At 35.3% G+C, this 144179-nt stretch overlaps 10 protein-coding genes across 14 annotated transcripts in view; 8 read left to right on the top strand and 2 right to left on the bottom strand.

Annotated features, from left to right (window-relative positions):
* LOC128241804 (uncharacterized) overlaps window positions 1-5501 on the bottom strand; it is an 18947-nt gene extending 13446 nt beyond the window's left edge. The window contains exons 1-3 of the mRNA XM_052958883.1: window positions 5429-5501; window positions 1533-1709; window positions 406-538 (exon numbers count right to left, since the gene is read on the bottom strand). Of these exons, the coding sequence (XP_052814843.1) occupies window positions 406-538; window positions 1533-1709; window positions 5429-5435 (317 nt within the window). The 5' untranslated portion in view covers window positions 5436-5501. The remainder of the gene's footprint in view (window positions 1-405; window positions 539-1532; window positions 1710-5428) is intronic.
* A 34360-nt stretch (window positions 5502-39861) lies between these two features.
* On the bottom strand, window positions 39862-49510 carry LOC128240207 (uncharacterized). Its single transcript, XM_052956721.1, has 5 exons — window positions 49366-49510; window positions 46420-46622; window positions 45900-46076; window positions 44276-44383; window positions 39862-40091 (listed from the first exon to the last, which is right to left on the bottom strand). The coding sequence occupies exons 1-5, from the start codon at window positions 49387-49389 to the stop codon at window positions 39929-39931; spliced, it is 675 nt and encodes a 224-aa protein (XP_052812681.1). The 5' UTR covers window positions 49390-49510; the 3' UTR covers window positions 39862-39928.
* A 4040-nt stretch (window positions 49511-53550) lies between these two features.
* LOC128241856 (uncharacterized) lies at window positions 53551-67854 on the top strand. 2 transcript variants are annotated; one of them, XM_052958962.1, is made up of 7 exons: window positions 53551-53668; window positions 57601-57789; window positions 58492-58656; window positions 59125-59689; window positions 61558-63644; window positions 64333-65366; window positions 66229-67854. In XM_052958962.1, the coding sequence occupies exons 2-7, from the start codon at window positions 57670-57672 to the stop codon at window positions 66242-66244; spliced, it is 3987 nt and encodes a 1328-aa protein (XP_052814922.1). In that variant the 5' UTR covers window positions 53551-53668; window positions 57601-57669; the 3' UTR covers window positions 66245-67854. The 2 variants fall into 2 exon arrangements, with proteins under 2 accessions (XP_052814922.1, XP_052814924.1); XM_052958964.1 differs by having other exon boundaries at window positions 57598-57789.
* Window positions 67855-69108: 1254 nt separating this feature from the next.
* On the top strand, window positions 69109-72434 carry LOC128241394 (uncharacterized). The gene is made up of 4 exons (XM_052958313.1): window positions 69109-69827; window positions 70427-70469; window positions 70834-71134; window positions 72431-72434. The coding sequence occupies exons 1-4, from the start codon at window positions 69243-69245 to the stop codon at window positions 72432-72434; spliced, it is 933 nt and encodes a 310-aa protein (XP_052814273.1). The 5' UTR covers window positions 69109-69242.
* Window positions 72435-73481: 1047 nt separating this feature from the next.
* Window positions 73482-93172, top strand: LOC128240997 (uncharacterized). 4 transcript variants are annotated; one of them, XR_008262346.1, is made up of 12 exons: window positions 73482-73624; window positions 75998-76189; window positions 76433-76542; window positions 76670-76814; window positions 77251-77409; window positions 79091-79285; window positions 79781-79891; window positions 80218-80304; window positions 83050-83130; window positions 83687-83777; window positions 84435-86016; window positions 93151-93172. XR_008262346.1 is itself a non-coding variant. In XM_052957982.1 (11 exons), exons 1-11 carry the CDS (start codon window positions 73576-73578, stop codon window positions 84673-84675), a joined length of 1461 nt encoding a protein of 486 aa, XP_052813942.1. In that variant the 5' UTR covers window positions 73482-73575; the 3' UTR covers window positions 84676-86948. The 4 variants fall into 4 exon arrangements, 3 of the variants coding, with proteins under 3 accessions (XP_052813942.1, XP_052813944.1, XP_052813943.1); XM_052957982.1 differs by lacking the exon at window positions 93151-93172 and having other exon boundaries at window positions 84435-86948; XM_052957984.1 differs by lacking the exons at window positions 77251-77409; window positions 93151-93172 and having other exon boundaries at window positions 84435-86948.
* On the top strand, window positions 92068-94009 carry LOC128241393 (EMILIN-1-like). Its single transcript, XM_052958312.1, has 2 exons — window positions 92068-92263; window positions 93711-94009. Exons 1-2 carry the CDS (start codon window positions 92068-92070, stop codon window positions 94007-94009), a joined length of 495 nt encoding a protein of 164 aa, XP_052814272.1.
* Window positions 94010-96345: 2336 nt separating this feature from the next.
* Window positions 96346-110610, top strand: LOC128241905 (uncharacterized). The gene is made up of 10 exons (XM_052959035.1): window positions 96346-96502; window positions 101034-101225; window positions 101469-101578; window positions 101747-101891; window positions 102386-102541; window positions 104203-104397; window positions 104893-105003; window positions 105330-105416; window positions 108807-108897; window positions 109540-110610. Exons 1-10 carry the CDS (start codon window positions 96454-96456, stop codon window positions 109814-109816), a joined length of 1413 nt encoding a protein of 470 aa, XP_052814995.1. The 5' UTR covers window positions 96346-96453; the 3' UTR covers window positions 109817-110610.
* Window positions 110611-117381: 6771 nt separating this feature from the next.
* Window positions 117382-118143, top strand: LOC128241392 (uncharacterized). Its single transcript, XM_052958311.1, has one exon. It carries the CDS (start codon window positions 117382-117384, stop codon window positions 118141-118143), a length of 762 nt encoding a protein of 253 aa, XP_052814271.1.
* A 730-nt stretch (window positions 118144-118873) lies between these two features.
* LOC128241391 (uncharacterized) lies at window positions 118874-127906 on the top strand. Its single transcript, XM_052958310.1, has 6 exons — window positions 118874-119019; window positions 122772-122929; window positions 124958-125139; window positions 125740-125782; window positions 126300-126600; window positions 127903-127906. The coding sequence occupies exons 1-6, from the start codon at window positions 118874-118876 to the stop codon at window positions 127904-127906; spliced, it is 834 nt and encodes a 277-aa protein (XP_052814270.1).
* A 1018-nt stretch (window positions 127907-128924) lies between these two features.
* LOC128241574 (uncharacterized) lies at window positions 128925-144034 on the top strand. The gene is made up of 10 exons (XM_052958578.1): window positions 128925-129090; window positions 133636-133827; window positions 134071-134180; window positions 134349-134493; window positions 134988-135143; window positions 137002-137196; window positions 137442-137552; window positions 139295-139375; window positions 141158-141248; window positions 141901-144034. Exons 1-10 carry the CDS (start codon window positions 129042-129044, stop codon window positions 142160-142162), a joined length of 1392 nt encoding a protein of 463 aa, XP_052814538.1. The 5' UTR covers window positions 128925-129041; the 3' UTR covers window positions 142163-144034.
* The last annotated feature ends 145 nt before the right edge of the window (window positions 144035-144179 follow it).

The following is a 144179-nucleotide window of genomic DNA, read 5'->3' as shown; positions in this document are numbered from 1 at the left end:
TAAAGGCGTTAAATAGAAAATATTCCGTTCTACTTTAAATGTTAAGGTTATGCATCAGTCAATTGAAATCACGCCCCGCCCCCGTCAGGTCCGGCGGTATACCGGGGATAGCGGGGGAAATGAGCCATGTTTTTACCGGGCCCCGCAGTACCGAGTGTATGCGGTGGCTTTGATTTCGCGCCGAAAATAGCGGGGGGGGGGGCATTTGGCGGGGATTAAACCAGCAGTTTGTTCCCACAGGGCGGGGATTTTACCTGGGATTGGCTGGACCGAAAGTCAAAGTTCCCGCTATTCCCCGGACCAGGGGAGGGGCGTGGTTACAATTGACTGGTGCATTACCGCTTTTGATCAACCGGAGACAACACATCTATATGAATAAACTGGAGAGTAGCATGATGACCCTACCTGTTATACCTCCTTCTCCATTTATGTTTGCAGTAGAAGTAGGCCACACAGACCCAGAATATACACACAATTACCAGGGCTGCACTCCCCAGGCCAATCCCAAGATATAAGGACTCCTTGTCGTCCAACTGACCTGCAATATTATAAAAGCCATTTTTTTTGCAACAGGAATTCGTAGCGTATCATTTTGGGGCTGTATTTATAATACACCTGAAATCATTTCCTAGCTTAATTCGATGTTTTAAAACGTTCATCGTCAAATTAAAACATATTGTTTTGACATATTCTTTCATTAACGTCAATGGGGGTAATGCATTTAAGACATTATTAAGTATTAACATCATATGACCATCGAGATCCTAAAATACGGCAAGTGACAAGGTAGACAATGACTTTATGAATACCAGCCCAGCCTAGGCCCCAGTATCACGAAAGAACTCAAGCTCGAACTCGCCTTCGCATCGGGAAACAGTTTTTCCCTCATGTTGACAATATGTACTGTCAGACTGGAAGCCATGCAATATTTATACATTGTATTTATAGTTCAACACGTTTTCCTAAAATAAGCTTTGTCTGAATTGATCAATATAACTTTATTTTTGAAAAACAAATATATTATAACTCAGAAATTAAGATTTGTTAAAGCGATTGTCCAATATGTCTGTTAATTAGATGAAAATCGCGCGTGCACATACATTTGACTCATTGTTTGTAATTGTAATGTTAAATTGTACAATAGTACATAGTAAGGCAGACCACACATCTGAGGACCTATACTGCCTTTACATATACTATTGAAAATATGTCATGCCTTAGAATATTAAACCATAGTCAATGATTAACATTTTATGGCGTTTGATGAAAGCAAGTGCATACTTAACTAAGTTACACTTAGCATATGTTTTAAGTTTTTTCTTACTTTTACATATAAAAGTAAGAAAATACTTAAAAAAATGCTAAGTGTAATTTTGGGGATATATAGAAAGGGTAACCACACATCTTAAAAAATATGCCTTGTCTCAGAATATTCATCATAGTAAATTATAAACATATTAATGGCGCTTGATGAAACCATGTGCATATATGTATAAGTAATAATTTAACATATGTTCTAAATAACTTCTTACTTTTACATGTAGTGCTAGGAGTGTCTGACCATTGGCCACCGTTGCAGACCAGCCTAGTGGGCCCATCCACGTGTCGTCCGAAACCCGAGCATGAAACTACTACTATGGTTCCCGGCCCCGTGTCGTACGATGAAAGCGTAATGTCGGGGTCATCCCGTGCCGCTATTTGGGGACAATCTGTGTGCCGGAAATTTGATATTAATTATGGTGTATCAAACGTACCAAACATGGCCGGTATGTAAGGTGACATGTAACATACAGGATCCGTTGATTTACGTTTCTGTAGCTGATTCTAGCAGTGAATATACATGCAGCCAAAGAATGCCTATAAAGACTGCCATGTTACGTTTCTGATCCTGATCTATATGCCGGAAATATGTTTGAAAAGTATGGTGCACCATTCGGACAAACATTCGTTGTGGCAGTGATATAAAACGACTTAAAGGTTATTTTAGGCGTAAACACATATTATATTATATGATCTATTTTAGCAATGAAGCACATCCATGTGTATAGGAGTGTTATAATGGTCAACCCGTTTAGTAGCAGTAACAAGTAACGTCCGTACAAGATTACAAACCCCACACAGCGGTTACTTCCCTTCGTCCGCCAAGAGAGGTCACTGTGTATGGGGATGGACATATTAACGATGCTTAGTGATAAGGCATAGTAGTTACCATAATCTGTTGCTCGATGTTGCATGGTGCAGATATATCGTAAAACCACAGCTAACTTGGATTTTTAATGAAATATTATTTTTGATGCTATACATGTTTAATTGTTAACGACGAAATGTTTCTAAAAGCATTATGGATTTACCTTGAAATGCAAAATATTTAACTAGTACTAATTTACAATCATTCATATTGTGTTCACATTTTATTATTATGCTTCTCGCTAAATTTTACCTGTTTGCTCGTAAACTGTTTGTATGCTATATGCATGATTGCTTAAATGCATTCAAAGTTGTTGTTGTTGTTGTTGTTGTTGTTGTTGTATTTAAATATGTTTGAAACCATGGTGCATCTTTCTAAGACAGAACAACATAGATCAATCTGTCTAATTAAGAAGATAACCCGGCTGGTTTTCAACAATTACCTTATTAGGTTTATGTTAATTTACTTATTAAAGTGATACATACCGAAGAGGTAATAATTAATACATTAAAATTACTCAAGATAGCATGTCTAGCAAAAGTTATAATTTACGTCTTATATTTACTTAAACTATGCACTTAGAAGAGGTAATTAATTATTATTACATTTAAATCATTGTAGCTACCATTCCAAGCAATATACGGTTACAATCTTGTTTTCTGTAATTTATTTATTTAGTTAGTATAGTTAAAGGTTTATCACTCAATGTTTATGTTTGTTATACATGTGTATGTATTAATATTAAACACGAGTATCACTTTAAATGATGGCAAAATATTTCATTAACGCCCGATTTTAGATGATATAAAGATGAAATATTCTCACTTTAGTAATAGTAATAGTAATGTATGATGTACAATAATCCTGACCTTGATGTACTTTTATTTGTTGATTTGACACATAAGTTATCAGTTGGCAAATACGTATTAAAGTGACTCTCTTATTAAAAAATCAACATATACACATGTAAAACATTTTACAAACATAAATTGTGACTGATAAACCTTTGACTACTTACTAAATAATGCTTTAATGGAACATATTTATTACTTATAACAAGATTGTAACCGTGTTTTAAATAGCAAATATTAAATGATTGGTGAATGCTTAAAGATTTAAAGTGGTCTATTGTAGTCTCATAAGGTAGAAATACCGTGTTTTATGCTAATTTCTTTCAAATTAAACTCGGTATTCTTCATAAGAACCATTGTTTTCGAAAAAAATTCATCCTTAATTTTTGAATATTAAAACAATATTACTTATTGTGTTAAATCTTATCTGGGAGTAAGAGTGCATCTTCAAACGATACCAAACTTATGTGGTTCACCACGTTTAACATTATGGTTAAAGAAGCTATTCAAAAAAACTATTTTATTTATTGGTCAGACTCCCTAGTAAAACATTCTTTGTCTGAAATAATAATTAATTAGATTCTCTCAAAAATATATTAAAGAAGTCACTATGCGTAAAACCTCCGCGTTCACGCAGCGCTTACTGAAGCATTTAACGACCCACATAAAAACATCCCATAAAGCCATCCATATACAGCCTCAACTGGTGATAGCTTAACCACTAGTGTATGCATGACGTATGAAACACTAGTTTATTTTGGTAGTATCATTTATATGATTCAAGTTTTAAATATTCAATGTTAATGTATACAATCCCTATTTCCTAATTACCTGGCCCAATGTCTGAAAACATTTTAAATTCCTTACAACAGGATTAAACTAAACTCACTATTTTAAAGTTAGTATAATTTGTGCAATATTTATACACTAAAGACTTTCTGAACTTTAAGAGGATAACATCTTTATGATAATCACGACAAAATAGTTTATTAAGTAAAATCAAGATAAAGATAAAAAATGGCTTCATGAATTAGGCTTTTTAGGCTTATACTATTTTCTATAAGAATTTCTGTCCAAAAAGTTCATACATGCTGATAATCAGCCTATGAAATCTAACAATTACACACTTTCTCTAAATATCTTGAACCTCAAATTACGAAACTAGTATTGAGATCACATTCGTATAGAAAATGATTTGGTATAATGTGAAAATGTTACCGAAAAAATATACAAAAACGAGAAAAGTAAAGAATTCCAATTCGAGTGACACCTAAGTTAAATGGGGTCACCATGCACTAGAATTGAATTCTACAGTCGAAACTCGCTATGTCGAACTTTGTTATCTCGATGATCTGGTTATGTCGATTTTTCTCCGAATGTGTTGGGTTTAGTTATACTCTTTTTGTATTTCGGTTATATCTAATTTTCGTTATCTCGAAATGGCAAGCTTATCCGTACCTCAGATACCTAACAGACCAACAATTACTTTCTCGGTAATGCATCTGAAACCCTTATTTTATCATTATTTTACTCTATGATATCGAAATTGCAGAAAAAATACAGTAATACAAAATAAGTTTAATCTTAGTGGGGTGTGAACACACGCCGGTATGATCAAGAATTAAAAAAAAACGACGCCTAAACCACAAGGCCAATTATTTGCCCGTTAATACGGGTCGCTGGCATTGTATTGAAAGAAATAACCGAAAATGTATTTTTTGTAACTTAAATGACATTGGCGATGAATTTCACTACATTCTCAAGTGCACCCACTGCAAATGGAAGAAGGAAATATTAATGATGTCAATATAATATCTTTCCAAAGGTTAATGTGTGAGAATAATTAAGAAAAGCTAATACTCACAAGCAAATTCATATCTTTTGTGTTTAAAACATTGCGAAACTCACCTGGCAATATAACTTAGTATTTTAAAGATGAGTAGTTCGGCTACAACCAGCTATGGTTACGTGTGTCTTATGTCTTTTCAAATTCAAATGTATTATGCTTTAACATCTGACCCCAACAACCTGGTTCATTATTATTATTATTATTATTATTATTATTATTATATGATAATTGCATTATATCATAATATAATGGCTACCTCTATTCACAAGTAAAGCTGTAATTAAGTGATTATTAGTTTTTATGAAAATTGTGGTCTTCAATGACGATATTTGAGCAAACATCAACATTTGCTGAAGGGTTCCAGCTTTTAGTATCTTAGTTCAAACACTCCTAATAATTTGCCACACTTTATTTCTTAATACAAACATAAGTTCATTTAACAAAAAGATAAGCGAGTACCTTTAAAATGATATATGAGACAGTACAAATCATATTGATATAAATAAAGGCTTATAAAATATAGACAACTCCAGTACTTACTAGACATTTCCGCCGTATGGTATCACCAGCATCCAGCTCAAAAATATAAACTGCTGTATTCAGCCATTGAAAGAAATATTTAACCCCCTATAAACTCAATCCACTAAATAATCAGAATCAAAATTTCATAATTCATTATAAGCAATCTACATGTATATCCACACACCCATGTTATACTGTGTATATATTACCCTTGACGGGTGGTGCATGCCATTTTTATTGCTTAAAGCGGTTCTAACATATCTATAATGTAAACATGTAGATAGTGTATGTTTTAACTAAAGTTGGATGTATAATCGTGCCATGAAGACTATGACAAGCGACATTCGGAGCTCCTCTGCCATTTTTTTCGAAAACAACCTCAGATGTATGCCGGTACATCTGTTGAAGTAGTTCGTAAAGTTTTGAATTAAATCATAAATTAAATGTAGTGTTTTAGAGCTGTATTTATTGATCTAAGTTTAAATTGATTGCCAGTGAAAAGAATTTTGCAACACAATTAAGGTTCCCAAGAGTTAAGTCATAAAGTTTAACTGCTGAATAAAATTGCTACGCGATCTACTTGCAGCGGACTTAAACGTACCGGTTTTTGAGTATGTAAACCGTCCATTTTCTCCGCGCCGCTTACCCTCCCGGCAGTTCGTTCCCAAACTTAGAATCCTAATAAAGGCTTAGTTTAACCTTTCTATAAGGGACCCCACCCCTCACCAATCTGTGGTATTACATACGGTTGTTTAGTGGTCTGTCTCTGCTGTCTGTTATCATTGATCGGGTCTCAGATCGAAGCATAAGGCAAAACAAAAGTTTTCGCTAACATCTCCTCCAAAATAGGGTTGGTAGGCAGGCAGGCATATTTTTTGAAAGCTGGGATTCTGTACCAACCCGACCCATATCAGGGTATATCACTTTTGTAGAACATTTTAAGTATGAAATGGTCAATTTCTAACACTCAAATAAAGCACATCTTCATAGGAAAATGAGGAATACAGAAATATACACTACGGCAAAAAAGAATGTATGGTCGGGGGGGGGGGGGGGATATGGGTAAGTGGATTTTTTTACGCCTTACTGGCGTAGCCTTTTCATCTTATAAACATGACGTTTGTCGTCAGATGGAGTTTAACAAGACAGACAATCCTTAAACTAGGCCTTAAATTTAGACAAGAATATTTTTTGTAAGTAAGAAACTTACATAGTCGTAGCTAAAGCATCCTACCATGATAAAGTTGCTTTAAACCAGTTTAAAGAAGTAGCAATTCACGGTTGGGTGCAAATAATCGCTTCATAAAAATGAATTTCAGAGTTAGCTGAACACTGAAGTATCTTGTATGACTTCAATGATATTTTAGTACACTGTTTGAGCAAATTCATCCGAGTATGTCCTCAGCTAACCATATCATTTAAAATCATCCGACTGTGGGTACAGCCGAAATACTCGCTAGTCGCTATCACATTATTATTGATGACAATATAATTGGTTTTGAAATGCAGATAACCCCTGATAACTTTGCTAATATTCTTGTTCAGGTAGCCTCCCTTGCACGAATCATTTAAAAAAAAACGTGCATTTTTAAAATATGAAAGAAACTGAGACTTATGAAACATTTTCTTCCCTGAAGGCATATGTTTTTTTTCTGGGTAATAAAGCAAATATATGAAGCAGTTTTTGTATCCAATTCACTAGTGATACACAGCTTACAATTTTATTTAAATACTTGTCACCAAGTACCAAATGACTGTACACCATTTCTTACTTGCGCAAAGTCTACTTATGTTTCATATGTTTCATGGCCAATACCATTCAGTCATAGACAATTCAATGTATGGCTTTTTCTCATTAGAAATATCTAAATGTATATTGTTTAAATATAACGCATCGTAGATCTATATATGTTCAATTAATGCTACCTGATTTTGTTGATGCAATTGGTCTACTAAATAAATAAGCATCCAGGCGCGTAGCTGCCTATACGCGAGTACTTAGCTGAATGCACATGATTCTAACAACAAAAAATAGCCGAAGTTGCAGTATGCGTACATGACCCTAAAACTGTCCATTTTCCAGTACTAAATAAAGCACCTCAGAATGTAAAGAATGCACCAGATTGCACAATGGTTTCGAGGGGCATGCCAATTTTCTTGTTAAAAGTGAGACATGTTTAAAAACTGCACCAATTTTGTCCAGTTACCGTGTTTTTATCTTGATCTGCATGATGTCTCGTCAAAGTATAGTGTGATATTGTCCAATGGTGTGTGGTTATGTTAAACAGTAGTGTTGTCTTCTTAAGATTTGATATTTACGTGTTAAAGTAGTGTACTATTACAGTCGAACCCCGTTGACTCGAACTCGCTTGGCTCGAATTCCTCGTTGACTGAATGTAAAGGACCGATTTCTTAATAATAAAGATAAGAATTCTCGTTTGGCTCGATTTTTCCGAGGCTCGAGGTATTTTGCGGGTCCCTAGGAGCTCGAGCCAACGGGGTTCGACTGTATGTCAACCAAGCGTGATATCTTATCTGGATAATATGTGATCTTAAAAACATGTGCTTTGCACATAATTATACGCTTATTTGACAAGATCGCAGTTGACATAATGGTAGACAACATATACTGTTGACAATTTATACTTTAGGTTAGTTTTCAGTTTTGGATTTCGGTATCGATCTTTATTAACTTTAAGCAGTGTGGACATAATTATGGATAATGCATGTCCCTCTTCATTTATCTTATGTATATAAATATATGTTTTCTTTTTCATGTTTGTAAATATTAATCTGTTAAACTTTTCATACACATAAGTTGCTTTAAACCAGTCTAAAGAAGTAATAGTTCACGGTTGGGTGCAAATATTTGCCTCAAACCGATGATATTTTTTACTGAAACGATATTTTAGCGCACTGTTTGTGCAAATGCATCAGGGTATGACATCAGCTAACCATGACATAAAATCACTCGACTGTGGGGAGAGCCGAAATATTTGAAACACATTTATGATGACAGATATGGTTGGTATTCAAGCACGGATAACCCCCGATAACAACTTGATCTTTTACAAGTTGACCTCCCTTGGACGAATCATTCAATAACTTATTGAAAAATATAGATAAACTGTTTTCAATGCAAAAAATCTGTAACAGTTCTTGTACTCCAAACACTCCTGATATACAGCTTGTCTTTTGTTCAAATACATGTACTTCCCTTCTAGTACAAGTGCACTGTAAACCATTATTTACGGTTCAAAGTATACGTTTGTTTCCTATGATGTTCTATTCCATGCAGTCATAGACTATATGATGTATTTGTTTTTGTATTTAGGAATATATGACTGTGCTGTTAAGTGTAATGTTAAGTATAAGTGCACAGAAGGAATTACAATGCGTTTGAGAATTTTTATTAAGGTAAACAAGATTCAATAATTATTTGTAATACATTATTGTAAATTGTAAATGTTATAACACCAAACCATCTGCATATTGTGTTGCATGTATGTAGAGGAAGCTAACAGATGTGTTAAAGAGATATTTGCTTAACAAAATACATCCAGTCGTCCCTTAGATTATGCGCATGCGCATATCAACCAGGTCACACACTAGGTTACTCGTGTTCCGGCGAAATCGTGCTTCGCTGAGTGTTTCATCAAGGCGTTATCCCAGCTAGTGGACTCGTGCTCCGACGTGATAGTGTTTCACTGAGTGTTTAAAGGCGTTATCCCAGCCAGTGGACTCGTGCTCCGACGAAATACTGTTTCACTAAGTGTTTCAAGGCGTTATCCCAGCCAGTGGACTCGTGCTCCGACGAAAGCGTGTATCACTGACTGTTTTAATGCGCTATTCAAGCTAGTGGACTCGTGCCCTGGCGAAAGCGTGTATCACTGACTGTTTTAATGCGCTATCCAAGCTAGTGGACTCGTACCCCGGTGAAAGCGTGTATCACTGACTGTTTTAATGCGCTATCCAAGCAGGTGGACTCGTGCCCCGGCGAAAGCGTGTATCACTGACTGTTTTAATGCGCTATCCAAGCTAGTGGACTCGTGCCCCGGCGAAAGCGTGTATCACTGACTGTTTTAATGCGCTATCCAAGCTAGTGGACTCGTGCCCCGGCGAAAGCGTGTATCACTGACTGTTTTAATGCGCTATCCAAGCTAGTGGACTCGTGCCCCGGCGAAAGCGTGTATCACTGACTGTTTTAATGCGCTATCCAAGCTAGTGGACTCGTGCCCCGGCGAAAGCGTGTATCACTGACTGTTTTAATGCGCTATCCAAGCTAATGGACTCGTGCCCCGGCGAAAGCGTGTATCACTGACTGTTTAATGCGCTATCCAAGCTAGTGGACTCGTGCCCCGGCGAAAGCGTGTATCACTGACTGTTTTAATGCGCTATCCAAGCTAATGGACTCGTGCCCCGGCGAAAGCGTGTATCACTGACTGTTTTAATGCGCTATCCAAGCTAATGGACTCGTGCCCCGGCGAAAGCGTGTTTCACTGACTGTTTTAATGCGCTATCCAAGCTAATGGACTCGTGCCCCGGCGAAAGCGTGTATCACTGACTGTTTTAATGCGCTATCCAAGCTAATGGACTCGTGCCCTGGCGAAAGCGTGTTTCACTGACTGTTTTAATGCGCTATCCAAGCTAATGGCCTCGTGCCCCGGCGAAAGCGTGTATCACTGACTGTTTTAATGCGCTATCCAAGCTAATGGACTCGTGCCCCGGCGAAAGCGTGTATCACTGACTGTTTTAATGCGCTATCCAAGCTAGTGGACTCGTGCCCCGGCGAAAGCGTGTTTCACTGACTGTTTTAATGCGCTATCCAAGCTAATGGACTCGTGCCCCGGCGAAAGCGTGTATCACTGACTGTTTTAATGCGCTATCCAAGCTAATGGACTCGTGCCCCGGCGAAAGCGTGTATCACTGACTGTTTAATGCGCTATCCAAGCTAGTGGACTCGTGCCCCGGCGAAAGCGTGTATCACTGACTGTTTAATGCGCTATCCAAGCTAGTGGACTCGTGCCCCGGCGAAAGCGTGTATCACTGACTGTTTAATGCGCTATCCAAGCTAATGGACTCGTGCCCCGGCGAAAGCGTGTATCACTGACTGTTTAATGCGCTATCCAAGCTAATGGACTCGTGCCCTGGCGAAAGCGTGTTTCACTGAGTGAGTGCTTCAACGCGTTATCTTATCAGTTATTGATACAGCTATGCAGATTAATATGTGCTTCCAAACAGGGGGTTTACTTGATGTTGATAAACTAAGGTCCTTTTAGTTTTCATTGTATTATTTAAATACGTAAAAAAGATACAAGCTACAAGAACATTTATTTCACGTCGAATATATACATACATTACAATACTAGCTTGCAGAGCTACTTTCCGACAAAATGCAAATCAAATAACATGTCAATTAAGCAACATAGAACCTGGAAGATAATAAATGCAATCAAATAACTTAAAGGTTAAAGTTTAATAGTTCAAAACAAAAGTACAAAGCCAGAGATGTCATCGGACAGCGCACTCGACTATACGCCGCTTTGTCTTAGAAATGAATACAATAATGATGTTATATGTGCCTGTCAAACGAAATAAGAAAGTCAAATTAAAAAGTAAACAAGAAATGGCAGACAAGAGATCTTCAGCCTTCATTGTGGGATTAATTTTCAACTGTTTTTATCCTATTTTAACTAATTATTACCTTGATCTTGACTCAATTTGCCCCTAACGTAATCCCTTGAAAGGACTCGATGAACTCTCTATATACCAAGTTTAATTACATTATGTAAACCCTAACTGAGTTAAGTTATCAAGTTCCAAACATTTTTTATCTTTAACAACAGTGACTTTGTCCTTGACCATGACTATCAGGGGCCCCAAACACAATCCTATGGATATTCTCTATAAACTATTCTTATATACCAAGTTTGGTCGCAATATGTCAACCATAAGTGAAGTTATACAGTTCCAAACATTGTTTCTATTTCAGCAACAGTGACCTTGCCCTTAACCTTGACTACTGGGCCCCAAACGCAATCCCTTCAAAGGACTCTATAAACTCTTCCTATATACCAAGTTTGATCAATATATGTCAAACCTAACTACAATTATTCGATTCCATACATTCGAGTTTGACGTCGCCCTACCGCCGGCCCAACCGAACAACGACGCACGATATACAAGATACAAGATACAAGAATCTTTATTTAAAGTCAGGTATGTGTTAACAAGAAACATTAACTCACTGAGCTATTTTCCGACATGAATAACAGACATACATAACATATAAAAAACATAACAATGACAACAATGATATTCTTATAACTTTGTGAGAACCTGGTTAAAATATAAAAATGTGCTTGTCAAAATCAGTAAAACAGTAAAAAAAAAACAATCAATGGCCATAATTTGTATTGAGGGTTAATATGGAGTTTTATTAATCAACTATTACGTATTTGACGAGCTACGGGGACAATCGCGGTACCAATACCAGACAATTGAAGACAAAATATGCCAGAACTCGCTCAATATCGACCAAACTCGGCTTATATGAGTTTTCTCCGTTTTGATTGGCTACAAAACTCGCCATATATAGAATTTGAGAAATGGGCCATTTTCATTGGCTGTCGAAACTCGCCTAATATGAGAAATATGCAGGAAATTATTTTTAAAGGTAGCCATTTTGTTTTCCCTTTTCCGACTGTTTTGAAAATTTTGTGCTTCTATTTGGAATACTTGAACCTATTGAATGATTGAACCACTTTGTACGGTTTGATATTACAGTTGTATTTAACCCGTTGGTGGATATTACAACTATTATGATTTTGTACACCCACAAAATGGACGACGATGGTGAAACATTTGACGTTTTGGCAAACGATTTACGAAATTAAGACGAAAAGACATGCTTCCTTACAATGTACAATGCTTTACTCATAAGGCACTTTAAGGATGCATGTCAAAATTAGCAAAGTCAAGTCTAGAAAAGCAGACACCATGAATGAATAAGGGATAAATACGGCTTTAATGTGAACTAAAGGCAAGTTATAAGAATGTTTTGAACCAAAATGGTAATAGTTAATTAATAAAATACTTATCAATTAGGTGATTTTATTTTGACCCAGTTATTTGTCCTAGGTCAGCTGTATTTGCCTTCGCCCTTTCGGGCTCAGGCAAATACAGTAAACCTCGGACAAATAGGCCAATATGAAATTACCTAATTAATAACATTATAATGAAACCTAATTATTAGATGGTCGTCAACAATTAAGTCGTTTGAATGTAGGGTATAGAAGTTATTAATAATAAACCAAACTTGTCTTTAAACTTGTACCTGACATAATGTGCCGTTTAACTTTAACCAAGTCAAACAGGGGCCATCCTTTGTATTGTTTAGGACATTATAGAGTTATGCAACCTCATTGTGTGATGGTATTAAACAACTGTGTGAAGTATTCAGTGAATTATTTGAGGGGTATTGGAGTTATAAGTGAAAATGCAAACTTGCCCTAATACTTTAACCGGACGCCGACGCTGGGACGAGTAGTAAAACCTCCTTATTCTTCGAAAAGTCGAGCTAAAATACAGTCATACCACACACACACACACACACACACACACACACACACACACTTAAAAAGACATAGCATATGCACACAATACAGACATACAACATAGACATGCCATATACAAAAACAACAATACATATTTAAAACTGAAAACTGTAGGAGCATGTGAGTTTAGTAAGTGGTCACCAAGCTGAACAAGTTGGATTTCTCCGGGTACAGCGGTTTCCCACCACAGCACAAGACCACACTCTCGCGCAACATCATGCTCACGAGATTGACTTAGTGTTAGTTATCATAACTTTCTTCACAACTGTTGTAAACATACATAATATTTAAACTTGTTATTAAATAATGTCACCAAACAAAGTGTGACACTTACAGTCGTTTTATGGTCGCCGATGTACAATTAAGCATGTTATTGCATTGATCCATTGATAAAAAGGAAAACTATAGTTGCCGAATGACCCATACAAGTTTAGTATCATTTAATAGGGAATTGCACACTGACAATACATATTTAAGATAAATGTCAGAAATTAATAAATAAATACAGTTATTACCTGCTTATTTATGTCCATTATTTTGGTTTGAAATCGGCCATCAAATTGCCAGTTTGCAATCACCGAAAGTCAAAAGGTCATGTTTTCGATATGTGTTTAACATCTTTCTAATCGTAAAACCCTTTCAAATGATACTAACATATTATGGGACACAGGCGTCCAGAATCCACCTCATTGTTCAACGGATACATTAACTATGAAGTATCATAAGGCATGATTGACTCTCGTTATATAAACAGGAATTCATTATAGCTTTCAAACAATCCAACACACAAAAAATATTTTTATGGTAATGGTAAATTTAGTTGAAATTTTTACAAGAACAGTACGTGGGTATACGAAACAGATAAAATCCAACTTTCCTAGTTACACAATTGTACGCATGTAATGACACGACGCTGTGTTCTTGATTACAGTACTGGCAACTGTTGTTCTGTCTGAAATAAAACAAACACGGTGGTTTGAAGAGTGTAAAGGTCTGCCCGCTTCCATTAGGCGCATACTGGCTTGACCGCATCGCATAAGCATGTGCAGTCAGCCGCGTAGCTGCCTATACTCGAGTACGCGGCTGAATCCACATGATTCTATCAAAAACTACTTGATCCTAAAACTGTCCATATTCCAGTACTAAATACATCTCAGAACGCCCAGAATGCACCAGATTGCACCATAGTTTTCCAAAATTTCCGAGGCGGCATCCCCTGTACCACCCTAGCACAATTATGAATCCACATGAATAGAGGGCTGGCTATGCCCCTGGCAGTATTAATGAGGAATTTAGAAAAAATACTGGAAACAACAGGAGAAGCCTAAAGGACGAATTTAGCCCCATCTCTAAATCAGGTATAAAGCCAAAGAGTATAATTACGCCACAAAGACGTGATTGTTAAGCAATTAAAAACACACATTTAAAACCGTTACACAGCAGAGATAAGATTAAGGGGACCAGCTCTGGTTAAAGAGACACTCTTATTTAAAATCAATACATACACATGTATAACAAACATATATTTTGAGTGATACATCTTAAACTACTGACTAAATCATGCATTTATGGAAAATATTAATAACTGATAACAAATGTGTAACCTTGTATTTTATTCTGAAAACGCAGAAATAGTAAGTGATTAGTGAGTGCTAAAATATTTACTGTGATATGCTATCGTCATTAGGTAGATATTCCGTGTTTTCTGCATCTTTCTTTTAAAATAAACTCTAAAGTATACTTCATAAGAACCATTGTTTGCGACATTTATGCATCCTTTTTGGTATGTTAAAACAATTGTATTAATAATGGTAAATCTTATTTGGGAGTAAGAGAGCATCTTTAGATCTTGGTTTAATGTTGGCTAACCAGGCTCTGTGTGCGTCAGCTTGATTCGTATGCAATTAATCAAACTCTAAACCCCGACTTCTGACCAGTTGCTCAGCTAAGTCTATACTGCAAAATTTAACGAACAAATTAAAAATACAATTTCAATCCAATGAACTCGGTTTAGGGAAGTTGAGCCACCGGCCAATAGAACATCCGATGAAAACCAGAGCCTTTTTGAATACCATCAATAAACAAAAACTTTCATTTGTGTCGTTTAACTAATATTGTTTTGTTTTGTTTCGTAGTGTAATGTGCCGCTTGACTAACATTGTTGTTTTACATAGCATTATGTATCTCATGTTTAAAGTTATTGCTGTTTCGTAGCGTTATGTGTCTCTTGTTTAAAGTTATTGCTGTTTCGTAGCGTTATGTGTCACTTGTTTAAAGTTATTGCTGTTTCGTAGCGTTATGTGTCTCTTGTTTAAAGTTATTGCTGTTTCGTAGCGTTATTCGCTTTGTTAAATATTGTTGTTTTGTAGCGTAATGTGTCTCTTGTTAAATGTTGTTGTTTCGTCGCGTTATATGTCTCATGTTAAATGTTGTTGTTTTGTAGCGTAATGTGTCTCTTGTTAAATGTTGTTGTTTCGTCGCGTTATATGTCTCATGTTAAATGTTGTTGTTTTGTAGCGTTATGTGTTTCTTGTTAAATGTTGTTGTTTTGTATCGTTATATGTCTCTTGTTAAATGTTGTTGTTTTGTATCGTTATATGTTTCTTGTTAAATGTTGTTGTTTTGTAGCGTCATGTGTCTCTTGTTAAATGTTGTTGTTTTGTAGCGTTATGTGTCTCTGTTAAATGTTGTTGTTTTGTAGCGTTATGTGTCTCTGTTAAATGTTGTTGCTTCGTAGCGTTATGTGTCTCTTGTTAAATGTTGTTGTTTTGTAGCGTTATGTGTCTCTTGTTAGATATTGTTGTTTTGTAGCCTTATATGTCTCTTGTTAAATGTTGTTGTTTTGTAGCGTTATGTGCCTCTTAATAAATGTTGTTGTTTTTTAGCGTTATGTGTCTCTTGTTAAATGTTGTTGCTTCGTAGAGTTATGTATCTCTTGTCAAATGTTGTTGTTTTGTAGCGTTATGTGTCTCTTGTTAAATGTTGTTGTTTTGTAGTGAAATGTGTCTCTTGTTAAATGTTGTTGTTTTGTAGCGTTATGTGTCTCTTGTTAAATGTTGTTGTTTTGTAGCGTAATGTGTCTCATGTTAAATGTTGTTGCTTCGTAGAGTTATGTGTCTCTTGTTAAATGTTGTTGTTTTGTAGCGTAATGTGTCTCATGTTAAATGTTGTTGCTTCGTAGAGTTATGTGTCTCTTGTTAAATGTTGTTGTTTTGTAGCGTTATGTGTCTCTTGTTAAATGTTGTTGCTTCGTAGAGTTATGTGTCTCTTGTTAAATGTTGTTGTTTTGTAGCGTAATGTGTCTCATGTTAAATGTTGTTGCTTCGTAGAGTTATGTGTCTCTTGTTAAATGTTGTTGTTTTGTAGCGTAATGTGTCTCATGTTAAATGTTGTTGCTTGGTAGCGTAATGTGTCTCTTGTTAAATGTTGTTGTTTTGTAGCGTAAAGTGTCTCTTGTTAAATATTGTTGTTTTGGAGCGTAATGTGTCTCTTGTCAAATGTTGTTGTTTTGTAACGTAATGTGTCTCATGTTAAATGTTGTTGTTTTGTAGCGTAATGTGCCTCTTGTTAAATATTGTTGTTTTGTAGAGTTATGTGTCTCTTGTTAAATGTTGTTGTTTTGTAGCGTTATGTGTCTATTGTTAAATGTTGTTGTTTTGTAGCGTAATGTGCCTCTTGTTAAATATTGTTGTTTTGTAGACTTATGTGTCTCTTGTTAAATGTTGTTGTTTTGTAGCGTTATGTGTCTCTTGTTAAATGTTGTTGTTTTGTAGCGTTATGTGTCTCTTGTTAAATGTTGTTGTTTTGTAGCGTAAAGTGCCTCTTGTTAAATATTGTTGTTTTGTAGCGTTATGTGTCTATTGTTAAATGTTGTTGTTTTGTAGCGTTATGTGTCTCTTGTTAAATGTTGTTGTTTTGTAGCGTAATGTGCCTCTTGTTAAATATTGTTGTTTTGTAGAGTTATATGTCTCTTGTTAGATATTGTTGTTTTGGAGCGTTATGTGCCTCTTGTTAAATGTTGTTGTTTCGTAGAGTTATGTGTCTCTTGTTAAATGTTGTTGTTTTGTAGCGTAATGTGTCTCATGTTAAATGTTGTTGTTTTGTAGCGTTATGTGTCTCTTGTTAAATGTTGTTGTTTCGTAGAGTTATGTGTCTCTTGTTAAATGTTGTTGTTTCGTAGAGTTATGTGTCTCTTGTTAAATGTTGTTGTTTTTTAGCGTTGTGTGTCTCTTGTTAAATGTTGTTGCTTCGTAGAGTTATGTGTCTCTTGTTAAATGTTGTTGTTTTGTAGCGTTATGTGTCTCTTGTTAAATGTTGTTGTTTTGTAGCGTAATGTGTCTCATGTTAAATGTTGTTGCTTCGTAGAGTTATGTGTCTCTTGTTAAATGTTGTTGTTTTGTAGCGTTATGTGTCTATTGTTAAATGTTGTTGTTTTGTAGCGTTATGTGTCTCTTGTTAAATGTTGTTGTTTTGTAGCGTAATGTGCCTCTTGTTAAATATTGTTGTTTTGTAGAGTTATATGTCTCTTGTTAGATATTGTTGTTTTGTAGCGTTATGTGTCTCATGTTAAATGTTGTTGTTTTGTAGCGTCATGTGTCTCTTGTTAAATGTTGTTGTTTTGTAGCGTTATGTGTCTCTTGTTAGATATTGTTGTTTTGTAGCGTCATGTGTCTCTTGTTAAATGTTGTTGTTTTGTAGCGTTATGTGTCTCTTGTTAAATGTTGTTGTTTCGTAGCGTTATGTGTCTCATGTTAAATGTTGTTGTTTTGTAGCGTAATGTGTCTCTTGTTAAATGTTGTTGTTTCGTCGCGTTATATGTCTCATGTTAAATGTTGTTGTTTTGTAGCGTTATATGTCTCTTGTTAGATATTGTTGTTTTGTAGCGTTATGTGTCTCTTGTTAAATGTTGTTGTTTCGTAGCGTTATGTGTCTCTTGTTAAATGTTGTTGTTTCGTCGCGTTATATGTCTCATGTTAAATGTTGTTGTTTTGTAGCGTTATATGTCTCTTGTTAGATATTGTTGTTTTGTAGCGTTATGTGTTTCTTGTTAAATGTTGTTGTTTTGTAGCGTTATATGTCTCTTGTTAAATGTTGTTGTTTCGTATCGTTATATGTCTCTTGTTTAATGTTGTTGTTTCGTATCGTTATATGTCTCTTGTTTAATGTTGTTGTTTCGTATCGTTATATGTCTCTTGTTTAATGTTGTTGTTTTGTAGCGTTATGAGTCTATTGTAAAATGTTGTTTTGAAGCGTTAAATGTTGTTGTTTCGTAGCGTTATGTGTCTCTTGTTAAATGTTGTTTTGTAGCGTTATGTGTCTCTTGTTAAATGTTGTTGTTTTGTAGCGTTATGTGTCTCTTGTTAAATGTTGTTGCTTCGTAGAGTTATGTGTCTCTTGTTAAATGTTGTTGTTTTGTAGCGTAATGTGTCTCATGTTAAATGTTGTTGCTTCGTAGAGTTATGTGTCTCTTGTTAAATGTTGTTGTTTTGTAGCGTTATGTGTCTATTGTTAAATGTTGTTGTTTTGTAGCGTTATGTGTCTCTTGTTAGATGTTGTTGTTTTGTAGCGTTATGTGTCTCTTGTTAAATGTTGTTGTTTTGTAGCGTTATGTGTCTCTTGTTAAATGTTGTTGTTTTGTGGCGTTATGTGTCTCTGTAAAATGTTGTTTTGTAGCTTTATGTGTCCCTTGTTAAATGTTGCTGTTTTGTAGCGTTATGTGTCTCTTGTTAAATGTTGTTGTTTTGTAGCGTCATGTGTCTCTTGTTAAATGTTGTTGTTTTGTAGCGTTATGTGTCTCTGTTAAATGTTGTTGTTTTGTAGCGTTATGTTTCTCTGTTAAATGTTGTTGCTTCGTAGCGTTATGTGTCTCTTGTTAAATGTTGTTGCTTCGTAGCGTTATGTGTCTCTTGTTAAATGTTGTTGTTTTGTAGCGTTATGTGTCTCTTGTTAGATATTGTTGTTTTGTAGCGTAATGTGTCTCTTGTTGAATGTTGTTGTTTTGTAGCTTTATGTGTCTCTTGTTAAATGATGTTTTGTAGCGTTGTGTGCCTCTTGTTAAATGTTGTTGTTATTTCGTAGCGTTATGTGTCACTTGTTTAAAGTTATTGCTGTTTCGTAGCGTTATGTGTCTCTTGTTTAAAGTTATTGCTGTTTCGTAGCGTTATGTGTCTCTTGTTTAAAGTTATTCCTGTTTTGTAGCGTTATTCGCTTTGTTAAATATTGTTGTTTTGTAGCATAATGTGTCTCTTGTTAAATGTTGTTGTTTCGTCGCGTTATGTGTCTCTTGTTAAATATTGTTGTTTTGTAGCGTAATGTGTCTCTTGTTAAATGTTGTTGTTTCGTCGCGTTATATGTCTCATGTTAAATGTTGTTGTTTTGTAGCGTTATGTTTTTCTTGTTAAATGTTGTTGTTTTGTAGCGTTATATGTCTCTTGTTAAATGTTGTTGTTTCGTATCGTTATATGTCTCTTGTTTAATATTGTTGTTTCGTATCGTTATATGTCTCTTGTTTAATGTTGTTGTTTCGTATCGTTATATGTCTCTTGTTAAATGTTGTTGTTTCGTATCGTTATATGTCTCTTGTTTAATGTTGTAGTTTTGTAGCGTTATGTGTCTCATGTTAAATGTTGTTGTTTTGTAGCGTAATGTGCCTCTTGTTAAATATTGTTGTTTTATAGCGTTATGTGTCTATTGTTAAATGTTGTTGTTTTGTAGCGTTATGTGTCTCTTGTTAAATGTTGTTGTTTTGTAGCGTAATGTGTCTCATGTTAAATATTTTTTTTGTAGCGTAATGTGTCTCTTGTTAAATGTTGTTGTTGTGTAGCGTTATGTGTTTCTTGTTAAATGTTGTTGTTTTGTAGCGTTATATGTCTCTTGTTAAATGTTGTTGTTGTGTAGCGTTATGTGTTTCTTGTTAAATGTTGTTGTTTTGTAGCGTTATATGTCTCTTGTTAAATGTTGTTGTTTCGTATCGTTATATTATGATCATTCTTTTTGCATTATATTGTGTTGCAAATGTTGAATAATAATTTCTTTAGTACAATAAAAATAAAACATTTATATTTTAAAATAGACCTATCATATTTAGTATAGAAATGATTGTTTATTTAATTGACTCAGATAACTTAAAATATCATTACTTGATATTATAAACATTATATATTATATTTTGTATTTTTGTCATCATATTTGCAACTTGCATAACTTCAGTAATTTCTTAAGCCAACACTAAATTCTTACTTTTGACTGTTGTCACTACATTTTAGCACCTTTTTTGTTCTATGGTTTTGCTAATCATAAGAATTAGGCTTAAACACCTATGCAAGCCAGACAAGTTGTGATAAGCATATATTAGATCAAAGAAACAAAGATTATCTAAAGGAAACTCTTAATTCTAAGCTGAGTAAAACTCTTTAAGGTGACAATGTCAGTTGTTGGCATCTCAGCCTCAAATTTAGTATTTAAACCCATGACTTCCCAGTCCAGGTTGTCATTTAACCTTGGACAATAAATATCGGAAGTCTGATTTGGGTACTTGTCATCTTATTCACAGGTATGTGGTTTTACTCTGTTATTAGATTGTTATTATATTTTTGACTTAAAAGCTTGGAATTCAATTAAAAGTTCTTTAAATAGGCTAAAATAAGTTATGTATATTGTTGTTACAATTATGTTGCAAATACACACTGTTGACTTTATAATTCACTTGTACTTTATATTAGTCATACAAGTTGTTTCTCTATTTTAATACATTCATATTTATTGGTACCTTTCACATTGCTAAGCGTTGTTATTATCAATATTCCCCAAATATTGTTAATATTCTTAATAATCACATATTCATGTATTTACATCATTATGCTGATTTACTTTAATATTTTGTTTATTATAAATGGTCATTTAACCTTGGACAATAAATATCGGAAGTCTGATTTGGGTACTTGTCATCTTATTCACAGGGACGACCCCCTCTAGCATTATCTTCGCTGTGCCGTCTTCGGGTTGTAGTTAGTCCGACACCGAAAGTAGCGTCATAATAGAGTGGTGGAAGAATATCCGGGTACATAGGACTTTTCAGCTCCTGTGTCAATCCGTTGACATCGGCCAGGTTCTACATTCCTGACCGAGCGTATACCGACCTGACGAAAAGCCAGAAGGAGTGGAGCCTGCTGAGTGGAGGTGACAAGGTACCATTGGATTTCAGCTGGTGAGCGTTCACAGGAAGTGTGGAGAGCGAGCGTAAGCAGCCGTTGCCATAACAACCAGTTGAACAATAGCTTACTTTAGGAGGAAGGCTTTAAGTCAGTTTCCTCCAACAGCGACATTTCCGATGATTTGCTGGGAATGACCCTCAGGCCAAGCACAACTTCGACTCAGGAACAACTTATGAACTGTTTCAAGGTCAACCTGTTGTCTGGCCTGATGTACAGCTCAACCTGTTGTGACCAATGGTCCTCTGTCTGTTTGGTTTTGCAGACAGTTGAGACTGAGTGTCCTCAGGTTGAAACCACCGAACCTGTTGAGACCAGAATGAAATTTCAAGGTCCTCAAGTTCACCCTCATTCAGGATGCCCTTTTGTGTGGCCAGAAATTATAGGAAGTTATCTCAAGGAAGTGCATGAATCAAAGTGTTGTGGATTAAGGAGTTCAATGACAAATAAGGAGTCATTGCTTCTCTATGAATAGCTACATGGCTCGTAACCTATGTTATTTTCCATGAGCATGTGCTACTGGGACTTTACACCCTGCTCACAATCACTACAGCAACCTTTGTTTAATTTGCTACTTCCTCATGGTGCTACCTCGCTTTTATTGCTGTCGCCTCTGGCGCTATTTTATTATGTCAACATTTTTTTTCTTTCGTCATGACATTTCTTTTTCAGGAGCTCCATGTTGTTAATATTGACGTCATTGTACAAATATGTATATACTTTAATTTTTCGCATTTCATTTCTTGAATTTTTTATTCTTTTAGTATCTTATTTGTACATAGATTGTATGTATATATACAAACACAAAAAAACACAAGTCAAATACTAATGATTGTTTTTTTTTACGCTTCAGTGTAATTTTTGCTGTACACCTAAATTTTACTGATGTGTGACTAATCAATCTTAGATTATATACACACATATTATGTCCATTCTTTTTAACCTTTGGGGTCCAAAGCTTAGAGACTCCAGGGGAACTATTATGATCATTCTTTTTGCATTATATTGTGTTGCAAAATGTTGAATAATAATTTCTTTAGTACAATAAAAATAAAACATTTATATTTTAAAATAGACCTATCATATTTAGTATAGAAATGATTGTTTATTTAATTGACTCAGATAACTTAAAATATCATTACTTGATATTATAAACATTATATATTATATTTTGTATTTTTGTCATCATATTTGCAACTTGCATAACTTCAGTAATTTCTTAAGCCAACACTAAATTCTTACTTTTGACTGTTGTCACTACATTTTAGCACCTTTTTTGTTCTATGGTTTTGCTAATCATAAGAATTAGGCTTAAACACCTATGCAAGCCAGACAAGTTGTGATAAGCATATATTAGATCAAAGAAACAAAGATTATCTAAAGGAAACTCTTAATTCTAAGCTGAGTAAAACTCTTTAAGGTGACAATGTCAGTTGTTGGCATCTCAGCCTCAAATTTAGTATTTAAACCCATGACTTCCCAGTCCAGGTTGTCATTTAACCTTGGACAATAAATATCGGAAGTCTGATTTGGGTACTTGTCATCTTATTCACAGGTATGTGGTTTTACTCTGTTATTAGATTGTTATTATATTTTTGACTTAAAAGCTTGGAATTCAATTAAAAGTTCTTTAAATAGGCTAAAATAAGTTATGTATATTGTTGTTACAATTATGTTGCAAATACACACTGTTGACTTTATAATTCACTTGTACTTTATATTAGTCATACAAGTTGTTTCTCTATTTTAATACATTCATATTTATTGGTACCTTTCACATTGCTAAGCGTTGTTATTATCAATATTCCCCAAATATTGTTAATATTCTTAATAATCACATATTCATGTATTTACATCATTATGCTGATTTACTTTAATATTTTGTTTATTATAAATGGTCATTTAACCTTGGACAATAAATATCGGAAGTCTGATTTGGGTACTTGTCATCTTATTCACAGGGACGACCCCCTCTAGCATTATCTTCGCTGTGCCGTCTTCGGGTTGTAGTTAGTCCGACACCGAAAGTAGCGTCATAAAAGTTATATGTCTCTTGTTTAATATTGTTGTTTCGTATCGTTATATGTCTCTTGTTTAATGTTGTTGTTTCGTATCGTTATATGTCTCTTGTTAAATGTTGTTGTTTCGTATCGTTATATGTCTCTTGTTTAATGTTGTAGTTTTGTAGAGTTATGTGTCTCTTGTTAAATGTTGTTGTTTTGTAGCGTAATGTGTCTCATGTTAAATGTTGTTGTTTTGTAGCGTTATGTGTCTCTTGTTAAATGTTGTTGTTTTGTAGTGTAATGTGTCTCTTGTTAAATGTTGTTGTTTTGTAGAGTTATATGTCTCTTGTTAAATGTTGTTGTTTTGTAGCGTAATGTGTCTCATGTTAAATGTTGTTGTTTTGTAGCGTTATGTGTCTCTTGTTAAATGTTGTTGTTTTGTAGCGTTATGTGTCTCTTGTTAAATGTTGTTGTTTTGTAGTGTAATGTGTCTCTTGTTAAATGTTGTTGTTTTGTAGCGTTATGTGTCTCTTGTTAAATGTTGTTGTTTTGTAGCGTAATGTGTCTCATGTTAAATGTTGTTGTTTTGTAGCGTTATGTGTCTCTTGTTAAATGTTGTTGTTTTGTAGCGTTATGTGTCTCTTGTTAAATGTTGTTGTTTTGTAGAGTTATATGTCTCTTGTTAGATATTGTTGTTTTGGAGCGTTATGTGCCTCTTGTTAAATGTTGTTGTTTCGTAGAGTTATGTGTCTCTTGTTAAATGTTGTTGTTTTGTAGCGTAATGTGTCTCATGTTAAATGTTGTTGCTTCGTAGAGTTATGTGTCTCTTGTTAAATGTTGTTGTTTTGTAGCGTAATGTGTCTCATGTTAAATGTTGTTGCTTCGTAGAGTTATGTGTCTCTTGTTAAATGTTGTTGTTTTGTAGCGTTATGTGTCTCTTGTTAAATGTTGTTGCTTCGTAGAGTTATGTGTCTCTTGTTAAATGTTGTTGTTTTGTAGCGTAATGTGTCTCTTGTTAAATGTTGTTGCTTCGTAGAGTTATGTGTCTCTTGTTAAATGTTGTTGTTTCGTAGCGTTATGTGTTTCTTGTTAAATGTTGTTGCTTTGTAGCGTTATGTGTCTCTTGTTAAATGTTGTTGTTTTGTAGCGTTATATGTCTCTTGTTAAATGTTGTTGTTTCGTAGCGTTATGTGTCTCTTGTTAAATGTTGTTGTTTCGTAGCGTTATGTGTTTCTTGTTAAATGTTGTTGCTTTGTAGCGTTATGTGTCTCTTGTTAAATGTTGTTGTTTTGTAGCGTTATGTGTCTCTTGTTAAATGTTGTTGTTTCGTAGCGTTATGTGTCTCTTGTTAAATGTTGTTGTTTCGTAGCGTTATGTGTCTCTTGTTAAATGTTGTTGTTTTGTAGCGTTATGTGTCTCTTGTTAAACGTTGTTGTTTCGTAGCGTTATGCTTTGTCACTGTTTTTTCCACTATTTCTAGACTAGCTTGCATGTAAAAATGACTTTATTGGTTTAGAGTATTTTTAGAATTAATAATGACCTATCAGTACTCATTTTGCTAACTTTGACCAATCCAAAGTTCACATATTTGTGTGTAGGATTCCTTTAGAGAACTTAAATAACAGTTCATTCTACATAAACGTACTGTGGAATGTCAATATATGATACTAATGATAGCATTATTGATTATGTCATTGCTCTGTTGCTAGAGTTTCTAGAAAGCAATTTGGACAGAAAGTAGACACATATTTAAATCTAGCTTACCCACAAGTACCATTAGTAAATAGCTGCAGAATAGTGCATGGTTCTCCAGACAGATTGTTTTGTCTCCTAAAACTTGTTGGACTATTGTAAACCACGATACCACTAAACCTGCAGTAATCAAAGCGAAAACATACAGTAGTAAAACAGTATTAAAACTATACTCAACAAGTTGTTCAAAGATCATTTGTGTTGAATTTAAATACATGTAGAACATATTACTTCTGACACTAACCTATTGGAAAAGGTTATGGAAAAGTGTTTGTCATTAGAGCAGTACAATGTATTTACTTTTCGCTAGATATAAAATTTGAGATCGTTAGATTTTATTTTATCTTTCATTTTTATTTATTTTTTTGTGATATTTAAACAGTCAGTAGTATAACTCAAATTACTATAATATACATTTGTATATATTAAAGCTGCACTCTAACAGATTGAACGTTCTGACATTTTTTTATTCTTTTAACGAGCCAATTTATGTGAAATGCATGTAAACCATTCATATGAGCCTGCTGACAAAAATATACATATCACATATTTTTCTTTTTAACTTCAAAAATTGATGTTTTATGCATTTTTCTTAAACCGTTAGTAACGCTTTAAGCCGTAAAAGATTTGTTTTCGAACTGAAAATGAAAATCTGCGATCTAATATTTTGTCAGCTGTCTTTTACCACTAGTTCGCAAATATTTACGCAAACATTTGCTCATTCGAAAACAAAAAAATAAAAAAGTTGTAAAAATGGCAGCTTTAAGGAGTCCAGATATATATACTAACGTTTTGCAGCAATCATCCCCGTCCCCGTTTCCTTGGTCAGGTCGGAGACACTCTTCTCTCTTCCCTCGTAGTGTTGTACCGCTAGAACAGGTATTTAACAATCCGGTCATTTCTCGGTATTCCTCTACAGTTGGAAACAGACCTCGATAAATGCGGTTTAGTTTCACGTACCTGAAAATGATGTTGAGCTTTTTAATGAAACGGTTTGTTTGTAAAAATAAATTAATGACAGGAGGAGTAGAATGATGTTTAATATTTTATCGAATATGCTGATGATGAAGCTGGTGATGATAAGAAATGTTATGATATTTATTTTGATGATGATGATGAGGACGACGACGACGACGACGCCGATGACGATGACGACGACGATGGTGATGATGATGATGACGACGACGATGATGATGGTGATGGTGGTGGTGGTGGTGGTGGTGGTGGTGGTGGTGGTGGTGATGATGATGATGATGATGATGATGATGATGATGATGATGATGATGATGATGATGATGATGATGATGATGATGATGATGATGATGATGATCTTGTACGTACGTGATCTGGTAGCATCGAAAAATTTCACAGTATAGAAGGCGATCTTCTAGTAGGTATATTTGTGGACCATTCTCCCTCCTTGAGTAAGTCTCTGTAAGGGCACTGTCAGCCATAACCAAACCACACAGTCCCAGACTGGAGGGATTGATCGCTTGTGCCTGGTTGCATCCTTGCAGCGACAAGGCCAGGAAGGCGAGGGCTGCCTTGAATAAAGAAGGATATACCTTTATAATGCGAATACTTATTGCCATATTCTAGTATGTGTAATTTTGACTAGTGATGGAGACATTGAGAGCATGTGCCTGGTCAAATCCTTGCAGTGACTAAGTTAGGAAGGCAATGGCTGGCTTGACTATGTAATGACACATCGTTATCATACGAAGACTCAATAAAATATTATAGTAAACGCCATTTTGACCATGCCACTCAGTTGGAGACTGGGTTTATTGATCGCCTGTGCCTATCCTTGTATACTGAGGTAAGAACACGAGAGTTGCCTTAATGATATATAATGACATTTCTTTAAATACAAAAGATTGCTTCGAATACTCATTTCGAATCTAGGTATAAAATGTCAAAGGTTGCATGCATTGATTGCTTTTGTCTTTTTATTAGTATTTCCATGCCCGGCCAGGATTAGTAAGAGGAGGCTGTCTTGGGTTTATAGGATCCGGAATTTCTATCAGTGGTATATAGGATCCGGAATTTCTATGAGTGGTATATAGGATCCGGAATTTCTATGAGTGGTTTATAGGATCCGGAATTTCTATCAGTGGTTTATAGGATCCGGAATTTCTATCAGTGGTTTATAGGATCCGGAATTTCCATTAGGGGTTTATAGAATCCGGAATTTCCATTAGTGGTTTATAGGATCCGGAATTTCTATGAGTGGTATATAGGATCCGGAATTTCTATGAGTGGTTTATAGGATCCGGAATTTCTATGACTGGTTTATAGGATCCGGAATTTCTATGTGTGGTTTATAGGATCCGGAACTTCTATCAGTGGGAAATTTTTCACAACCCTTTACGTAATACTTAGAAAACATGAATAAACATTTTAATGATTAAGAATGGGCGGAATGAGTGAAGCGAACTAGTCCTTTTTAATCATTTAAATGTTACCTCAGATCATCTTACTGTCTTAAAATATTACCGCATTGACTGACACATTGTCAACGCAAACTCTGACGCAGGGAGTGTGTATTGAATGAGTGGCAGTTTTTACGTGGCGAAGATAAAATGCCCGTATGGAACTCCTTTTTAATGGTCACAACATTGTAATTACCTCACTTGTTGAAGGCTGTCGTCTGTAGCATCATAGAAACCTTGTCTTGTGGCAATATTGAGAATGCTAGTTAACTATTTCTCGCTTCAAATGTCACCATAAAACAGTTTGCACGCACCATTCAAGAAATAATGCTTCATTCTCCTTAGAACTGTTTAAAAAGACCGATTTGACTATTAACATTAACTGGATCATTGCGCGCATATCCATGACAACCACGCGCTATCGCATATCCATACGCAATTATTTTCACTAAGCACAAAAGAGTTCCAGCAAAAATTACATTTTTACTTAATTTTGTTAAACTGAGGTGGGAGAAAAAGCATCTACCATAGCCGCTCGTGTAAGATAGGTTCATCCCGACCCTCGCGCAGGGTGTTTTGCGGAAACTCGGTAAACCTCGTTTCCGCAAAACACCCTACGCGAGGGTCGAAATGAACCTATCTTACACTCTCGGCCATGGAAGATACTTATACGTTAATCAATAAATATCAAACACATGTAAATGCTGTATATATGATTACAGTGACACTCTTATTCAAAATCAGTACCAATACATGTATAACAAACATCAATTTTGAATAAAAACTTTTTAACTACTTACTGAATAATGCATTTATGAAAAATATGAATTACTGATAACACTATTGTTACCGTGTATTTAATAGCTGAAAACGCGTTTTTTAAATGATTTTTGAGTGCTATAATATTTACTGTGATCTACTATCGTCTCATAAGGTAGAAATGCCGTGTTTTCTGCACATTTTTTTTCGAATTAAACTCAGTCTCCTGTATAAGAACCATTGTTTTCGACATTTATTCATCATTTTTGGAATATTAAAACAATTGTATTAATTGTGAAAAATCTTATTTTTGGGAGTAATTAAGAGTGCATCTTTGACAATATCCCAAATAATTATTAAAACTTGCTTACCCTGATGATAATTTTCCTGCACATCATAATATTATTATGCAGAACTACGGCAGAACCCTCCTTAAGTATCCAGACATGTGATACCATCCGTAACGTAATAAAGTCATGGTTGACATATACATAATCTATAAAATGTTAGAGCTTGCATCCGATTGGGGGAAATTACAGAAAGGAAGTTTATATGTACTTTATTAATGTATGTTCGTAATTCAAGGTTAAATTAAGTGAGTGAACATTTGTTACATATCTTTTTTTTTTAAGTGACTCTCTTATTCAAACATAAATTGTGACTGATAAACCTTTAACTACTTACTAAATAATGCAATTATGGAAACTATTATCGACTGATAACAAGATTGTAACCGTGTATTTAATAGCAGAAAGCGCAAACTATATTAAATGATTGGTGAATGCTAAAAGATTTACAGTGATCTAATGTAGTCTCATAAGGAAGAAATACCGAGCTTTATGCTTATTTCTTTTAAATTAAACTCGGTATCCTTCATAATAACCATTGTTTTCGACATTTTTTCATCCTTAATTTTGAATATTAAAACAATACTAAAAATTGTGGTAAATCTTATTTGGGAGTAAGAGTGCATCTTTAAATTCGCCGGGTATTTTGTATAGTAAATTAATGACGTTCATATTCCATTTTTTGCAGATCATGCTTGTTTGCCGTGTGTTCATGATAGTGTGTTTCAAGGAATTAGCTCACGTGCTTCCTGCGTTCATATAGCATGAACACACATGAACATGTCGAGGGGTTAAGGCGGGAGGTCGTTGGTTCGATCCCGGGCCGCGTCATACCGAAAGACGTTAAAAGTTGGTACAAGCAGCTCCCTTGCCTGGCGCTCGTCATTTAAAGGTTAGTGCTTGGAAAAGTGGTGTACTCATTACTGGTTCACCCCTGGAAAGTTGTAGCCCGTGTATCGTGACCCCACACCGAGCACGTTAAAGAACCAAGAGGTCTCTTCGCAAAGAGCTACGGTATCGCATCCAAATCTCTAGTATCTCACCCTGTTTCTTCAAGTCTTCCGATGTCTGGATTTGACTGCAAATTGCTGTCACTTCTATCTCATGTCACTTATGGCATTTAAGCACAATTTAAGTCGTGATGGCGTCACGGCGGGGTCAAGCCATAATGCAGCCAATGGGTGCGGGTAGACCTTGATAAACACAAATAAACAAACAAGCATGCCGGGTGAATGTAAGAAAGTGACATTTAATTAAGAAGAAGAAACAACCTTTTCAATTTCCCTCTTTGATGAGAACATTCCTAAAATTGACAGGAATACAATAATTTTTAATTGTGTTTTCCGGGATCAACGATGAGCGAATTTTGTCGGAAATCGATCGGTCGCCTCCGAAGTCGACGATTATCAACTGTCACTTTAAAAATTCGAGAATCGCCAACAACAAAATATGTGACTGTTCATTATATTATATATATATATTGAATGCGTGAATACTTGAGGTTGCCTTATAGCGCTAAAAAGATATTAACACATTTTAAAGGCGGTTAATGGCATACTCACATTGTAAATGTGGTGGTCCATGTGAGGTCAATATTAAAAAATAATTTGTTGGTCTTCGCACATATTTGTTGGCCAAACGACACTCGAGGTTTTACCCTATTTACTGCAGCTCCAATTCATGTAGAGCAGATTTGACAGTTAATATTTTTAGGTTATGTAATAGTTAGATGACATGAAGTGATTTTTTTATGATTTAGAATGGGCGGAGTGAGCGTGCGAGACCTTTATTAATCCATGTACAACCTCATTGACCGATACATTGTGGACGCAAAATCTGACGCAGGGAGTGTGTATCGGATGATTGACAGTAGATCTATAAACACGCGCGAAAGTTGAAATTCTTAATGATAAAGTCTTCTACTTAATGGTTGCCTGTCTGCAATATCATTGGCTGAAAATATAGGTTGTATTCTAACTAACATTGATATGTACGATTCGGATACATATTTAGACGAGTACACTGCTTACTCGGAATGAGATATTGGACGAAAAAATAATGAAATTGCAGTTTCGTTCATCATTAAGTTCTAGGCTTAACCATTAAGAATTTCAACTTTCACAGGTGTTTAAAGATCCGCCCATTGCCACATATCCGATACACAATCCCAGCGTCAGATTAAGCGTTGACAATGTATCAGCCAATGAGGTTGTACGCTAAGTCAGTTAGATGACCTGAATTAAAATCTTATGATTCAGAAGAGCTTGTTCGCTATGCTCACTCCGCCCATTCTTAATCATTAAGATTTAAATTCATGTCATATAACTATTACATAACCACATTTGTAATTAGGAAACCGATAATAATATGCTTCATGTACATTTATATCTTGCTTGTTTTACTTAATCATGCATTTTGAGAATGCTTGGTTATGTTTTAAGAGGATGTATCTAATGAAAACGAATTCAATTTCCAGATATACAAGAACTACATGGCAAAACTACGTGAACAAATAGACAAGTAACAGAGTCGAATCCCGTTGACTCGAGCTCCCAGGAACCGGCGAAAGTACCTCGAGCCTCATGAAATTCGAGCCAAGCGGGAATGCTTTCCTCTTTCCTTCAGTAAAAATAAATCGGTCCTTTACATCCACTTCGAGCCAACGAGGAAATCGAGCCAAGCGAGTTCGAACAAACAGGGTTCGACTGTGTATGCAAAAACACAATTATACACAACTACATTGACAAGGAAGTCTGGGAGGTTATTATATATCTGACTTCTAAAAATGTTTAATTCACAAATCGTGCCCTTTTCTACGCAGGTATATTAAAGTTAATTATGCGTTTGTTGAAATTCGATATAAACGAAAATCATTAAACTACTGTATCTCGACACATCTTCGTTGGTGCGTTAAACCGAATAGGACAATTACGATTCCCTTTACTGCATTTAGAAAATACTTACGTCATAGTAAATATCAACCAATCACATGGATGCGTATTATTGCACGGTAAGAGGTTTATCTTTTAATGTATTTTATGTGTTTAAAAGATGTTTTGGATTTGTGAAGCATGGTAATAATTAGAGCATTTTAAGTAATTAAAAAACTTCCTACTGCCTTGAATAAAGATATTTATCATACGTTTAAAAGTACGAAAATTGAATCATAACATGTTATGATTTTGTCCTTAACAACTGCCACAATTCATTATTTGTACAATTTTGTAAACACCGTCAACGTATAGAACTAAATATGCTGACGGTAAAACGAGCCATTTATAAGGGGTTTAAAGATGGACTCTTACTCCAAAATAAGATTTACCACAATTATTAAAAATATTTAAATATACCAAAAAGGATGAATGGATGTCGAAAACAATGGTTCTTTTGACGGATATTGTGTTTAATTTCAAAGAAAAGTGCAGAACATACAGTATTTCTACCTTAAGAGACGATAGAAGATCACAGTAAATTTTTTAACACTCACCATTAATTTAATATTTTAATGTAAAATGCAGTTTATCACTCAAAATTTATGTTTATTTTCGATGGAAAATGGCCGACGTGTTCCGAATGCAAATTATGCCATTAGAAATATGTATTTCTTTGTAACAACGCATAAAAAAGTATTTCCTTGTGAATGTTTAGGGTGGGATGTAAAAGTTTCATTTCTTTTCTCCTGACCATGCACAAATGGTAAACAGATCTGAAGAAGTGTAAAACCTGAATATCTTCATTTTTACGGATATACTCAACATTTGAACGTGTTCACATCGTTAAGTAAATGGTTTATAAAGCGATTTTGCTCCATGGTCAATGTTTCGAACATGTCATACTATCGTTATAGCTTTATTATGGCTAGGGCATTGTCTGACACATTTCGGTGGAATAGGGCATTGTCTGACACATTTTGGGGGAATAGGGCATTGTCTGACACATTTTGGTGGAAAAGGGTGATATCTGACATATTTCGGTGGAATAGGACATTGTCTGACACATTTCGGTAGAATAGGGCGTTGTCTGACGCATTTCTGTGGGAAAGGGCGTTGTCTGACGCATTTCGGTGGAATAGGGCGTTGTCTGACGCATTTCGGTGGAATAGAGCGTTGTCTGACGCATTTCGGTGGAATAGGGCGATGTCTGACACATTTCGGTGGAAAAGGGCGATGTCTGACGCATTTCGGTGGAATAGAGCGTTGTCTGACGCATTTCGGTGGAATAGGGCGATGTCTGACACATTTCGGTGGAAAAGGGCGATGTCTGACACATTTCGGTGGAAAAGGGCGTTGTCTGACACATTTCGGTGGAATAGGGCGTTGTCTGACACATTTCGGTGGAATAAGGCGATGTCTGACACATTTCGGTGGAAAAGGGCGATGTCTGACACATTTCGGTGGAATAGGGCGTTGTCTGACACATTTCGGCGGAATATGGTGATTTCTGACACATTCAGGCGGAATAGGGTGATGTCTGACATATTCGGTGGAATAGGGCGTTGCCTGACATATTCGGTGGAATAGTGCGTTGTCTAACATATTCGGTGGAATAGTGCATTGTCTGACATATTCGGTGGAATAGTGCGTTGTCTGACATATTCGGTGGAATAGTGCGTTGTCTAACATATTCGGTGGAATAGTGCATTGTCTGACATATTCGGTGGAATAGGGCGTTGTCTAACATATTCGGTGGAATAGTGCGTTGTCTAACATATTCGGTGGAATAGTGCATTGTCTGACATATTCGGTGGAATAGTGCATTGTCTGACATATTCGGTGGAATAGTGCGTTGTCTGACATATTCGGTGGAATAGTGCGTTGTCTAACATATTCGGTGGAATAGTGCATTGTCTGACATATTCGGTGGAATAGTGCATTGTCTGACACATTCGGTGGAATAGTGCATTGTCTGACATATTCGGTGGAATAGTGCGTTGTCTAACATATTCGGTGGAATTGTGCATTGTCTGACACATTCGGTTGAATAGGGTGATGTCTGACACATTTCGGCAGAATATGGTTATTTCTGACACATTCCGGCGGAATAGGGTGATGTCTGACACATTTCGGTGGAATAGGGTGATGTCTGACACATTTCGGTGGAATAGTGCGTAGTCTGACATATTTCGGCTGAATAGGGCATTGCAATTGTCTGATACATTTCGGTAAAATAGTGTGATGTCTGATACATTTCGGTGGAAAAGGGTGATGTCTGATGTCTGATACATTTCGGTGGAATAGGGTGATGTCTGACACATTTTGACGGAATAGGGTGATGTCTGATACATTTCGGTGGACTAGGGTGATGTCTGACGCATTTAGGTGGAATATGGTGATGTCTGACAATTGTCGGTGGAATAGGTGATGTCTGACACATTTCGGTGCAATATGGTGATGTCTGACACATTTCGGTGGAATAGGGTGATGTCTGATGTCTGATACAATTCGATGGAATAAGGTGATGTCTGTTACATTTCGGTGGAATATGGTGATGTCTGACACATTTCGGTGGAATAGGGTGATGTCTGATACATTTCGGTGGACTAGGGTGATGTATGATACATTTCGGTGGAATAGGGTGATGTCTGACACATTCCGGCGGAATAGGGTGATGTCTGATACATTTCGGTGGAATAGGGTGATGTCTGATGTCTGATACATTTCGATGGAATAAGAAGATGTCTGTTACATTTCGGTGGAATATGGTGATGTCTGATACATTTCGGTGGAATATGGTGATGTCTGATACATTTCGGTGGACTAGGGTGATGTCTGATACATTTCGGTGGAATAGGGTGATGTCTGACACCTTTTGGCGGAATAGGGTGATGTCTGATACATCTCGGTGGAATAGGGTGATGTCTGAGGCATTTTGGTGGAATAGGGTGATGTCTGATATCTGATACATTTCGATGGAATATGGTGGTGTCTGATTCATTTCGTAGGAATAGGGTGATGTCTGATGTCTGATGTCTGACACATTTCGGTGGAATAGGGTGATGTTTGATATCTGACACATTTCGGTGCAATATGGTGATGTCTGATGCATTTCGGTGGAATAGGGTGATGTCTGATGTCGGACACATTTCGGTGGAATAGGGTGATGTCTGACACATTTCGGTGCAATATGGTGATGTCTGACACATTTCGGTGGAATAGGGTGATGTTTGATGTCTGATGCATTTCGGTGGAATAGGGTGATGTCTGATGTCTGACACATTTCGGTTGAATAGGGTGATGTGTGACACATTTCGGTGGCCTAGGTTGATGTCTGATACATTTCGGTGGAAAAGGGTGATGTCTGATATATTTCGGTGGAATAGGGTGATGTCTAATACATTTCGGTGGAATAGGGTGATATCTGATGTCTGATACATTTCGGTGGAATAGGGTGATGTCTGATGTCTGATACATTTCGGTGGAATAGGGTGATGTCTGATGTCTGGCACATTTTGGTGGAATAGGGTGATGTCTGATGTCTGATACAATTCGGTGGAATATGGTGATGTCTGATGTCTGATACATTTCGGTGGAATAGGTTGATGTCTGATACATTTCGGTGGAATAGTGTGATGTCTGATACATTTCGGTAGAATAGGGTGATGTCTGATGTCTGATACATTTCAGTAATAGTGTGATGTCTGATACATTTCGGTGGAATAGGGTGATGTCTGATGTCTGATACATTTCGGTAGAATAGGGTGATGTCTGATGTCTGATACATTTCGGTGGAATAGGGTGATGTCTGATACATTTCAGTGGAATAGGGTGATGTCTGATGTCTGACACTTTTCGGTGAAATATGGTGATGTTTGATGTCTGATACATTTTGGTGGGCTGATACATTTCGGTGGAATAGGGTGATGTCTGATGTCTGACACATTTCGGTGGAATAAGGTGATGTCTGATGTCTGATACATTTCGGTGGAATAGGTTGATGTCTGATATCTGACACAGTTCGGTGGAATATGGCGATGTCTTATACATTTCTGTGGAATAGGGTGATGTCTGACACATTTAGGTGGAATAGGGTGATGTCTTACATTTTTCGGTGGAATATGGTGATGTCTGACACATTTCGATGGAATATGGTGATGTCTGATGTCTGACGCATTTCGGTGGAATAGGGTGATGTCTGATGTCTGACACATTTCGGTGGAATATGGTGTTGTCTGACGCATTTCGGGGGAAAGGGTGATGTCTGACATATTTCGGTGGAATAAGGCGTTGTCTGACACATTTTGGCGGAAGAGGAGGTTGACTGTCACATTTTGGCGGAATAGGGCGTTGACTGTCACATTTCGGCGGAATAGGGCGTTGACTGTCACATTTCGGCGGAATAGGGCGTTGACTGACACATTTCGACGGAATAGGGCGTTGACTGTCACATTTCGGCGGAATAGGGTGTTGACTGTCATATTTCGGCGGAATAAGGCGTTGACGGACACATTTCGGCGAAATAGGGTGTTGACTGACACATTTTGGTGGAATAGGGCGTTGACTGACACATTTCGGCGGAATAGGGCGTTGACGGACACATTTCGGCGGAATAGGGCGTTGACTGACACATTTCGGCGGAATAGTGCGTTGACGGACACATTTAGGCGAAATAGGGCGTTGACGGACACATTTCGGAGTAATAGGGCTTTGACTGACACATTAAGGCTGAGTAGGGCGTTGACTTATATTTTTCGGTGAAACAGGGTAATCTCGGAAATATTTCGGCGGAATAGGGCGTTGACTTACACATTTTGGCGGAATAGGGCATTGACTTGCACATTTTGGCGGAATAGGGCGTTGATTTACACATTTTGGCGGAATAGGGCGTTGACTTGCACATTTGGGCGGAATAGGGCGTTGACTTGCACATTTTGGCGGATTGGGGCGTTGACTGTCACATTTCGGCGGAATAGGAGGTTGTCTGTCACATTTCGACGGAATAGGAGGTTGTCTGTCACATTTCGACGGAATAGGAGGTTGACTGTCACATTTCGGCGGAATAGGGCGTTGACTGTCACATTTCGGCGGAATAGGAGGTTGACTGTCACATTTTGGCGGAATAGGAGGTTATCTGTCACATTTGGACTTTTAAAACAAAATCAAACCGTGAAGGAATTAAATCAACTTTGAAGCCAATCAAGAACGAGGATTCAAACAGGAGATGCTACCTTTATTGATAAACAGAACAGAACAGAACAGAATGTTTTTTTTCAAGTTAAGCATATATAGCTCATCGTTATAAACACAAAAATAAATGTACATAATACATATTGCTTGCATGAAAAAAACAAACAAAATGAATAATTTTGCAATATATTATTTACAATCCAGTGACAATACCGCGAAATCCTTTTTACAGCTTATGTAACAGCAGTGAATGTGAGAAGGTCTTTAGTGTTTATACAGCAGTCTCTTATTTTAAAAGCTTTGGTACAGACAATAGCTAATCTTACTTAACATAGATTTATTGTCAGGATTAAGTAATGATTTAAATTTTACTATTCTATGATTTCTGATATAATATCTAGTAACGATTTTACAAAATTGTCAGAAACATACTGTATTCTTTTCAGAAACCGTTCCGACAAAACATCAACTACTAGAACTTCATTTTATTTATACTGAAAAATATGGAAAACCCATTCATAGTACGTTGAATTTATAACGTGATTTCAGAATTGTAATTGTATGAATTATCACGTAAACGCAGTACATTAAACAGGAAATAATCAAGGGACTCATATACTTTAAAGTGACACACTTATTCAAAATCAATACATACACATGTAAAACAAACATAAATTTTGAGTGATACACCCTCAACTACTTAACTAAATAGTGCAGTTATGTAAAATACTAATTACTATAAACAATAGTATTACTGTGTATTTAATAGCTGTAAGGGCAAAAATATTTTAAATGATTGGTGAAAGTTAAAAGATGTACTGCGATTTACTATGGTCTCCTAAGGTAGAAATACCGTATTTTCTGCACATCTTTTAAATTAAACACGGTATCATTCATAAGAACCATTATTTTCGACATTTGTTCATCCTTTTGGGTATACTAAAACAATTTTATTAAATGTGTTAAAAGTAATGTGTTGGGAGTAATAGTGCATCTTTAAGAAACACTATTATGAGATATTTTTTCATTTACATGTATCACGTCTAAATCGCTGTATTATGCATTGTAACGCCGCATAGCGGCATCGCCGCATACACGTGTTGTTTTTTTCGTTTATGAGGTGATTTTCAACGCATAAACAGGGCAACCACGTTTATGCGGCGACGCTCAACGCATAAAGCAGAAATTGCTTATATGGGGTGCAACTGTGCCTTTTTGCCACATAAAGAGGATTAACCTAACCATGTATTATAAAGCTAAAAAATATTTTAGCAAAGACGATGGTGATGACGTTGATGTTGATGATGATGATGATGATGATGATGATGATGTTGATGATGATGATGATGATGATGATGATGATGATGATGATGATGATGATGATGATGATGATGATGATGATGATGATGATGATGATGATGATGATGATGATGATGATAGTTGTGGGGATGATGATGGTGGTAGTGGTTGTGATTGTGATGATGTTGTTGATTATGGTGATGATTAAGATAAGGGCGTTGCATATTACTGTAATTTTAAAGAAGTCCATGATGACCCTATTATTAGTTTGAAATGACGTTGAAATTATGTAGTTAGCGGCCTAGCGGCCTGGCGGCCTAAAATGATATTCTATTTTCTTATAAAACAAATAAATATTAACTGAGTATTAAGCACACACTATCACTATTAAGTCGAACAAGCAGTCAGCTTTTCAAAGCATGTGAACATGCCTCTTCTACTATTTATATATATATATATATATATATATTCTGTGTTTATGCCCAAATTATCACTCTTAAGCAATTATAAACCTTTAAAAAAAAATGTCGATCGAGCACTTCAGCGGCCTAGCGGCGTGAAGTTAGCGGCCTGGCGGCCTAGCAGCCTAAAATGGTATGTATACATGCGTTTTCTTCCAAAACAATGATAAATCTATGGTTCAACAATTTTGCTAAATACAAAAAATAAAAATGCTGATATTCGCTATAATGGATTTTTTAGGCAGCTTGGTCGAGTTTTGGGCGAAATGCGGACATTCGTTAAAGGATGGTGATTTGTGATAGAAACCATAACTTTGTCATTTTTTAGAGAAGGAAAGGCATGTATAAATGGTTTATATGAGAAATCAATTTTAGGCCACTAGGCCGCTGAACTGCTTGATCGACTATTTTGAAAAAAGTTAGTTGCGAAAGTGTGATTATTTGTGCATAAAACAGTAAATATATCATTGTTTTCGAAGAACAGGCATGTTTAATGCTTTAAACTAGCTGACTACTTTATCGACATTTTTGAAAAAAAAATGTTGATAATAGCTTCAATGTGTTAATTTGTGCATACAAACAGTTACTATGTCATTGTTTTAAGAGAGAATGCATGTATACATGCTTTGAAATAGGATTCAGTTTTAGGCCGCTAGGCCGCCAACTTCACGCCGCTAGGCCGCCAGGCCGCTAACTTTAAGTTGCTAGGCCGCTAACTTCACGCCGCTAGGCCGATAACTTCACACCGCTAGGCCGATAACTTCACGCCGCTAGGCCGCTAGGCCGCTAGGACGCATGACCGCTTATTTCACGTACATTCAGTCATAGGACGATTCAGTTTTTTGAATGTCCCTAATGACGGTGTTGTGCTTTGTCGTAACATTTATTCCATCCTTTAGTCGGGTTAAACGTCATTTCAAACGTTTTCGCAGAAAGATCAATTGGTTTGGTTCATTCGAAGCTCCTCGGGCATTTTTATCGAAAACAACCTCGGATGTATTTGGAAGGTTTACATATTCAAAAAGTGGTACGTATAAGTCCGCTGCAATTAGATCGCGTAGTAATTTTATTTAGCAGTTTAACTTTATGACTTAAATCTTGGGAATCTTAATTATGTTTGCAATAATACACTTCACTGGCAATCAATTTAAACTTCGATCAATAAATACAACTCTAAAACACTACATTTAATTAGTGATATAATTAAAAAATTACGAACTACTTCAACTGATGCACCACCATATATCCGAGGTTGTTTTCGATAAAAATGGCCGAGGAGCTCCGAATGATGCATTTGCTCCAAACTCTGCGCGGTTGCGACGGATACGTGCTTTCAAATCGAATTCCACGTAATACAGGCCAGCCGAAAGGATTCCTATTCTATAGAACCTCTTGTCATTGTCCGCAGTAAGAATGTTTGTATGAAATAAAGCAAGGAAAACTATCATATTGAAAAAGAAGAATGAATTCATTTTATTGAACGAGCTAACAACAAATAAGCTAGTCAGTTGTTATTTCATACCAAATTTTGTTTACAATCGGAACTTTTGCATGAACAGTACGTAGGTATTTCAAACGGGAAAAATCCAAATTTGTTTGTTTTATAGTTGTAGGCGAATAGATATGTGACACTCTTCTGCTGTTGACAGTATCTGCACCTCTTTCTATGCGGACCATTTCTGAAAATAAAACCAACATGCACTGATTCATACTTGTATTCAACATATTATTTGACATGTTACTCCCGTTCACACGTTTACACCTCCGTGATGACAGAATATATATACAAGGAAGGAGGTAAGGGGGGGGGGTCTTCAACAGTGTCAGAGCGTGGATGTTTTGGACTATGAAATAAATCAAAAGCTACACAGGAATTAAAAAAATAAAGTTAAATAAGCATTGTTTAAAAATATCATCTTCAGATTATATCTGATACATAATGAAAACGTGCAGCATGATTTTATAAATGAAAATTGAAATAAATAAAAAAAATCTATAAATTTAAAAAAAAATCCAAAATCTAACGTTTTAGGCTCAGCCTACACATAACACATATACTATTTTCTTGGTAATCTATAAATTTGCTAGTTTGAAATATTTTATTTTTATTGATATATATATACAAAGCTAGAACCCATTTGTAAAGCTGCACTCTCACAGATTTACCGTTTTTACAACTTTTTTTTATTTGTTGTCTTGGAAAGAGCAAATTTTGCGTAAATATCTCCAAACCAATAATAAAAGATTGCTGACAGAAGATCAGATCGCAGATTTTCATACTTCTGTTCGAAAAATAATGTTTTATGGCTTAAACCATTACTAAAGTTTTAAGAAAAATGCATAAAACATCAGTTTTTGTTCTTAAATATAAAAATCTGCGATCTATTTTTTTTGTCAACTGGTTTTCATAAATTTTCGCAAAAATTGGCTCGTTTCAAGACAAAAAAAAGAAAGAAAAAAAGTTGTCAAAACGTTCAATTTGTGAGAGTGCAGCTTTAACATCAACGCTGTCCTATTTTTGTTGCTGTTCTTTTTTTTCATTGGTCGTCGGTGTGTGGCTGTTCTGTATAGCATAGAAAATGGTTTATATAATATGAAAACAACATGCCAGGGTAACATGGAATATTAACTGATGGTTAAACTTAACATCTCTCAATAATATTAAGGTATACCTATTTACCGGAGGTTCTTTAACAGATTATAACCGTTGAATTGTTTCATTTAAGTCGTTTCATTTCAACAATTTCATAATAATAATGTTAATAATTTCTATACAATACGATACATGTTGTTACATCGTTTTAAATAATTCTTTATAAGATAAGAATGTGTTCGTTAAATATTGAAGGTGATTATTGATATCAGCCAGCGTTGGTTTATACACAGGAAACAGACTCATTAGTGGTTGATTTCAGTCAGCGCTGGTTTATACCAAGAGAACGGACTCATTGGTGGTTGAGATCAGTCAGCGCTGGTTTATACACAGGAAACGGACTCATTGGTTGTTAAGATCAGCCAGCGCTGGTTTATACCCAAGGAACAGACTCATTGGTTGTTAAGATCAGCCAGCGCTGGTTTATACCCAGGGAACAGACTCATTGGTTGTTAAGATCAGCCAGCGCTGGTTCATACCCAAGGAACAGACTCATTGGTTGTTAAGATCAGCCAGCGCTGGTTTATACCCAGGGAACAGACTCATTGGTTGTTAAGATCAGCCAGCGCTGGTTTATACCCAGGGAACAGACTCATTGGTTGTTAAGATCAGCCAGCGCTGGTTTATACCCAGGGAACAGACTCATTGGTGGTTAAGATCAGCCAGCGCTGGTTTATACCCATGGAACAGACTCATTGGTGGTTGAGATCAGCCAGCGCTGGTTTATACCCAGGGAACAGACTCATTGGTGGTTGAGATCAGCCAGCGCTGGTTTATACCCAGGGAACAGACTCATTGGTGGTTGAGATCAGCCAGCGCTGGTTTATACCCAGGGAACAGACTCATTGGTGGTTGAGATCAGCCAGCGCTGGTTTATACACAAGGAACAGACTCATTGGTGGTTGAGATCAGCCAGCGCTGGTTTATACCCAGGGAACAGACTCATTGGTGGTTGAGATCAGCCAGCGCTGGTTTATACCCAGGAAACACTACTCGATGGTGGTTGAGATCAGCCAGCGCTGGTTCATACCCAGGAAACGGACTCATTGGTGGTTGAGATCAGCCAGCGCTGGTTTATACCAAGGGAACGGACTCATTGGTGGTTGAGATCAGCCAGCGCTGGTTCATACCCAGGGAACGGACTCATTGGTTGTTGAGATCAGCCAGCGCTGCTTTATACCCAGGGAACGGACTCATTGGTGGTTGAGATCAGCCAGCGCTGGTTTATACCCAAGGAACGGACTCATTGGTTGTTGAGATCAGCCAGCGCTGGTTTATACCCAAGGAACGGACTCATTGGTTGTTGAGATCAGCCAGCGCTGGTTTATACCCAAGGAACAGACTCATTGGTGGTTGAGATCAGCCAGCGCTGGTTTATACCCAAGGAACGGACTCATTGGTTGTTAAGATCATCCAGCGCTGGTTTATACCCAAGGAACGGACTCATTGGTTGTTGCGATCAGCCAGCGCTGGTTTATACCCAAGGAACGGACTCGATGGTGGTTGAGATCAGCCAGCGCTGGTTTATACCCAGGGAACGAACTCATTGGTTGTTAAGATCTGCCAGCGCTGGTTTATACCCAAGGAACGGACTCGATGGTGGTTGAGATCAGCCAGCGCTGGTTTATACCCAAAGGAACAGACTCATTGGTGGTTGAGATCAGCCAGCGCTGGTTTATACCCAGGGAACGGACTCATTGGTTGTTAAGATCAGCCAGCGCTGGTTTATACCCAAGGAACGGACTAGATGGTGACTGATATCAGCTAGCGCTGGTTTATACCCAGGGAACGGACTCATTGGTGGTTGAGATCAGCCAGCGCTGGTTTATACCCAAGGAACGGACTAGATGGTGATTGATATCAGCCAGCGCTGGTTTATACCCAGGGAACAGACTCATTGGTGGTTGAGATCAGCCAGCGCTGGTTTATACCCAAGGAACGGACTCATTGGTGGTTGAGATCAGCCAGCGCTGGTTTATACCCAAGGAACAGACTCATTGGTTGTTAAGATCAGCCAGCGCTGGTTTATACCCAAGGAACGGACTAGATGGTGACTGATATCAGCTAGCGCTGGTTTATACCCAGGGAACGGACTCATTGGTGGTTGAGATCAGCCAGCGCTGGTTTATACCCAAGGAACGGACTAGATGGTGATTGATATCAGCCAGCGCTGGTTTATACCCAGGGAACAGACTCATTGGTGGTTGAGATCAGCCAGCGCTGGTTTATACCCAAGGAACGGACTCATTGGTGGCTGAGATCAGCCAGCGCTGGTTTATACCCAAGGAACAGACTCATTGGTGGTTGAGATCAGCCAGCGCTGGTTTATACCCAGGGAACGGACTAGATGGTGATTGATATCAGCCAGCGCTGGTTTATACCCAGGGAACAGACTCATTGGTGGTTGAGATCAGCCAGCGCTGGTTTATACCCAAGGAACGGACTCATTGGTGGTTGAGATCAGCCAGCGCTGGTTTATACCCAAGGAACGGACTAGATGGTGACTGATATCAGCTAGCGCTGGTTTATACCCAGGGAACGGACTCATTGGTGGTTGAGATCAGCCAGCGCTGGTTTATACCCAGGGAACGGACTAGATGGTGATTGTTATCAGCCAGCGCTGGTTTATACCCAGGGAACAGACTCATTGGTTGTTAAGATCAGCCAGCGCTGGTTTATACCCAAGGAACGGACTCGATGGTGATTGATATCAGCCAGCGCTTGTTTATACCCAGGAAACGGACGCGATGGTGATTAATATCAGCCAGCGCTGGTTTATACCCAGGAAACGGATTCGATGGTGACTGATATCAGCTGGTGCTGGTTTATAACCGGGAAACGAACTAGATGGTGATTGATATCAGCTGGTGCTGGTTTATACCGAGGAAAAGGACTCGATGGTGATTGATATCAGCCAGCGCTGGTTTATACCCAGGAAACGGATTCGATGGTGACTGATATCAGCTGGTGCTGGTTTATAACCGGGAAACGGACTAGATGGTGATTGATATCAGCTGGTGCTGGTTTATAACCGGGAAACGGACTAGATGGTGATTGATATCAGCTGGTGCTGGTTTATACCCAGGAAACGGACTAGATGGTGACTGATATCAGCTGGTGCTGGTTTATACACAGGAAACGGACTCGATGGTGATTGATATCAGCTTTACACTATATTAGCAATCCAGTTAGAATAAATTAGTTACTTACCCACAACAACCAACTGTAAACAACTGCAGAATGTGGCATGGATTTCTGGACACGTTGTCTTGTTCCCTGTGCTTCTGTGTAACATTGTAAGGCACGATGCCTCTACACCTGAAGCAATTAACGCGAACACATGAATCCCATAACATATAGGGGTATTTTGAATAACTCTTATAGAGAAGTGGCGGAATTTACGCAATCAGAGCAAGGTATTGTGGTTCTATTGCCTCCGGAGGAACACAGCAGTGCGTCCCGTCAGTTACAATTTTATTCTAATGTGAGCTACAGGGACCATCCTACCAGACTCACAAAATATTATTATCGCGGTGGTTCGTTTTTCAACTATTTCATGCCTATAGTCCGTCTACCTAATCATAGCTGATATTCAATTAGTGTTGACATTGACAATACTATTCCAATGTAAACCACAATAATCGTGATGGTTCGTCATTCAACCATTGTCTTGCTAATTGTCCGTTTGTTTTTTAATCAAAATTTAATATTAAATTAGTGGTTTAATTGACAATAATATTCAATGTTAACAATAGTAATCGTGACGAGTCTTTTATCAAGGATTTCGTGCCAATGATCCGTATTTTTAATCATAATTTAATATTCAATTAGTGCTGTCATCGATGAAACTATTCCAATGTTAACTAAAGTAATTTCTATGTTTTTTTTTCACGGATTTCATGGCAATGGTTCGTTCATTTAACAATAGTTTAATGTTTATGTTGGATGCCTTTAGTGGTATTTCTGTAATTCAGCGGCCAATTGGACAACAAGTTCTAAGTTACAAATTGAGCAGTTGTCCGTAAGTTAATTATTGGCTAGTTTGCGTATTCAGATATTTTGATAAATTAATAGTTTATATTTGACCAATTAATGAAAAATTTGGCTAACATTTTTTTTTGATTGGTTAAATATTTTATATTTGACAACTATTGACCAATCAATGAATGTTTGGGCTAACATTATTCCTACCAAAGGATAAACCAGTTTTATATAGTAGGCTGCAGGTTTACAAATATAAGATGAAAGCGCCACAATACAGAGTGGAGTAATCAACGAATATGTCCGCCAGCCGGTTTAGTTGTGAAGATCCCAAAAAAATCCACGAGGAAAGGACTATCAGCATAGAGTCTTTATTGTTTTATGGCACAGGGATATAATGCCAAGATGCTGTGAATATAATTATTCAAAGCCATTTTGTTTTCCGAATTCTACAATACAAATTTGAAATAGGTTTAAAACAATGACAATATGCAAAGATGAATCGTTCTAATTCCGTTAATGCACCTATAAAGGATTAGTTTAGTGAAGTAGCAAAAAAAAAAACGAAGAAAAAATAACAAAATAAATCATATCAAAGTATAGTGGTACTGAATGAGACAGAATGACTTCAATCAGTGTAAAATTCCATTTTTACGTGCCACGAAGAATATTTTAATTATACAGCTTACATCAGTAACAAAATCAACTATGGCAGCGACGAATACATTTACTATTTTCAAATCCTACATTAGATCATAAGTATTGTGTATTTTATTTTACTACACCCTTCATTCGGAATTAGACTACTATTAATCTACAGTTTCCATTCGTTAGTTATCCAACATATATTTACGTTTCGCAGCACTCGTCCTTATCTCCTTGGCCAGAATGAGAACATCCTTCTCTCTTCTTTGGATCGCCAGACTCGGTGGCATTATATGCTTCTCCTAGAATCGGAAGTCCAGTGCTTGCCTTGTATTCGTCAACAGTTGGAAATAACCCTCGATAAACGCGGTTCAGTTGTTTGTACCTGAAAATATTATAGAGACATGATTAAGATAGAGAACCTGTAGTCGATAAGGTGAAGTTGGTAGCAAAAACAATGGTAATTATAATGCTTATATGGAGCAGGAAAATGATTTGATGATGATGATGATGATGATGATGATGATGATGATGATGATGATGATGACGATGATGATGATGATGATGATGATGATGATGATGATGATGATGATGATGATGATAATTATGATAATTATGATAATTATGATAATTGATATTAAATTATGATAATCAATGATTATAATGACGAAGACGACAAAGACGCTGACGATCACGCTGATGATGATGAATGAATGAAATGTACTTACGTAATCTGGAAGCTTCTGAACTCTGCACAGTAAATAAGGCGATCTTCTAGCATGTATATTTGTGGATCATTATTATTGCCTGCAAAGGTCTCTGTACGGAGTTTGTCAGCCTTCAACAAGCCACATCCCAGTTCCAGACTAAAATCGATCGTCTGTGCTTGTTCATGTTCCTGTACTAACAGGGTCAGGACCACGAGGGCTGCCTTGAATAAAGGATACAACTATTCATGACATTATTCTACACGACTATTGCTGACACAATGCAGCACAGACGCGGTGGAATAGGTTGTAGTCCTAACGTGTGTTAAGGTAAGGATGCTGCTGAGAAGACAAAGACGTGATTATTGTTTTCTGAAATACCTTTGTGTTTATAACATTGAGTGGGTTTCATACAGATAGGCAAAAGCATCGAAAAGACAAAGGGCGTGCTAACGGCAATACATATTGGCAGTACTGCAAGTGTACAATACGAGTTTAAGCTTATTAAAAGTAAAATACATCATTCCCACTACATATAACTTATTTCCGTACAAATCATTTACCTTCCTATTATTTGGTTATTTGTATGTTGTAAAACGGTTCTTAAACCACATAATGATAAGTGTAAGTCTTTCAGCCTGTGTGTAAATCAACGTAAAAATAAATGTACCATTTCACTACCCACACTTGACAGGGTCGGGGACACCGATCCCCTGTGCCTGGTCACGTCTAACATTGACAGGGTTGGGGACACCGATCCCCTGTGCGTCGCCATATCCTAACATTGACTGGGTCGGGGACACCGTTCCCTTGTGCCTCACCATATCCTTACATTGACAGGGTCGGGGAAACTGATCCTCTGTGCCTCGCCATATCCTTACATTGACAGGGTCGGGGACACCGTTCCCCTGTGCCTCGCCATATCCTAACATTGACTGGGTCGGGAACACCGTTCCCCTGTGCCTCGCCATATCCTTACATTGACTGGGTCGAGGACACCGATCCCCTGTGCCTCGCCATATCCTAACATTGACAGGGTCGGGGACACCGATCCCCAGTGCCTGGCCATTTCCTTACATTGACAGGGTCGGGGACACCGGTCCCCTGTGCCTGGCCATATCCTAACATTGACAGGGTCGGGGACACTGATCCCCTGTGCCTCGCCATATCCTAACATTGACAGGGTCAGGGACACCGTTCCCCTTTTTCTCGCCATATCCTAACATTGACAGGGTCGGGGATACCGATCCCCTGTGCCTCGCCATATCCTAACATTGACAGGGTCGTGGACACCGATCCCCAGTGCCTCGCCATATCCTAACATTGACAGGGTCAGGGACACCGTTCCCCTGTGCCTCGCCATATCCTAACATTGACAGGGTCGGGGATACCGATCCCCTGTGCCTCGCCATATCCTTACATTGACAGTGTCAGGGACACCGTTCCCCTTTTTCTCGTCATATCCTAACATTGACAGGGTCGGGGATACCGATCCCCTGTACCTCGCCATATCCTTACATTGACAGGGTCGGGGACACCGATCCCCAGTGCCTCGCCATATCCTAACATTGACAGGGTCGGGGACACCGATCCCCTTTGCCTCGCCATTTCCTTACATTGACAGGGTCGGGGACACCGGTCCCCTGTGCCTGGCCATATCCTAGCATTGACAGGGTCGGGGACACCGATCCCCTATGCCTGGCCATATCCTAACATTGACAGCGTCGGGGACACCGTTCCCCTGTCCCTGGCCATATCCTAGCATTGACAGGGTCGGGGACACCGGTCCCCTGTGCCTGGTCATATCCTAAAACTGACAGGGTCGGGGACACCGATCCCCTGTGCCTGGTCATATCCTAACACAGCCAGGGTCGTGGACACTGATCCCATGTGCATGGCCATATCATAACACTGACAGGGTCGAGGACACTGTCGGAGACATATATCCCCTGTGATTTGCCATACCCTAGCATTGACAGTGTCAGGGACACAGATCCCCTATGCCTGGCCATATCCTAGCATTGGCAGGGAAGTGGACACTGATCCCATGTGCATGGCCGTATCCTAGGACTGACAGGGTTGAGGGCACTGATCCCATGTGCCTGGCCATATCCTAGCATTGACAGGGTCGGGGAAACTGATCCCATGTGCATGGCCATATCCTAGCACTGACAGGATCGGGGGCACTGATCCCATGTGCCTGGCCATATCCTAACATTGACAGGGTCGTGGGCACTGATCCCCTGTGCCTCGCCATATCCTAGCATTGACAGGGTCGGGGACACTGATCCCCTGTGTCTGGTCATACCCTAGCATTGACAGGGTCGGAGACACTGATCCCCTGTGCCTGGCTATATCCTAGCATTGACAGGGTTGGGGACACTGATCCCCTGTGCCTGACCATATCCTAACATTGACAGGGTCGGGAACACTGATCCCTTGTGCCTTTCCATATCCTAGCATTGACAGGGTCGGGGACACAGACACTCTATACCTGATCATACCAATAAATGATGTAATAACACCTTGGTACTGTATGTGAAACACGAGTTCACTGGAACACGAGTTCACTGGAGCACGAGCTCACTGGAACACTAGTTCACTGGAACACGAGTTTATTGGAACACGAGTCGACTGGAACACTAGTTCACTGGAACACGAGTTTATTGGAACACGAGTCCACTGGAACACTAGTTCACTGGAACACGAGCTCATTGGAACACGAGTTAACTGGAACACGAGCTCATTGGAACACGAGTGCTCTAGGGGTTTCACATAAGCTAATGTATTTTGTCATCTTCAAAACTGATAACGCTTTTGTGTTATTCTTCCACATACATACATAAGTACGCAAAATGTAAGTTTAATACATGTTCATATGCTAAAATAATAAAGTAAATCTAATGAAATGTTATAACGTGCAATTTACAATCATGTTATCACAAATAAGTATGAAAACTTGGTTACCTTAAGGAAAATTCTCAAATGCATTGTAATTGTTTTATTCACTATTACTATGATACAAACTCACTATAACTTTTAAACAATTAAAGTAATTGATCGAATAGCCAATACACCTTCCATTCATATAATATCATATTATCTAAAAACTCTGTATCCGGTTTAAGCAACGCAAGTTTTAAGTACATACGTATATTTACATCCTTTTAATGGAAATCAGGGGAGACACAAACAGGAAGTACTTAAATGGCAATATTATTCGAAATCAATACACACACACACACACGCACGCACGCACGCACGCACGCACGCACGCACACACACACACACACACACACACATATGTATATATATATATATATATATACATATATATATATATATATATATATATATATATATATATATATATATATATATATATATATATATATGTATATATATATATATATATATATATATATATATATATATATATATATATATATATATATATATATAACACACAAACCTGCCTTCGTGAATCATCGCCTGTCCTCGTGATTCATCGCCTGTCTTCGTGAAGCATCGCCTGTCCTCGTGAATCATCGCCTGTCTTCGTGAATCAACGCCTGTACTCGTGAATCATCGCCTGTCCTCGTGAATCATCGCATGTCTTCATGAATCATCGCCTCTCCTCGTGAATCATCGCCTGTCCTCGTGAATCATCGCCTGTCCTCGTGAATCCTTGTCTGTCCTCGTGAATCATCGCCTGTCCTCGTGAATCCTTGCCTGTCCTCGTGAATCATCGCATGTCCTCGTGAATCATCGCCTGTCCTCGTGAATCATCACCTGTCCTCTTGAATCCTCGCCTGTCCTCGTGAATCCTCGCCTGTCCTCGTGAATCCTTGCCTGTCCTCGTGAATCATCGCCTGTCCTCGTGAATCATCGCCTGTCCTCGTGAATCATCACCTGTCCTCTTGAATCCTCGCCTGTCCTCGTGAATCCTCGCCTGTCCTCGTGAACGCCTGTCCTCGTGAATCCTCGCCTCTCCTCGTGAATCATCGCCAGTCTTCGTGAATCCTCGACTGTCTTCGTGAATCATCGCCTGTCTTCGTGAATCCTCGGCTGTCCTCGTGAATCATCGCCTGTCCTCGTGAATCCTTGCCTGTCTTCGTGAATCATCACCTGTCCTCTTGAATCCTCGCCTGTCTTCGAGAATCCTCGCCTGTCCTCGTGAATCCTCGCCTGTCCTCGTGAACGCCTGTCCTCGTGAATCCTCGCCTCTCCTCGTGAATCATCGCCTGTCGTCGTGAATCCTCGACTGTCTTCGTGAATCATCGCCTGTCTTCGTGAATCCTCGCCCGTCCTGAATCGATAGTAGTAGTAGTTTTATTCGTGCATTATGTCAATAACAGTACATTTTACATCAATATAATATATATCACATATTGTATTTGCATGATATTTAGAGTCCTAATAAGTTATATCACAGAAAGTTTAACATGAAATACATAATACTAGATCTACTAAAACAAGTATTACTTCTGGTGTTAATGATAAAGCTATCTAATTTAATACCAAATAAAGTTTTACCAAATAAAGTTTAACATAATAAATGACATTGCACAGGATAACCCGTAAAGATTTGTACAAAAGCTTATTTCCAAGGGGGTCCATGTCTAAGGTATCAAGTTGGCATTAAATGATTTAGTGAACAGTATTATATATTATTATATCATATACTCAAATGAATTAAATTAACATATGACATTCATCACAAATAAACTACTATCAGTATCATATAATTATATAATATACCACACAATTATACAAATAGTTAAGGGATATTTAAAAATTACCAAAGCAACTATATAAAATTTGTGCGTATTCTTAGAAAGCGCACTTATATTTATCTAATACATAAGAATTATGAATACAAAAACTCCTCCATCTCCTTTAAGAGGTGAGTTTTGACTAATTTCTTAAAAACATACTTTGATTATGTGTCTTTGATGTTATATGGAAGCATGTTCCAATCCCGTATACCATTATAATAAAAAGAAGCTGCTGTAAAACCACCATTATGTGGGACATAAAATTTTAAGTTGGATCTACTGCCATATGAGTGAACTTCGTTACATTTGGCAAAATTATCCTTCATATAACTTGGACATTTGTCATAAAAAATTTTGTGTACATGACTTAGCCTAAGTTGTCTATATCTTTGGTCGACATTTAAAAAACCAAGATCAGCAAAACTTGCCACTGAAAGAGAGGTTCTACAATGAAAATTATTAATAAAACGAACAATAATTTTCATTGTAGAACCTCGCTTTCAGTGGCAAGTTTGGCTGATCTTGGTTTTTTAAATGTCGACCAAAGATGTAGACAACTTAGGCTAAATCATGTACACATAATCATACCAGTTAATCGCCAGAGGTTTGTTGCAATTCTTCACAATAGTACTAAATGAATGCATTTCTCAATTTCATTTGTTGTAAATATAGGTTGTATTCTAAATTAGTTTGCCGAGATACAAAACAATGTCCCACCGTGAATGTTAATACGTTTACATCATATAGCTTAACTGCGCTAAATCTAAAAATAAAATAATCAATATCAAAATGTGCATGGGTATTGACATTTGATAAGAAATTATCATTTAGGTTAAAATAAAGGAATTGCATTATTGTAAAATGGGAAATATTACAAAATAGTTTTCAACGAAGAAAACTGCCAGCTACGTTTTTATCTGATAGCAAAAATGTATTTGTTATATTTTACTAGGATGTATTATATCTTTGGACGTCCAGATGCAAGTAACTTGAATATTTATTTATTCAATCGTGTTTTTATTCCGGTTGTTCTTGAGATAATTTTTTAATATCCTGAAAAAGTAGTAGTAGTAGTAGTAGTAGTAGTAGTGGTAGTGGTAGTGGTAGTGGTAGTGGTAGTAGTATTAGTAGTAGCAGCAGCAGCAGCAGCAGCAGCAGCAGCAGCAGCAGCAGCAGCAGCAGCAGCAGCAGCAGCAGCAGAAGCAGCAGCAGCAGCAGCAGCTGTTGTAGTAGTAGTAGTAGTAGTAGTAGTAGTAGTAGTAGTAGTAGTAGTAGTAGTAGTAGTAGTAGTAGTAGTAGTAGTAGTAGTAGTAGTAGTAGTAGTAGTAGTAGCAGTAGCAGCAGCAGCAGCAGCAGCAGCAGCAGCAGCAGTAGCAGTAGAAGTAGTAGTAGTAGTAGGAGGAGGAGGATGGGGAGGAGGAGGAGGAGGAGGAGGAGGAGGAGGAGGAGGAGGAGGAGGAGGAGGAGGAGGAGGAGAGGAGTAGTAGTAGTAGTAGTTGTAGTAGTAGTCCGTTGAAAAGCAGCGCTTTCGGGAAAATTGCGAGGTAAGAAACCGGTGATTTAATAACGTTCAACATGCCCCGAAGGTCGCCGTACGTAGGGTTTAGAGAGACTAAAAGGACAAAACAGGTCCCAAAAGTACTATTATGGCGGCATTTTAGCGTATAAAAGAACCTTGTGCGCGACTTGAAGCCCTGACGTAATGACGTCAGTGATGCAATAATGTTCGCAAAATGTAGGGATTCGAGAGACCTAAATTACAAGACCGGTCCCGACCTCCTAGCAATCGTGGTTCTGGAGATATCTAAGACATTAACTTTCCATTAAAAGTTATGTCGAAGTCCGTTGAAAAGTAGCATTTTGGGGACACTGCGGCGTTGCATCTTGTAGGGAACAGCTCTCCTTAAGGACAAAACTGGCCCAAATCTCCGCACATGCAGGGATGCTGAGATATATTCGCCATTAACTTCCCCAATTTAAATTATTTTTCGCGGCATTTTGGTGTAAAGGAGAACCTTGTACGCGAATAGAAACTTTAACGCAATTACGTCAGAGATGCACAGACGGTCGCGTAACGTAGGGAATCGAAAAACCTTTAATACAAGACTAGTCCTGACCTCCTAGCATTCGTTGAAAACATGAAAAGTAGCTTTAGAAACCTGTTTATAGCCGCATAATTACAAATTACTCTACTCTTCTGTAACTGTGAAATAGCAACTTTTTGTTAAACACGGAATATCTCGCTTACATAAGGTTTTAAATGTAAACGTATATGTAGCTCCGTCTTTGTGAGTCATAAGCAAAATAAAACCCATTTGTCATTGAATGAATGGGAACTCTACCTTATCAATCGATACGCAAACGAAACATTCATGTAAACATGCAACGAGGAATAAGGATGAAGGGAAAGAAAACTCGCAGTGTTATCGCAAATAAAGTTCCCAACTTGACTTCGTCGTTTGAAAGAAAACGATGATTTGTTTCCACGAAATGTAAGTTGTTTTACTTGTGTTTAACAATACGTTTGTGAATTATTAGTATTTGTCATCCAATCGATGTTTTTTTTAAATATACAAAATAATAAACGCGGCTTACACATATGCGAATCGAAAGCAGGGAGAAAGATATAAACTCCTTCAACAAACTCTGTCCCTAATTTGAATGAGATGATATCCTTAAAGAAAACACTGATTTATTTGGCTTAGAAGTAAGTTATTTAACTTGATTTAAACATAATTTACTTGAATTTTTAACATTTACGGCGTATATTAGAACTACAATATAGGAAAACGAAACTAGTTTGAAAGTTTTGTATATTCTCATAATTATCGAAAAACAGAATCTTATTTGACTAAAGACTTTCGTTCACAAGAAAACTCGGACTTATTCCATCAAAAGCATGTTATTGTTAAGAAGTCAAGGCCGGGCTGATAGAATAGATTTGAAAGGTAACTTTCCTATTTATCATTTATAAACCCGCCATCTTGAAATGAGGGCATTTACATAGTCGCTTGAGCGTAATGTTATTGAGCTCTAAGCAGACGACATTTTTCCAATTCCACCGCGGCCGTTATCATTTTCCTTTTTTTATAATACAAGTGATATATTGAGCCCTTTGCAGGTTTTACGCGCATAGGTAAACAAAGATATCCCAGTGCAGACCTATTTATAGGCTTTAGATTTGATATGTCTAAAGTATACGGGTCCGTATCATTGAAATCGGACTTCAAGGATTCAAACTTTCTGTTCAAACAAACAGACTTAGCAAACAATCAATACTCGCACGTACATCACGGCATTTTATTCATAAAAAGAAAGATTGACTTCAAAGTATTGTGTAATACCATTTTGGTATCCCAATGTCCTAGTTTAACAGTGCGCTAAATACACAGGTACAGGCTAGGTTTTCTCTCTAGCTTTTTAAGGTTATTTTCAAATATTGATATGTTTTTGACATACTTAGATCGCCATCATACACATATTCAAGATACTGCCATTTAAATACGCTAACTACTGCCTTATAAGGCTGTTTAACTTCTCGTTTTGTCGTCTGTCTAAAACAAATATCACTTCTGCGTTTAAATAAACCGTCGGTCTCCTTGAACCAGCGCTTGTAAAATATTAACCATGTAAAATGTCCATATTATCTCATCGACTATTAATTTCGAATCGTGTCAGAGCATACACCCGCTGTTCGTTGAACTATGTAGGGTTACTTTATATAGTAAAACAGATAACAATAATAAAATTTATAGACTTGTTTACAACGCTAAAATGCATGTGCACAGCGAACTTATTTTTAATACATCTTAAATAGTGTTGAAAAAGTAAAATACATTTTAACATTAGTATTAACACGGCAGGGGCGTACCTAGCCATTCGCCAGTACACCCGGGCGTACAAATCAGTCTTTGATCTTCATTAAAGATAAGTCATAAGTGCATTAATCTCCAAATCAGACTGAATGAAAAAACACTAAAGTCTATATCATTTGTGTTATTTTATTATCAATTCATTGCTTACAATCCGGTTTAAACAGTTGGCTAGTATTAATTTAGTAATAAAGTGACACTTTTATTCAATATCAATGCATACATATGAATAAAAAACATATATTTTGACTGATAAACCTTTAACTACTTACTAAATAATGCATTTATGGAAAATATCAATTCCTGATAACAATACTGTAACCGTGTATTTAATAGCTGGAAACTCTGATTGGTGAATGCTTAAATATTTACTGTGATGAACTATGATCTCAAATGGTAGAAATACTGTGTTTTATGCACATTTCTTTCAAATTAAAAAAGGTATGTCTTATTCCCAGTTAAACAGTTCTCATATTTATTTACACTTAAACACGATTTTACATTCACATAAAATTTATTTAGTTTTAAATTTTCTTCACAGTTATGATTCCATGTTTGAAGATGCTGATCCCTTAATCTAGTAGCATACTCAGCAAGAAAAACACATTCATTTTCTACAAACTGGTCCTCCAAAATATAACCAAATCCGTTTTTATACAAAATTATGCGTAAAATACTAACCCAGTTTTCACAACCTAAACTATCATACAATTTCGACATATTATAACACAACTTAACATATCTATCATGAGGAAGTTTTAAAATTTCAAAGCAATATTGGAAACATCGTTTAGAAGCATATATGTGTAACGGAAAACGCCCTAGATCACCAAAAACCGCACCATTGCATGCTTTAAATGATATATTCAAAAACCTTTTACAAACATACACGTGCACATTTTCAATAACATTCATTGGAGTCAAGCCTCAAAGTTGCACCATACAGCATAATCGTTGATATTTTTGTATCCAACAAAAAAACACATTAGAGTAAAAGATTAAGAATCAATGCCTTAAAGCATGCAGTGTAAAGCTTTCCTTGCTTTTAGAGCAGAGCCCTCAGACAATTTAAACAATAGTAATCATTGTGTGTATAACTGCCCACCTCTTTAAAATACCAATTTGTTTTTGTCTTATTAATACTTACTTGCATTTTTATTATCAGAACATAATTAACAAAGGGAATTCAACTGTCTTTGCAGACCGATAACAGTATCCGACAATAGCGCAATATCATAATAAGGAACACTTCTATGTCGGACGGGGACAGCTGAACACCATGTGTCCCACATCTTTATATATAATAATTCAACTCATTTATAAACAGTGAAAACAAAATCGGGCTTAAATTACAACCTCGTCTTAAACCAATTGGACAACTAAACGGCTCAGTAACACATTCTACATCTAATTCACGTTTTAACATCAGTATAAATTGCTTGAATAGCGTCTTATAACCTTCCTGTAATGTTTTGTCTAAATAAACATGAAGATAACTTATATCTATCTACAAACTCAACGCTTCCTAAAATCCACAAAAGCAACATATAGTTTTATACCCTTTTGTTGAAGACGCAATAAAGTTTATTGCGGATCTATTATCATGCGCTTCATCTTATCCTACGTTGAAAGGTGTAATACAAACTACGAATACTAGTGCACGCACATTTGTCATTACCCTGCCTAAAAGAATTTGACATGAAAGTCATCAAAGTTTTGATTCATGAGAAATCCATAGCATTCATCATTGTCGAGTATCCACTGGAATAACATTCACCCGCCATGGCATTAAGAAAAAATAGAGATTAAAATATGGTTAAACAGGAAAAATAAACAACATGGAAGATTACATTTTATCTCTTTTGTGCATCATAATCATAGTTTAAACCATTCTTTTTACGTATTAATGGCATGAAAGGAAACTAATTTGAAAGTTAATGATCGCATTTTGGTCAAAGAAAAACAATCATTTAATTGTTAATGACCAATAACCAAGAACTACAGACAAATTTAAATGAATATTTTAGTATACAATAGAACGTTAATATGTCGTTTGAGGTTTGAGGATTGAAGAAAAAAAATATTTTCTATATGTATATGCAATGACAAAAGGAAAATAGTTCATTTCTAGAAATGTAGTCATTTGCATATCTACCGGTGTAGATTCTTAATAAATGAGCAGACACTCTAACTCTAGTAAAATAACATTGTTAGTCATGTGGTTAAACGTTCAAGTATAAGAATTCACCAATTTCATTTTCTTTAGATTAAAATTGGAATGAAGTGAATGAAAAAGTTGCAGAAATATGGGCGTGTTTGACAGTCACGAGGCAAAAAACTGGCTGAAACAGTGGCTGGCCGTGTTCACCACGTGGACAGCTATACTGCCTTTTGTAAAGATTGAGGCACAACAATTACATACATACCTCCTTAGCCTAGCAGCAAATCAGAGACCTTGCTCACTAGACCATGGAAAAGTAACAAACAAGTCACAAATCGGTTGTCGATTTCATGAAACTTTTTGAGATGAAATTTTATTACTACACAAGCAGCAGCCGTCTTGGAGGAACGCCCCGACGGACACTTGGCGCAATGACGAGTTTGCAATCGCCAAATTGTTTATGCAGCCGTCGGGATATGACGACAAAACCAATTTTGAACAAGTCGACTTTAATGGAATTGCAGCCTTCATATCTTACTGCGGACGTTTTTCAGCCACAACAGAGTCATTATCAGATCAGGTATGAAAATATTGACTGTTTATTAATAAACTGTATGATATGTATTAGGCTGCTTGTTTTTTTCCGCTTAGATTGTTTTGTAATAATGAAACAAATGCATGCATATGCATTTAAAATTGAGATGTTTGAACATTTTGTTTCTTATGATGCTTTCTTTCAACATTCTACATAAATAAAGATGATACAATCTACTTGGACAAGTCCATCATCATAAACTTAACCGCGCTCCGGGTAAAAAAAAAACATGGCACAAGGCATGAGACCGTTGCAATGTGATAACCAGAACATTTCCTTACTTATATATTTCTACACATGTGTTATGTGTCTGTGATGTGTTGTACGCTAAGTGTCTCTGCTTAAACGTAAGTTTGGCTTTGAACCCCCTACCCTTGAACAGATTTATCTTTTTTTAATTGTGTTACTGACATACTTTGACAACATACATAACGAAACAGGACAACAAACAATTCCTTTTTATATTTTCATCAAAACAAGTTCTGACAACACCCTCGGAACGGTGATTAAAACGGGTGTTCACTTGAGGTACCTGTGTATGCGTACCCGATATTACACCTGCCCTAGTCTCGAGAAGAAATAATATTCGTAAATCCTCATCGGAATCAGCGTTCCGACAAACCTAATTATCATAAAACGGAGCCTCGAACACACATTATTTATTTTGATCTAGAGTTTTAATTTCAGGCACGGGATTCTACAAACAAAATTCGACACATGCCCGACATTTGTTCCAGCGCCCTGAAAGACCAGGCGACCACAGATTATATAGACACATTAGCTAAGCTACTGAATGATCCAAAATTCAACGGAGGGAAAGACGTCCAGGAAGCATTGAAGCAACTTGCTGAGGTAAGACTTTTCCATTGTGCAGGAACGAAATGTGCACCCACTAAAGTATTTATAATCTTGACCGTATCCAATAAAACGTTCTGCAGTCCAATTTGGACAGCACTTAATACAAGGATAACCAGATGTATTGTTAAAATCGTAATAAATTAGAAAAAGAAAGGTTAAACAATTATGTAGGTTAGATTTTTAAATTAAATGTGTTTTAGGAAAAGGTGCCCAATCTACAAATTATGTGTGTAAAGAAACATGATAACGGATATAAGAATTTATATATATTTTATACATAAAAATCATAACTTTAATCCGTCTGAGGTTCAATTTCCAACCATGTTGTTCTAAGCAAACACGTCTACAGCCAATACAACGCGTGATCCTGTTTTATTGTGGATCTATGTATCTTGCAAAATCGCTCACAAACGACGCACTATTTTGCTTCTTTGTTGTCATTGTAATTAAATATTGTTTTAGTTGAAAACTACCTTCCCTGAACTGCTTGGAGAACATTGGAAATTTATTATTGAAGATATTGCAACCAAATGTCTCCAAGATATCCATGACTTATGCAAGGATGAAAAAGAAATATGGAGAAAAGAAGCAGACCAGAAAAGGGCTGACTTTCAGTTTCTCGGCGACAACATTCTGTCTAAATTAACAGCAAAGGGTGAAACCGTCTTGGGTGATATCAAGAAATTAATGGAAATTTCTCAGAAAACAATAGTCAATTCCATTGGAGATGGGATAAAACAAATCGAAGCACGGACTGAGATAGGTGAACGAACGATCTACGAAAGGACTGAAACAGGATATCAGAAGCTCGATAACAAGACTAAAATAGGGGAACGGAAGATTGATGAAAAGACTGAAAAAGGAAAACAAATGATCCTGGAAAAAACTGAAAAAGCACAACGAGTGATCAAGAGAACGACACAGACAGGAAAAAGAAAAATTGAGGACACGATTGAAATGGGGGAACATAAAATTAAGCGTAAGATAAAGGAACTCGATGGGAAAAGTGGCAGGATTACCGAAGCAGGTAATTTATAGATGTTTATTTCATAGTTCGCATGTGTATTTTGCGTGTTAGAGTCAATTTCACCATCATTTAAGAAAGCATAATGGCATACTTGTATTACATGATAGTGATAAGCTTTGAATTTAATATTGCAATATGCCAAACTTTCAATAATAGTTTCTGCTTTCTTTTTCTGCCAATTGCATTTCCATTTGACCTGTTTATTTCCATGTAACGTTTCAGGGCCATACCACACATATCCCGTTATTTGTCCACAATTTCTTGAATACTGCATTAATATTGTTCATTGATGCCACTGAAATTTAAGACTTTACTTTAACATGTTGCATTTTCCACATTCCTTCATATGTAGTACGAACCCTCAATCACCGTATCCAGATTTGTTTGCATCACTTCAAATTTTGTAGAATCATTTGATAACATTCATGTTTCTGGTCTATAGTCTTTTCACGTAGGAAATCTTTTTATTTCTACAAGTTTGTATTTATACGTTGAAAACTTACATCTCCGCAGAATATTAAAAAGCTCGTGTTTTAAACACCTCACTGTATACATCTCCATTTCCTGCTTTCAATGCACACTCTTTATTTGCACTCCTTTACTTCAAATATGCTTAATTGTATCCAGTTATGGCGTAGTTACTTTATAAAGCATTTGGACGAATAAAAATTTGAATAATTTTTAAGGCGTTTTAATCTAAATGATGTTTTCTTCAACTTTTTTGAACGTATTTATCGTTTAAATAAAAGTCAATGCGCCCGAAATTAACAAATTATGTTATACGTTTATTTGAAATGCTAACTTTTCATTTGTGCGACTTCCTATGCTTAATGTAAGTAGTGAAAAACATGTTGCACCATTGGTGCAAATTATTTAACACAGCATGTTTACTTCAATCAATACGCTTACATAATAACTAGGGATGCAAACGAATGGCAAAATTGATATTCGAACATTCGGTAATTCTTTAGAACGAATATTCGATTACCAAATACATCTTTTTAAACTTGAAGTAAACTTTTATAATATTATCTAAAGTAATAGCCGGGTCATTCTACCTCTACTTTGTCGTAACAACTACGCGTGGCGGACCCTAAATTTCACCAAATGAGCCTCTGAAATTCTTCATTTCAGAAAGACATCAAGTAAAACTTTATTAACAAAGAAAAATAAACAAAAACTTTTAATTATTATTCCTCTGCCTTCATATTTGTAAACAACGTGGACCTAGATGGATTTCTGGTCAATTGGAGAGTATCCGTAGGAAGAGCAGCCTCGTTTTGGGATTGACCTCTACTATATAAACTACGGAAAAACCAAACCAACTTGGGAATTAGTTTATTTCAGATTTTTAATTGATAGAAGCAATTCACCTGAAATAATTGGATTTGTTTCTGTCACTTGTCGTTTTCTGTCACTCCCCGTGTTTCTACAATAAGCCAGTTATTGTTAAAACACGGGACTTTTTATGGTACTCGACGATATGTCCCTAAATGACACATGACGCGTGTTTAGTGTATGTCATCACATTCACACCTCTGGCACTATGGGCCAATCGTTGTTAAAACAAGACAAACAAATCTTTAACACAACAACATAGTTGTAGGAAAAATATGTATTATTATAATTATTCAACAAAAAACATCGAACATTCGAATACCGATTTTGACATTCGAATACTAAACGTTTGATCGAATATTCAAATAATCGAATATTTGTTTGCACCCCTAATAATAACATATTAATCACAAATGCCATTTTTCACTGCAATTAGAGTTTCTGACAAGATTTCATTTGTGGCAGTTATTCCTTTATATAATATGATTTAGATAAGAACACTGCCTTAGCGTTAGTTATTTGATTTTCAGATTTGAGAAAGGAGCTGTTAAAACTTTACAAAAAAACTGCAAGCACAGTGCGTATTCGGCTTGACATCGATGAGGCACTGGGAAAGGTATATGAAGCGCCAAAACTTACTTTAAAGAAAAACGGCAAAGACGAAGAAGACGATCTATGTGAATTGGAAAACATATTTCGAAGCAGTGAGGGCACACTGGCGAAAACAATAGTTGTTGAAGGCGAGCCAGGCTCTGGGAAGTCTTCACTATGTAAGAAGATCGTTCATGATTGGTGTGAAACAAAACATGAAGGACGAACAGAAACTGAAAGACACGACTTATTAAGTCAGTTTGCATTTGTATTTTACATTACTCTCCGCGAGGCAAAGAATGAATGCTTCATAAAGGAAATGATAATGAATAACATCATGGAAAGGATCGGATTTGAAAAATCAAGGGCAGAAGATATTTTAGTTGATATTTTGAAAACTAACAACTGTCTGCTACTGCTTGATGGTCTGGACGAATGGCAGCATCCGGACGGATGCAATTTGGATGAAAGAATTCCGCATGTTCATACCAGTTGGGAAAACTGTAGCCTACTCATCACCACAAGGCCGTACAAACTGGCTGAGCTGAAAATTAGCCTCTCTCAAATTGACAATCACGTGATGTTGAAAGGAGTTGCGAACCGTCAAAAACTCGTTGAGAAAATAGTATCTCGATTGAATGAATTACGCCGCTTACGAACACCACTGGAATACAAAATATGCATCACGGACATACAAGAAAAAAATCTTTGGCATTTCAGTGAATGTCCAATCCTGTTAACTCACCTCGTTTGGCTTTGGTACAAGAGAAAGCTTTCGGTAGATATGAGATATCCTGATCTTTACAGATCGTTGTTGGTGGAACGATTGCATGAGTCGTGTGGGAGTAATTCATACAAAACAAACGATGTAATCAACGCCCTGAGCCAAATAGCCTTTGAAAAGTTGTTTGCTGAAGATGAAAAGAGTACAACCGTGTTTGAAATAAATGAGGAAGAAAATACGACATTCGCGAGTCATAAAGCTTCATCGCTTAAGTCTGGCATCATATCCTGCATCAATGTTCCTGGAGATTCTCCGCAATACCACTTCTTGCACAAAACATTTCAAGAGTACCTAGCGGCACTGTTTATGGCAGAAAACTTTGCAAAGCGCTATTTGCGGCGTATCAAACGCCTTTACACAAACAAGAGATCAGAAAGCGTAATTAGCTTATCAAGTTTCTTTTGCTTCCTTTGTGGTTTAAATACAAAAGCGGCCGAAGAACTTTCGAAAATAATGAATCAGTTGTTCACTGATTTTTGCCACAGAGAAGGTTATTCTTTTCGCAACTCGAGCAGGTTCCAATATATGATCCTTCAAGGTCAAATAGAGCTAGACAAGATCAATAACTCCGGAGTTAAATTGCGCCTGCAGCACATTAATATTCATGACTTGGCTATGGGACGGATATGTAAACTGAAGTGGAACGACGACATCGACCTAGACGACATCAACCTAGACCCGCTTTTTTTGAAGAAAGAAAAAGCCTTAGAACAATTAATTATGACAAACAAAGCAGGCATTGTATCATTGTCTATAAATACCGACATGACGTTGACATTGCCATTAGCGAACAGTAGCGATAACAAAATTCTTGATTTAGAGAATTGCAAGGGTCTGAAGTTCTTGAATGTATACAATATGGCGTTCAAAGATGTCACTGGTTTGGTTTTGAGTAATTTAATACAATGCAGTATAAAATTCAAAAAGCTCCAGAAAGCTCCAAACCTCACATCTACATTTTTCAACGCTGATTTTGATTCTCTGAAAAAAATGAAAATGCTCAAATTGGCAAACATGATGGATTTAAGCTGGCTACATGAAGACTCAGAACGGACGGAACATCTTGATTTACGACGCCTTGGAAACCAAGAAAGCCTTATTGAACTTCAATTAAATCCTCTGTCATACCCCGACGTGGTGAATCTACCAGTGCGGAGACTACACACACTACAAGTAGGATTCAATGAACTACAGAAAGCACCACAACTAATGTCAACGTTATTAGCACATGGGACATGCCAGGTAACTGTAGTGTTCGGCGTAGTTGTATGTAACTGAATTTGACACATTTTTTCAACCAATTAAATGCTGTTATACACCCCGTCTTAATACGCATGAAGGACGTATAAATTGGTTAACACAATACATTTCAAATCAAGGTTTCTTGATATTATAAATGACTTTTTTCTTTGTAAAAAAAATTATAATTGCATTTAATACCAGTAAGTGAAACATTTTATTTAAGCTTGATAGTTTTCGGTAATTTAAATTTGAACGATGCGTCGTGACCTGTTGCAAACCCCTCTTGCAAAAACGTTAATCTGCGAATCTGTTGTTAGACAATCCGTTACTACTACTACTCCTACTACTACTACTACTACTACTACTACTACTACTACTACTACTACTACTACTACTACTACTACTACTACTACTACTACTACTACTACTACCACCACTACCACCACCACCACCACCACTACTACAACTACTACTACTACTACTACTACTACTACTACTACTACTACTACTACTACTACTACTTCTACTACTACTACTACTACTACTACTACTACTACTACTACTACTACTACTACTAATACTACTACTACTACTACTACTACTACTACTACAACTACTACTACTACTACTATATCTAGTACTGATACATGTCATTATAATTAGAGTAAAACAAAACATTATCTTACAGAATGAACGGAAAGGACTTTCCTCTCACCTGAAGCACGTAACATTGTCTAATATTCGCATGACAGAGGAACAGTTCAGACGGCTACCTCAGTCTTTCGAGAAAGCGGGAAGTACGACATGCGAGTTGATACATTGTTGCATAGAGCAAGACGAGAATGTATGGCAACTTGACGGTGTAAACAAGCAGCAAGTTACACCATTTGATTGTACAACAAACCTTTATCTTTCTGCTACGATCATAACAGTAGAGATGTTTATTCGTCTTGTTGATTGGTTTACCATATGCGGTCAATCTGGTGAATGCCATTTGACAGACTTAGATCTGAAGGCAAACCTTGCTGTTGCACAACCGTCCCTTCCTCTGTTGGTTTCAGAGCGGCGTCTCTCAGCTGATTATACCACGAAGTTTGAGCTAACTAATATTAAGATGTCGAAAGAACAAATTTGTCAAATCGTCGGTAGGATGAATCAACTCGACCATTCAGTTAAACTAAGATTATATAAGTGTTCCGAAATATTGGACGAGTACAATCCGCTGATGAATCAGATGATTACTCTACCAATTGCGCCACTGGATTGTACTAAACACATCGAAATCTCTGAAATGGAAATATCGGAAGAACTGTTTTGCTATGCCTTAACCAGTGTGATTCATTTTGGTTATACGTGTAAAATGTTAGACTTTGATATACTTCCAAATAAAGTGCAGCCTGCGGACAACCTTGAATTTTCCCGTATAGTTGATACCAACACACATGCTCATACAGCGAAGCTCGTATTCTTATACGGAACAATGCCGGAACACGTGTTTTTGCGTCTTGCTAGTGAAGCAGCAGAGTCCGGACATTTGGTTGAGTGTGAGTTTCACGGGTGTGAAGTACCATCTCTTCACGATGACAGGCCGTTGAGAGAAAAATTAGAAGAACAGTCTGCCCTCCAGTTCGAGACGTTCATCAAGGTGAATCCAGACTTGTGCTTTTTCAACGAAGATGCGGACCAAGTTTGGAACATTCGCTTTAAAACTAACGCAAAACAGTAAGTTGGTTATCATTCTATATAATGAAAAGATGTACCAAATGACACATAAAAAACCCACATTGACCACTATTTATTTACTTTGTTTGGCCTCCTGTACATAATATAACAATACATTCGTGATATTGTACGTAATGCCGTTTCCGTTATGTCTATAACTCATATACAACGTCAAATACATTCTCAACATCTAAATGCTATGATGAACTATCCGAGCAATTCCTAATAACATTTCTTTAAATACTTCTGTTCTTTAATATATTTTAAAATAATTGTACTGAATTTTGCATTATGAATTTATAAACTCTATTAGCAGTTTGAGTGTCATTTTCATGAACATTTATTACGACCTTTACTGTTAAAATAAAATTCTCTTTTTGTAAAATGTATAAGCAGTTTCATTGTCTTTGTCAGACATATTTCACGACCTTAACCCTACCCTACCACATTTTACTTGGATTTTGTTACCCCACCCTGTATGTTGAAATGGTGCCAGACCTTCCGTAATTATCACTCAATTAACTTGGATTTCTGTACCCGACTCTATCTTAAAATGACGCCGGACTGTCCTAAATTAAAAATCGCTTAACTTTGATTTTTAATACCCAACCCGACCTTTCTAACATAAACACATTTAAATTTGATTTTGTTACGCGGACTTTTAAATGGTGTTCAATTTTTAATAAATGTTGTTATGGGAATGATTTTTATCTTGGACTTATTGGCTGATGTATTTAGACATTATATGTAATACTGGCCGTACTTATATAACTGTTTTGTCTGAATAAAACATTAAGTACTTTTTTAAACTTTGTGCGAATGTCATATTCTTACTAAACTCAATGCGTTTCTGTACCTTAAGGTCTCAACGTGAGTGAATCGTCTGCAGGGAACGCTTGAATTCATAGCAACATATGCTCTTATAGAAAGGACATTTGGATGACGGTAGCGTGACGGTAGCGTGCTGTATCAATAGAACAACACACACAGACCATTCGTGAATATAAAGAAGAGACTACATTTATTTTTGAGTTGCTTTGTTGTATATTTTAGCATTATCATTTTGTAAATACTTTCTTCACTTGATATTGTTTTTAATCACATGTATGCATTCTTTAAAGAACATTAAACAGACAATGACATAGTTCCTTGTTAATAGGGTAAAAGTGTTGAATACAATGACATAGCATCTTGATGATAGAACGAACGTGTAGTATGCAATGAGTTTCTTGTTGATTGGATAAACATGTGTAACATGATGACACAGTTCTTGCTGAAAAACGATGTGTTTCTTTATTTAATCACTAATACATATACTGTTTAACATTTGTTGGAACTGCCAGACATTTGAGGTTGAGTGTTTTGTAAACGAATTACTTCCCTCAGATGTTACAAAGACATCATTTGCCACAGTCGCTATATGGATATGTTTTATCTATGTTATTGATTTATGAAATATTTGTTTTATTTATTTTGTGTTTACCAATATGCTGTTAAATGTCTTTTATTTAGAATGTAGCTTTAGTTATTCAGTTGATTTTCACGTGTTTAAAGTGTATTGATCGAGCTTTAACGTGATTAAAAAACAATTCATTAACAACTGTATGTGTTGTATTTAGAGTAACTGCGTTTGTACAATGATATACCATTAGCAATTCGTATAATGTATATATCATTGGCAGTATGTACAATGTAATTTCCATTGGCAGTTTGTACAATGATATACTCGTACCATTGGCAATTGGTATAATGTTTTTATTATTGGCAGTTTGTACAAAGTAATTTCCATTGGCAGTTTGTACAAAGTATATAACATTTGCAGTTTGATGTGTTTATCAAAAGCAGAGAGTAAATGTTTGTATAATGTTTTATCATTGGCAGTACAATGGATTTACCGTTGGCGGATTTTACAATGTGCTTATCATTGGCAATTTTATTTAAAGTATTTAACGTCAACAGTTTTGAGTGTATCTGTATATACTATTAGTTGATTGTGTTCTCTATGATTAGAGCAGGTACGTAAGTAAAATATAGAAAAAAAGAGTTAACACTCTAATAGTCGAGTTAACACCCAAAATGAAAATCATTCTTTTTTCTATATCTAGTATATCGTTCATATATACTCATTATTGTATTGTAATCAAATCTAATAAAGACTATCAGTAAGATAGATTGTTATGCCTTTAATTTGTATGGCGAGTAGACATCTGTTCCCTTCACATATAGTAAGAAACATTCGCTCGGCTTTTATTTGTAAGGCGATAGTTTTATCTGATGAAATTCAGATCATTGTGCTACATAATGCCTGCAAATACTTTATCGATACAAAACCTAAAGCCAGATTTTGGCATAGTAGCGTTTGTAGTGTGCGCATTTTACCCAACACAAGGCGTTGATTTCGTGTTGTCGTGTGCCCAACAGTTCAATAGTGCTCAATCAACTGTTTGGGGCTGTTGATTAGTTTAAACACATAGTTTAAAAAGGACTGAACGTTGTCGCGAATATGTTATCTTACAATAAATTTATTGACCAATAAAAATATGAAAAAAACGTTCCAACTTGCTGTGTTGACCATTTAAACCATTTGTGTAAATTCAATTTTGCTGATTCTTCTTAAGTTCTTATGAATAAAGTAGATTCGCATTTCATTCCTTTTCTTAATTAATATCATTGTAAATACTTGGTCGCTTTGTTTTGGTCATACTTTCCGCCACATTTTCTTTCAGCCAGTACATTTTGGATCAATTCACACAGTATCGTGAGTTCAAAAAGATATTATAAAATTCTTTATTGATTTCATCAAATTCACTCACACACATTTCTATTTTGAAGATTTGTTTAAGACAGGGTGTTGGGTCAAGAATTTTGCTTTCGGGCTCAACTTTTGTGACATAAATTTGGACGTGCGCTCTTTCCCCCAAAAAAATCCGAAATGTGTTTTTCATCCACAATGGCAATGTTTACTATTTTTAGTCTTAAATGGTGCGTTCACTCCTCATTTGCACTGAGATATTGACATACAAATGTTAACTAGGACAATGATTTGCCTGGTACTACCCCATACATAAATTCGCCATTGTAGGATGTAGACTATCTTCCATGCACATCTTTTTTACGCTAGTAATCTTCATGCGCAGATTTCTTCATTTTTGGGCAGTCTGCTTTTGACACAGTTGATTGGGAATAAAACTACACACAACATACTACATATTTCTGTTTTTAATTTATAACATATAGTATTCTTAATTCCCAGATGACACCTTGTTAACTAATCACTTAAAGTCATGTGGTAAGTTAGAAATAGAAAATAATATGTTTCTGCATTTCAAGATTGACAAAAATATATTTTTTTACAATCAATTCAATTCGGAATGTTATTTTTGTTATAAATTGCGCTTGTTCAAGGTGACAAAAAACCTTTTCAGTTTAAAAAACCCAAATGATGCTAGGAGTAACGAGGGGTTCTGTCAACGGCGACGTATTGTGCTATCTTTTATTAAGATTTCCCAGCGTTTTCATTAATTTTGTAGAAATCGAATAAAATGGCATTTAAAAATTTACAGTTGTAAATGTACAAACGTATTTGTAGATATTATTTTGTACATGAATTTCATTTTGATAATTTAAAGCCCTTGAGCTTATCATCAAATCAGAGGCATTTTTAGAAAATCTTTAAGCCCTAAATCGATGACAGTTAAAGTATCTAGTTAACCATTACACAAAAATTTAAGCATAGATTCATTCCAAAATTTCTAGATTTGATTCTCTGCAGTTGAATACCGGCTCCCCTTGAAAGAGTTATGCGTCAAAATGGTTTTGGTTCAGGCTACGCCTATGATTTTGATTTTAAGATATGCTTAACACGACAAGAAAGCAATGCAAACTTATCATAATGAACCAAATTTATGTCTAGATAAGCCTTGCTATATAAATCAACCGGTGCTTTGTTTGTTCCATTTGTGCGACACATATTGTGAAATGGTGTTCCTTAAGCTCATTGCCTTTATTTTGGCATGTATGACAATTGGAAATGCGCAGGACTTAAACCTCAATGATATAGATATGCGTAAGATGGTGTTTGACATGAACAGAAAAATTGATTCCTTGGATAAAAGAGTGGAATTTCTAGAGGAAAGACATAAACTGCTAGAAACAATTGAAAAAATGGTGCAAGGTGATTCTGATGATAACAATGACATATTGAGTAAAATAAAACACTTTCAGAGGAACGTTAATGAGATGGAAATTAAAATACAAAATATGGAACAGTTTATTCAAGTTCTTCTCAAGAAGGAACGATACAGTGGAGAGTTTAAGAAGACATCAATAGAAAACCATGACGTCAATGTTGCACTCATGAAAGAATCCTCGGCTGGTGTTGAAGATGAACTAGTGAAAAACCCATCCTTTGATGTTAACGACAGTGGCGAAAACACACAATCACAAAAGAGCAACGTTTCTGTATGTATCAATAATAAACATTTTAAAATTAATACCTTAGACAGAGTATTTAACTTTGTAATAATTAATACTTAAAACTTTGATCAATAAATTAAGTCGCATTTTCAAAAACAACAACGTGAGTTGAAAGAGACTCGTTTACAGATTTTATATAAGCAACGGTTGCTATTTGTTCAAATTGGGTTATTTTACTAAAAATAAACAGCAACTGGTTGAAATATGTTGGTTGGCTTGGACATTTTCTGTCATACTTTTAAATAAAAGTCAACAAATTATAGCTCTTATTTAATCTTAATTAATCTGTTTTTATTGTTAACATCATTGTGTTCACATTTCTAACGTGAATGATTTGTTCGAGGTCTGAGCTCCAAAACATGAGCGATACCCTTAAAGGGAACTAATAACCAAATAACATGTTGAATGTACAGACTCGTCCGGCTAGCTTCATGTGCCATAAACTAAGTGTGTAGAATGAAGAAGGGCTGCATGATGCAGCTGTGTACGAGTAAATCAACTAACCGATGATATTTAATAGTTGCAGTTAAAAGTAGTGTGCGATGTATACTTAACATTACTTTTAGTTGTTAATTGTTTTTCAGAGTGGGTCAATGACTGAACAGGAAGTTGGAGAACAACACCGTCGTAAGAAAATGATCTAGCTCACTGACCACTAAAGGGGTTCTACATTTCTATCGATCTCCCGAAGTCTGCTTAAAAATACTCTCTAAAAGCCATATTTCTCACTAAATCTCTCGAGATTGCCCCTGTTGTATGGCGTTCAACGTGTTTAGAAACGCTTTAACAGACATATATGCAACTACATATAATGAGATCGTTCACGTGATTTTAACAAGAAAATGTTATTTAGATGAGCGATATAGTTTGACCGTGTTTGAAGCGGTCTTGTTAGAATTTTTAGCTTCACTTAAGGCTCCTACATAATATACCATTCATAATGAAGACGTTTAATTTTACATATCTTCAAATGTGTGTCATCCTCTTTCAGGATCGGGCGAGACCCCCCAAATTGCCTTTACCGTTTCCGTCTCAACCAAACAAATCGAGAACCTTGGCAAACATCAGACTATCGTATTTGACCATGTGATCACCAATGTAGGGGGAATGTACAATCCCTTGACTGGTATATTCCATGTTCCGTACTCGGGAACGTATGTCTTTAGCTTGACATTCAACCCCGGGAAGTTGATGGTATCAGAGACGTACCTAGAAATTGTTCAAGACGGTGCACAATTGGCAGATGTCCTTGTTGAGAACAGTGCTCGAGATTCTGCTGGCAACTATATAGGGTATGGACTTAGATATATGTCAGCGACTAAAACATGGGTGTTTAATTTACGTACTGGATCAGACGTCTGGGTACGCACAACGAGTTACGACGCAACTGCATTAGTACATGGCAACCACCATACCCTGCTAACAGGCTGGTTTCTTTTTGAAGATCAGTAACCAGGCTAAAGAAATGACCTCTATGCGATTTGCATATTGTTTATTAAAATAAACACTATTCAGCAAGTAATACGTTAGTTTTGGATTTTGAATGTCATTGATATTACTCATAGCGATATAATTTATTGCTTATATTTAGTAGTAGTTACGGCACCCACAGCCCGAGTTTTTGAGATTGTACACGAGTGCTGTAGCGCGAGTGCAACCATGAGGGTTGTGAGTGACGTAACTGTTTCGTACCTTGTTGTCAAGGACGACGTTCAATAAATAGCGTGCATTATAAGTTCTTATTACCGTTCCGATCTGGGAGTTAATGTGTAGAAACCCCCCAAAGAATATACACTCAAAGATGGCACTTGCTTAATTACTAAAGTGATCTGAATTTAATGTTTGGATGATCTAAACGAAACTGTACCTTAAACAATAAAAAAGAACTGTTAAAACAAAAAAAATGAAATGATTTTTTTCCACTGATTTTTCGTTTTTTATTTAACTTTAACTGATTTTACATTTAGTTTTTAGTATGGTTAATGCTGGTTCTGATAAGGTTTTTATTTCTATTTATTTTTATAAATTACTAAAACATGTTTGCACAAGTGTTATGGTCATTCAATTTTTTAAGCCCCCATGGTCACTTATTTCAGTGATGTCGTGTTTTACTGACTGTACCAAGGCTGTATCTCATCATTTATCGGTTAATTTATTATGATGAGTGTGTGGTCTGACTTTGGAACTGTATGTGTGTATGAGGTGTTTATACGTTAGTGTATCTAGTTCATTGTCGTCTGGCCCCTTGTCCTGTGCATCTAAACATGGTTCATTTTTGAATATGTGATACTTGGGCTTATCCCTGTAGATTTCATTGTAGTATGGACACAATAGTCAAACGCCTAATGAAAATCTATGTAAAACATATATAATATACCTTGCATCTTTGTTAAATCTGTTTGATAATTGCTTGGAGGTGAAATAACTTGACAATAGTTAAAAAAGCTCGAAAGCATGACTGTGCTTCGTCGGTTATGTTGCTTTCTCACCAGCTACGCAATCGTATCGATGATGTTGCGCAAAACTTGCATTCTAGTTTGCAGCCAATTAGACACCTAATTACATGTGTAAATGCTCTCATATTATAGATAACCCTTAGAACTATAATTAGAACTATTGACTTGGGCTATGAACACTGAACTTTAAAGCATGCTTCTTTAGAACAAATATACTAAGCATCACAAGGCTGAGAGTGGTTAAGTAGTATCCGCCTTTAATCCAAGTGGTTGCGGGATCGTTTCACACCAAGTATACCTATATGACCTCTCCCAGGAAACGAGCTCAGGCGTGAATCTATATGCTGTAAGCTTTCGTCACAATCAGACTTTAAGAAATTTGTTTAAACTATAAACTAAAACATAAATATATCTTTAAATGATCATACCAATTAAGTGATGGAATAGAAAACACAGAGAGAGTAGCTCAGCAGCGAAATAATCTTTTGAAGTGATATAAGGATCACAAGTTATCGTGACCCCTTAAACATGAGTTAGGCCAGATAGCAAAGAAACTGTCCGTGTAACTTCATTTAAACGGATGTTTACTGGGATTTTCAATAGGTTTTCAGGCAACTTAGCTTTTGTTCTAACGTTTTTAACAAGGATGACAAGAACACGGAAAATCTAAACAATGCGAACGCAAGCAAGTTTTTTCAACTTGGCAACTAAATTGACAAAAAAAAAATGATACAGAAATACAGTAACATATTTTTGACAAATGTCTTGGTTACCATCTTCGCATGCTTGTTAAATCTTTTTTCGGAAAAACTGTCCCAAATACTATTAAACATTATCATCGCTTTCAATAGCGTGTGATTTCCGCCGTTGAATGTTTTGATTTTATTTTTAAGTTCTCCATAATGGTAGCGTCCAGTTGATTCCACTTAATATACATACAATACTTATGATAAAAGTTTGCCAAAGGGTGTGTCAGTTTAGTTTCATATAAATTACATGTAGACGAAAACGTAAAAAGGAAGAAAATAGTTTCGTGTTTAATATCATACAATAATTGTTTCATGAACTTCCGTGACAAGGTAATGCAAGATTGCCTTATTCGATGACATGATATACAGCGTATTTATCGACAAGGAAGTCGGTTGGATTAAACCTGTGTTTTCTACCATAACGAGCAGACGTATATAGTGTGTTTAAATAATAAATATGGTATAAAATGTATATATACACACCGTGAAACGATAATAGCTTAAACTATTTATATATGTGGCAGGACAATGATCGTTTTATTTTGGTTTGTTTTTGGGACAAATATACATTTTCTAGGTAAGTAGAGCAATAGTGTTTGAATTTGTCGTACAGAAAAAAATATGTATTTTAAGCATCTAGTCTAGAATAGATTATTGTTCAGTATGTTCATGGTGAATACTAAAACCTATTAAAATAGTTCTTATCCTGTTGTCAATTTAGGGCAAATTCAATTACAATTAAGATTATAAGATTTAGGCTTACAAGAGATTCTTTATAAATATGTAAGAGGTGTTAGAGGTTTGAGCATATATATTTCGTGCTAGACAAGTCAGTATTTCTATCCTATTCTTTCTATGTATTTATTTCTTTGTGATTTCAAAATTCTTTAAAAAATTGTCGTTATTTTGTTGGACAGCCTCGGTTCTTTTCAAGTGCTTTAAAGGGATGAGATACCTAGTGCACAGTACTTAAGTACTGATGGAATGATTGAGAATATCAGTGTAACGCAACCTTGCCTTTAATGATCCTGCTGACATTTAATAACTTTTCTTTTGTATAATTGTCTTTTATTTCCCGTTTCGTTTATTTTCGTCATAAAATTATATTCATATCAAATACGGATACACTACAAGTAGTAAATAAAAGTGTCTTATTAAAGGGAATTGTATAAGAAATGATTTCAAAACAACTTAATGTCGGCTATAAAACTTATTATTGCATTTTAAGATGCATGACGTACATCAAGTTGCATTTTGCATTTGATTGAGTTATAAAATAAGGTATTTTAGAGATAAAAGTTTGGACGAATTGAGGTGGTATAATTGAGAGTTCAATGATAGAAAATGAGAACTCAGCGCAGCGATACAAGATGTACAGATGGCGAGTTTTGATAAATGTACTCGCATGTAGCTATTTTGAAGAGTATAGATAATCAAAAAAATATTTCGATCTCCAAACTTTTTGGACTTCAAAGGAATAAGTTTCGAATAAACCTGATAATACTGATATATAACAATTCTGTAAATTGATGAAGTCGGTGTTTATTTCGGATTTTCTGAATTGTTAACCGAGACTTAAAATGTTTTGTGTTTTTTTGTAAAATAATGTTCTGATGTGTTTTGGAAAAATTCAGAACACATTTTCCTGTTACCTGTGAATTGAAGAAAATATGTTTGATGTAAACTATATGACCTTATAATGGTATTGCTCTAATTTAAATTACAGTCATAGTCAAATCATTTCTAATACAAGCTTGGTGAAAGGCACTTGATCTTACTCCGAGTTTGAAACACTGCTAAATCATTGACATTCGGACAAATATGTTATAACCTTAATTTATCCAGATAAACTTCATGTGGTATTGTTCTTATTTTCATTACAGTAACAGTAATACATTATATAATTGAAAGAGTGTTGATCTGACGCTGAATTTGAAACAGATAAAATATTGCCATTAGGACAATCCTGTTATGATTTAGACAGGTGACCTTGTTTTGACCATTAATCTCACCATGGTCGAAACAGCTGTACCCATCTGACTTTTTAAATCATTGATATGGGTATGTCCATAACATTGTCGTAGCCAAACCATTGCATTTTCTTCTTTTTAAGGATTAAAATTCGACATGTTGCATTTTATTGGGGTATTGTATGCAATGGGGCTGTTCGAAATGGGTGGAGGCCGAAGCCAGCATTTTGAGTTATGAAAATTAACAATAACAAGAAAACAACAAAAATATCGCAATATTGGAGAGAAATTCCAGTCAATTTACTTGTTGAGTGCTATTTTGAAGAATCAGTTGGTGAATGAATCATGTTGGAATTCGGTGTTGGACAAATCAGCAAGTGTATTGTCATTTCTTTGGAAATAAACATTCAATGAGGATGAAACGTCTCTGTGGAAACGACAGTGGCGATGGGTGCGGTAATGTGAACTTTCGCGAAAGGAAAGCTAAAGGACGCGAAAAGACTAAGCGTTGAACTGAGCTCTTTCTTATGGACATTGCTGGGTGAGTTCCATGCCCGGATTGAGGAAGGGATAAGATAATTGTTATACAACGACGTTTTTCAATGTTTAAGTGGGGTAACACCAATGTTATAAAGCCAAAGTTCTACCAGATATCTGTACAAATGTACCCCTTTACACACACACACTGGCTCCCAAGTTACCCCCCCCACACACACACACACCCACGTCTAATTTTAAAACACGGCACAATTTGAGGTGTATCCAGTATCGAGATTCATCTGATTTAAAAGAATTATCATTTTATTAACAGTACAATACACCATTGTAAATCACCGGGCGACAGGTTATAAACAGTGAGTTATGGGTCATGCTAGTTATATGTTTTACGCTTCTTCAGAAACTCATTTCCAATATTCACTCCTTATATATTTGTAACCGTTCTGGGATCAATGTCAATGTCTTTTCTTGTGTTTTTTCAGTGCATAGTTATTCAATCGAGCAGCAACCAACGACATGGGGAAACGCTTTATGTCAATTAGCATTTCCAGTTCTGAATTTCTCCGGGAGTACACCTTCTATAGATTCAACCGAGGATATTTCGAACCTAGCAATTCCTGGGAAAGGTGTTTGGATTGGCTATTACCAAGCAATGGTTACCTACACATATGTCGGCAAGTAAAGATTGACCATTTGTAGTAGCTTAGGAATCATTGCCATTTATCTTTGTGTTCACTTACAGCTACATTCGCAATGTATACAAGCCCGAGCCGTCTTTGCTCTTATGTTTATCATTAAATATATTTTAATTAATATATTTTGAAACGTGGTGTGTGTGCATGCATCACTTTATAAGAATTGCATTGTCGTAAAGTTGCTACCTTTTGAAGTATTTTTACAAATGAACGCAAAATTAGGAAACGGTCGAAGGGATCAGTATGAAGGGCACATTTATGACGTACAAAGTCTTGGCGACTGCATATCCGCTACAGGATGTAAAACCTTCGGGTTATGGAAATCAAATACAGTAAGAAAATATAACATTTAATTCATTGTATTTTTTTACTAATTTATTTATTATATGGATGCGTAAAATCTTGAAACACTTAAAACTCCGTATGAATGTAGCGAATATACACACTAATCTTTTCCAGGGCCTTACATGTAAATGTGCCTTGGGATATACAGTATTTGCCAACATATCTTGTAATTCACATTGCAATGACTCGAACTTTGAATTTCCGTGTGGAATAGCAGAGACCAATATAATGTCTGTATACAACACAGACAATGAAAGAAGTAAGTTAGTAGTTTAATGTACGTATATTATTATTTCTGTATACAAATTGAGGAGATGTCTCCCTATGAAGTAGAATATATAAATTAAGGCTTAAAATCTTGTGCTCTTGTTTTGACTCTATAGATAAATGATTATTACAAGTAGCATTTATTATACTAGCATAGTGTAAACTTGTGACATAGTATTTTGTCATTAAAATTGTATAACATACCTTACGTGAAGGATAAAAGAGATTCACTATACGAAATACAAAATGTTTCGCATTTAGAAGATATGTCGATGCTTTTTTTGTACCTGAACTAGTGACAAACCAAAGCCGTGTACATGTCGTGCAGTTGGTACACGCATGCGTGATTAATGCAAATGATTACAATCAGATCTGACTGCTTTTATCATACCTCAAATTGTGCCTTACAGTAATCATACATATTTCAGTAATATCACAGACGGACGACACATGTACGTCGATTGAATGCAGTTGTCTTTCATTCACATACAATAATACTCCATCGGACGCATACATATTCAAATGGAAAACATGCATGGATAAAGAATTTTCCTTTCAACCCCTTTGCAATAACCATAACTTTTCAGGTATATGGTTAACCCAATTAATAACACATTTTTATCATTTATTACCAGAAATAATTGATGGTCTAAGGGATATTCATCGATTTATCCCATTTTATCGTGTTAGTTTTTTTTTTTAAATTGTTAAATCGGATCCGATGATAATGATGTAAAACATGCCTTCTTTTATGTGATATAAATTAAATGTACATTCCAAGACACAAACATTATCTAGTCTGTATTTTAAAAGTAGAATCTAACATTTGTACTCAATATAGTCTACATATAGTAAAGTTTTGAGTTTGTTGATCATAAACGTATTTCTTCTCTGCGTAGTCTTTTCTAGTAAAGGTAAAATCATATAATATTAATATCTGAAAGGCTTAGAAGTCATTGTTACTATAATATAGGATCAAATGAACAACTTGAAAAGAATTAACACGTTAAAATTGAGATAATGTCGACAGTGTATCGAAAGCTGTTTTAATATTATTAGTGTTTGTACATCCAAGTACTTAGAGGGAAATATAGACATGTTCCCATTAACTTTGTCTTATTACTTGGACATTTCATTTTTAAAAGGTAATGGGATAAAACAGTCTTGGAGATGTATATAATTATATCACACTTTAATTTTTTAGTATCTCTGACTAAATCTGCCATCTATGACTTCCTAATTGTTTTCGTCTTTTAATTGTATTTCATAACGCTGACCATTTAATGACATCTTATTATAAAGCAACACATACATCTACCACACTGTTTATGCATAGGCTATACAACTAGGGGCTTATCCGCAGAAGAGAGTTTTAGAATACATGAGTTCAGTCAGCAGTAGGCTGAATAAATAAGAATGCAGCTGGGCAAATATGCTTTGTTCCAAGCACACAGATAACATAAATGTAGAGTTTTGTAAGTTATAATATCTCATTCAAAGACGAACCCAGTAGGCCAACATTTAACAATGAGCTTGTGTAAAAGCAAAATGATCAAATAGCAAAACAACTTTCTACGAGACACCTAACGTCACATAACAACGTACACTTATAGCATATATGATACAAGCAGTAAACACTATGATCAATAAAGAAAATAGTTCAACAACAACGGGGGGGGGGGGGTGCATGAAGTGGGAAGTGCATATATCAATATCCACTTGTCCCAACGATTTTCAAAAGCAGCACTTTCAAAGTGATCTTGACTTTTTGAATCCGAATTATATGCGGGTCATCTAATTGGTTGTGCTAAGCTACTTTTAAAAAGAGCAAAACAATAGCTTATTTTGGGGGTTTTCAATTTTGATCAAAAATCGAAGTAAACTTTAAGGTTTATATTGACCTTTACCTTTTAGCCCTTACTTGTTGTTCTACTATTTTTCTGTTATATTTTGACATTTGATGCCATGGCCTCATTCGTATTTCATCAAATTGCATGTTATAACGGAATGTCACTGTGACATATGACAAATTGTGAAAATTGAGGAATCCGGACTACTCATTATTAAAGTATTGATCGTAAAGTATTGTGTTGCTTAAGGTCACTGTGATATTAACCTTTGATGGTTTAAAGCAACAGATGTCATATAATTGTCATAATCAATCTTCTTATTAAATTTGATTAACAATGACTAACTAGTTGTTTTAATATTGCTCGGAACCCAGAGGGAAAAATCATATAATATACATTACTTATATTGATTCTGCAGTTGATACCCAATCTGCTGTAATTCCGAACTCTGAGTATAAAAGGACGTGGGCTACTGCATCGGAATCTTGTTTTGCTGCCGGAAAATATCCAGCAACATATACAAGCATATTGAGCACATCGTTTTCTGGCAATGTTTCCGGACTGGAGCGTTGGACTGGGGTCATAAGGAAATTGTCCGTTATAAAACGAACTGGTATGACATTTTGCTAATATTTATCAATTTCAAGAGTGAGGTTGGTGCACATAAACTGGTTTAAACCCCCAGTAAATTTACATTTTGCTGACCGTTCCAAGGCGGTAACTAACAATCCTTGATACACATACCTATTTTTATATATAGTATGTATGCAATGTGCTGTTTGTGGAGTTTTGTGCTCTTCTTCTATGTTTCTTGTTTGTGAATTTATGTTCTATGTATATGGCGTTTACCCAGTGCCACTAAACCGGGTTTATGTTTAAACGTTTGCTACTGAGCTTGTTTCTGTAGCTTTTTGCATAGATATTCATGAAATAAAGCATTTAGGGCAAACGGATGAAGAAAACAAGTTTATGAATAGTCATAACAGAGTATGTTATATATACATTTTATGAGCCAAATGAATAAAAATATCTCATGAAAAAACATTGGAAATATAATTGGAACATTTTACCCAATCAGTTGTTCCAAAGATACCTAATAATTATACAGAAAACTTCAACCCCTACGAAATGTCTGCGGTCGCGGTCGCTGTTTTGCAAAAAAATGGTACAGTTGTGTTTGAAGATAGGACTCAACGTAGACATAACGTATGTCATTCCCGTAAGTAAACATATATTGCTTATTCATTACAGAATAGGGATTACATAATAATTAATTGTTATCAACTTCATCGTCCCTGATTAAGATTTGTGCGATGTTTGCAATCGTATTAATAAATTCATTTTTCTACTACTTCATGTTTTTAATGTAGACACTTATGTTTCATAGTTAAACGAAGATTTGGTTCGTTTTTTCCAAAGTTATTTTTAGTAAAGGTCTGTCCTAGATCAATAAACAACCTCGTCTTCAATGTCTTCCATCAAATTCGTCTTGTTAATATAATGAAATTAACTTCATTAACAAGCGATGTTTTATTATGCACATAGCTTTAGGAGGCACATCCAAAACAACACCATTTAGCTCGACGCAAACGACCCCACCCACCAGCATAACCTCATTGAACAAACATACAGGTTAGTTTTTTGAAGTAGTGTAATAGAAAATGTATTACGTCGCATAAAGTGTTTATTCTATACGTTTTCACGATAATTGTAAAAACCGGACTCGTAATCTTGAGAAGTAAAGATTGCATAGTTCTATACATCCCCATAAATTATTAATTATTTGTTAGATTAACAATAAATACAGTTGCACTGTAATTTTATCTAATTGCAAACAATAAAAAAGTGTAAACACAGTACATGTCCTTGTTTAGAGGAATCATTCTCAAAGCCTTACAGCCATAATGATTGAACAAGCTATGAAAAACGTGACAAGACAAGTGACACATAGCATATATAGGCATTGAATATCGGAAATACTATTAAAAAACCATATGATATAATATTGTTCCATAGAAATAAATATTTTAACTAACTTCCTTTGTTTGTCTAAATAAATGAAACCATATGGCTTTTTAAATGCAGAATTGTAAAGATGTTTTTGAATATTTTGCTCAGTGCAAATACTGTTCGACTTCCATTTCGAGTGGGATAACAAAAATATGTAATGGGAGCAAATTCACACTTTAAGTGACTTGTAGAATGACTGAGAATGATAAAATACACAACAATGTTAATGCCTGCCCTGAATAAATCAATCAGTTATGTCATGTTAAGGAATGAATTGAGGGGCTGGTCAAAGTGTGTGGAGTCCGTCCGCAATTCATTACTTATTTTTACACCAATAGTTAATTATTTCATTGAATAATTGAAACTAATTCATTTCATTTAAGAAAACCTTTCAGAAATCCTTTCTTACCCATTCTTTAAATAGAATGACCCGGCTGTAACCGGAAACATTTCTTTCAAATGACGTCACTTTTAAACGTAAAATTGAAACACTTATGGCAACAATACACTTACAATATAATAAAAACAATTCACTTTCTAAAATGTTGATTTATATTTTACGGAACCTGCTGACACAATACCAACAAAAATAGTTTTCATGTATATCGTTATGGGATGATTTCCGATGCGAACATATCCGAAGATGTTGCGTTCATCGATTGATAAACGCAATTGCCGAAAGGGAGTTCATTTAAGGAATGGAAGTTGAGGTGTAAATATTATTGTCACAAACATCATCGTCAAATATTATTACTTTCTGCTGATCAATATCCATCTCTGTAACATGTAATATGTCATCGCGTGAGGTGTGTAATATGTCTTTATAGCAATACTTCAATAGCATGTGCAATCTTATCCAATTTATTAATGAAGAGTTGATATTTTGACTGCTACAAATAAATTTCATTGTAGTTAATTAATGATTTTAATAGCATATGAAAAAAATGCATAAGTCTCTACAGAATCAGTATTGATTCAGGCATTAATAATCGAAAAAAGTTTTTGTTTATCGTCTTAACTCGGAAACTTCATTATATTAATTTCTTTAATAAAAACATGAAAAAATATATAAGTCCGAGCGTTTAATCAAACATTATCATATTTTTTATAAAAAAACATTTAAGCAATATGGGGTAATGTGTTTATCACACAGGGGTTAAATAATGCGTAGTAGTTAGCAAAGTATTCGTTGCGGCGGGGGAGGTATGAGAAGACTGCTTTTAAGAGGGTGCCAAAAGAAGATTAACTGCGTGAGAAACGTAGAAAAACAAACGTTTTCATCTTTAAGAATTTTAAATATTTTACCACCGTAGTAAAACGCAAACTGCGAGTCACAACGGGGTTAATTCATTTAGGTGACTTGATTGAGTTTAACTTGCAGTTTGCCTACTACATGTACTCAGGTACTCTGACTACTCTGGCAATTGAGTTTATTTGCATGTGATGTATACATCGTGTCATTGAGAAAGTAATAAGACTTGTACTAAATTAAGTTATTACGAATAGTGTTTCGGCTTGTATAAACATTATTGTCTTCGTTTAAGCTGGCTCCGATGATGGTTAGACATTTCACTTTGCTTATATTAATAAATATTTGTTGGAGATAATGTTAACAAGTTAAATTATTTTCTTCACTGACGTTCTATGGCGTTTTGATAACGATATGTTAATGATAAGCGACTTGCATATATCTATTTTGTGAAGTAGTGATTTTCGTGGTGTGTCTGTTTGGCATTGATCCATGTGCCTTGAAACAAGCATTTTTTGGTGGCCTCGTCCCTGGAGTTTGTACTGTTCTATAAACGTAACAAAAATACCCGGATGACGATTGGTAAATGTAATGTTATGTTTGTGAAACAAAGCCCTGATAACAAAAAATGTCGTTTTAAAACAGCATTACTCATTATCATCCGGTTGAAAGGCAACAACAAGAAGAGTAAAGCAAAAATTGAAAACCCGTGGTGACATTTATACTTCAGGAATTAACCTTCATGAATTCACGATTTCAGCTCCATATTTCAGAATTTTATCTTTACGGATTCACATTTTTACTATTTCATATTTTCACCATTTCTCAAATTAAGCCTCAAGATTTCAACTTCACGAATTTACGATTTCATGATCAATTTTCAAGTCGAGTTGTATAATTCCTGAACTCAAAACCATAAAATCGTGCAGTTAAAATAATGAATCCGTGAAATCGTAAATATGAAGCTGCTGAAATTGTAGAATGTTGCAATCGTTATTTCATGCAAATGAAATCGTGATGTCGAGAATTTGATATCTGAAAAATATGAAATACTGGTGTAGAAATCGTGATTTCATGTAGTTCAAAAGTAGCTTTGTTTGTTTTTGTTTGTTAACTAGCAATTTCGAACACAACAGCATCAACCAAATTGTACACAGTACCGTTAGGAACAACGACATCTTTAGGCACAGACGACGCAGGTATATTTATAGCCATCCATAATATATTTCTGTTGGGAAAATGGTTCTTATACATAAATGAAGAGTGGCAGTGTTTTAGTTTATGTTTTATTTTAGTGAGATTAAATATGTATGTATATTTTACATCTGATGAATAAAACTAAATGAAAAAAAAATCAGTAAATGCAGATCAGGCCTTTTGAATGAGTAATAAAACCTTTTAAAGTGTTTATCGTTACACCGATAATGTTTTGATAAAATTTTACCCTTAAAAACACTTATGCGTATAATTATGTATTAAACATACAATGGAAACTACAGTAGCCAAACGAATACGTCTTAGGCCTAAACAGATATTTAACGAAAGACAACAACCTGCAATGAAAGTCATGTTTTGTATATTGTAATAGAAAAAACAAGGAACAAAGTGGGCATTTATACAATGCTATTTGGTTAAACATTGATTAAATACATAAGACATAAGAATTCCAAAATTTATTTTTCTTCATAAAGTAGGTACTACTTAGTGTTGTTTTATATTATTTAAAAGCCTTCATGCTCATTTCTTATATTGCAGGATCCACGGCCGGTCTCGCAGCTGGTTTGTCCGTTTCACTAGTTTTACTTATCCTTGGAGCGATCATTGTGCTGCTGTTCTTGAAACGGAGGTAGGACCATTTTTTAAATTTTATATAGCTATTCAAATGAAATATTTATTACTCGACAAATTATTATTTTTTTCTATAAAATTGGACATAGATGGTAAAATATTCAATACTACACAATTTAAGTATATGCCTCCATAATTTATGATGTTGCTCATACGTTATAAAAGTCCACATTCCTTGTAGTTTAGTAAGGCTGTATTCAATTTCCTAAAACGGTTAAGGCGTTTCTCTTACCCGTTAATACCTTGTCACTATTGGATGACCACATTTGAAATTTGCACATTTTAAATTTGTTTTCGTAGTTCATACTGTATTTGTTTATATATTATATTTGTCATAATATACCAATGAGTCTTTTAGCGTGGCGTATGTAAATTAAAAAAACGTAGGTATATAGAGGATAATTGTTTATTTCAGTGTAAGATCGTAATATATTTCACCGATTGAGCACCAAAAATTTGTATGCCACAAATCACCGGAAAGCATATAGTAGAAGTATACCCTTAGTTCCTCGTCAATGCTGCTGTCGTGCAAAAACTTAAGTCTTGGACATTACTCAAACCTCATGTGAAACTCTGTTCATAATATCGGATGTGTCCTACTAGTGAAAACAAATGCTTATTGTAAATAATGCTACATCTTTTTTTAACTTTGTAGGGGATTTCTACCGGAATGTCACAAACAAACTGAGGAAACAAGCAATCATAGCGCAGACACAGCGACCGATAATTCCTTTATGTCAACTCCGATATTTGAATCTACCACAAACACAATGCATGACTTGGCAGCTTCCAATCATACTTATCTTGCACTTGAAAGGACATTTGACGGAGTGAATAAAGATGATGCAGATCAGTATGCAGAGCTAGATGCGACCGAATTTGACCATTATGATTAGACCGAAACGCCAGAAAAAGAAATAGTTAACGATTAAGACACAACCGATGCCAAAAATGGCTTTGCCGCGACTAAATTGGCTAAGCAAGATAGCAACTATAACAAAGTCACTTTACATCTATACAATGAGTATGACCATATTAATAATAAAAATGGAACTCTGCCAATGTTAGGCAGACAAATTGAAAATGGATATGATATCACAAGTAACATTATAAACGGGAAACGCAATATTCGTTGCGGAGATAACGATAACACATATAATCAATTGAACAAAAATAATTTGAAGGGTTCTAACACGGAAAATATTTATGGAAAGACGGAAACAGATGGCGACAGTTGATATGATACTTTTGGAGATCTCAACGGTAGCCGGAATGCAGCTGCAAAAGAACCGGAGAATGATTATGCCGTGATTAAAAAAAATGGTAGAGTTCGGTGCCATTCAAAGGACATATAATTACATGATTTGATCATTTAAAGTTATTTAACTTTAGGGCTGAGGAAAACAATCAACGTTTTGCACCGATTGTCAATAAAACCGTGAGAAATGTTTATTTAATGAAAAGAATAACTTAACTAGGTTTACGTTCAATCCTATTCCAGAAGATGTGCCCATCTGTTAAATGGTATGAATGACATGATTGCTAAACCATTCTATATACTTTTATATTTGTGTTTATATCTTATTGTGAATGCTTTGTGTTGAAATATCTGTTTCTCGTCGCCATAGAAACAAGCATCATTTTTTTGCAACTACATGTGTAAACTAACAAACTGATATTTGCTGTTAAGAGCCATAGTTGTACCTAGGTAAACGTAAAACAAAGTAATTGTTCGCTAAAACCATATATTTGTTTTGTTAAGGTTTTAAAGTTTTTTTGATAACACAAAACTGTTGTTATTTCTGATTATATACGACTTCGAATTCTCTATTTTCATATATGTATATATATATGTATATTGACTTCTAGAGACTTCGTCAGAGGAAGAGTCAGGATAACCAATTGCTGATTCGGATCAGGGCGATACATTACCCTGCTTAAGGGTATTTTTATCATTTGTTGAGACATCTTGTTCCCCATCAATATTTTTGTGCACTACATCATCCAGGTATTTGTACATGTGGACTGAATTGTCTGAACTACGTCATCAAGGTTTGTGTACATGTATATATATTTGTGAGCACTACGTCATCCAGGATATATGTGAAATTTACATGTTTATAATGACATGAACGATAACACGAAGACAACAGTTTATGCGAGTAACAGCGAGTGTACAAGAACAAGTTGAATCAAAGCGCTTAAAGCGTTTTATGGATTTCGACATGCAGCGTTTTGTGAGTATAGTCATGTAATTGTAAAATATAATTATTAACATAAACATCTAAAGATATGTATAAGTATATGCTCGCTCATAATTTCCTTCGTGAAACTTAGAGTTTAATATTGATTTTCAATGAGATCATAAAGAATAAGTCACTTGAAATGTGGTATACGCAAAATAGTTAATTATAAGGTATTGAGTAATTCTCAATATCATATAAAACCTTATCTGGAGCTTTGGTTTCATAAACAATGCACTGCCACGGATAAAGCATTATTGAATTTTAGTAAAATTTACTCCTCACTCCAAACTTGACTTAGGCGTATTTACTACCAGGGTATGCCTGCGAAACTAAATGCATCCCAACAAAATGCATTGGACATATCAATAACGCTTATGATTGAGGCTTCTTTCTACAACGCCAAATACCTCTCGATCGAATCATCCACATACTATTTATTCCCTGTTTGTTTGATGTACATGTATCTTAATAATGTCAATCGTGGACAGAATGAACGGATATATATCAGTTTTTGTTTTCTAAATGCATATGCATTATGCTACATGCTAAAGATATTGGACTGAAATTAATGAGACATACTGGAAAATATTCACATACTTTCCGTTTCATTCGGCACTACATGACTATGACACAAATTATAGCAGGTCGATAGCCTGTCAACGCTTTAAGCGATTTGATTTGAATGGAAAAAGTGTATAATATTCATTTAGTAGTGGTTAAAAGCTTGTTAGTTTATTCTTAAACAAGAGAATGGTTTTATGCGACACAGATTTTACAAACACAAGTAAAAACTAACAATCTCAATAATAAAAACGTCAAGTAATAGCCGATTTAAACATTTCAAACATAGAAAATATGCTTATGAATGAACTCTTATCACCAAAATCTGATTGTAGGATAAAATAATGTTTTATGATTTTATTTAAAACATTATGAATTGATAGTGTACGCCTTATTAGCATTTATTTAAGGAATGAATTGCGGGGTTGATGTCATTATCGGGGTATGAACGCAATTGAGTTGGTCAATGTGTGTGGGGTCCAAAGGACTCCAAGCGTACTTTGACCGACACAATTGCGTTCATATCCCCGATAATGACATCAACCCCGCAATTCATTCCTTATAATTACACCAATAGATCATTATTTCACTCAAGAATAGTTAAAAAAATACTTCATTTCATTTAAGAAAACCTTTCAGTAATCCGTTCTTACCCATTCTGTAAATAGAACGACCCGACTATAACCGGAAACATTTTTTTCAAATGACGTCACAATAACGTGGGAAAAGATCAACCACTTGAAATCACTTTAAAACGTAAAATTGAAACACTTCTGGTACCAATATATTTAAAATATAATAAACTAACACTTTTAAAAATGTTGATCTATATTTTACGGGACCTGCATACACAATACAACCAATAACAAGATCAATAGCTTTCATGTATATTGTTATGCAATGAATTACGATCCGAACATATCCGAAGATGTTGCGTTCATCGATTGATGAACGCAATTGCCGAAAGGCAGTTCATTTAAGGAATGGAAGTTGAGGTGTAAATATTTGCATCATAATACAATCCATATTTTTTCCGGGTTTTAACGACTTCTCAGTGTTTATTTCCGTAGAATAAACCAGTGCGAATGTGATGACCCACATTCTATTCTTAACTTCAATGTACATGAAGATAATATCGGTCCTCGGCCGAAGCTAAATCTTAACATAGGTATATAGGATTCTGCTTTTTATACTGCGTTCTGCAATTCACCGATATTAAAATAATTGCTTTTTGTACAATTTCAATTGCGTAATATTACACAAAAAGCAGTTTATTCGAACTATAATAACCGCCTATAAAACATAGATTGAAAACTTATTACAGTGCTATTTATAGCAAGCAAATTAATATGCAGAAAGCAGTCCGTAGCTATTATAGCAGATGCTTACAAGGTACATTCGATGTAAATGTTAATGTAAATTAGGTCGGTGACCACCGCAGTTCTAACAGCGCTGGGGTTGATACGCCCGTGCGCGGATTAATTCGACAAAAGTTAAAAATGTCATGTCGATCTACCGATACGATTTCCAAGATACGGTTATAAAAGTCTGCAGGCCTAGCGGCCTACAGCCTAAAAATGATTCTCGCAAATGACATTTAAACTCAACTACAACCTACAAATATGCATACACGACTTGTTTCGCAACCTCCTTACCTCCTCGTTTTGAGTAATAGCATGGCGAATGATAGGTTGCTTGTTGGCGGGGCAAAAGACAAAGCCCATGTTGTTTTTATCTCGATGTGTTGTAGCTAAAGTCGAATTGGGTACTACCATGTCGTATGATAGGTTGCTAATTGGCTGAACAAAAGATAAAACTCGTGATGTGTTGTAAATAATGTCGAATTAAGTTTGCAACTGGTGCGTACATAATTGGCCCAAGTGTTACAAAACAACTAAAGTAATTTCCCAGTAACCCATTTTACCATCTATAGACATGCATGGTTCACAATTTCAAATGCCTTGACAACTTGCTAAACAATGTATCATTGCTAGATTTGTATATATACTTCAGTATATTCAAAGATAACAGAAAGAACCAGGTGCCATTTCAAGGGGCGATCTAAGACGAGCAATTGGCTAAAATATGTTAGTCAGTCACAATAACAGTCCAATCATGTGGCCAAAAAGTCAAAACTGAATTCAGTTAGTGTTTTGGGAAAAATGTGTTCATGTTCACGAACGTATTGAGCCTCAGTTTGAGACAAAAACCAAAAATGATTTCTATTTAATATTCAAAATATCTTAAATATTTTTTTGGTTTGACATAATACAATTTAAATAATTGGGATACAAGTTATTTTAACGGATATGTCAATTCTTACCATTCTTACTCTTTAAATGGCAATTTACGATTAAATTCAAATCTGCAGATTTGATTGTGAGTCTCTAATTGAGACTCAAGATTTTAGTAAAAATAGTCCCAGGTCGATGCCAGGGTCACAATGCCGTTAAATGTGATGAAACAAGTGAAATCCTTAATGTTCTGCTTTTTTATTCAATCTTTTCTAATACAAGATCACTTTTTCGATACAAATATTACAAATGCCTAAATTGTCGATATCTTTTCTGTGGCGATACCACAGTTGTTGTCTCTGTTTCTGGACATGTTGATGTAACCGTCATTTCCCCAGCTTTTGCCCCAGCTGAAATGGATATAAAAATATATGACGCAATTTATATTGTTATTACGGTGGCACATAGGCGACATCCACTACCCTTAATTCATATTGTGGCCACAGAAAATTGTCGCCACAACTTAGTAAATTGTGGCCCAAACTTAGTGTCTTCCGACCTAAACTTAGTAACGTGTGTCCAAAGCTTAGTTAAATGTGGCTATAACTTAGTGACTGGTGGCCAAAGCTTAGTAAATTGCGGCCACAACTTAGTAAATTGTGGCCAAAGCTTAATAATCTAAATCTCAACCTGTTCTTTTCGAACCAGCAGTCGTTTCCACTTACAATGTCATATCCGACAACCGAATGATATAAGACAAATCACGTCTTACAATGATGCTGTCATTTGCTGTCTATAGTAACAAATATCTATTTATATCCTAACCTGTTCTTCTCGAACCAGATTTCCTTTCCACTTCCAATGTCATATCCGAAAACCGGAAGACAAAAGACAAATCTAATCTCACAACGATGACGTCATTTGCTAGTTATGGTAACACATATATTTCATTATCCTAACCTGTTTTTCACGAGCCAGTAGTCCTTTCCACTCTCTGTGCCATATCCGACAGCAAAAACACTGTAGTCTAACCTTGTCTGGCTACAGATGAAGCTGTGGTAGACTCCGGACCTGAATCAAGATGCAAATTTATTATTTCAAAATGTTAAAAAAAAATGATCACTCAGTAAGTGATAATGTGTTTCCCTAAATGTATACTATCGAATTAAAGTTAGTATTAGTAGAATCAACATAATAGAACAATGAAAACAACAGGGACAAGCCCAGAAGACGAAAAATATAAGATAAACCTTGTTCAGAGGCACAAGGCAAACGACAATGAACTCAATCCAATACAAGCAAATATATAGCTTATGTGTAGGCCGAAAACGATACATTGTACGTCGCAGCCATATCTGAAGAGCTTGGGTCATATATGAGAGATAGTGACGTTGGTGGGAATGTACCCACTTTTTACGGACGTTTTATGCGTTAGTTAAATATTTTAAGATCGACTAATATTGTTTCTGCGTTAACGCTTTATGAACGCTCCACCGCGATTTTGCAAAGGTCTATTGTCGTCACGCTTGCGCATCATATCCAACAGTGAAAATAATGTGTGAATAGTACGCCGTATTGAAAAAATATCACCATACTGTCGTTTTCTGTTTCCGTATCATGCGAGTATCGTGTGTAGTCTCGGAACTACGTTCGTGTTACTAAAATAGCGTGACAAAAAAACTGGTAAAACCTGTCTACTTTTATACAAAATACATATTACATAAAATTATCTAACTTTACTCACTGCCTAGAAGTATGTTAATATTAAGGAACATAGTTCTTCAAAGAAAAATGAGGATAACCACAAAGGTCGAAGCAGACGACACTTCCAATCTCCCTAGACAGCTAGATGTTTGCCATTTTGAAGTTTAAAAATTGTAGCATTATCATACACATGAGCAGCTCGCCAATACAAAGAAGAAGTTGAATTCGCGTTAATGATAGAAATAGCGACTGACTCACGAACTTACCTCAATTCTGCATATGATGATCGACAAAAATCCCACGAATGTTCACTTTGTTAAAAATGGTCGCGTTACGTCTACAGAAAAAGACGATTGGTTTATAATCGTAAAATAAGTACCGTTTTTTTTGTTTGTTTTTTTGTGCTGTCACTTTTAATAATTGTTTCAGTATCAGCAATTTGTTAATTTTGCTAAGATATAAAATATTTTTCTTCTTATTTTGCTAAGTACGTAACACATTCATACGCGCAAGCCATTGCATATTTTGACATTTCACAGATGGCGGTCAATTTAAATCAAATTGAAACCGAAAAAAAGGAATTATAAGATAGGCAGGTATATAATAAACTGAATATTACGATAACACGTTTTTGTGGTGACCTGCATCACGTCTCGTTTGGTGAGTAAACATGTATCCGTTTCAACCTGCGGTCTCGACGGATACATGTTGGCACACCGAACTCGACGCGAAACAGGTCTCCAGAAAAGCGTCCTATCATAATATTCCCTACTTTAAATTAACTTTACAATCGGAATCAAGAGCCCATCCTCTCCTTCTCACACGTCTATTTCTTTAAGGTCTAGTCCTTCCACTTAAACAATGCAATATACATTAGATATAACTCTTATTATGATCAAACATTTTTGCTTGGTATGCAATATGTCGTTTTGTAGAAACGTTGGCTGATATTGGCATCACCTTGCATAATTGATTTTGAAATGTTTGTTTAAAATTAGTGTTAAATTTTGCACTTAAATTGCGATACTTGTTTTCATGCATTAATATAATAATAAAATGTTTTCTATTCCTTTTTCCCCGAACAATTGCATGACAGAAATCGCATAAAATAGAATTTAAAAGTACTGTATACAGTTACGTACAAACGTATTTGTAGATATTATATTGTAAACGAATTGCATCTTGCGTATTGAAACCCCTTGGGTAATCATCATCTCAGAGGCATTTTTAGAAAATCTAATAGCCCTAAATCTATGACACGTAAAGTATCTAATTAACCATAATTCAAATCTTCAAGCATAGATTATTCGAAAATTTCTAGATCTGATTCTCTGTAGTTGAATAGTGGCTCCCCTTGAAAGTGTTATACGTCACAATGGTTTGGGTTCAGGCTACGCCTGTGTTTTTGCTTTTAAGATAAGCTTAACACGACAAGAAAGCAATGCATACTTATCACAATGTACTGATTTTATGACTAGATAAGCCTTGCTATATAAATCAGCCGGTGGTTTGTTTGTTCCATATGTGCGACATATATTGTGAAATGGCGTTCCTTAAGCCCATTGCCTTTATGTTGGCATGTACGACAATTGGAAACGCGCAGGACTTAAACCTCAATGATATAGATATGCGTAAGATGGTGTTTGACATGAACAGAAAAATTGATTCCTTGGATAAAAGAGTCGAACTTCTAGAGGAAAGACATAAACTGCTAGAAACAATTGAAAAATTGGTGCAAGGTGATTTTGATGATAACAATGACATATTGAGTAAAATAAAACACTTTCAGATGAACGTAAATGAGATGAAAATTAAAATGCAAAATATGGAACAGTTTGTTTAAGTTCTTCTCAAGAAGGAACGACACAGTGGAGAGTTTAAGAAGACATCAATAGAAAACCATGACAATAATGCTGCACTCATGAAAGAATCCTCGGCTGGTGTTGAAAAAACACTTGTGAAAAAAAAAACCTTTGATGTTAACGACAGTGGCAAAGACACACAATCACAAAAGGGCAACGTTTCTGTATGTATCTATAATAAACATTTTGAAATGAATACCTTAGAAAGAGTATTTAACTTTGTAATAATTAATACTTAACTCTGATCAATAAATTAAGTCGCATTTTCAAAAAATTACACCGTAAGTTGAAAGAGACTCGTTTACAGATTTTATATAAGCAACGGTTTTTATTTGTTCAAATTGGGTTATTTTACTTAAATTAAAACTGGTTGAAATTAGTTATTTAGCTTGGACATTTTTCTGTCATACTTTTAAATAAAAGTCAACAATATAGCTCTTATTTAATGTTCAGAATTATCTGTTTTTATTGTTAACATCATTTTGTTCACCTTTCTAACGAAAATGTTTTGTTCGAGGTCTGAGCTCCATAACGTGAACGATACACTTAAAGGGTTCTCATAACCAAAAAACATGTTAAATATAGAGACTCGTCAGGTTAGCTTCATGTGCCATAAACTACGCATGTAGAATAAAGAAGGGCTGCATGATGCAGCTGTGTATGAGTAAAAAAAATATAATCGATGATACTTAAGAGTTGCAGTTAAAAGTAGTGTGCGATGTATACTATACACATTACTGTTAGTTGTTAATTTTGTTTTTCAGAGTGGGTCAATGACTGAACGGGAAGTTGGACAAAGACACCGTCGTAAGGAAATGTTTTAGCTCACTGACCACTAAGGGGGTACTACATCTCTATCGATCGCCCGAAGTCTGCTTAAAAATACTCTCTAAAAGCCATATTTCTCACTAAATCTCTCGATATCGGCCCTGTTGTATGTCGTTCAACGTGTTCAGAAACGCTCTTACAGCCATATATGTAATTAAATATAATGAGATCGTTCTCGTGGTTTTAACAAGTAAAATGTTCTTTAGGTGAGCGATATAGTAGTGTTAGTGCGTTCTGTTTTCATTGATCGATACACGATTTAATCTATACATATTATTAATAATTTAATAGTAATTAATTCATTAACTAATAACTAAAAGATTAATTGATTTATATTAATTTTATTAATTAACGTTACATATATTAAAGATAGGTTTGTTATCCTTATTTTCATCGGGGTTAGATTTCGAAAGATCGTGTGCTCCTACATAATATACCATCCATAATGAGGACGTTTAATTTTACATATCTTCAAATGTGTGTCATCCTCTTTCAGGATCGGGCGAGACCCCCCAAATTGCCTTTACCGTTTCCGTTTCAACGAAACAAATCGAGAACCTTGGCAAACATCAGACTATCGTATTTGACCATGTGATCACCAATGTAGGGAGCATGTACAACCCTTTGACTGGTATATTCCATGTTCCATACTCGGGAACATATGTCCTTAGCTTGACTTTCAACCCCGGGAAGTTGACGGAATCAGACACGTACCTAGAAATTGTACAAAACGGTGCACAATTGGCAGATGTCCTTGTCGAGACGGAGCTCGAGATTCTGCTGGCAACTATATAGGGTATGGTGTTAAATATATGTCAACGACTAAAACATGGGTGTTTAATTTACGTGCTGGATCAGACGTCTGGGTACGCACAACAAGTTACTTCGCAACTGCAACAATGCATGGCAACCACCATACCCTGCTAACAGGCTGGCTTGTTTTTGAAGATCAGTAACCAGGCTAAAGAAATGACCTCTATGCGATTTTCATAATGTTTATTAAAACAAACACTATTTAGCAAGTAGTACGTTAGTTTTGAATTTTGAATGTCTTTGGTATTACTCATAGCGATATAATCTATTGCTTATATTTCGTAGTAGTTACGGCTCCCACAACCCGAGTTTTTGAGAGTGTACACGAGTGCTGTAGCGTGAGTGCAACCATGAGGGTTGTGATGGACGTAACTGTTTCGTACTTTGTTGTCAAGGACGACGTTCAATAAATAGCGTGCGGTATAAGTTCTTATTACCGTTCCGATCTGGGAGTTAATGTGTAGAAAAAAACAAAGAATATACACTCAAAAATTGTTCTTGCTTCATTACTAAAGTGATCTGAGTTTAATGTTTGGATGATCGAAACGAAACTGTACCTTAAACAATAAAAAAGAACTGTTAAAACAAAAAAAGGAAATGATTTTTTTCACTGATTTTTCGTGTTTTTTTTTACTTTAATTGATTTTTCATTTAGTTTTTAGAATGGTTGATGCTGGCTCTGATAAGGTTTTTATTTCTATTTATTTTTTATAAATTACTGAAACATGTTGGCACAAGTGTTATGGTCATTCAATTTTTTAAGCCCCCATGGTCACTTATTTCAGTGATGTCGTGTTTTACTGACTGTACCAAGGCTGTATCTCATCATTTATCGGTTAATTTATTATGATGAGTGTGTGGTCTGACTTTGGAACTGTATGTGTGTATGAGGTGTTTATACGTTAGTGTATCTAGTTCATTGTCGTCTGGGCCCTTGTCCTGTGCATCTAAACATGGTTCATTTTTGAATATGTGATACTTGGGCTTATCCCTGTAGATTTCATTGTAGTATGGCCACAATAGTCAAACTCCTAATGAAAATCTATGTAAAACATATATAATATACCTTGCATCTTTGTTAAATCTGTTGGATAATTGCTTGGAAGTGAAATAACTTGACAATAGTTAAAAAAAGCTCGAAAGCATGACTGTGCTTCGTCGGTTATGTTGCTTTCTCACCAGCTACGCAATCGTATCGATGATGTTGCGCAAAACTTGCATTCTAGTTTGCAGCTAATTAGACACCTAATTACATGTGTAAATGCTCTCATATTAAAGATAACCCTTAGAACTATAATTAGAACTATTGACTTGGGCTATGAACACTGAACTTTAAAGCATGCTTCTTTAGAACAAATATACTAACCATCACAAGGCTGAGAGTGGTTAAGTAGTATCCGCCTTTAATCCAAGTGGTTGCGGGATCGTTTCACACCAAGTATACCTATATGACCTCTCCCAGGAAACGAGCTCGGGCGTGAAGCTATATGCTGTAAGCTTTCGTCACAATCAGACTTTAAGAAATTTGTTTAAACTATAAACTAAAACATAAATATATCTTAAAATGATCATACCAATTAAGGGATGGAATAGAAAACACAGAGAGAGTAGCTCAGCAGCGAAATAATCTTTTGTGATATAAGGATCACAAGTTATCGTGACCCCTTAAACATGAGTTAGGCCAGATAGCAAAGAAACTGTCCGTGTAACTTCATTTAAACGGATGTTTACTGGGATTTTCAATAGGTTTTCAGGCAACTTAGCTTTTGTTCTAACGTTTTTAACAAGGATGACAAGAACACGGAAAATCTAAACAATGCGAACGCAAGCAAGTTTTTCAACTTGGCAACTAAATTGACAAAAAAAAACTGATACAGAAATACAGTAACATGTTTTTTACAAATGTCTTGGTTACCATCTTTGCATGCTTGTCAAATCTTTTTTCGGAAAAAGTTGTCCCAAATACTATTAAACATTATCATCGCTTTCAATAGCGTGTGATTTCCGCCGTTGAATGTTTTGATTTTATTTTTTAAATTCTCCATAATGGTATGGTACAGTTGATTCCACTTAATATACATACGAATGATAAATGTTTGCCAAAGGGCGTGTCTGTTTAGTTTCATATAAATTACATGTAGACTAAAACGTAAAAAGGAAGAAAATAGTTTCGTGTTAAATATCATACAATAATTGTTTCATGAACTTCCGTGACAAGGTAATGCAAGATTGCCTTATTCGATGACATGATATACAGCATATTTATCGACAAGGAAGTCGGTTGGATTAAACCTGTGTTTTCTACCATAACGAGCAGACGTATATAGTGTGTTTAAATAATAAATATGGTATAAAATGTGTATCTATATATATATATACACCGTGAAACGATAATAGGTTAAAATATTCATATATGTGGTAGGACAATGATCGTTTTGTTTTGGTTTGTTTTTGGGACAAATGTACATTTTCTAGGTAAGTAGACCAATAGTTTTTGAATTTGTCGTACAGAAAAAAATATGTATTTTAAGCATCTAGTCTAGAATAGATTATTGTTCAGTATGTTCATGGTGAATACTAAAACCTATTAAAATAGTTCTTATCCTGTTGTCAATTTAGGGTAAATTCAATTACAATTAAGATCATTTGTAGGCTTGCAAGAAGTATATATGATGTAAAAGGTAATCTGTAAAAGCATGACTCAATGTTTTTGCTGAAAGCTTCGTCTTAGCATAGTTAATATATTACATTGTCCATGGTTTAATAGAGAGATTCTTTATAAATATGTAAGAGGTGTTAGAGGTTTGAGCATATATATATTGTGCTAGTCAGTATTTCTATCCTATTCTTTCTATGTATTTGTTTCTTTGTGATTTCAAAATTCTTTAAAACATTGTCATTAATTGTTGGACAGCCTCGGTTCTTTTATAAGCGCTTTAAAGGGATAAGATACCTAGTGCACAGTACTTAAGTACTGATGGAATGATTGAGAATATCAGTTAACGCAACCTTGCGTTTAATGATCCTGCTGACATTTAATAACTTTTCTTTTGTATAATTGTCTTTTATTTCCCGTCTCGTTTATTTTCGTCATAAAATTATATTCATATCAAATACGAATACACTACAAGTAATAAATAAAAGAGTCTTATCGAAGGCAATTGTATAATAAATGATTTCAAAACAGCTTAATGTCGGCTATGAAACTTATTATTGCATTTTAAGATGCATGGCGTAGATCAAGTTGCATTTTGCATTTGATTGAGTTATAAAATAAGATATTTAAGAGATAAAAGTTTGGACGAATTGAGGTGGCATAATTGCGAGTTCAATGATAAAAAATGAGAACTCAGCAGTACGAGCTGTACAGATGGCGAGTTTTAATAAATGGTCTTTTATGTAGCTATTTTGAAAATTACAGATAATCAAAGACAATTATTTCGATCTTTAAACTTTTGAACTTCAAAAGAATTAGTTCCGAATAAACCTGATTAAATTATTTAAGACTCATACAATTATGTAAATTCATGAAGTCGGTGTTTATTTCGGATTGTCTTAATTGTTAACCGAGACTTAAACTGTTGTTTTTTTGGTAAACAAATGTTCTGATGTGTTTTGAAATTCAGAACACAATATCCTGTTACCTGTGAATTGAGGAAAATATGTTTGATATAAACTATATGACCTTATAATGGTATTGCTCTAATTTAAATTACCGTCATAGTCAAATCATATCTAATACAAGTTTGGTGAAAGGCACTTGATCTTACACCGAGTTTGAAACAATGCTAAATCATTGACATTCGCACAAATATGTTATAACCTTAATTTATCCAGATAAATATTTATGCAAATAGCTACAGAAACAAGCTCGGTAGCAAAAAGTTTAAACATAAACCCGGTTTAGTGGCACTGGGTAAACGCCAAAAACATAGAACATAAAATCACTTTTATGAACTTCATGTGGTATTGTTCTTATTTTCATTACAGTAACAGTAATACATTATATAATTGAAAGAGTGTTGATCTGACACTGAATTTGAAACAAATAAAATATTGCCATTTGGACAATCCTGTTATGATTTAGACAGGTGACCTTGTTTTGACCATTAATCCAACCATGGTCGAAACATCTGTACCAATTTAACTTTTTAAATCATTGATATGGTTATGTCCATAACATTGTCGTAGCAAAACCATTGAATTTCCTCCTTTTACTATGATGGTATGTCATGGTCACACCATTAATTGCAGGAAAATGGTCAAACGTATTTTACATTGTAAAGACTATTATCATTTATGCAGGGTGATCTTCAGAGCAACATACAAGAGCGTTTACTGGGCTGTAGTCAAATATATAAGAGTTTATGTCCAAAACATTAAGCTTGCAAGAAATATACAGACTTGATGTTATTTCGGCTTATCACAAAACATTTTTCGGTATCTGGGTTGGGACTGTAGTTTTCAATGATTTTCTGTGCAAACATTCGTGATTAAATTAAAGGGTTTCCTTTAAAGGATGTGCTGAACTAGTATAAACTTAGTATAAGCGGTGATAATGTTTAAATGTGAGGTAAAGAAGTCATGGCAATACTTAATCCGTAACAGTCATTAAGGGTCGTCAACATTATAAAAGTTCGTTTAAAGTACCAAACCATTAACTGTTTCATTTTTTCATTTTTTATTCAATTGTGAGGTGGGTGAGTGAGTGAGTGAGTGAGTGAGTGAGTGAGTGAGTGAGTGAGTGAGTGAGTGAGTGAGTGAGTGAGTGAGTGAGTGAGTGAGTGAGTGAGTGAGTGAGTGAGTGAGTGAGTGAATTAATGAATTAATGAATTAATGAATGAAAGCATTAATGAATGAAAGCATTAATTAATTAAAAAAGATGAATTCATTTAAAAAAGATGAACTAATTAAAAAAGATGAATATATGTACACTAAATAATGCATCATTCTGCATCATATATGTAGTATTTATTTTCATTGCTGATGAAATGCATTTTATGTAATGCTCGCATAAAAGAGCAAACAAAATGCGAAAATAGATTCACAACATAGACCAATGACCAACACTAAGAGGTCGACTTCATCGGTTTCGTTAGAAAATCATATAGTAATTTAACTTACAGATCTAAACTAACGGATATAATGCTTTGTTTGGTTACATTTCCATAACGTGATCTTGAAATACTAAAAATACCGCATGTTGCTGTACACCAATTAAGATTCAGGCTTGTTAATTTGTCATCATTTCCCCCGGGCCTCCTTTAAACAATAAGGAAGTTATAGGTAAGGATAACAGATGCATAACAAATAGATGCATAACACTTACCACAAAGGCCTATGAAGCATACACTGTTAAAACATCTCAGGTATTCCAGGTTCATCTGATATCCCTCAACACCTAAGTGTTCCATCGCGACTAAATATGGCGCAGGGCACAGGTGTGATACCTCGGAACTGCTCAAATTCTTAGAGATGAACCAAATATTCAACCTTTTGACACTAACCCCTGTCAGGAAACTTGGCATTGACAAACGCATACCTTATAGGACCGCCTGTGAGAGTACCTTATCATATACGGCATCCATTTGCGTTTTGTCGTGATTTCACATCGATGAATTTGATGTTTTAACTAAATCCTCCATTTTTAATTTGGATTTTAAGAGCAAGACATTCTTATATTAGTTACTAGCCTTTTGAACAATTTTACAAACAACTTTGAAAGTGTACGTAGAAAAAAATGACAATAAATATGATAATTTATTGAATGTAATTCGATTTACCATATTCATTCTCAAACACCAATGTTCTATGGCGCAGCAAGGTCAACTAGCAAAATTTCTACCAGATATCTGAACAAATGTCGGTAAAAGTCGAGATGTATACAGTATCACGATCCTTTTAATTAAACAGTACAAAACACCATTGTAACTCACGAAGGGCGACAGTTATAGACAGTGAGTTATGAGTCATGATGTGGATCGTTCAGAATCAAATTATCGTTTTAATGATGCATACATAATAAAACATACATGATAAAACATGGAGTCGCTAGTGATCACAGTAGTGTTCAAATGTCAATGAATTAATTAAATATAAAAGTCACAAATCTCTGTTAATCTCATAAGAATGAATCAGCCTTGGTTTGCAAAACACACAATGTTGTCCTGTCGACCACCATTTAATTGTACCGCGAAATCAGGAAAAAATACATATAAATCTTATTTCATAACTATTTGGTTTTAACGATGTTTTGTGATTCGTCAGTAGCAATAATAGTTTAAATTACCAAAACAAGTTTGCTTCATATTCTATTGTACAAAACGTGAAACATACTTTTTATCCAAATAATGGACTATTTTCAACGCATAAGCAAACGAATATATTTCTGGATACTGACGATCTAAACATATAAATGTGCCTTGGGTATTTCCGTATTGATTTTCATTGTTTTAGGAAGGTCATACCCAGAACATGTGCAATTGGATGCGGCCTACTCGTGCCTTATAAGAGCAATGAATGACCAACTGTTTTGTTTCACATTAGCTGAACCAAAACAAAAATCAATAATCGCATAACTTCGGCAAGAAAGGAAGTAATCCCTTTCATACATGAACCATATGAGGACTTTAAAGCAATATTTACAAGCGGTGCTCAATTACTTTATTTGAAGCACATTTTGAGAATATTTTGCCGAATTTGAAGTATGGAGGGTCGTACAAACGATTTTGTTAAGTCCATAAGTAGACGTCACGCGTAAATAAAAAGTGTCTCAACTCCATACCAGGAAGCGTTGAAAGAATTATTTTATATATTAGTATAATTATTTTCAATGAAGCGTTCTATCTAAAGACCCCTGTTTTCTTAACGTTTCAAAGACTAATGATTCATATTAATAGTATATGTTTTACGCTTCTTCGGACACTCATTTCCTATATTCACTACTTATGTAGTTGTGACCGTTCTGAGCACAATGCTAATGTATTTTCTCTTTTTTATTTTCCAGTGCATAGTTATTTCATCGAGACACAACCAACGGTATGGGGGAACGCTTCATGTCAAATAGCATTTCCAGTCCTGAACTTCTCTGGGAGTACACCATCTATAGATTCAACCGAGGATATTTCGAACCTAACAATTCCTGGGTTAGGGGTTTGGATTGGCTATTATAAAGCAATGGTTACCTACACATATGTCGGTAAGTAAAGATTGACCATCTGTAGTAGCTTAGGAATCATTGCCATTTATCTTTGTGTTCACTTACAGCTACATTCGCAATGTATACAAACCCTGGCCGTCTTTGCTCTTATGTTTATCATTAAATATATTTTAATTAATATATTTTGAAACGTGGTGTGTTTGCATGCATCACTTTTTAAGAATTGCATTGTCGTAATGTTGCTACCTTATGAAGTATTTTTACAAATGAACGCAAAATTAGGAAACGGTCGAAGGGATCAGTATGAAGGGCAGATTTATGACGTACAAAGTCTTGGCGACTGCATATCCGCTACTGGATGTAAAACCTTCGGGTTATGGAAATCAAATACAGTAAGAAAATATAACATTTTATTCTTTGTATTTGTTTTACTAATTTATTTATTATATGGATGCGTAAAATCTTGAAACATTTAAAACTTCGTATGAATGTAGTGAATATACACACTAGCTGTTTGTGTAAATACATGCAAGATGTTATAAAAGCGTAATTTTTTCCAGGGCCTTACATGTAAATGTGCCTTGGGATATACAGTATTTGCCAACATATCTTGTGATTCACATTGCAATGACTCGAACTTTGAATTTCCGTGTGGAATGGCAGAGACCAATATAATGTCTGTATACAACACAGACAATGAAAGAAGTAAGTTAGTAGTTTAATGTACGTATATTATTTCTGTATACAAATTGAGGAGATGTCTCCCTATGAAGTACTTTCTTTGCCAGAGAATATATAAATTAAGGCTTAAAATTGTGTGCTCTTGTTTTGACTCTATAGATAAATAATTATTAAAAGTAGCATTTATTATAGCAGCATAGTGTAAACTTGTAACATAGCATTTTGTCATTAAAATTGTATAACATACCTTACGTGAAGGGTAAAAGAGATTGACTATACGAAATACAAAATGTTTCGCATTTAGAAGATATGTCGACGCTTATTTGCACATGAAGTTGTCATTATTGACACTCGTTTCGAACAACTGACCCCCTTGCCGAAACTATGCCTAGGACAAACCAAAGCCGTGTACATGTCGTGCAGTTGGTACACGCATGCGTGATTAATGCAAATGATTCCAAGATATGACTGTTGTTATCATGTGAAATGTTATCTTACGGTAATCATATATATTTCAGTAATATCAAAGACGGACGACACATGTACGTCGATTGAATGCAGTTGCCTCTCATTCACATACAATAATACTCCATCCGAATACATATTTAAATGGAGGACATGCATGAAGAAAGATTTTCCCCTTCAACTCCTTTGCAATAACCATAACTTTTCAGGTATATGGTTAACCCAGTTAATAACACATTTTTTATCATTTATTACCAGAAATAATTGACGGGCTAAGGGATATTAAAAGATTTATCCCATTTTATCGTGTGCTTTTTTAAATTGTAAAAACCGGATCTGATGATAATGATGTAAAACATGCCTTCTTTTATGTGAGATAAATTAAATGTACATTCCAAGACACACACATTATCTAGTCTGTATTTTAAAAGTAGAATTTAACATTTGTACTCAATATAGTAAAGTTTTGAGTTTGTTGATCATAAACGTATTTCTTCTCAGCGTAGTCTTTTCTAGTAAAGGTGAAATCATATAATATTAATATCTGAAAGGCTTAGAAGTCATTGTTACTATAATATAGGATCAAATGAACAACTTGAAAAGAATTAACACGTTAAAATTGAGATAATGTCGACAGTGTATCGAAAGCTGTTTTTATATTATTAGTGTTTGTACATCCAAGTACTTAAAGGAAAATATAGACATGTTCCCATTAACTTTGTCTTATTACTTGGACATTTCATTTTTAAAAGGTAATGGGATAAAACAGTCTTGGAGATGTATATAATTATATCACACTTTATTTTTTAAGTATCTCTGACTAAATCTGCCATCTATGACTTCCTAATTGTTTTTGTCTTTTAATGTATTTCATAACGCTGACCATTTAATGACATCTTATTATAAAGCAACACATACATCTACCACACTGTTTATGCATAGGCTTTACAACTAGGGGCTTATCCGCAGAAGAGAGTTTTAGAATACATGAGTTCAGTCAGCAGTAGGCTGAATAAATAAGAATGCAGCTGGGCACATATGCTTTGCTCCAAGCACACAGATAACATAAATGTAGAGTTTTGTAAGTTATAATATCTCATTCAAAGACGAACCCAGTAGGCCAACATTTAACAATGAGCTTGTGTAAAAGCAAAATGATCAAATAGCAAAACAACTTTCTACGAGACACCTAACGTCACATAACAACGTACACTTATAGCATATATGATACAAGCAGTAAACACTATGATCAATAAAGAAAATAGTTCAACAACAACGGGGGGGGGTGCATGAAGTGGGAAGTGCATATATCAATATCCACTTGTCCCAACGATTTTCAAAAGCAGCACTTTCAAAGTGATCTTGACTTTTTGAATCCGAATTATATGCGGGTCATCTAATTGGTTGTGCTAAGCTACTTTTAAAAAGAGCAAAACAATAGCTTATTTTGGGGGTTTTCAATTTTGATCAAAAATCGAAGTAAACTTTAAGGTTTATATTGACCTTTACGTTTTAGCCCTTACTTGTTGTTCTACTATTTTTCTGTTATATTTTGACATTTGATGCCATGGCCTCATTCGTATTTCATCAAATTGCATGTTATAACGGAATGTCACTGTGACATATGACAAATTGTGAAAATTGAGGAATCCGGACTACTCATTATTAAAGTATTGATCGTAAAGTATTGTGTTGCTTAAGGTCACTGTGATATTAACCTTTGATGGTTTAAAGCAACAGATGTCATATAATTGTCATAATCAATCTTCTTATTAAATTTGATTAACAATGACTAACTAGTTGTTTTAATATTGCTCGGAACCCAGAGGGAAAAATCATATAATATACATTACTTATATTGATTCTGCAGTTGATACCCAATCTGCTGTAATTCCGAACTCTGAGTATAAAAGGACGTGGGCTACTGCATCGGAATCTTGTTTTGCTGCCGGAAAATATCCAGCAACATATACAAGCATATTGAGCACATCGTTTTCTGGCAATGTTTCCGGACTGGAGCGTTGGACTGGGGTCATAAGGAAATTGTCCGTTATAAAACGAACTGGTATGACATTTTGCTAATATTTATCAATTTCAAGAGTGAGGTTGGTGCACATAAACTGGTTTAAACCCCCAGTAAATTTACATTTTGCTGACCGTTCCAAGGCGGTAACTAACAATCCTTGATACACATACCTATTTTTATATATAGTATGTATGCAATGTGCTGTTTGTGGAGTTTTGTGCTCTTCTTCTATGTTTCTTGTTTGTGAATTTATGTTCTATGTATATGGCGTTTACCCAGTGCCACTAAACCGGGTTTATGTTTAAACGTTTGCTACTGAGCTTGTTTCTGTAGCTTTTTGCATAGATATTCATGAAATAAAGCATTTAGGGCAAACGGATGAAGAAAACAAGTTTATGAATAGTCATAACAGAGTATGTTATATATACATTTTATGAGCCAAATGAATAAAAATATCTCATGAAAAAACATTGGAAATATAATTGGAACATTTTACCCAATCAGTTGTTCCAAAGATACCTAATAATTATACAGAAAACTTCAACCCCTACGAAATGTCTGCGGTCGCGGTCGCTGTTTTGCAAAAAAATGGTACAGTTGTGTTTGAAGATAGGACTCAACGTAGACATAACGTATGTCATTCCCGTAAGTAAACATATATTGCTTATTCATTACAGAATAGGGATTACATTATAATTAATTGTTATCAACTTCATCGTCCCTGATTAAGATTTGTGCGATGTTTGCAATCGTATTAATAAATTCATTTTTCTACTACTTCATGTTTTTAATGTAGACACTTATGTTTCATAGTTAAACGAAGATTTGGTTCGTTTTTTCCAAAGTTATTTTTAGTAAAGGTCTGTCCTAGATCAATAAACAACCTCGTCTTCAATGTCTTCCATCAAATTCGTCTTGTTAATATAATGAAATTAACTTCATTAACAAGCGATGTTTTATTATGCACATAGCTTTAGGAGGCACATCCAAAACAACACCATTTAGCTCGACGCAAACGACCCCACCCACCAGCATAACCTCATTGAACAAACATACAGGTTAGTTTTTTGAAGTAGTGTAATAGAAAATGTATTACGTCGCATAAAGCGTTTATTCTATACGTTTTCACGATAATTGTAAAAACCGGACTCGTAATCTTGAGAAGTATAGATTGCATAGTTCTATACATCCCCATAAATTATTAATTATTTGTTAGATTAACAATAAATACAGTTGCACTGTAATTTTATCTAATTGCAAACAATAAAAAAGTGTAAACACAGTACATGTCCTTGTTTAGAGGAATCATTCTCAAAGCCTTACAGCCATAATGATTGAACAAGCTATGAAAAACGTGACAAGACAAGTGACACATAGCATATATAGGCATTGAATATCGGAAATACTATTAAAAAACCATATGATATAATATTGTTCCATAGAAATAAATATTTTAACTAACTTCCTTTGTTTGTCTAAATAAATGAAACCATATGGCTTTTTAAATGCAGAATTGTAAAGATGTTTTTGAATATTTTGCTCAGTGCAAATACTGTTCGACTTCCATTTCGAGTGGGATAACAAAAATATGTAATGGGAGCAAATTCACACTTTAAGTGACTTGTAGAATGACTGAGAATGATAAAATACACAACAATGTTAATGCCTGCCCTGAATAAATCAATCAGTTATGTCATGTTAAGGAATGAATTGAGGGGCTGGTCAAAGTGTGTGGAGTCCGTCCGTAATTCATTACTTATTTTTACACCAATAGTTAATTATTTCATTGAATAATTGAAACTAATTCATTTCATTTAAGAAAACCTTTCAGAAATCCTTTCTTACCCATTCTTTAAATAGAATGACCCGGCTGTAACCGGAAACATTTCTTTCAAATGACGTCACTTTTAAACGTAAAATTGAAACACTTATGGCAACAATACACTTACAATATAATAAAAACAATTCACTTTCTAAAATGTTGATTTATATTTTACGGAACCTGCTGACACAATACCAACAAAAATAGTTTTCATGTATATCGTTATGGGATGATTTCCGATGCGAACATATCCGAAGATGTTGCGTTCATCGATTGATAAACGCAATTGCCGAAAGGGAGTTCATTTAAGGAATGGAAGTTGAGGTGTAAATATTATTGTCACAAACATCATCGTCAAATATTATTACTTTCTGTTGATCAATATCCATCTCTGTAACATGTAATATGTCATCGCGTGAGGTGTGTAATATGTCTTTATAGCAATACTTCAATAGCATGTGCAATCTTATCCAATTTATTAATGAAGAGTTGATATTTTGACTGCTACAAATAAATTTCATTGTAGTTAATTAATGATTTTAATAGCATATGAAAAAAATGCATAAGTCTCTACAGAATCAGTATTGATTCAGGCATTAATAATCGAAAAAAGTTTTTGTTTATCGTCTTAACTCGGAAACTTCATTATATTAATTTCTTTAATAAAAACATGAAAAAATATATAAGTCCAAGCGTTTAATCAAATATTATCATATTTTTTATAAAAAAACATTTAAGCAATATGGGGTAATGTGTTTATCACACAAGGGTTAAATAATGCGTAGTAGTTAGCAAAGTATTCGTTGCGGCGGGGGAGGTATGAGAAGACTGCTTTTAAGAGGGTGCCAAAAGAAGATTAACTGCGTGAGAAACGTAGAAAAACAAACGTTTTCATCTTTAAGAATTTTAAATATTTTACCACCGTAGTAAAACGCAAACTGCGAGTCACAACGGGGTTAATTCATTTAGGTGACTTGATTGAGTTTAACTTGCAGTTTGCCTACTACATGTACTCAGGTACTCTGACTACTCTGGCAATTGAGTTTATTTGCATGTGATGTATATATCGTGTCATTGAGAAAGTAATAAGACTTGTACTAAATTAAGTTATTAGGAATAGTGTTTCGGCTTGTATAAACATTATTGTCTTCGTTTAAGCTGGCTCCGATGATGGTTAGACATTTCACTTTGCTTATATTAATAAATATTTGTTGGAGATAATGTTAACAAGTTAAATTATTTTCTTCACTGACGTTCCATGGCGTTTTGATAACGATATGTTAATGATAAGCGACTTGCATATATCTATTTTGTGAAGTAGTGATTTTCGTGGTGTGTCTGTTTGGCATTGATCCATGTGCCTTGAAACAAGCATTTTTTGGTGGCCTCGTCCCTGGAGTTTGTACTGTTCTATAAACGTAACAAAAATACCCGGATGACGATTGGTAAATGTAATGTTATGTTTGTGAAACAAAGCCCTGATAACAAAATATGTCGTTTTAAAACAGCATTACTCATTATCATCCGGTTGAAAGGCAACAACAAGAAGAGTAAAGCAAAAATCGAAAACCCGTGGTGACATTTATACTTCAGGAATTAACCTTCATGAATTCACGATTTCAGCTCCATATTTCAGAATTTTATCTTTACGGATTCACATTTTCACATTTTTACTATTTCATATTTTCACCATTTCTCAAATTAAGCCTCAAGATTTCAACTTCACGAATTTACGATTTCATGATCAATTTTCAAGTCGAGTTGTATAATTCCTGAACTCAAAACCATAAAATCGTGCAGTTAAAATAATGAATCCGTGAAATCGTAAATATGAAGCTGCTGAAGTTGTAGAATGTTGCAATCGTTATTTCATGCAAATGCAATCGTGATGTCGAGAATTTGATATCTGAAAAACATGAAATACTGGTGTAGAAATCGTGATTTCATGTAGTTCAAAAGTAGCTTTGTTTGTTTTTGTTTGTTAACTAGCAATTTCGAACACAACAACATCAACCAAATTGTACACAGTACCGTTAGGAACAACGACATCTTTAGGCACAGACGACGCAGGTATATTTATAGCCATCCATAATATATTTCTGTTGGGAAAATGGTTCTTATACATAAATGAAGAGTGGCAGTGTTTTAGTTTATGTTTTATTTTAGTGAGATTAAATATGTATGTATATTTTACATCTGATGAATAAAACTAAATGAAAAAAAAATCAGTAAATGCAGATCAGGCCTTTTGAATGAGTAATAAAACCTTTTAAAGTGTTTATCGTTACACCGATAATGTTTTGATAAAATTTTACCCTTAAAAACACTTATGCGTATAATTATGTATTAAACATACAATGGAAACTACAGTAGCCAAACGAATACGTCTTAGGCCTAAACAGATATTTAACGAAAGACAACAACCTGCAATGAAATTCATGTTTTGTATATTGTAATAGAAAAAACCAGGAATAAAGTGGGCATTTATACAATGCTATTTGGTTAAACATTGATTAAATATATAAGACATAAGAATTCCAAAATTTATTTTTCTTCATAAAGTAGGTACTACTTAGTGTTGTTTTATATTATTTAAAAGCCTTCATGCTCATTTCTTATATTGCAGGATCCACGGCCGGTCTCGCAGCTGGTTTGTCCGTTTCACTAGTTTTACTTATCCTTGGAGCGATCATTGTGCTGCTGTTCTTGAAACGGAGGTAGGACCATTTCTTTAAATTTTATATAGCTATTCAAATGAAATATTTATTACTCGACAAATTATTATTTTTTTCTATAAAATTGGACATAGATGGTAAAATATTCAATACTACACAATTTAAGTATATTGTTGCTCATACGTTAAAAAAAGTCCACATTCCTTGTAGTTTAGTAAGGCTGCATTCAATTTCCTAAAACGGTTAAGGCGTTTCTCTTACCCGTTAATACCTTGTCACTATTGGATGACCACATTTGAAATTTGCACATTTTAAATTTGTTTTCGTAGTTTATACTGTATTTGTTTATATATTATATTTGTCATAATATACCAATGAGTCTTTTAGTGTGGCGTATGTAAATTTAAAAAAACGTAGGTATATAGAGGATAATTGTTTCTTTCAGTGTAAGATCGTAATATATTTCACCGATTGAGCACCAAAAATTTGTATGCCACAAATCACCGGAAAGCATATAGTAGAAGTATACCCTTAGTTCCTCGTCAATGCTGCTGTCGTGCAAAAAATTAAGTCTTGGACATTACTCAAACCTCATGTGAAACTCTGTTCATAATATCGGATGTGTCCTACTAGTGAAAACAAATGCTTATTGTAAATAATGCTACATCTTTTTTAACTTTGTAGGGGCTTTCTACCGGAATGTCACAAACAAACTGAGGAAACAAGCAATCATAGCGCAGACACAGCGACCGATAATTCCTTCATGTCAACTCCGATATTTGAATCTACCACAAACACAATGCATGACATGACAGCTTCCAATCATACTTATCTTGCACTTGAAAGGACATTTGACGGAGTGAATAAAGATGATGCAGATCAGTATGCAGAGCTAGATGCGACCGAATTTGACCATCATGATTTGACCGAAACGCCAGAGAAAGAAATAGCTAACGGTTAAGACACAACCGATGGCTCTGCCGCGACTAAATTGGCTAAGCAAGATAGCAACTATAACAAAGTTACTTTACATCAATTCACTGAGTATGACCATATTCATAAAAATGGAACTCTGCCAATGTTAGACAGACAAAGTAAAAATTAATATGATATCACAAGTAACATTATAAACGGGAAACGCAATATACGTTGCGGAGATGACGATAATACATATACTCAATTGAACAAAAATAATTTGAAGGGTTCTAACACAGATAATATTCATGGAAAGACGGAAACAGATGGCGACAGTGGATATGGTTCCTTTTGAGATCTCAAAGGTAGCCGGAATGCAGCTGCAAAAGAACCGGAGAATGATTATGCCGTGATTTAATAAAATGGTAGAGTTCGGTGTCAGTCAAAGGACATATAATTACATGATTTGATCATTTAAAGTTATCTAACTTTAGGGCTTAGGAAAACAATCAACGTTTTGCACCGATTGTTGCTAAAACCGTGAGAAATGTTTATTTAATGAAAAGAATAACATAACTAGGTTTCCGTTCAATCCTATTCCGGAAGATGTGCCCATCTGTTAATTGGTATGAATGACATGGTTGCTAAACCATGCTATACACTTTTATATTTGTGATTGTATCTTATTGTGAATGCTTTGTGTTGAAATAACTGTTTCTCGTCGCCATAGAAACAAGCATCATTTTTTGCAACTACATGTGTAAACTAACAAATTGATATTTGCTGTTAAGAGCCATAGTTATTAGTAGTTGTTATTTCTGATTATAGACGACTTCGAATTCTCTATTTTCATATATGTATATATATGTATATTGACTACTAGAGACTTCGTCAGAGGAAGAGTCAGGATAACCAATTGCTGATTTGGATCAGGGCGATACATTACAAGCTAGAGAGCAACATCGAGCCTAGTCTACCTCTACGACCCTTTTCGTTTTAAAGCCCCGCTTAAGGGTATTTTTATCATTTGTTGAGACATCTTGTTCCCCATCAAAATATAAGATTGGACTGGAAGATGTTAAACAACTTATGAAAGTCCTTTCCCGCAAATATTACATAAATGCGTGTAAAAACAACAAGTATTTTTCAAAAAGCAAACGAAAACCTCAGATAGCTGTACTCCAGCTAGTATATTACGTGGTGGCATAGATGATCTTATCTGCTTGTCAAGGGAGATCACTTCGAAGAAGAATGAGGTATTAAAAAGATGCCATTCGCATCTTATACGTAATAGATGTACATTCAATACTTATCATGCCAAATGATGTGGGAAGATAGAGCAATCATTTTGGTTTCTAGTTTTTGTCCATGTCATTTTTAACCAGTACACTATATACAGACCTGGATGACGAAGTGCACAAAAATAAGTTTACATGTACACTTACTGGGGCAACTGTTGGAAAGGTTGCGAAACACAACTTCTAGAAGTACGTGTACATGTGGAATATTTTTGTGCACTACATCATCCAGGTATTTGTATATGTGGACTGAATTGTCTGAACTACGTCATCAAGGTTTATGTACATGTATATTTATTTGTGAGCACTACGTCATCCAGGATATGTGTGATGTTTACATGTTTATAATGACATGAACGATAACACGAAGACAATAGTTTATGCGAGTAACAGCGAGTGCACAAGAACAAGTTGAATCAAAGCGCTTAAAGCGTTGTATGGATTTCGACATGCAGCGTTTTGTGAGTATAGTCATGTAATTGTAAAATATAATTATTAACATAAACATTTAACGATATGTATAAGTATATGCTCGCTCATAATTTCTTTCGTGAAACTTAGAGTTTAATATTGATTTTCAATGAGATCATAAAGAATAAGTCACTTGAAATGTGGTATACGCAAAATAGTTAATTATAAGGTATGGAGTAATTCTCAATATCATATAAAACCTTATCTGGAGCTTTGGTTTCATAAACAATGCACTGCCACGGATAAAGCATTATTGAATTTTAGTATAATTTACTCCTCACTTCAAACTTGACTTAGGCGTATTTACTACCAGGGTATGCCTGCGAAACTAAATGCATCCCAACAAAATGCATTGGACATATCAATAACGCTTATGTTTGAGGCTTCTTTCTACAACGCCAAATACCTCTCGATCGAATCATCCACATACTATTTATTCCCTGTATGTTTGATGTACATGTATCTTAATAATGTCAATCGTGGACAGAATGAACGGATTTATATCAGTTTTTGTTTTTTAAATGCATATGCATTATGCTACATGCTCAAGATATTGGACTGAAATTACTGAGACATACTGGAAAATATTCACATACTTTCCGTTTAATTCGGCACTACATGACTATGACACAAATTATAGCAGGTCGATAGTAAAAACTAACAATCTCAATAAAAAAAAAACGTCAAGTAATAGCCGATTTAAACATTTCGAACATAGAAAATATGCTTATGAATGAACTATAATCAACAAAATCTGATAGTAGGATAAAATAATGTTTTATAATTTTATTTAAAACATTATGAATTGATATTATAGGCCGTATTAGCATTTATTTAAGGAATGAATTGCGGGGTTGATGTCATTATCGGGGTTTGAACGCAATTGGGTTGGTCAATGTGTGTGGAGTCCGAAGGACTCCAAGCGTACTTTGACCAACACAATTGCGTTGATATTCCCGATAATGACATCAACCCCGCAATTCATTCCCTATAATTACACCAATAGATCTTTATTTTATTCAAAAATTGTTAACGAAATACTTCATTTCATTTAAGAAAACCTTTCAGTAATCCGTTCTTACCCATTCTGTAAATAGAACGACCCGACTATAACCGGAAACATTTTTTTCAAATGACGTCACAATAACGTGGGAAAAGATCAACCACTTGAAATCACTTTAAAACGTAAAATTGAAACACTTCTGGTACCAATATATTTAAAATATAATAAACTAACACTTTTAAAAATGTTGATCTATATTTTACCGGCCCTGCATACACAATACAACCAATAACAAGATCAATAGCTTTCATGTATATTGTTATGCAATGAATTACGATCCGAACATATCCGAAGATGTTGCGTTCATCGATTGATGAACGCAATTGCCGAAAGGCAGTTCATTTAAGGAATGGAAGTTGAGGTGTAAATATTTGCATCATAATACAACCCATATTTTTTCCGGGTTTTAACGACTTCTCAGTGTTTATTTCCGGGGAATAAACCAGTGCGAATGTAATGACACACATTCTACTCTTAACTTCAATGTACATGAAGATAATATCGGTCCCCGGCCGAAGCTAAATCTTAACATAGGTATATAGGATTCTGCTTTTTATACTGCGTTCTGCAATTCACCAATATTAAAATAATTGCTTTTTGTACAATTTCAATTGCGTAATATTACACAAAAAGAAGCTTATTCGAACTATAATAACCGCCTATAAAACATAGATTGAAATCTTATTACAGTGCCATTTATAGCAAGCAAATTAATATGCAGAAAGCAGTCCGTAGCTATTATAGCAGATTGCTTACTAGGTACATTCGATGTAAATGTTAATGTAAATTAGGTCGGTGTCCACCGCAGTTCTAACAGCGCTGGGGTTGATACGCCCGTGCGCGGATTAATTCGAAAAAGTTAAAAATGTCATGTCGATCTGTCGATACGATTTCCAAGATACGGTTATAAAAGTCTGCAGGCCTAGCGGCCTACAGCCTAAAAATGATTCTCGCAAATGACATTTAAACTCAACTACAGCCTACAAATACGCATACACGACTTGTTTCGCAACCTCCTTACCTCCTCGTTTTGAGTAATAGCATGGCGAATGATAGGTTGCTTGTTGGCGGGGCAAAAGACAAAGCCCATGTTGTTTTTATCTCGATGTGTTGTAGCTAAAGTCGAATTGGGTACTACCATGTCGTATGATAGGTTTCTAATTGGCTGAACAAAAGATAAAACTCGTGATGTGTTGTAAATAATGTCGAATTAAGTTTGCAACTGGTGCGTACATAATTGGCCCAAGTGTTACAAAACAACTAAAGTAATTTCCCAGTAACCCATTTTACCATCTATAGACATGCATGGTTCACAATTTCAAATGCCTTGACAACTTGCTAAACAATGTATCATTGCTAGATTTGTATATATACTTCAGTATATTCAAGGATAACAGAAAGAACCAGGTGCCATTTCAAGGGGCGATCTAAGACGAGCAATTGGCTAAAATATGTTAGTCAGTCCAATCAGGTGGCCAAAAAGTCAAAACTGATTTCAGTTAGTGTTTTGGGAAAAACTGTGTTCATGTTCACGAACGTATTGAGCCTTAGTTTGAGACACAAACCAAAAATGATTTCTATTTAATATTCAAAATATCTGAAATATTTTTTTGGTTTGACATAATACATTTTAAATAATTGGGATACAAGTTATTTTAACGGATATGTCAATTCTTACCATTCTTACCCTTTAAATGGCAATTTACGATTAAATTCAAATCTGCAGATTTGATTGTGAGTCTCTAATTGAGACTCAAGATATAAGTAAAAAAAATAGTCCCAGGTCGATGTAAGGGTCACAATGCGGTTAAATGTGATGAAACAAGTGAAGTCCTTAATGTTCTGCTTTTTTATTCAAACTTTTGTAATACAAGATCACTTTTTCGATACAAATATTACAAATGCCTAAATTGTCGATATCTTTTCTGTGGCGATACCACAGTTGTTGTCTCTGTTTCTGGACATGTTGATGAAACCGTCATTTCCCCAGCTTTTGCCCCAGCTGAAATGGATATAAAAATATATGACGCAATTTATATTGATATTACGGTGGCACATAGTCGACATCCACTACACTTAATTCATATTGTGGCCACAGAAAATTGTCGCCACAACTTAGTAAATTGTGGCCCAAACTTAGTAACTTCTGGCCCAAACTTAGTAACGTGTGTCCAAAGCTTAGTTAAATGTGGCTATAACTTAGTAACTGGTGGCCAAATCTTAGTAAATTGCGGCCACAACTTAGTAACTTGTGGCCAAAGCTTAATAATCTAAATCTCAACCTGTTCTTTTCGAACCAGCAGTCGTTTCCACTTACAATGTCATATCCGACAACCGGATGACAAAAGACAAATCACATCTTACAATGATGCTGTCATTTGCTGTCTAAAGTAACACATATCTATTTATATCCTAACCTGTTCTTCTCGAACCAGATTTCCTTTCCACTTCCAATGTCATATCCGAAAACCGGAAGACAAAAGACAAATCTAATCTCACAACGATGACGTCATTTGCTAGTTATGGTAACACATATATTTCATTATCCTAACCTGTTTTTCACGAGCCAGTAGTCCTTTCCACTCTCTGTGCCATATCCGACAGCAAAAACACTGCAAGCAAATATATAGCTAATGTGTAGGCCGAAAACGATACATTGTACGTCGCAACCATATCTGAAGAGCTTGGGCCATATATGAGAGATAGTGACGTTGGTGGGAATGTACCCACTTTTTACGGACGTGTTATGCGTAAGTTAAATATTTTAAGATCGACTAATATTGTTTCTGCGTTAACGCTGTATGAACGATCCACAGCGATTTTGCAAAGGTCTATTGACGTCACGCTTGCGCATCAGAGCGCAACAATGAAATACTCATCGACTACATAACTCCAATCAGTTCATGTAAACGTAACTCTACAAAACATACTAGGACACTATGATTAGTTAAAATTAACTCTATGTACCTGTACAGCAGGAAGCTTGAGTGAGACGCATCAATGGTGACGGACACTGGTCCAACTGTCGCGACGGCGGACTCAAACTCAAAGTTTAAGTTCCGAACGATTGAACACTGTTGATTGGGAATATAAGTTAGAACTACACACTGCAACTACAAATTTCTTTTGTTTTATTCCTAACATATAGTATTCTTAATTTCAAGATGACACCTTGTGAATCAATCACTTACGGTGATTAATGTGGTATGTTAGTTATAGAAAAGAATATTTTTTTGTATATCAGGTTTGATAAAAAATATCTTTTTGACAACTGAATTCAATTCGGAATGTTATCATTGTTATTTATTATATGCCTATCAATTTCCTTTTCCATATCCAACAGTGAAAATATAGTACGCCGTATTGAAAAAATATCACCATACTGTCGTTTTCTGTTTCCGTATAATGCGAGTATCGTGTGTAGTCTCGGAACTACTTTCGTGTTACTAAAATAGCGTGACAAAAAAAACTGATAAAACCTGTCTACTTTTATACAAAATACATAATACATAAAATTATCTAACTTTACTCACTGCCTAGAAGCATGTTAATATTAAGGAACATAGTTCTTCAAAGAAAAATGAGGATAACCACAAAGGTCGAAGCAGACGACACTTCCAATCTCCCTAGACAGCTAGATGTTTGCCATTTTTAAGTTTAAAAATTGTAGCATTATCATACACATGAGCAGCTCGCCAATACAAAGAAGAAGTCGAATTCGCGTTAATGATAGAAATAGCGACTGACTCACGAACTTACCTCAATTCTGCATATAATGATCGACAAAAATCCCACGAATGTTCACTTTGCTAAAAATGGTCGCGTTACGTCTACAGAAAAAGACGATTGGTGTATAATCGTAAAATAAGTACCGGTTTATTATTATTTTTTTTTTTTGTGCTGTCACTTTTAATAATTGTTTCAGTATCAGCAATTTGTTAATTTTGCTAAGATATAAAATATTTTCTTCTTATTTTGCTAAGTACGTAACACATTCATACGCGCAAGCCATTGCATATTTTGACATTTGACAGATGGCGGTCAATTTAAATCAAATTGAAACCGAAAAAAAGGAATTATAAGATAGGCAGGTATATAATAAATTGAATATTACGATTACACGTTTTTCTGGTGACCTGCATCACGTCTCGTTTGGTGAGTAAACATGTATCCGTCTCAACCTGCGGTCTCGACGGATACGTGTTGGCACACCGAACTCGACGCGAAACAGGTCTCAAGAAAAGCGTCCTATCATAATATTCCCTATTTTAAATTAACTTTACAATCGGAATTAAGAGCCCATCCTCTCCTTCTCACACGTCTATTTCTATAAGGTCTAGTCCTTCCACGTAAACAATGCAATATGCATTAGATATAACTTATTATGATCAAACATTTTTGCTTGGTATGCAATATGTCGTTTTGTAGAAACGTTGGCTGATATTGGCATCACCTTGCATAATTGATTTTGAAATGTTTGTTTAAAATTAGTGTTAAATTTTGCACTGAAATTGCGATACTTGTTTTCATGCAATAAAATATAATACTTAAATGTTTTCTATTCCTTGTTCCCCGAACAATTGCATGACAGAAAATATAATTTTCGTTGTTTGAAATTATTGAATTAAACGAAAATTATTTTCCCTTGTTACGGTCAATCCGATAGGTGGCGAATAAGTTTTGCTCGAGGATTTCGTGCTTTGAGAGTTGAGTGGTCATTCAGCCTTGAGACCGGCCGTCGAGCAGACTTGTTTTTATTGTTGTCTAATTATCTACACGATGGAAACTTTATCATCTGCTGATATTCAGCAGGAGACTGTGCAGCCTGAGACTCAAAATAGTTTACGTGAAATTTTGTTTGAGTTGCGAGGACAAAAGTCGCAAATTAATTCTCTGAAAGACGAAGTTCGCGGACAGTCACTTGCTGTAGATGAAGTTAAAAAGTTGAAAACCACTAAAGAAATTCCCAGGAAATTTAGTGGAAACCGGCTTCAGTTTGAATTTAATTCCGAGTTGGAGGACAGTGTGAAGCAGATTTTGTGGGCTATAGGAAATGTGAAAATTGATTACGCAAAGGAAATGCTGGCTGGCATTGCGGATAAGCTCCACGTAAGAAACAAACACATACGTATTGCTGATACTTCCGAAGGAGGCTGGGAGACTGTGCGCCAATATCAGTCAAACCCATTGGCGAGTGACTCTGACGACGAGTCGCGCATTCTCAAGGCGGACTCGCGAGCAGTGCGGAAACGTAAGCAGCAGAAACCCAAAACGAAGGCTAAATCACCAGCTGTAGCTTTGGGGTACACGGACAGCATGGCTCTGGCGCGCAGATTTGCTGGTACTTCCTCTACGTCGCAAGCGCAATCCGGGGGCGGACATTCGTTTCGTGGCTACCAGGGGTTTCCCAGCAACAGAGGACAGCTTGGACCCTGCTTCGGATGCGGCGAGTACAACCACGTGCGGCGCACGTGCCCGTATACAAGGTTTGGGGGAGCTCAGCAGGGACAGCAACAGACAGAGCAGCCCGGCAAAAAATGAAACTTGCAGTACAGATAATGCTGGTGATTGGACTGTTAAAGATGAATATTTTGATGATAACCTGTCTTTTAATTTTGATACTGATAGGTTTACAAACAATTTTTCTATTTATGAACAAGGTTTAAAAGAAATTAACGTAAAAGATCGGTTAAAAAATCACATAGATTTTTAGACTAAAATTGGAGCCAGTGAGTTCATTTTAGAAACAATTAAAGATGGTTATAAATTCCATTTTATTCCTTGCCTGAGAAAAGCCTGTTACATAATAATCAATCGGCATTGAAAGATCCCGAATTTGTACAAACTGCTATTTGTGATCTTTTAGATAAGGGGTTGGTAGAAAAATGTGAGCTAATTCCAACGGTAGTGAACCCCCTATCAGTATCTGTGCAAAATAGTGGCGAAAAACGCCTAATTTAGGATTTGAGAAATGTAAACATACATGTATGGAAACAGTCCGTCAAGTATGAAGATCTGAGACTTGCTCTAATGTATCTTGAAAAAAAATAGCTATATGATCAAATTTGATATTCACTCAGCTTATCATTTTTTGGATATTTGGTTTAATCATACTCAGTATTTAGGGTTTTCTTTTCAAGATCAAGAGGGAAGTGTGTGCTATTATAAATTTTTAGTCCTTCCCTTCGGTTTAGAGGTAGCCCCTTATTTGTACACAAAATTCACTCGTCCCCTCATTAGAAAATGGCGTGGTGAGGGTAAGAAAGTGATCATGTTTCTAGATGATGGCTTTGGCACTGATGGTACATTACAGAGCACATTAAAGTTGTCACATGACATCAAGCAGGATTTACTTGATTCTGGTTTAATCCCTAAAGCTGGTAAATCATTGTGGGAGCCTGTACAAGTGCTAGAGTGGTTGGGGGCTGTTTTAGATAGCAAAAAGTGTGTTATATACATTCCTGATCGAAGATTAGAGAAAGCTCTTTCTACCCTTCAATTTTTGAAGGTGACTCAGTGGGTACCTGTGCGTACGTTATATAGTTGTATTGGTCAACTCATATCAATGAGAATAGTGATTGGTCCAGTTGCTCAAATTATGACTCGTTATTTGAGTATGGATGTTTTAAAGGCTCTCACATGGAACTCCTATATTAGAGTCTCAGAGGAGGGTAGGCACCAGTTGTATTTTTGGGAAAATACATTACATTCATTAAATATTCGGCAGCTTTCCTCATCCGCTGCATGTACCAAGAATGTGTATAGTGATGCCTCTGGTGTCGGGTATGCGGGTTCTGAAGTGAACACTGTTAACGGGGTATCTCATGGTATGTGGTCGTCTGAGGAGGCTCCCCGGTCCTCCACGTGGAGGGAGTTGTGTGCTGTGTTTAGAGTCATGCGCTCTATTGTCCATATATTGAGTCATAACAGAGTAAAATGGTTTACAGATAACCTGGCCGTTTGTAGTATAGTAAACAACGGGTCAATGAAAAAGGATTTACAGGATGTTGCTATGCAGATTTTCAATGTTGCTTCCACTAATTATATACACTTAGAAACAGAGTGGATTCCACGCGGAGACAATTGTCGCGCGGATTATTTGTCAAAGGTAGTCGAGGTTGACGATTGGTCCATAGGTGACAATATCCTAGAAGTGTTACATTCAAATTGGGGTCATTTAGATGAAGACTACTTTGCGTCTGAACATAATGCAAAATTACCAGTGTTTTATTCCCGATTTTGGTGTTATAACACTTCTGGTGTAGATGCATTTACGATTGATTGGTCAAAGGACATTGGTTTGTTTGTACCACCAATTATGTTAGTAGCTAGGGTGCTGAGAAAAATGGTAGCATGTAAGGCAAAGGGTGTACTAGTTGCTCCCGAGTGGAAATCTGCTAGTTATTGGCCATTATTGTATAATGAGAATAGTCAGACAAGACCGTTTGTTCGTGAAGTTATATATTTGCCCACTAATAAGGAGTCCTACACGCCATGCAAAAATGGCGTTGGTAACGAAGATTTAAAGTTTAATATGTTAGCTATGTACATTGATTGTACAAACATTTAAAGCTCATCACATTGAAGTTTACAGTAAGCCTGTGTGGGCGTGACTACTGTGGAGTTTGCCATCGGCTAATTGGTGCTGTGCATGAGTAATCGTGCATAATAGTTCGTGCTTATCACATTGAAGTTTAAAGTAAGCCTGTATGGGTGTGACACAGTAGAATGGCCTTTTATGGTCGACATACTGAAAAAATTCGGCTTTAAGAACTCGTTTATAAGATGGGTTAAGACTCTTTATTGCAATATTACGTCCAAAATAGCAAACAATGGATGGATATCAGACTCATTTTATTTACAACGTGGCGTTCGACAAGGTTGCCCTCTTTCTGCTCTTCTTTTTATTATAGTTGTTGAAGTTTTATCAATTAAACTGAAACAATGCGAAACATATGAAGGTATAAAAGTAAAAGAAAACAACATTAAAGTTACCCAACTTGCAGACGATGCTACTTTATTTCTTAAAAACCATATAGAAATACCTATTGTTTTAGAAATAATTGATACCTTTGGAAAACATTCGGGTCTAAAACTTAACAAGATGAAAACGTTAGGTCTCTGGATAGGTAAATCGAAAAATCAACCCGTCACTATGTTACATGGTGTACAATTTACTACAAAACATGTTAAATCTCTTGGCGTCTACTTTGGAAATAATAAAAATGAATGTGTAAACCTAAGTTGGACCGACAAAATCGAAAAGTGTAAGCAGCTAATTAACACTTGGAGTAAACGAAAACTTACATACTTTGGAAAAATAACGGTCATAAAAACCTTACTTCTTCCCAAGCTTGTTTACTTAGCTCAAAATATTGTAACTCCCGATAATATTTCTAAGATAATTAATTCAATGATCTTCGAGTTTTTCTGGAACGGAAAAAAAGATAAAATCAAACGTAAGACAGTTATTGGTAATAAGCTTGAAGGTGGTCTAGATATTCCAGATTTCATGTTATTTTCTAAAGCCATGAAAATAAAATGGGTAACCAACCTTATCAGTACAACAAGCGCAAGCTGGAAAACAATACCATCTCTTATGTTTGACCAATTCGGCAAGAACTTCCTAATTTTCTACATGAACATTGACTCTATCAAGTCCTTACAACCACTTACAAACAAATTGAGCCTTTTTTATAAAGACTTACTTTCAATATGGATCCACTTTTCACAAATGTCTGTTCATCAAGACAAAATGTCTAACACATCTTATAATATTAGGAAGGAAATAATCTGGGGTAATAAATTCATAAAATGTAATAATAAAAGTCTCTTCTTCAAAACCTGGATTGATTCAGATTTGATATTCATTAATGACATAATTTCAAATAGCGGTGACATAGAAACACATTTAATTTTGAATAAACTTAAAAACAAAACAAATTGGATGGCAGAAATTTATACGTTAAAAAATTCTTTACCAGCTAGCTGGAAAAATATTGTTAAATCAAATGAATCATTAAATACTAGGGTTAACACAAAGCTAGAAATAAAGATTCAAAATAAACCTCTAACCGAAATGACAAATAAAGAAATTTACCAGCTTTTTATTAGGCAAGTTTTTGAAAAACCGTCCATTCATGGTTACTGGAATCGCAGTCTTCGAGAAAAAGTAGAAAATGGAATTCATGGTATTATATAAATCATAAATGTATTGTTGATAATAAAGTTAAACAGTTCAAAATTAAACTGTTACATAATCTTGTGGCAACTAACCTGAATTTATTCACGTGGAAATTGAGAGACTGTCCTTTATGCATATATTGCCATGAAGTAGAAGATTATGAACATTTTTTTATACAGTGTTCTACTTTATCAACTTTTTGGAACACCATAAATTCCGTGTTTAAAAAATGTGGTATAAACAAACATCTCAACAACATAAAATACATCTTGGTAGGATATAAGATATACCAAAAAGAATATAATTGCGTCAATATTGTATTGAGCCAAGTCTGCTACTGTATTTATAAAACATACTTCATCAGTGATAGGAGAGCAAAACACATTGTTATTTTGAATCATTTATTTTATGATTTGCTTACTTTACAGACGTTCTTAAAGAAAACAAATGTGAATGTTTGTTTTCTGAATGAGTTTATTAACAACATTAAACACATTATCTAACAATATATTGAAGATGTATATATTCATGACAGTTCTATCTATCAATTTATATGTATAGCTGTACGATTGTGTATTCGTCTAAAGAAATAAACGGACTGTGAGTAATTGCAGTTCCAAAGAGAAAAAAAGCCTGTATGGGCGTGACTACTGTGGCGTTTGCTATCGGCTAGTTGGTGCTGTGCAGGAGTATTGGTGCATAAGAATTCTTGCTTATCACATTGATGTATACAGTAAGCCTGTATGGGCGTGACTACTGTAGCGTTTGCCTTCAACAGGCCGGTATCGGCTAGTTGGTGCTGTGCATGAGTATTCGTGCATAGGATGCATTTGGAATGAATAAATTTATTGTACATTCTTTTAAATGCACATTTGTAAGCATTTTGAATTATGCATGTCAACTATGATTTATGTTTGCAAAACTTGATTGCTGCTGTTGACTTGATGCTAATGAGTAATTTGTTTTTACATGTGTTTTTTCGTAGTTATGGCGAAGAGATAGAGGAGCTGCCGGACGTCTTGGTGGACAAGGTCTCCTTGCTGACGGGATTACTCGAAGAGTCGCGAGCCAAAAGTACATGTGATTCCTATAAACGAGGATTCCGACGTTGTGCGGCAGGGGCTTTGAGTAATGGACTTACCAGTAGGGATATCTTGCCTGCTAAGGCGTTCCATATAGCTATATATCTATCGTCTCTAATTTAAACTGCAAACTCGCCTAGCTCAGTGATGAATGCTTTTTACAGTGTTAAATGGTTTCATGATTTATTCGATTTTAGTACGATATGTGATTCGAAGTTAATAGCTGACGTTTTAGAAGCTGCTAAGCGTAAATTATCTAAGCCAGTTAAAAAGAAAGAACCAATGACAATTGAACTTTTATCCAAGATGTTTAAATCTTTGTACAGAGAAGGTGATGTTAAGCAACAAAGAACTATGTGTGCTTGTTTGTTGGCATTTGTGGGCTTTATGAGAAGTGCTGAACTGTTAAATTTACGTAGAAGTGACGTGTTGATAAATCCAGTATATATGAGTGTTTTCATAGAAAATAGTAAAACTGACAAATATCGAGATAGTGCCTGGATATTGATTTCAAGAACAGGGACATTGTTGTACCCAGTTTTGAATTTAGAACGTTATCTTAGTTGGGCTAAAGTAGATAGCAATTCTGACATTTATATATTTTCTCATTTGACGGCTACCAAACATGGCTATAAAGTACGTGAAGATGGTAAACATTTAGCATATTGCAATTTGAGAAAATTGTTCATAGAAGCATTTCAACCACATGTTACTAACATTAGTAAATATTGTTTGCATTCATTGAGATCAGGTGGGGCTACTGCTGCTGCTAACATGGGTATCCCTGATAGAATGATTAAACGGCATGGTCGGTGGTCGAGTGAGAATGCAAAGGATGGTTATGTTAAAGATTCTGTAGATGAAAGGCTTAAAGTATCAAAATCATTGGGTTTGAAATTTTGTGAATATCAGCGGTTAACAGCCCGTTCTTTTATATTCAGCGGTCGGTTGGAGTCCCAACGGCTTATACCAATATGTTGTTTGTATGTTGATGTTCCATCGGAATGAGTTGTAAGGGAAATATAATGTTCGTTGTTTGAAATTATTGAATTAGACGAAAATTATTTTCCCTTGTTACGGTCAATCCGATAGGTGGCGAATAAGTTTTGCACGAGGATTTCGTGCTTTGAGAGTTGAGTGGTCATTCAGCCTTGGGACCGGCCGTCGAGCAGACTTGTTTTTGAAGTCTTGTTAGTAGATAGTATTAAGCTTAAATTACTAGATGCATTTTTGACATGTTTACTGATAATAATCAAATATGATTTCTTTCTATATGAAAATTTAAGTTCATAGATGTACGTATGGTATTACACATGTATTGTTATATCATGATTATGCATACGGTTTCAAACGTTATATTTGTATATACAAAATAAAGCGGTTACATACAAACGTATTTGTAGATTATTTTGTAAACGAATTGCATCTTGCGTATTGAAAGCCCTTGGGTAATCATCAAGTCAGAGGCATTTTTAGAAAATCTAATAGCCCTAAATCTATGACAAGTAAAGTATCTAATTAACCATAATTCAAATCTTCAAGCATAGATTATTCGAAAATTTCTAGATCTGATTCTTTGTAGTTGAATAGTTGCTCCCCTTGAAAGAGTTATGCGTCACAATGGTTTGGGTTCAGGCTACGCCTGTGTTTTTGCTTTTAAGATAAGCTTAACACGACAAGAAAGCAATGCATACTTATCACAATGTACTGATTTAATGACTAGATAAGCCTTGCTATATAAATCAGCCGGTGGTTTGTTTGTTCCATATGTGCGACATAAATTGTGAAATGGCGTTCCTTAAGCCCATTGCCTTTATGTTGGCATGTACGACAATTGGAAACGCGCAGGACTTAAACCTCAATGATATAGATATGCGTAAGATGGTGTTTGACATGAACAGAAAAATTGATTCCTTGGATAAAAGAGTCGATTTTCTAGGAAAGACATAAACTGCTAGAAACAATTGAAAAATTGGTGCAAGGTGATTTTGATGATAACAATGACATATTGAGTAAAATAAAACACTTTCAGATGAACGTTAATGAGATGAAAATTAAAATGCAAAATATGGAACATGGTTTGCTTAAGTTCTTCTCAAGAAGGAACGACACAGTGGAGAGTTTAAGAAGACATCAATAGAAATCCATGACAATAATGCTGCACTCATGAAAGATTCCTCGGCTGGTGTTGAAGAAGCACTTGTGAAAAAACCCTCCTTTGATGTTAACGACAGTGGCAAAGACACACAATCACAAAAGGGCAACGTTTCTGTATGTATCTATAATAAACATTTTAAAATGAATACCTTAGAAAGAGTATTTAACTTTGTAACAATTAATACTTAACTCTGATCAATAAATTAAGTCGCATTTTCAAAAAACTACACCTTAAGTTGAAAGAGACTCGTTTACAGATTTTATATAAGCAACGGTTTTTATTTGTTCAAATTGGGTTATTTTACTTAAATTAAACAGGAACTGGTTGAAATTAGTTATTTAGCTTGGACATTTTTCTGTCAAACTTTTAAATAAAAGTCAACAATATAGCTCTTATTTAATCTTCAGATTATCTGTTTTTATTGTTATCATCATTTTGTTCACCTTTCTAACGAAAATGATTTGTTCGAGGTCTGAGCTCCATAACGTGAACGATACCCTTAAAGGGAACTCATAACCAAAAAACATGTTAAATATAGAGACTCGTCAGGCTAGCTTCATGTGCCATAAACTACGCATGTAGAATAAAGAAGGGCTACATGATGCAGCTGTGTATGAGTAAAAAAAAATCGATGATACTTAATCGTTGCAGTTAAAAGTAGTGTGCGATATATACTATACATATAACTGTTAGTTGTTAATTTTGTTTTTCAGAGTGGGTCAATGACTGGACGGGAAGTTGGACAAAGACACCGTCGTAAGGAAATGTTTTAGCTCACTGAACACTAAGGGGGTACTACATCTCTATCGATCGTCCGAAGTCTGCTTAAAAATACGCTCTAAAAGCCATATTTCTCACTAAATCTCTCGATATCGGCCATGTTGTATGTCGTTCAACGTGTTCAGAAACGCTCTTACAGCCATATATGTAACTAAATATAATGAGATCGTTCACGTGGTTTTAACAAGTAAAATGTTATTTAGGTGCGCGATATAGTAGTGTTAGTGCGTTCTGTTTTCATTGATCGATACACGATTTAATATATACATATTATTAATAATTTGATAGTAATTAATTAATTAACTAATAACTAAAAGATTTATTAATTTATATTAATTTTATAAATTACCGTTACATAAATTAAAGATAAGTTTGTTATCCTTATTTTCATCGGGGTTAGAATTCGAAAGATCGTGTGCTCCTACATAATATACCATCCATAAAGAGGACGTTTAATTTTACATATCTTCAAATGTGTGTCATCCTCTTTCAGGATCGGGCGAGACCCCCCAAATTGCCTTTACCGTTTCCGTTTCAACCAAACAAATCGAGAACCTTGGCAAACATCAGACTATCGTATTTGACCATGTGATCACCAATGTAGGGAGCATGTACAACCCTTTGACTGGTATATTCCATGTTCCATACTCGGGAACATATGTCTTTAGCTTGACTTTCAACCCCGGGAAGTTGATGGAATCAGACACCTACCTAGAAATTGTTCAAAACGGTGCACAATTGGCAGATGTCCTTGTCGAGAACAGTGCTCGAGATTCTGCTGGCAACTATATAGGGTATGGCGTTAGATATATGTCAACGACTAAAACATGGGTGTTTAATTTACGTACTGAATCAGACGTCTGGGTACGCACGACGATGTACTACGCAACTGCAACTGCAACAATACGTGGGAACCACCATACCTTGCTAACAAGCTGGCTTCTTTTTGAAGATCAGTAACCAGGCTAAAGAAATGACCTCTATGCGATTTTCATATTGTTTATTAAATAAACACTATTCAGCAAGTAATACGTTAGTTTTGAATTTTGAATGTCTTTGATATTACTCATAGCGATATAATATATTGCTTATATTTCGTAGTAGTTACGGCACCCACAACCCGAGTTTTTGAGATTGTACACGAGTGCTGTAGCGTGAGTGCAACCATGAGGGTTGTGATGGACGTAACTGTTTCGTACCTTGTTGTCAAGGACGACGTTCAATAAATAGCGTGCGTTATAAGTTCTTATTACCGTTCCGATCTGGGAGTTAATGTGTAGAAACTCCCCAAAGAATATACACTCAAAGATGGCACTTGCTTAATTACTAAAGTGATCTGAATTTAATGTTTGGATGATTGAAACGAAACTGTACCTTAAACAATAAAAAAGAACTGTTAAAACAAAAACAAATGAAATGATTTTTTACCACTGATTTTTCGTTTTTTATTTAACTTTAACTGATTTTACATTTAGTTTTTAGTATGGTTAATGCTGGCTCTGATAAGGTTTTTATTTCTATTTATTTTTATAAATTACTGAAACATGTTTGCACAAGTGTTATGGTCATTCAATTTTTTAAGCCCCCATGGTCACTTGTTTCAGTGAAGTCGTGTTTTACTGACTGTACCAAGGCTGTATCTCATCATTTATCGGTTAATTTATTATGATGAGTGTGTGGTCTGACTTTGGAACTGTATGTGTGTATGACGTGTTTATACGTTAGTGTATCTAGTTCATTGTCGTCTGGGCCCTTGTCCTGTGCATCTAAACATGGTTCATTTTTGAATATGTGATACTTGGGCTTATCTCTGTAGATTTCATTGTCGTATGGACACAATAGTCAAACGCCTAATGAAAATCTATGTAAAACATATATAATATACCTTGCATCTTTGTTAAATCTGTTGGATAATTGCTTGGAGGTGAAATAACTTGACAATAGTTAAAAAAGCTCGAAAGCATGACTGTGCTTCGTCGGTTATGTTGCTTTCTCACCAGCTACGCAATCGTATCGATGATGTTGCGCAAAACTTGCATTCTAGTTTGCAGCTAATTAGACACCTAATTACATGTGTAAATGCTCTCATATTATAGATAACCCTTAGAACTATAATTAGAACTATTGACTTGGGCTATGAACACTGAACTTTAAAGCATGCTTCTTTAGAACAAATATACTAACCATCACAAGGCTGAGAGTGGTTAAGTAGTATCCGCCTTTAATCCAAGTGGTTGCGGGATCGTTTCACACCAAGTATACCTATATGACCTCTCCCAGGAAACGAGCTCAGGCGTGAATCTATATGCCGTAAGCTTTCGTCACAATCAGACTTTAAGAAATTTGTTTAAACTATAAACTAAAACATAAATTTATCTTAAAATGATCATACCAATTAAGTGATGGAATAGAAAACACAGAGAGAGTAGCTCAGCAGCGAAATAATCTTTTGAAGTGATATAAGTTATCGTGACCCCTTAAACATGAGTTAGGCCAGATAGAAAAGAAACTGTCCGTGTAACTTCATTTAAACGGATGTTTACTGGGATTTTCAATAGGTTTTCAGGCAACTTAGCTTTTGTTCTAACGTTTTTAACAAGGATGACAAGAACACGGAAAATCTAAACAATGCGAACGCAAGCAAGTTTTGCAACTTGGCAACTAAATTGACAAAAAAAACTGATACAGAAATACAGTAACATGTTTTTGACAAATGTCTAGGTTACTATCTTTGCATGCTTGTCAAATCTTTTTTCGGAAAAAGCTGTTCCAAATACTATTAAACATTATGATCGCTTTCAATAGCGTGTGATTTCCGCCGTTGAATGTTTTGATTTTATTTTTTAAATTCTCCATAATGGTATGGTACAGTTGATTCCACTTAATATACATACGTATGATAAATGTTTGCCAAAGGGCGTGTCTGTTTAGCTTCATATAAATTACATGTAGACTAAAACGTAAAAAGGAAGAAAATAGTTTCGTGTTTAATATCATAGAATATTTGTTTCATGAACTTCCGTGATAAGGTAATGCAAGATTGCCTTATTCGATGACATGATATACAGCGTATTTATCGACAAGGAAGTCGGTTGGATTAAACCTGTGTTTTCTACCATAACGAGCAGACGTATATAGTGTGTTTAAATAATAAATATGGTATAAAATGTGTATCTAAATATTTATATACCGTGAAACGATAATAGGTTAAAGTATTCATATATGTGGTAGGACAATGATCGTTTTGTTTTGGTTTGTTTTTGGGACAAATGTACATTTTCTAGGTAAGTAGAGCAATAGCTTTTGAATTTGTCGTACAGAAAAAATATGTATTTTAAGCATCTAGTCTAGAATAGATTATTCTTCAGTATGTTCATGGTGAATACTAAAACCTATTAAAATAGTTCTTATCATGTTGTCAATTTAGGGTAAATTCAATTACAATTAAGATAATTTGAAGGTTTACAAGAAGTATATATGATGTAAAAGGTAATCTGTAGAAGCATGACTCAATGTTTTTGCTGAAAGCTTCGTCTTGGCATAGTTAATATATTACATTGTCCATGGTTTAATAAAGAGATTCTTTATAAATATGTAAGAGGTGTTAGAGGTTTGAGCATATATATTTTGTGCTAGTCAGTATTTCTATCCTATTCTTTCTATGTATTTGTTTCTTTGTGATTTCAAAATTCTTTAAAACATTGTCATTATTTGTTGGACAGCCTCGGTTCTTTTATAAGCGCTTTAAAGGGATAAGATACCTAGTGCACAGTACTTAAGTACTGATGGAATGATTGAGAATATCAGTGTAACGCAACCTTGCGTTTAATGATCCTGCTGACATTTAATAACTTTTCTTTTGTATAATTGTCTTTTATTTCCCGTCTCGTTTATTTTCGTCATAAAATTATATTCATATCAAATACGAATACACTACAAGTAATAAATAAAAGTGTCTTATCTAAGGCAATTGTATAATAAATGATTTCAAAACAACTTAATGTCGGCTATGAAACTTATTATTGCATTTTAAGATGCATGACGTAGATCAAGTTGCATTTTGCATTTGATTGAGTTATAAAATAAGATATTTAAGAGATGAAAGTTTGGACAAATTGAGGTGGCATAATTGCGAGTTCAATGATAAAAAATGAGAACTCAGCGGTACGCGCTGTACAGATGGCGAGTTTTAATAAATGGTCTTTCATGTAGCTATTTTGAAAATTACAGATAATCAAAGACAATTATTTCGATCTTTAAACTTTTGAACTTCAAAAGAATTAGTTCCGAATAAACCTGATTAAATTATTTAAAACTCATACAATTATGTAAATTCATGAAGTCGGTGTTTATTTCGGATTGTCTTAATTGTTAACCGAGACTTAAACTGTTTTGTTTTTTTTGGTAAACAAATGTTCTGATGTGTTTTGGGAAAAATTCAGAACACAATATCCTGTTACCTGTGAATTGAAGAAAATATGTTTGATATAAACTATATGACCTTATAATGGTATTGCTCTAATTTAAATTACCGTCATAGTAAAATCATATCTAATACAAGCTTGGTGAAAGGCACTTGATCTTACACCGAGTTTGAAACAATGCTAAATCATTGACATTCGCACAAATATGTTATAACCTTAATTTATCCAGATAAATATTTATGCAAATAGCTACAGAAACAAGCTCAGTAGCAAAAAGTTTAAACATAAACCCGGTTTAATGGCACTGGGTAAACGCCAAAGACATAGAACATAAAATCACTTTTATGAACTTCATGTGGTATTGTTCTTATTTTCATTACAGTAACAGTAATACATTATATAATTGAAAGAGTGTTGATCTGACACTGAATTTGAAACAAATAAAATATTGCCATTTGGACAATCCTGTTATGATTTAGACAGGTGACCTTGTTTTGACCATTAATCCAACCATGGTCGAAACATCTGTACCAATTTAACTTTTTAAATCATTGATATGGTTATGTCCATAACATTGTCGTAGCAAAACCATTGAATTTCCTCCTTTTTCTATGATGGTATGTCATGGTCACACCATTAATTGCAGGAAAATGGTCAAACCGTATTATACATTGTAAAGACTATTATCATTTATGCAGGGTGATCTTCAGAGCAACATACAAGAGCGTTTACTGGGCTGTAGTCAAATATATAAGAGTTTATGTCCAAAACATTAAGCTTGCAAGACATATACAGACTTGATGTTATTTCGGCTTATCACAAAACATTTTTCGGTATCTGGGTTGGGACTGTAGTTTTCAATGATTTTCTGTGCAAACATTCGTGATTAAATTAAAGGGTTTCCTTTAAAGGATGTGCTGAACTAGTATAAACTTAGTATAAGCGGTGATAATGTTTAAATGTGAGGTAAAGAAGTCATGGCAATACTTAATCCGTAACAATCATTAAGGGTCGTCAACATTATAAAAGTTCGTTTAACGTACCAAACCATTAACTGTTTCATTTTTTCATTTTTTATTCAATTGTGAGGTGGGTGAGTGAGTGAGTGAGTGAGTGAGTGAGTGAGTGAGTGAGTGAGTGAGTGAGTGAGTGAGTGAGTGAGTGAGTGAGTGAGTGAGTGAGTGAGTGAGTGAGTGAGTGAGTGAGTGAATTAATGAATTAATGAATTAATGAATGAAAGCATTAATGAATGAAAGCATTAATTAATTAAAAAAGATGAATTCATTTAAAAAAGATGAACTAATTAAAAAAGATGAATATATGTACACTAAATAATGCATCATTCTGCATCATATATGTAGTATTTATTTTCATTGCTGATGAAAAGCATTTTATGTAATGCTCGCATAAAAGAGCAAACAAAATGCGAAAATAGATTCACAACATAGACCAATGACCAACACTAAGAGGTCGACTTCATCGGTTTCATTAGAAAATCATATAGTAATTTAACTTACAGATCTAAACTAACGGATATAATGATTTTGTTTGGTTACATTTCCATCACGTAATCTTGAAATACTAAAATATACCGCATGTTGCTGTACACCAATTAAAGCTCAGGCTTGATGATTTGTCATCATTTCCCCGGGCCTCTTTCAAACAATAAGGCAGTTATAGGTAAGGATAACAAATAGATGCATAACAATCATTGAAGCCCTTATGGCCTATGAAGCATACACTGTTAAAACATCTCAAGTATTCCTGGTTCGTCTGATATAACTCAACACCCAAGTGTTCCACCGCGACTAAATATGGCGCAGGGCATATGTGTGATACCTCGGAACTTTGCTCAAAAGCTTAGAGATGAACCAAGTATCCAACCTGTAAACATGTACATTTTGACACTAACCGCTGTCAGGAAACTTGGCATTGACAAACGCATACATTATAGGACCGCCTGTGAGAGTACGTTATCATATAAGGCATCCATTTGCGTTTTGTCGTGATTTCACATCGATGAATTTGATGTTTTAACTAAATCCTCCATTTTTACTTTGGATTTTAAGAGCAAGACTTTCTTATATTAGTTACTAGCCTTTTGAACATTTTTACAAACAACTTTGAAAGTGCACGTAGAATGTTTTAAAAATGGCAACAAATATGATAATTTATTAAATGTAATTCGATTTACAATATTCATTCTCAAACACCAATGTTCTATGGCGCAGCAAGGTCAACTAGCCAAATTTCTACCAGATATCTGAACAAATGTCGGTCCAGGTTGGGGTGTATACAGTATCACGATCATTTTAATTAAACAGTACAAAACACCATTGTAACTCGCGAAGGGCGACAGTTATAGACAGTGAGTTATGAGTCATGATGTGGATCGTTCAGAATCAAATTATCGTTTTGATGATGCATACATAATAAAACATACATGATAAAACATGGAGTCGCTAGTGATCACAGTAGTGTTCAAATGTCAATGATTTAATTAAGTATAAAAGTCACTCATCTCTGTTAATCTCATAAGAATGAATCAGCCTTGGTTTGCAAAACACACAATGTTGTCCTGTCGACCGCATTTAATTTAATTTAACCGCAGATAAATACATATAAATCTTAATTATAACTATTTGAATTAACGATGTTTTGTGATTCGTCAGTAGCAATAATAGTTTAAATTACCAAAACAAGTTTGCTTCATATTCTATTGTACGAAACATGAAACATACTTTTTAATCAATTTATTTTCAACGCATAAGCAAACAAATATATTTCTGGATACTGACGATCTAAACATATAAATGTACTTTGGGTATTTCCGTATTGATTTTCATTGTTTTAGGAAGGTCATACCGAGAACATGTGCAATTGGATGCGGCTTACTCATGCCTTATAAGAGCAATGAATGACCAACTTTTTTGTTTCACATTAGCTGAACCAAAAAAAAAAATCAATAATCGCATAACTACGGCAAAAAGGGAAGTAATCCCTGCCATACATGAACACCGTATGAGGACTTTAAAGCAATATTAACAATATGTGCTCAATTAATTTATGTGAAGCACATTTTGAGAATATTTGGCCGAATGTGAAGTAGGTAGGGTCGTACAAACGACTTTGTTAAGTCCATAAGTAGACGTCACCCGTAAATAAAAGTGTCTCAAGTCCATACCAGGGTGCGTCGAAAGAATTATTATATATATTAGTATAATTATTGTCAATGAAGCGTTCTATCTAAAGACTCCTGTTTTCTTAACGTTTCAAAGACTTGTGATTCATATTAATAATATATGTTTTACGCTTCTTTGGACACTCATTTCCTATATTCACTACTTATGTAGTTGTAACCGTTCTGAGCACAATGTTGATGTATTTTCTCTTTTTATTTTCCAGTGCATAGTTATTTCATCGAGACACAACCATCGGTATGGGGAAAAGCTTCATGTCAAATAGCATTTCCAGTCCTGAATTTCTCTGGGAGTACACCTTCTATAGATTCAACCGAGGATATTTCGAACCTAACAATTCCTGGGAAAGGTGTTTGGATTGGCTATTACCAAGCAATGGTTACCTACACATATGTCGGTAAGTAAAGATTGACCATTTGTAGTAGCTTAGGAATCATTGCCATTTATCTTTGTGTTCACTTACAGCTACATTCGCAATGTATACAAACCCGAGCCGTCTTTGCTCTTATGTTTATCATTAAATATATTTTAATTAATATATTTTGAAACGTGGTGTGTTTGCATGCATCACTTTTTAAGAATTGCATTGTCGTAATGTTGCTACCTTATGAAGTATTTTTACAAATGAACGCAAAATTAGGAAACGGTCGAAGGGATCAGTATGAAGGGCAGATTTATGACGTACAAAGTCTTGGCGACTGCATATCCGCTACTGGATGTAAAACCTTCGGGTTATGGAAATCAAATACAGTAAGAAAATATAACATTTTATTCTTTGTATTTGTTTTACTTATTTATTTATTATTTGGATGCGTAAAATCTTGAAACATTTAAAACTTCGTATGAATGTAGCGAATATACACACTAGCTGTTTGTGTAAATACATGCAAGATGTTATAAAAGCGTAATTTTTTCCAGGGCCTTACATGTAAATGTGCCTTGGGATATACAGTATTTGCCAACATATCTTGTGATTCACATTGCAATGACTCGAACTTTGAATTTCCGTGTGGAATGGCAGAGACCAATATAATGTCTGTATACAACACAGACAATGAAAGAAGTAAGTTAGTAGTTTAATGTACGTATATTATTTCTGTATACAAATTGAGGAGATGTCTCCCTATGAAGTACTTTCTTTGCCAGAGAATATATAAATTAAGGCTTAAAATCGTGTGCTCTTGTTTTGACTCTATAGATAAATAATTATTAAAAGTAGCATTTATTATAGCAGCATAGTGTAAACTTGTAACATAGCATTTTGTTATTAAAATTGTATAACATACCTTACGTGAAGGGTAAAAGAGATTGACTATACGAAATACAAAATGTTTCGCATTTAGAAGATATGTCGACGCTTATTTGCACATGAAGTTGTCATTATTGACACTCGTTTCGAACAACTGACCCCCTTGCCGAAACTATGCCTAGGACAAACCAAAGCCGTGTACATGTCGTGCAGTTGGTACACGCATGCGTGATTAATGCAAATGATTCCAAGATATGACTGTTGTTATCATGTGAAATGTTATCTTACGGTAATCATATATATTTCAGTAATATCAAAGACGGACGACACATGTACGTCGATTGAATGCAGTTGCCTCTCATTCACATACAATAATACTCCATCCGATTACATATTTAAATGGAGGACATGCATGAAGAAAGATTTTTCCCTTCAACCCCTTTGCAATAACCATAACTTTTCAGGTATATGGTTAACCCAGTTAATAACACATTTTTATCATTTATTACCAGAAATAATTGACGGGCTAAGGGATATTAAAAGATTTATCCCATTTTATCGTGTGCTTTTTTAAATTGTAAAATCGGATCTGATGATAATGATGTAAAACATGCCTTCTTTTATGTGATATAAATTAAATGTACATTCCAAGACACAAACATTATCTAGTCTGTATTTTAAAAGTAGAATTTAACATTTGTACTCAATATAGTCTACATATAGTAAAGTTTTGAGTTTGTTGATCATAAACGTATTTTTTCTCAGCGTAGTCTTTTCTAGTAAAGGTGAAATCATATAATATTAATATCTGAAAGGCTTAGAAGTCATTGTTACTATAATATAGGATCAAATGAACAACTTGAAAAGAATTAACACGTTAAAAATGAGATAATGTCGACAGTGTATCGAAAGCTGTTTTAATATTATTAGTGTTTGTACATCCAAGTACTTAAAGGAAAATATAGACATGTTCCCATTAACTTTGTCTTATTACTTGGACATTTCATTTTTAAAAGGTAATGGGATAAAACAGTCTTGGAGATGTATATAATTATATCACACTTTAATTTTTTAGTATCTCTGACTAAATCTGCCATCTATGACTTCCTAATTGTTTTCGTCTTTTAATTGTATTTCATAACGCTGACCATTTAATGACATCTTATTATAAAGTAACACATACATCTACCACACTGTTTATGCATAGGCTATACAACTATTGGCTTATCCGCAGAAGAGAGTTTCAGAATACATGAGTTCAGTCAGCAGTAGGCTGAATAAATAAGAATGCAGCTGGGCACATATGCTTTGCTCCAAGCACACAGATGACATAAATGTAGAGTTTTGTAAGTTATAATATCTCATTCAAAGACGAACCCAATAGGGCAACATTTAACAATGAGCTTGTGTAAAAGAAAATGATCAAAGAACGAAAACACACTCAACGAGACACACAACGCCACATAACTACATTCAGATTAGGTATATATATTACAACCAGTAAACACTGCGCTCAACGACAAAAATAGTTCAATAACGGGCGACGGAGATTGGTGTGACGCAATAGTCCAGCGTCACCTTATGTTATAAACAAGTCCGCAAAGTTCTACATTTTATTTACAAGTCATATATATCTGTGGAATAACTACGACTCTCTAGCTCGAGAGTCAAAACCAAACTTTCTAGCTTGGAAACAAGAACCAGACTCTCGGAGGTACGTGCGATCGGCCCTGACCTCAATATTCAAACGACGTCATATCCACGTGATCTCACCTAGCTACCTTTGTAGCCAAGGTATTTCCCTAGGATTATGACCGCATTGTGTTACATGTGGACGTAGGGATTACCATAACGATAACCACTGGCACCAACGTTTATCAAAAGCAGCAAATTTAAATATTTTAGGGCAAACCTTAAACCTATTAAACAATAAAACAATGGCACACAACTTTTTATTGAACCTCATTTACTTTAATTGTTACATATAAATTAGTAAATCTGGAACATTGATAACAATGGTAATGCAAAACTACCAACGACAAGCTACTTTTACATAGAGGAGACCACTAGCTTAGTGTGTGAGTGTGTTTTATCGGATATAAAATTAGATTTTAGGGTTATTTCGGCCTCTTCATTTAAACCCAAACTAGTCGGAATTGTTCTACTATCTATGAAGCAATATATTTCATATAATTACCATGATCAGTAGACGTGTAAAATATTTAACCATAATTTATTAGTTGTTTTTGTTGTTGTTTTACTATTGATCGGGACCCAAAGGGATGTATCATATAATATACATTTCTTATATTTCATCTACAGATGATAACCAAACTGCTGTTATTCTGAACTCTGACTATAAAGAAACGTGGGCATCTGCATCTGAAGCTTGTTGTTCTGCCGGAAAATATCCAGCGACATATACAAGCATAATGAGCACAATGTTTTCTGACGATACTAACGGACTGGAGCGTTGGACAGGGGTCATAAGAAAATTGTCCACTATAAAACGAACCGGTATGTCATGTTCTTATATTTATTAATTGATAGCTTATTTGTTATCTCTCATACATTCCTTGGGCATACATTAGAGGTTATTTGAAGCAAATGGATAAAGAAAACAATATTATGAATAGTCATAAACGATTATGATATATAAAAGAACATGAGCAAAATTAATAAAAAATATCGCATAAACTACATTGGAAATATAATTGGAACATTTTACCCATTCAAATGTTCAAAAGATACTTAATATGCAGAAAATTTCACCCTCTACGAAATGCCTGCGGTCGCGGTCGCTGTTCTGCATAAAAATGGTACGGTTGTGTTTAAAGATGGGAATCAACCTAGACAGCACTTATGTCATTCTCGTAAGTAAACATTTATTGCTTATGCATTACAGAGTATAGATTTTATCCTGTCACTTGCATACATATCGATCCAATAACAAGGTGCCTTGTATTTTTTAGTTTATTAGGATAGAAGACCACGTGATGTTTATCTACAGTCAGGTGGTCATGTGACCGCGAAAACGAACTTATTTTCTATATCCTGCATTGTCAGAGGAACAGCACGAATACTGTTTCAGTATCTTATCAATGGACCACCAACAGCCGACCTCAACAATCACTCGCCCATAAAGTCCCATCATTATGCAAAATAATAACACTGGCAAAACAATCGACCTGAAAATCTACATGTGATGTGAAAATCTTACCCCACCCGCTAATGCTGGAAACTGTGAAACAGCATTTAACGATACTCGTCGATAGTTTATTCCATTTCTGTGGTGAATGACAAAATCTCACTTACAACAGAAATATAAGATCTCTTTGCCGCTGCAGTTCTGAACATCCAACACTATTAACATGAATTAAATCCATTTAATAGTTGTCGATTGTTTTTAAACACTCGTGATCTTGAATCTTGACCTGTGTACTGTACTCTGTGACTTGCGGAATAATTGTTACATCATCAGATAATGTTTTGGAGACTGATCCATGCTTATGCTCGTTTAAGCTTTTTATGTTTTAAATTGATATTTACATATTAAAATGCAATGACTTTGAATATAAACGTATTGAAAAAAAGTTGAACAGTTTTGAGAACTATTTTGGGGGCGATTTAAACATGAATACCGGGTGTGATGACGTCAACAGGGAAAAAACAGTAGCCCCCCTTACTTTTAAATATACTTAATAATTTTAAGGTTTTTATAGTGTTGAATTAACAAAGTAACAGGATAAATAGAATACTAGGTTAGTGCCGTGAAAGAGAAAGTTTCTCTGGCTCGGCTGCGGATTTTATCGGGTTCGCCTTCGGCTCACCCGATAAATTCCTCCGCCTGGCCAGATTAACTTCCTCCATCCACGGCACTAACCTAGTATTCTCTATATATAACACTAAATTTGTTATCAACTTCCTTCATCGTCCCTGCTTTAGCTTTGCGCGAGATCGTATTTTTGTATTGTCATATGGTTTATTTCCTTTATAAGACGAGGATGAATTCTATAGGAATTCATGTTTACAATTTTCAACGGACAAGAGTATATGGATAATATTCTAGATTGTAAGAAAAGTGAACAGTTCTTTCAACTTTAAACGATGTTGTAACGCAACCGTTTTGATGTCCGTGAATAGTTAATAAAATCGCCGCCTAACATGTTTTAGAAAGAATTGTTAGCCAAACGGATGTAACGTTAATGTACAAATGTATTCACTTGTTTTCCATGTATACTAGTCTTCTTATACACTTCAGTTCCTTTACATATAATTGTATAAAACTCGATTCGTAATATTGAGTAAGGAATGCACTGTTCTATGCATCCCGATAGAATATAATTATGAACAAACAATAGTCTTAATTATCTATAAGTCGAACTTTTTAATTCGTGAAGTTTAAATCATGAATTCGTGCAATTGAAACAATGAATCCGTGAAATAATGAATAATGAATATGAAGTTGTTGAAATCGTAGAATATTGAAATCGTTATTTTATCAAATTGAGATCGTGGAGTCGAGAATTTGAAATCGGGAAATAGTGAAACACTGAAGTAGAAAACATGATTTCATGTAGTTGAAATGTAACCATGTGTTTTGTGTATTTACCAGCAATATCGAACGCAACAACATCAACAAAATCGTACACAGCACCGAAAGAAACAACGGCGCCGCTAGGCACAGAAGACTCAGGTATATTTATAGCTATCCATCTTATAAAACAAGTATGTGTTTTGGGTTGGAAAATGTTTTATACGTATATGAACTGTAGCAGTGTTTACGTTTATGTTGATTAATTATGTATGTATTTTTTACATGAACGTAACTTAATTTTAAAAATAATTGTCAGTAAAAGCAGGTCTGGGCTTTCGAACGAGAAATAAAACCTTTTTAATCAGTGTCTGCGTGTCCTTACACCTAAAATTTATTGATAATATTTTACACCGAAACACACTGATGCTTAAAAATACAATGCAAACTTCAGTGAAAAGCACAGTAGCCTAACATTTTACAAAAACGCTGTTAAAAGATATACGTCGAAGGCATAAACAGACACTGATAAACAACAAACAACGTGTAATGAAAGACATGATCTATAAATAGTAACACAAAAAAAAACAAGGAATAATGTGGGCATATGTAAACTGTGATTAAGTCAAACATTGATTGAAGACATTAGAAATAAGATTTCCAAAATTGATTTTTCTTTAAAAAGTTGCTACATCTTAGTATTGATTTATTAAATGTAAAAGCCTAAATGCTCCTTTCATATGATGGGTACTGGGCCCAAAATTCTACACGATGTACACTAAGCCGGTCGGGTCTATCTGTAAAAACCATCGTCGAAACCACCATTTTTATGCAGATGACTCCCAACTCTATCTATCGTTTCAACCAACTGACCAAGCATCAAAAGTAGTCACAATCACGCGAGTTGAACAATGCCTAAAAGAAATCATATCATGGAGGAATTCAAACATGTCAAAATTGTATGCAGACAAAACTGAATTAATTCTTTTTTCAAGTCAAAAACACTCCAAACTTGTTGAAATTCTAGAACTGGAAATTGGCGATTCGAGCATAAAACCATCAAAAACTGTTCGAAACCTTGGTGTTACGCTTGATTCGAACATGCACATGGACCAGCATGTTAATTCGGTGACTCGAACATGCTATGGTCAGATACGACAGATTGGTCACATTCGGCCATATTTGTCCGCTGATGCCACCAAGACTCTCATAAACTCGCTTGTGACATCACGGTTAGATAATTGCAATTCTCTTTGTATGGCGTGCCGAAATCAACAACGAACAAACTGCAAACTGTTCAAAACACAGCTGCACGTATCATTACGAAAACAAGCCGTTTTGAACACATAACACCAATCCTTAAAGATCTTCACGGGCTTCAAATATAAGATAGAATTAAATATAAAATTATCATTCAAACTTTCATAACCTTGCATGGTCAGTCGCCGGTTTACATGAGAGACTTAGTAGAGTTTTACGTGCCAACTAGAAACCTGAGATCAGCAAGTGCAGCAACCACCCTTGTTCCACAAAAATGTCGACTGGTCTCTTACGGTGATAGGAGTTTCAAAGTTGCTGCCGCTAAACTATGGAATTCTCTCCCGGACACTCTCAGAAAAGAATCATCACTTAATTCATTCAAAAGAGCTCTCAAAACACAACTTTTCAAAACTTCCTACAACGTATAGATAACAACTGTGACTGTTTTTATCCCTACTTATTTTTACGATACAGAACTACAGTAACTATATATTCATATTTGGTTTCATGTTGTTGATTTCTTATTCTTATTTTACTTTTTTATGCTTATTTTATTGCTTATAGCATTTTAAGACGCTTTATGTGTGTGTGTTTTTACAACATTATGAAAAGGGCGCTCAACAAATATGATATAATAATAATAATAATAATAATAATAATAATAATAATAATAATATATTGCAGGAACCACGGCCGGTCTCGCAGCTGGTTTGTCCGTTTCTCTAGTTTTACTTATCGTTGGAGCGATGATTGTGCTGCTGTTCTTGAAAAGAAAGTAGGACCATTTTGTTGTTTCATTTTATATAGATATACAAATGAAATATTTATTACTCGACAACTTGAAAGTCTTTTTTTCTATAAAATTAGACATAGATGGTTAAATATTCGATACTAAACAATTTAAGCATATGCCTCCATAATTTATGATGTTGCTCATACGTTAAAAAATCCACATTCCTTGTAGTTTAGTAAGGCTGCATTCAATTTTCTAAAACCGTTAAGGCGTTTCCCTTACCCGTTGGTACCCGGTCACTATTGAATGACCACAATTTGAAATTTGCACATTACCCGTGTATGTTAAATTTGTTTTCGTAGTTCATACTGTATTTGTTTATATATTATATTTGTCATACTATACCAATGAGTCTTTTAGCGTGGCGTATGTAAATTAAAATAAAAACGTAGGTATATAGAGGATAATTGTTTCTTTCAGTGTAAGATCGTAATATATTTCACCGATTGAGCACCAAAAATTTGTATGCCACAAATCATCGGAAAGCATATAGTAGAAGTATATCCTTAGTTCCTCGTCAATGCTGCTGTCGTGCAAAAACTTAAGTCTTGGACAATACTCAAACCTCATGTGAAACTGTGGTGAAAACAAATGCTTATTGTAAATAATGCTACATCCTTTTTTAACTTTGTAGGGGATATCTACCGGAATGTCACACACAAACTGAGAAAACAAGCAATCATAGCGCAGACACAGCGACCGATAATTCCTTCATGTCAACTCCGATATTTGAATCTACCACAAACACAATGCATGACTTGACAGCTTCCAATCATACTTATCTTGCACTTGAAAAGACATTTGACGGAGTGAATAAAGATGATGCAGGTCAGTATGCAGAGCTAGATGCGACCGAATTTGACCATTATGATTTGACCGAAACGCCAGAGAAATAAATAGTTAACGATTAAGACACAACCGATGGCAAAAATGGCTCTGCCGCGACTAAATTGGCTAAGCAATATAGCAACTATAACAAAGTCACTTTACATCTATTCAATGAGTATGACCATATTCATAATAAAAATGGAACTCTGCCAATGTTAGACAGACAAATTGAAAATGAATATGATATCACAAGTAACATTATAAACTGGAAACGCAATATACGTTGCGGAGATGACGATACCACATATAATCAATTGAACAAATATAATTTGAAGGGTTCTAACACGGATAATATATATGGAAAGACGGAAACAGATGGCGACAGTGGATATGATACTTTTGGAGATCTCAAAGGTAGCCGGAATGCAGCTGCAAAATAACCGGAGAATGATTATGCCGTGATTAAAAAAAATGGTAGAGTTCGGTGCCAGTCACATATAATTACATGATATGATCATTTAAAGTTATTAAACTTTAGGGCTGAGGAAAACAATCAACGTTTTGCACCGATTGTCGATAAAACCGTGAGAAATGTTTATTTAATGAAAAGAATAACTTAACTAGGTTTACGTTCAATCCTATTCCGGAAGATGTGCCCATCTGCTAATTGGTATGAATGACATGGTTGCTAAACCATGCTCTATACTTTTATATTTGTGTTTATATCTTATTGTGAATGCTTTGTGTTGAAATATCTGTTTCTCGTCGCCATAGAAACAAGCATCATTTTTGCAACTACATGTGTAAACTAACAAATTGATATTTGCTGTTAAGAGCCATAGTTATACATAGGTAAACGTAAAACAAAGGAACTGTTCGCTAAAACCATATACTTGTTTGGTTAAGGTTTTAAAGTTTTTTTTTGATAACACAAAACTGTTTTATTTCTGATTATATATGACTTCGAATTCTCTATTTTCATATATGTATATATATGTATATTGACTACTAGAGACTTCGTCAGAGGAAGAGTCAGGATAACCAATTGCTGATTCGGATCAGGACGATACATTACAAGCTAGAGAGCAGCAAGTCGAGCCTAGTCTACTTCTACGATCCTTTTCGTTTTAAAGCCCTGCTTAAGGGTATTTTTATCATTTGTTGAGACATCTTGTTCCCCATCAAAATATAAGATTGGACTGGAAGATGTTAAACAACTTATGAAAGTCCTTTCCCGCAAATATCAAATAAACGCGTGTAAAAACAACAAGTAATTTTCAAAAAGCAAACGAAAACCTCAGATAGCTGTACTCCAGCTAGTATATTACGTGGTGGCATAGATGATCTTATCTGCTTGTCAAGGGAGATCACTTCGAAGAAGAATGAGGTATTAAAAAGATGCCATTCGCATCTTATACGTAATAGATGTACATTCAATACTTATCATGCCAAATGATGTGGGAAGATACAGCAATCATTTTGGTTTCTAGTTTTTGTCCATGTCATTTTTAACCAGTACACTATATACAGACCTGGATGACGAAGCGCACAAAAAAAGTTTACATGTACACTTACTGTGGCAACTGTTGGAAAGGTTGCGAAACACAACTTCTAGAGGTACGTGTACATGTGGAATATTTTTGTGCACTACATCATCCAGGTATTTGTACATGTGGACTGAATTGTCTGAACTACGTCATCAAGGTTTGTGTACATGTATATTTATTTGTGAGCACTACGTTATCCAGGATATTTGTGAAGTTTACATGTTTATAATGACATGAACGATAACACGAAGACAATAGTTTATGCGAGTAACAGCGAGTGCACATGAACAAGTTGAATCAAAGCGCTTAAAGCGTTGTATGGCTTTCAACATGCAGCGTTTTGTGAGTATAGTCATGTAATTGTAAATTATAATATTATATATAATTATTAACATAAACATCTAAAGACATGTATAAGTATATGCTCGCTCATAATTTCCTTCGTGAAACTTAGAGTTTAATATTGATTTTCAATGAGATCATAAAGAATAAGTCACTTGAAATGTGGTATACGCACAATAGTTAATTATAAGGTATG

The sequence above is a fragment of the Mya arenaria genome, chromosome 7, assembly GCF_026914265.1.
Source record: "Mya arenaria isolate MELC-2E11 chromosome 7, ASM2691426v1".
In the NCBI taxonomy this organism is placed as follows: Eukaryota; Metazoa; Mollusca; class Bivalvia; order Myida; family Myidae; genus Mya; species Mya arenaria.
This window is presented reverse-complemented; position numbering and strand designations above follow the sequence as displayed.

Coding starts and splice junctions, on each gene's coding strand:
- LOC128241394 (XM_052958313.1), top strand. CDS start 69,243: ATGCAAACTTATCATAATGAACCAAATTTATGTCTAGATAAGCCTTGC. Junction 69,828..70,426: donor CACAAAAGAGCAACGTTTCT/GTATGTATCAAT, acceptor ATTGTTTTTCAG/AGTGGGTCAATGACTGAACA. Junction 70,470..70,833: donor AGTTGGAGAACAACACCGTC/GTAAGAAAATGA, acceptor ATCCTCTTTCAG/GATCGGGCGAGACCCCCCAA.
- LOC128241574 (XM_052958578.1), top strand. CDS start 129,042: ATGATCGTTTTGTTTTGGTTTGTTTTTGGGACAAATGTACATTTTCTA. Junction 135,144..137,001: donor CAATAACCATAACTTTTCAG/GTATATGGTTAA, acceptor TTTCATCTACAG/ATGATAACCAAACTGCTGTT. Junction 137,197..137,441: donor GTCCACTATAAAACGAACCG/GTATGTCATGTT, acceptor CTTAATATGCAG/AAAATTTCACCCTCTACGAA.
- LOC128241905 (XM_052959035.1), top strand. CDS start 96,454: ATGATCGTTTTGTTTTGGTTTGTTTTTGGGACAAATGTACATTTTCTA. Junction 101,226..101,468: donor GGTTACCTACACATATGTCG/GTAAGTAAAGAT, acceptor ACGCAAAATTAG/GAAACGGTCGAAGGGATCAG. Junction 102,542..104,202: donor CAATAACCATAACTTTTCAG/GTATATGGTTAA, acceptor TTGATTCTGCAG/TTGATACCCAATCTGCTGTA.
- LOC128241856 (XM_052958962.1), top strand. CDS start 57,670: ATGCAGCCGTCGGGATATGACGACAAAACCAATTTTGAACAAGTCGAC. Junction 59,690..61,557: donor TGGCAGGATTACCGAAGCAG/GTAATTTATAGA, acceptor TTTGATTTTCAG/ATTTGAGAAAGGAGCTGTTA. Junction 63,645..64,332: donor TAGCACATGGGACATGCCAG/GTAACTGTAGTG, acceptor ATTATCTTACAG/AATGAACGGAAAGGACTTTC.
- LOC128240997 (XM_052957982.1), top strand. CDS start 73,576: ATGATCGTTTTATTTTGGTTTGTTTTTGGGACAAATATACATTTTCTA. Junction 80,305..83,049: donor CTCATTGAACAAACATACAG/GTTAGTTTTTTG, acceptor TTTGTTAACTAG/CAATTTCGAACACAACAGCA. Junction 83,778..84,434: donor CTGCTGTTCTTGAAACGGAG/GTAGGACCATTT, acceptor TTAACTTTGTAG/GGGATTTCTACCGGAATGTC.
- LOC128241393 (XM_052958312.1), top strand. CDS start 92,068: ATGGCGTTCCTTAAGCCCATTGCCTTTATGTTGGCATGTACGACAATT. Junction 92,264..93,710: donor AATTGAAAAATTGGTGCAAG/GTGATTTTGATG, acceptor ATCCTCTTTCAG/GATCGGGCGAGACCCCCCAA.
- LOC128240207 (XM_052956721.1), bottom strand. CDS start 49,389: ATGCATTTGAGAATTTTCCTTAAG. Junction 44,384..45,899: donor AAGGACGAGTGCTGCGAAAC/GTAAATATATGT, acceptor TAATTGCTTCAG/GTGTAGAGGCATCGTGCCTT. Junction 40,092..44,275: donor TTTACAGTTGGTTGTTGTGG/GTAAGTAACTAA, acceptor TTTTATTTTCAG/AAATGGTCCGCATAGAAAGA.
- LOC128241392 (XM_052958311.1), top strand. CDS start 117,382: ATGGAAACTTTATCATCTGCTGATATTCAGCAGGAGACTGTGCAGCCT.
- LOC128241391 (XM_052958310.1), top strand. CDS start 118,874: ATGTTTCTAGATGATGGCTTTGGCACTGATGGTACATTACAGAGCACA. Junction 122,930..124,957: donor TTTGAGTAATGGACTTACCA/GTAGGGATATCT, acceptor GGTTTGCTTAAG/TTCTTCTCAAGAAGGAACGA. Junction 125,783..126,299: donor AGTTGGACAAAGACACCGTC/GTAAGGAAATGT, acceptor ATCCTCTTTCAG/GATCGGGCGAGACCCCCCAA.